Raw genomic sequence first — 144,179 nt, forward strand, 5'->3', positions numbered from 1 at the left:
TATAGAAATTTAGGGAATCCATTCTACCAAAAATATCCACAATAAAATATATAGTATTTTGGTAAAACTTTCCATTAATGCTTATTTTAAACCACAAAAAATAGAAAAAAATAGCATTAAACTCACGGAATTTCCCCGCAATGTCGATTCATAGTAACACACGTTCCAACTGCCATATCGATGATCCACATGCAAATCATCAACATAAATCAACACAGTAATATTTTTATTTAGTAAATATTAAAAATTTACTTTTAAAAATGCCAAAAATTACAATAAGAGAGAAAAAATCAACAACAATTAACTAGAGATTACTCTGATACCACTGTTAAAACCCTTGGATCTCTCTAGATAATGTTATGCATAAACACACATAAATCAAGCATAAACTCATCCACCCAACCACCCCGGAGCCCAAGGGGGGATGCACACATGAATTACAATGAAGTACATCATACCTATACCTTGATGTCCCATACCATCAAGAGGTATAACTCCAATCCAGTAGCATGTAGCTATAGTGTGAAATGGTAGGTGAGTAGATATAATTCTCTATACAAGAGAACATCATATCATAACCTAGCCTCAAGATAACATAGCCTTAGCTTGTTGAGTGTGCCCCATACCCCTATTATATAGGAGGGCCCTCAAGTGACTCTTGACTCCCCATTTCCCATGTGTGACCCTTGGATGCCTGACCCTAACCTTAACCCTTAAGGTTAGTCCTAACCCATGCTCCACTAGAGCTTGTTCCCATGCTCTTATGCTCACAAGCCTAATGTGGGTTAGCCTCCTAGTATATGCACACATAATGTGCATATAACAGAGATGGAGGGAGGTAAGGGTAAAGGCCTAGTTGACAAGGGAAAAAATATTGAGGACTCTGGGGGGAGAGGGTGGATGGAAGACAATAAAGGGGAAAATGAATGTGAGACAAGCTAAGGATGAGGCTAGGAAAAAAGCAAGTGGAGGCACGGTAGGGAATTATCATGGCAGCAGTGAATCTGGTGGCTTAAGTCCTCTGATGTATTCTAATCCTTTTGATCCATTAGGGGATGGTGATAGTGGAACTTCAATAATTCAAAAATTTAATTGGCATGTCGAGGAAGCTTGGAAGGGGATTCAAAAAGAAGGGGTTCAAGGGGGTAGTGGAGAAGAGGTAGAACTGACATTCCTCCATTTCAATGTCCCTTTCAAACTATTTGGCTCTATCAGTGTCCACACATCTATTAACATGTTCCAGAATCTTAGATTCAGCTTGGGCCCTTCTAGCTGACACATCCTCCTTGAGACTGAGAGCAGCACCTAAGTACACCCATTTCCTAACTATTAGACTCATCCCTTTCAGTTCCAGCCCCTTGTCATGCAGTATCTTTTGTACAACCTCTTTACCTCTCAACTTTTCAGTTAGCTTGAACAGATACCCATCAGGTTTCCTTTTATTGGTAAAGGTTTTCCATTTATACCTAGCTTCTTCCTTCTTAGAGCTCTTCTCATCCTCACTTTTGAGCCCAATCTGGCACTTGAAATACTAATTAGTATCTTCTGCAGTTAATTTCCCCAGCCGCCTCTTCTTCTGAAGAGATTCCAAAGAGATCCCCCCATCTCTTTCTTTCCTATCTACCCTCCTCAGCCCTTAATTTCCCTACTCCCCTAATTATGCCTGCATTTCATTTGCAAACAATCTCCAAGACCCTTGCACATATCATCTACCTTTAAGTCTCCCTATGGCTTCCTCAGTTTGCTGGACAAACAACTCATCTTTTAAAAGCAGATTATTCACCCTTAGTTTCCTAGAGGGGAACTTCTTCAATTCAACCTCCTCTCTCCACCAAGCACATGCCATCCCCACTTAAGGGGCATCTGATCAGAAAGAGCAGTGGTAGAGTCAATAGACATTTTAAGAGTATGAGGACTCCAAGTGGCTTGCTGGTTGAAGAAAACCCTATCAATTCTAGATGAAGAACCAAAGTATTGCAAGCTAAAATAGGTATGTCCCGGGTTAGAGTTCCAATCCCCCATATCCCAACCATCTCTCAAACCTAACTTACCTCTTAGCCCTTCCCATTTCACCTTTTCATGACCCATCAACATAGTACTCCCCCCACATATATCCCTTTGTTCCTGTACCATATTAAAGTCCCCTATGAGGATGCAGTGCCCCTAGCAATTCAAGTTGGCTATCCATTCCCACATTCCACTCCTTACTTTGTGGTTGTGAGCTCCATATAAGTTAACTATTTTCTCGTTTTTCTAGATCGTCTCTCCTTCCAAATCAATTTCTACTACCAAAATCCTCCCATTGGGGTGATTATCTATAATAATAGGACATAAGCTATTTTTAACAATAGTCATGACACCACTAAACCCACCTTTCACCCCCCCATACAAAACAGTCCAATCTTTGGACTTATCCTTTCTCAAAACTTTAGCCCCAAACAGATTATGTTCTTTGATGGAAAAAATAGACAAATCCCACTCCTTAGTCAGATTCCAAAAAACAACACTCTTCTTTTTATCCTTTACCCCCTTAATATTCCATGAACACCCACTTATTTTAATAGAAGTCATGAGAGGGTAGTCTCAAGAACTGGGAGGCCCTTTTGAGACTGGGGAGAGAAAAGTCCCTTGGCTGGGATGATGGGCTGTCTGTGGAGTTTTTCATTGCTTTCTGGCCTTCTCTTAGGATTTTGTGTGGAGAATGTGCAATGAAGCCTTCAAGTCATGCAATCTGGATAGAGATTTAAAGGAAGGGCTGGTGAAATTTATCCCTAAGCAAAATGCTTGTGACAAGTTTAATTATTGGAGGCCTATCACTTTATTGATTATCATATACAAAATCTTAGGCAAAGTCATTGTTATTAGAATAACCCCTGCTCTACAAGAGATGTTTTTAAAGAAACAGCAAGGGGAGATCCATTTATGATAACATCTATGCTGCTATGTTGGGTAGGGATGTGGCCTTGAAGACCTTTAAAAATGTATTCTTCTGCAGCTAGATTTGGAGAAGGCATATGATAGGGTGCACTAGTCCTTTGTGGCTAGAGTAATGGACAAGTTGGGTTTGGTTCGAGAATATTTGCTTGCATATTTACTCTCACCCAAGGGAGCAAGTCTAATTTATTGCTGAATATGGAAGAGTTGTTGGTGGAGGATTTGAGGTTCACAGATTAGTGAGACAAGGCTGCCCCCTTGCTCCCCTTCTCTTTGCTATTGTCTCTCAACCCTTGATTAGAGCCCTTGAGATGGCTTCCTCTGGTGGGAGGGTGAAGGTCTTGAAGTTAAGTGATGGGGAGCAATTGGTTATACAATGTTTTGCTACTACTGACTCCTTACTCTTCTTGGACGCTAATAATGATAATGTCAAATTGGCTCTTGATATTATACAAGAGTTTGTTGATGCTTTAGGATCCAAATGTAATATTCATAAGTCTAAACTGATCAGCTTGTTTGAGGACAATAACTTTGATCTGGAGAGATGGGGGTATGAGGTGGTGAGGAGAGGTGAGATTGTCAGATACCTAGGGGTCCCATTTGGGGTGGATGTGACAAATAAACAGTTGATTGATTGGGCATTAGATAGGTTTTTTTTGAAATTAAAGAAGTGGGAGGGCATCAGGGTCCCTTTTCATGATAGGGTACCTATATGTAGCATAATATTGAATGCTTATATTATGTTTCTCTACCCTATGCTAAATTTTGGAAAAGGGCACTAGAAAAAGATAATCAAACCCATTAGAGACTTTGTATGGAGGAATGGAGGGTCTAATAAGAAGACTCTTGCTTGGCTTGCCTGGGATAAAATTTGCATGCCTAAATCTGAAGGTGGGCTTGGCATTCTTCATCTCCCCTCTCACACCATTGTAAGATTGGTTGTATTTATGCCCAAATGTCTTAACCAAAAGGCAATCTGGGCTAAGATGTTAAGGGAATTGGTGGAATGTTCAGCTGTGTACCCGGATTGAGTGTAAGCTGAAAAGACAGTGTTTTCTCATGCCCCTCTCAAAATAATTGGGTCCCCACTATGCAGGATGCTGTGTTCTAAATGGAAAGAGGTATTGGAACTCATGGTATGGGATGGATGTGGCAGAGCTTCAAGGAAATGCTGTGGATGATACTTGTTGGATCAAGGATTGGTCCTGGTTTAATGGCTCTAAGTTGCACAAAGGCATAACTAGAGTTTTGTACAGTGCCTTGAGGGTAAATAAAGATAATGTCACTCACTACTATAACAGAATATGGAGAGTGAATTGGAGCCCTAACTGTTGGATAAGGAAGTGGAAGGCAATATGGGAAATGGAAATACCTACCAAATCTCAAGTGTTCATGTGGAGAGTTTGTATGGGAGCTTTGCCCATTGGCTCTAAATTGGTTCAAAGGAACTTCACAAGTGGGTGCTGCCCCAGATGCAGGATTGCCTTGGAAGATGGGAAACATACATTTTGGGATTGCCCTGCTACTAGAGGAGCTTGGGTCAAAATTGGAAAATGGGTCCAGAATTGTCTAGGAGTGCATGGTCAATGGGGGGGATTGGCTGTTTGGCAGATGGATAGCTAATGATAAACATGTGGATGTGATCTTTAATATCATCAGGTGTTGCTGTTTATGGGAAATCTGGAATTCCAAAAACTACATTGTGTTTCAGAAGGCTTGTGATACAGGGATTGATGTAAGTGGATTGATGCATAAATGTATTTGTATGTGCTGGTCTATATGTTTGATTAACAGAATTAGTGGACCTGAGCTGATTTAATCTCTACAGTGTGCTATTATCTAAACCTTCTCCGTTGGGGGTTAGTTCAGATATATTGGGCTGTGACTAACTTTTGGGATATTGTTGTGTAGGGTCTCAAAAGGCAGAGGATAAAGACCAAGACAACCTAGTATGGTCCTAGAACAAAGAGGTGGTATAAAAAGGTCAAACAAGCTAGCTACATTGTTGTGGCATTGATTGAAAATCTAGTGGCGTCCAAAATAACTATTAAAATATGGTTTCAAAAAGGAGAGATGAAGGGTGAGATCTTGGAAAAATAGACCTTTACAAGTTGCACATATCTAAAGATTTGATTGAGGCTTGTATCTTGCTGGGATATCACTTATCTTGGGGTGAATCTTCTTCTGTTTCAGTGGAGCGGATGATAGATGGGATTTGATGTGTAGGGTGTTGAATGGTGACTCTTATGCTGATGTGGTTAAGGGCTGACTGTCAGCATTGAAAGAAGTTTATGTAAAGTTTTCTTTTTCTTTTTATAATATATATATTATTGGTCGTAAAAAAAAGTATGATCCCCACTTGTGATCAAAGCCACAAACCTTAGCATTGCCTTCCCTAGAGTGTGTCGGGGAAGCCATTGCCTAGGTAGTTTGAAGTGTGTGAATGAGCTTTGCCTACGCTTAAAGAACCACAGGGTTTCAAATAAATCACATTTTATTGGAAGCATGCTAAAGGCATCGACCAGAGGAGTGCAGTAATGCATCTAGAAAGCTCCTTTACCATTACTACTCACTGTCGACAATATGCATCACTACATGCAATTGCTACATCTATTATGTGATGCCCTCTAACGAGATAATGAATCGATTAATGATACACATGGGTTTCCATCACTACATGCAATTGCTACATCTATTATGTGATGCCCTCTAACGAGATAATGAATCGATTAATGATACACATGGGTTTCCATCAACATAATTTACGGGCAGGCACATCAAAGACACTAACTGATAAGACAAAGCAAATGGTGTCCAGGGTGGTGGGAGTAGATCACAATGCCAGGGCAAGAAAGGTATAAATGTGTGTGGCAAAAGAAATTGTGATGGCAGCGCAAGTGCAAGAAGTTGGTTCCTCACATTTCATCGGGGAACAAGAGTTTTTCAACATTACAGAGGAGATGGGACCACTGTTGGAGGACAGCTGGTAAGCTAATTTAGTTGGGCAATTATTTTTTTAGTGAAAGAGTTATTAAAATCTAGATAAGTAAAGTGTGAAACTTGAACAATTTGATTTTTAGATTTCGAAGGTCAACGTGCCTTCTAAGGCGAGCTTTGGCTTGGATGCACTTCTGAACTTCTGAAGCTGAAATATGTCTTTTTTCACAGAAGAAGGTTCCCAAGACAAGGGTCCTCATGTGAGAAGTGCTTTGTTTTCAATGCATGGATACAATTCGACCACACCCAACAAACATCAGATTGGGTGACCATGGCTTGTCATGTGTATGATCCAAGGTAGGATATTACAAATGTGAGAAGTGCTTTGTTTTCAAGATGTCCACCATTGGAGCCACTTTAGTGTTGGATTTGGTGAATTGAATAGGACATACCAACTCTGGGACCTACGACATGCATGGATACAATTCGACCACACCCAACAAACATCAGATTGGATGACCATGGCTTGTCATGTGTATGATCCAAAGTAGAATATTACAAATGTTAAGCATAAAAGTAGCCAGAGTTTTCACACAACATGCAAGATCTTCTAACAATTGTGACACATAAAATGAAATAGGAGGATATGGAGGCCCAATGTCTGTTCTAAGAATGCATTGATGAGGTGATGGCAAACCATGGTTGTGACGAAAGGGCATATTTATTTGGTTTCGCAGACAAGGCTGAGGCTAAATGGAATGCAGTTCGACAAGTGTTCAATGATGGGAAAAATAACATCCTAATAGATAGGGAGAGGTCTTGCCTATTTCATTGAGCATGGTTGCCCACACAATAAAGTATGTTTATGCTACATCTCAAGGAGAGCACAAAGCAATGTGTGAGAAGTGGTGCATGGCTCCTACCAGTGAATTTGCATCACTAGAGGCTCGATTGATACATCAATGGTGGCACAATGGTCTATAAAAAGATGTCTTTATTATTGTGGCGTAGAAATTCAAGGAAAGATGCCTTTATTATTGACATTAAAAAAGACAAAATGTGTTTTTATTTTGTTTGTTGAAAAAGTAGAGTACACCTCTCCCAATATTATAAATATAGAGATAAGCTCCATAGCACTTTGTTAATCACCATTGCCACCAAGCCTTGTTAGTAAACCACCCACAACCCTCCTTCGTATTGTTTGTGAGATGGCCTCATCAAATATTAGCATTGAAGTTGCTGTTGTGCATATCGCAAGGGGCGGAGGTCAAGCAAAAGACCATAGATGGTGCACAAACATGGAAAGGTCTCACATACTTTCCACTTTTTGGTAATGATGATGATATTTCTCAAGTGAAGACCAAAGTGGTGGGCTTAATTGCGATATGGCGACCCCATGGTTTTATTGATGATGTGTCTGAGCATATCTTGCTAGAGGAAGTACGGAAGGGTACGAATGCTGTTCGCTTACTTTGTGCCTTCACCCCGGAAGACAAGCGAGGCCCGTAGAAGTAAAGATGATGGTGTACAATAATTCTTTTTTTGGAAGTTATATGTGAATGAACTTGGTTTTTTTCCACTTTGAAGCAATAACCTCGATGTAGAGGATGTAATGTTGTCATGTTTTTCTCTCTTTCACTCCCTCTGGCTCTCTCTCTCCCTGTCCCTCTCAAATAATTATGTCATGAATCTCTCTCCAACTCTCTTCACCCCTCTCTCTCTTCATGGAGGGGGGAGGGAATCTTTTTGGAATCCGCTCGCTTGATTTCAAACAAGTGCTTTGCTAGAACTGCTCACTAGAAAAAACCCCCCTTAGCTTGTTTTATGCATTTTTGAGTGGAACAAGTTGTATAGAGTGCATTATCCACATAATCTCTTGCCATATTGGTCCACAAATCATATTGACGATTTGCTTGAGGAAAGCCGAGAACCTGTCCATTTGCATCTATAATATCATGTACATGTCGAATACCTTTTGGTGGATAGAAAATAAGCCTTTGGAGGTTCCAATAATGTTAGTGGTTCCTCAAAGACTTTGCTCCAGTGTATATGTGAGGCCACCATGAGACCTCCATGAGAGCTCCTAGAAGAGAATAGGACCACTCTCCACCCAACTGCCGGATATAGACCCTAGCCGGCTAACTATAGCACTGGCCGTCCACACTTATCTGGACTCCCCTGAATTACCTAACTCCCCCTAGTCCTACCCTTGCCTTGACATTACTCCCCCCTTTTGGAAGAATTTTCATCCTTGAAAACATCTGGCTCGCGTGGTAAAACCGAAGGTTTAATTAAATCTACAAGAACACATGTATCCACCACATTGGCATCTTCGCCTAATCATTTCCGCAGATGACATAAAAAAACTGGGTGAACCTTGGAATGTTCTCACAGAGCTAACTTGTAGGCAACTTCACCTACACACTTAAGTATTGTGAAAGGTCCACAATACCAAGACGAATAACTTTGGCAACCTTAAAATTCCTAAACTCGGGGAAACCTTGAGAAATACTTGGTCACCTTTTTTAAATGTGACCACTCTATGGTCTTCGTCCGCATAATGCTTGTAAACGATCTTGGGCCCGTTTAACATTTTCCTTTGCGATCTTCAGCATATTGGTATGATTTTGTAGAAAATCTTTAACCTTTTGAATTCTTTCAGTAGCTAACCCCACAGCTACTGGAGATCGGGGTTGAAAGCCATAATAAGCATGAAAGGACTAAAGCATGTAGCGACATGCTTCGCACTATTATAGGCAAATTCTAAAATTGGGAAGTAATCTTCCCAATTAGTTTGCCATTTACTCACATATGCCCCTAGCATATCCTCGAGAACTTGGTTGACTCTTTCAGTCTGACCATCACTCTGAGGGTGGTCAGCACGTGCGTATATTGGGCATGGTGTCCAACCTTTTGAACATTGCTCGCCAGAAAGGCTATTAAACTTTTGATCTTTATCACTGACTATATTAGCTCGCAGCCTATAGAGTCAATAGATATTCTCAATGAAAAGCCGAGCTAACTGTGGCGTTTTCACCGTGGTTTTAGTCGGCATAAACCAAGACATCTTGGTCAACCTATCCACTACAACCCAAATGAGATCATGGCCTCTGCTAGTTGTAGGTAGACTTACAATAAAATTCATAGAGATGCTTTCCCACTTACCATCAGGGATCTCTAAGGGTTGTAACAACTCGCCTATCTGAAGACGCTCAACCTTATTGACCTAGCATTTTTGACAATGCAAAACATATTCTTGGACGTCCTTTTGTGAAGTCTAGGTCAATAGAATTGCCTTCTCACTAAGGCATAGGTCTTCCTAATTATAGGATGACATGCACTTGGACTATCATGACACTCATATTGTATTTGGCACCTAGTGTCTAAGTCCGAGGGTACACATACTCTTGCTTTGTGTAATAAGTACCCATTATTGATGGGAAATTGCTTCCAAACAACGATTAAGCTTGTCCCTACAAAGAGAAGAGCTAGATGTGGAACTATCATCTACACTCGCTCTACTGTGGAGTGGGAGGGATCCCTGCATTTAACAAATTTCCACACCTTTGCATATGACTGATCATGTTCGCACTTGCCTTTGAGTGAATCTAAAAATTCATTTTTCAACTCCGTGAAACTCAACGAGTTGACTTGAGACATGCGATGTAAGCCATCAGTCACGACATTGTATCGGCTCTTACGATACCTTAATTAAAAGTCGAATTCTTGGAGGATTTATGCCCACCAAGCTTTACGACCTAGCTTTATGACCTTTCAAATCAGTTTGAGTTGTCAACCATTTGATGCTCTTAGATCAAAGACAAATTCAAACTTAGCACCATAGAGATAATGTCTCCACTTCTCTAAAGCATAAATGATGGCATAAAGCTCACATTCATATGCAAAATAACTCCGCTCAACTCTATCCAACTTCTTGCTCTCAAAAGCTACTTACTATTGCCAACATAGGTGCGGTAGCTATGCAACCTTAAGACGATCGAAACTTTGTTGTTGGTTAGCATCCCAAACAAAGTTGTCAACCTTAGATTTTAATCGGTTTGTCATTGGTACCACTACTAGCATCATCATGAGGCAAAACTGAAGGAGACATGTAATACAAAAAGAGATTTTCTATTTCATGAGCATGCACAAGGCGGTCCACTTCAGTAGAACAAACGAGTGGAGATGAGGGCACATCATGCTTACCTTGCAAATGAACTTGCTTACCATTGACCTCAAAATTAAAAGTATTATCTAGATAACTATGAGAAAGAGATGGTCCTAAATGAAACAACCATTCATGACCCAAAATAACATTAGCTCTAGTGATATGCATAACCCGAAAAATCTAAGTGCATTTCATGTCCCTGAATAATGAGTGGTACTTGCTTAACCACCGTGTCCCATACATGCTTATCATGCCCATTAGCAAGAGATACCATGTATTTATGATCACTAGGGCTTTGTGGTAATTTTAAAATTGTAACCAAGTGATAATTCAGAAAGTTATCTATAGCCCCATCGTCAATCATGATATAAACTCTTCGTCCGTTGATATGTCCATGCATCCGAACCAAATTATAAGGCCCGAAAGAGGGTACCCACATTGTAGAGGTTACACAACACTCATGCGTGGCATCGATATGGCATACTTGAACTTCAAAAAACTATTGAGAAGCCTCAAGTGACAAGACTTGCACCGTGTGTGCACTACCTTACTACCGCCCTTATCGACATCCTTGCCACGATTCTTGGGATAACTTTGTTTATCGCGATCAGCAGCTATACAAATAAAACATAAATTTTTATTTTTAGCTCGCTCATAATCTTGCGGAGACAAGGGAACCCTTGGCCCCTTAGCCTCTTAACCGCGTCACTACCTTGTTTGGTCCCCTTCCATTTGTTCCCCTTAGAACTATGGAAGTCAGATGCTCTAACCCAAGGTGTCTTGGCCATGCGTTTCTTCTCAATATTATCATCGAAGATCTCTGCACTCTTCATGGCCTCTTCTATGGTTTAGGGTATTGAGTTTTAACCTTAGTCTTATATTCATTATCTAGACCACACAAAAAACCTTGTACTTTCTGAAAAATCATCCAGCCCCTCAAGCTTGAGAATTATCTCGCGATGCTTAGAAATATATTAGGTCAATGTAAGACCTTCCATCTTACACTTGTCCCAAGCATCCCAATTGTGATCCTTCTCATTCTCAGGTAAGAATTCTTTTCGAAAAAGTGCCTCAAAAGCAATCCATGACGTAGGTCGATTGCTCTCGCCAAGGCTTATCCACCACTTGTAGGCCTTGCCCTCAAGCGTGAGACTTGCCTTGAGAGCATGAATAGCATCAGGAGAATGCTTCAAAAGGTGCAAGTCCGTCCACTTTTGTAAAAAAGTGTTCACTACATCTTTATTACGCTCCTTCTCTTCCCCGTGGAACACAGGAGGCTTCATGCTCTTGAGCATAGCAGCCACTTCCTAATTCCCGGGCGTTTTGTGTCTTGAGTTGACCCCCCCAGGGGTAGATGACCTTGGAGTATCAAACCGGGACACTCCAAAACCTTGAATTAGCGACCAACTGCTCAAGAGTCACTTGCATGGCTTGTAAACTTTGAGAAGAACAAGTAAATTTTGTTCAATACGATGTGTGCGTGATTTTAATAAAGTATGTGCATGTGAATCCACAAATTTGTGATCACTTGCATCTAGATAAGCCATATTGGTATCCATAGATGGATGACCGCCATGCTGATGACCCTGAGAGTGCTCAAAAACTTCTGAGTTCATGGTAACAAATCAAATTTGAGTGCAAGATGAAGACTAGTACCTGACCGAAATCGACTCACTGGAAATCTTGCTAGTGATTTTGATGCCGCACTCTCAGAAAATCAACACACCGTTGCACTATTGTTGATCTTCTCATGCCAGACGTGTTTGTGGTCGTCGTACTATATGGCGTTGTTGATGTTGCCAATTGTTCGGCGAGATGACGTCGTTTTGTTGCTCTTATGCGCATGTGTGGTGGCTATTATTGCCCACCTTGCTGAGCTGATGTCCACGCTATGGGACTGGGCATTGCGCCGTCAAATGTGGAATATGCGCTAGTAGTGCGCTCTCGGCTGTAGCTATTATGCCATTTTTGGGCTGTAGTGGAGAGAGAGAGACGGCCTTGCCTGTGCGTTGTTGTAGTCGGCTGTTGGTTGTGTGGAGCTTGGTCGACCGGGGTGTAGACCGTGTGTGAGTGGCTATCGTGGCTATTATGGTTGCTTTTGTGGGGCTAGCTATGCACACGACTGTTCTCAGCCGTGTGCTATGGCTGTGGTGCGCTTCCACAGCTGATGTGGCCAAGGCAATGGAGAGACTATAATTACTCTCCTCACGTTGATGATGTGTGCTGCTTATTGGAGATAAAGCGATGCTGATGGCTACGCTATGTGTAGGTCGAGTTGCCGCGTGTAGAGAAAGAGAGAGATTACTCTCCTCATGTTGGAGTACTAACAGACGCGCATAGCCTATTGTGTGATTTCGTAAAGACAAGCGAAGTATGATGATGGAAGGACCTTGCTCTGATACCAGTGTGAGGCCACCATGAGACCTCCATGAGAACTCCTAGAAGAGAATAGGGCAACTCTACACCCAACCGCTGGATATAGACCCTAGGTGACTAATTATAGCCTTGGCCATCCACACTTGTCCGGACTCCCTTGAACCCGCCCGACTCCCCCTAGTCCTACCCTTGTCTTAACAGTATACTTCCAAAGAGTTTCCATAGTTAGCATTCCTGCCAAACCAATGCATAAGTGTGAGAGTATCTATTTCCAATCGTGATGAATAAGCGTGGTGGAATACGGACAACCATGTATTTTACCATCAAAAAGTCCAAGAACAATGTCCCAGTGTGTAGGGATCCAGTTGCCAAATGCCAAGGTTTGTATATTTGCATATAAGGTGGCTAACATAATTGCCCATGGCTGTTTTTGTCATAGAAAATCAGCAAAATCATAGTGCCTTTTTTGGCCAAGACATGATAATGTAAGTTGAGAATATTCAAATCACCATGTATCTTAGGTGTACAAACAAGTTCATATTTTAATAGCCTAAGTGCCCTTTTATTAGTTGTGGTTCTCCATAGACATTCTAAAGCTTTTGACATGAAACTATCAATATCTTTTTTGGTCCAAACTAAAAGAGGCAAGTAGAACTGAACATAGGCCATGGTTCTCACACACACACACACACACACACACACACACACACACACACTCACATAGACGATTCAATATATTCATTGCATAAATCTATTCCTTAATAAATTTATTTTTATTTGGTACAAACCTATGATTTACTTAATTGAAGAAGCTTAGAAATGCATATATTCTCCATAAATTGTCATATTTCTTGTGAATACTTGTAGTGCCATCTTTATTTGGTTTTACAGAAGATGGGATGTACAAATTTGTCCATTATTACATTAGCATATTTATCTCATCTCAAAAGCTTGCATAATGAAGTATAAGCATCTCGGTCCATGCAATAGTAGCTCGGCCTCACGTCTTGTTTTAAGAGTGGTATGATAGGTTGTAAGCCTATCTCAGTGCCATTGGATCAGAATGGCAAGTTGAGTGTAGATTCAGGAGAGATTTTGGAGGATCCTACTCCTTTGGCTCAAGTCGATAGATACTTGTTAAACATAGCAAGTCTCACGTCTTGTTTCAAGGGTGGCAAAGTGTGTGAAGGCTTTTATTGCTTGCTCTTCTTTGGCTCAAGTTAATAGGCACTTGTTAAACATACCAAGTTTGAATGTGAGAAGGACACATCAGTACCAATTTTCTGGCTTGGACGAACAAGAGAAATCATGATGGCCATTAATGCTTGTCATGCTCAAGAGTGGTTGGATGTGTGGACACTTAGCAGGTACTTTGGATATGTAGACACTTATATTACATGATCTTCTTTAGCTCACAACTTACTAGTAGGTACTTGTTAAACATGGCAAGGTTGAAAGTGAGAAGGGCATAGCACCACATCCAATTTTAGAAGAGTGGGAGCAATCTTGGTGGCCATTAATGCTCATAAGGCACTAGTTTCGTAACGCGATATAAATCAAGATCAATTTCTTAGTGAAATGTAAACTCTCCAATTGTCAAAGGCCATTTAGCGAAGAAGAGGGGGTGTGGGTGTTACAAGTGTGGAGTGTCATCATCAACATTCTCTCTATGAAGGCCATACATATAGTTCCTTCAATCTTAGCATGGAATTAATAAATATGTATTAAGGTTATTTGATATTTACCGTACTATTAAAACAACATTATTGGACGAAAACCCACCACATTTAAAAGAAAAAAAAAGCAGCACACCACCGGGGGAAGAAGTAGAAGCAGCACCTTTTGTATATAAGGCCATGGTGGTAGATGGTCTTCCTTCTCTCCCCCTGCATTTCTAGGTTCTCGATTTCCATCAAATAAAATCCTGCAGGTCTATCAAGATGACCCAATCCTTCTGATCACAGGTAACGGGCTTGCAGGCCGCCTCCTCCTCCTCCTCAGCCTCCTCCTCCGCCTCCTCTTCTCCTCATCTCTCTCCCCTCCCTTTTGTGCTACCAGCCACTTGTAATCTTGTTTCCTTGCCAATCGACCTTTCTACCCGCCTCGCATTCGCATCAATTCTTCTTTCCATCTGTTTGCCCCCTTTTTTTTCCATCCCTCGCTAACCCTAATCAGCCAAGCACAAATTCTCTGTTCTTTTTGCAAAGATCGTTTGGGGATCTCTGGCAAATGCTTGATATATTGCGGGCGAGGACTCCGTAGGATCACAAGGCGCTTCCCTGATTATATAGCTGCGACGATCTCCAATCAATCAGGGCCATTGCAGTACCGTGGTGCAGAAAGGTACTCTGATTCCCTATACAATCTGGCCTGGGCACCTTAGCAACAGTGCACAATCTTACATTCAGTGCTGACTGCAGTTTTGCCGAGGGATCGCGGCAGCAACAAATTTCGGACAGCTGAGTACGTACGGCATGGATTATGTTAACACTCGTGATGACAATGAATTAGGTCAATACTCGTGGTGGTGATGATGATAATGCTATAGGTGAACAATTCATTAGGCCAGCCCTTTTGATGATGATGATGACAACGATGAAGACAACGACATGATGATGATGTTGGTTTCTCAAGGCTTTCTTGTATTGAGATGAGCTAAGGTTTTTCCTTTGGGTTACCCGTCGGTCTATTTTTCTTTGCAAATTCATCAGTTGCCACATTCAGATCCATGTACAAATCGCATTAGACATGTGACCCGGCGGTTGAGTTGAACCCTTGCCGGTTTTAAGAGTCTGCAACATCCACAGGTTCTATATTCACGAGATTACTATGCCTTTGTATATCTTCTTTTATCAACTTCCCATGTATCCGAAGGGTTGCATGGCTGGCATATTATCAAGGCTATAGCGCAGGCGCTTTCTTTGTGCATACAACCTTCCTGAGCAAGAAAGCTTTGGTGTAAGGCATGGGACAAGAGGTGGCAGAACGCAATGGAGTATCTAGAGATCTTCACAAATCTACCTCAATTTTAAAGATGTATCCTCAACACTCAATTAAAGTTTCATTTTTGCCGATTGTGTTTCCACTCTTTTGGTCTAGGCCAGGCATCATGCAGAGATTTCTTGAAGTTTTTCCTTCATGACCTTCAGACATGCAAAGCATATGTATTCTAAGGATTTTCTTCTGTCTGTGGCCAAGCTTGAAGATTGTAAGAGACTGCCTGTGGGCCTTGATCCTGTCCTGTTAAGGTATCAAGCTTATGCCATTTGTTTTGTTTTTTGTTGTGTGAACGGGCATGCTTATATGGGCTCCACAATCTGAGTTGATTTTAATTCTCAGAGACACCCATTCTGAACTGGTTGATGGAGGGATTGCAATACCAGCAGCTTCCAGAGGTTTGATCCGTGGAAATAGAGAAAAGTGAGTCCAATTATGCTTATGTTTGCGTGGGCTCATAAATTTCAGGGGAATGGGCTTGTGAAGTTTTATTTGAAAAGAGGATTTATATGATTTATACTGATACTGTGCAGTGATGCTCTTTCTGAGAGCCCTCCTGATGTTCCTGAATGGCGGAGACCTTCAAGTCTTCCAGGGAGTCCTTTTCTCCAGCAGGGCCCCAGGCAAGCTGAGCTCAATAACTCTAGTTCTAGACCTGGACCCATGCGTGGCGGTAACGGACCTGCACGAAGTAACATGGAAAGATCTGGTTCAGCTGGACCAGGTCGATGGGAGCCGCGTTTGGGTGGGGCAGACAGAGTAAGAGAGAGAAACCGCCCTCATCGTGAATGGGATTCTACTGAGTCAGGTAAGCACACTTGCTCTGGCAATCAAGTCTTTTTGATCAATACAATTGTGCCTCATGTGAAAGTAAGCATAATAAATTTGCTGAAGTCCAAGTCAACTTTTACCGACAAGTTTTTCATTACTATGAGCTGGTCTTTTGCTGAAAGGTGATGTGTTTAAGCCTTGGTTTCAGGTGGCGGGTTGGCACGTTCTGGGTTGGTTGCACAAGAGCATGATGGTCTTTTAGGCAGTGGTGGGCCAATTGTCCAGAGAGGTATGATCCAGACACGTACACATGACCGGCATCTTGTGCCTGGACGGACAAGCCAAACTGGCCGAACTGGTGAACAGAACCATCCTGCACGTGGAGGAAAGGTACAACTTTTTACATTGAAAGGATACTGCTGCTCTGACAATCCTGAATGGTCTAGATTTTCATGTTGTAATGGGGGGAAATCTGCAGGTGTCACAGTACTCACGCCGGGAGGATACTGATTCTGTTAGTGATGAGACGTTTGGGTCAGAGGAATGGTCGAATGAGGAGAGGTCTGAGCAAGAACGTCATCGTAGAGGTCAGTACTCATCTCTTTGACGAGAGCACACAGTTTGGTCTATTGCTACTTGAGTGGCTTCTCACAAACATGGTGTTAGCTGTGTCAAGCAGATCTTTTTGAACAAATGCGGAAAGAGCAAAGAAACAAGCCCAAAGAAACAATCCAGAAACATAATGGCAATTGGATATGGGACGGCGGGCAAAACAATGACACATTGTTGTCTTCTTCACCAGGAACCCCACACTCGTCCTCCTCCAAGGATGATACTGTGAAGGCACACAATAGACCTGTTGTCACTGCATCAACACCCCGCCTTCTTGTTCCTCCTGGGTTCTCTAAAGCTGCTCTTCAAAAATCAGGCTCAGTAAAAGAGAATAATGAAGCAAGCAAGGTGTGTAAAACCTCAACCCATGTACTTGGCTGCTGATGGACGTCAGGTCTGCTTGCAGTTATAAAGCTAAAAAGTAGTGAAGTTTTGCTAGTGCCCTGCATGTAAAACTGCTTGATCTTATCCATGGGCCACATCCACACACGCAGGCATGCACACAAATGCAGCACACGTGTGAATGTATAAAATTATTCTGCCTTAAGTGATTTTTTTGGATACCCAGGCTTACTAGCTATCTGGACATGGGATTTCCTTGCCTGAAGTAATACTCAGGCTCACCATTTAACCACACCCCCACGCATGCACACACGTGGGTGCGCACTTGAACACACAGCAAATGAAAGTGCCCTGCCTCAACTAATTCTCTCGGGACACTAAGGCCTAACATCTAACTATAGAGCTCGTGTAACTCTTTGCAAGGGGCCACCATATCTTACTCATGGCACAACCATTGGTTCACCTTGTTCTAGTTTGAAGTGAATCTCCATAACCTACGCACAATACCCAGACGACTTGCTTTCTATGTATTATGATTTGTAATGGGAACCCTTGTATTTTTTTTCCCAAGAAAAGGTCCTTCTATTGAGATGTTTGCATGGAACAGACTACAACCCTCTTGAGAGAGAGCAATGGTGCAAAAAAACCCCCTCATAAGAGGGATACAAAAAACAAATGGAAAGGGGCTTCCCTCTCTGGCTGGCCACTCTGCTGAGGGAGATCACAATGGTGGAGGGGGTGGAAAGAGACACTAGGGGTCTGTAAAGCTAGATCAGTATGTCACCCCCTTTGCCGAGAAAAGGTCTCAGGCTCCATATGCGCATGACATTGCTGCATCCACTCTGAGTTGTCTACGAGGCACTCCCATTGCCCCTATAGGGTATGGATTATGTTTGTCCACATGGATCGGATTGTCTCTGCGGGTGGTGTGGCGGAGCCATCAATGGTCTTATGAAGGCGCTCCTCGTGGGCTGAGTGGAGTGCCTCCTAGGTGTGGAAGAAGAGGCTGGCCACAAACTTATCCTCAAAAGAGGTGCTAAGTTTGCAGGTTGGGGCAAGGTCCATCTAATGCCAGGCGGCCATGGTCCACCACGGAGGGGGTGTGTGCTAGGGTGCAGGTGAGGGGTGTGCTAGGGTGCAGGCAAGGAGGAAAGCTTTCCATGGTTCTCCTTCTAGCTGGAGATTGCAGAGTATTAGCTTGCCCAGGAGTGCTTTGCTCTAAACTGTGGGATCAATGATTGCCAAACCCCCTTTGTGGAGGGCTTGGACAATAACTCACCGGGCTACGTTGGCCCTAGTTACACGGCCGTTGCTGCCAGACCATAAGCAGTTTTGGATAAGCCTCTGGAGCTGCCCGATGCACGAATGAGAGAAGGCCTAGCAAGCTGCAATGTACCACATGGTGGCCAACAGAAGCTTGCTGGCCACAACAACACGGCCTGTTAGGGACAAGCAAGCTGAACTCCAGTAAATCAGCTCCCTCCGAATGCTTGGGGAGGAGGGGAAAAATCTGTTGCTCGTGGGTGATGTCAGTGCCCACGTTGCATCCAAAGTAGTGCGCCATGGTGCCTATGGGTATCCACTGAAAAGCATCAATTGGTCAACAAATTGGGGAAGGAGAGGGTCCCACCTAAAAACCACATGACTTGTGCCAGTTGATCTGTCCAATAGAAGCGATATGGCCTCAGCAAATTGCTGTAGATTCCATTCCGAGCTGGAAAGGTAGGCTGTAGTAACTCTGCATCCAAAAGCTCCTCCAAGGCGCTGATGGGGAGGCTGAGGCTTTGAAGACTTGTGTCCTGCATGCGTACTAAGCTACCGATTGCCTCTGCAAGGAAGAGGAAGAGAAAAGGAGCCATGAGGCAGCCCTGGTGCACCGAATGGGAGATAGGAAAATGCTCCCCACATGCTCCTTGAATGAGGACCTGGCTATGTGTGGAAGAGCAAAGGGCCGAGATCCCCTGAACCCATGAGGCCGAGAAGCCCATCCGCAGCATGGTGTCCACCAAGAAACCCTCGGTTGATGTGATCGTAGGCCTTCTTGAAGTTGTGGAGGACCACCACCATTTCCTCTGGCTGCATCTGCGCTGAGGCAGTTGGCTCCCAAAAGTTGGGAAGCCTTGGTACATCACCTCACATGTCTTTATTGTCTTGTGGTAGATAAATTAGGCCAGAAAAGGTAGATCCTTGTGCAGTAGCAATGTGGTACCAGCCCGCAGGCGGCTTGGTCTTCCTGCCCGAAGGCATTACAATAAAGTGGCCACAATACCAACAGGGGCCTGTGGGGATTTAAACTCCTCCCCAAGTCACAAGCCCACACTGCTAGGCCACAATACCAACAGGGGCCTATGGAGATTTAAACTAGGGACCTCTCCTCCCCAAGTCACAAGCCCACACTGCTAGGCTGCATGCCGGAAAGCTGACACAGATATTTGCCTTTTTCTCTTAAAATTTTGTTTGATCATTCCTGATTCAAGTATAGGATGGAGACTTGTTGCTTTTTAGTGCAATTGAGTCACAATATTTTTAACGATTTCGTTATCATGCTTGTGCTTAGAGTATCTCTCTCTATCATACCATGAGATACGTAGGTGAAAGCAAGCATGCGTACATGCTGCATGATTGTTTTGTCAGCCTATTCTGCAGTTTCATCTGAAGACAGATGCTGGACAGTTCACGTTTGCTTGATGTGAGCATGATTTTACTTGCTCTTTCCGAGTACTGATTTTTTACTATTTCCTGTAGGCCTACTTAACCAATGCAGAAGATGAAGACACACATGCTGTGAAGCAAACAGATCTAGGTGACTGTGTCAGAGTGGACAAAAGAGAAGATTTCAACACTGTGTCACTGGATAATGTATGCTTGAGCTTTTGTCACAATTTATATTTCTTGTGGGATATACAAATTATTTTGATCTCAATCTTAAGACTTAGGTTGATCTTGATGAGAGGCATCTTATGACCAATTGTGGGATCCTGAGCTATCTTTCATCCTACTTGGCTATGCCCAGTATACTGTCGTATTCTCTGTGTGTAGTTACTCAATAGTCCATGATCAAGCACAGACCAAATTTTCGGAATTTTGATTTTGCTGTTTGAATTTTAGAATTTCTTTTTTCAAAGTGTGTCTTGCTGGTACAATGCTTTGGTAGTGTGTATGGCCCATGAGTGGTAGTTTTGCCCTTACGAATGTGTGCCCATATAGCTAGTCTCTCTATTTGGAGAACTCTTGGTGCAATGTTGTTGCTTCATATTGGGTTTTCACTAGTGTGGACGGTTGCATACCAATACACTTTACACCAAGAACAATTTGATTGGTTATCATTGTAGTTTATTTCTTTGTTGTGGTTCATAGGATCAACTAATGGACAAAAGCCATGAGAGTTCTATGCCATTGCAGCCACCAGTGATGTCAAAATTTGCTCGCTGGTTTCCCAGACAAGGTAAATGTAGCCAGGGCTTTTAATATGGGATTTCTTCTTATAGATATGCTTATGTAACCAGAATTCCTGATTGAAATCAGAGTGTAATAATTAAGACACAATTTCAGGGGATCATGTTGCAGAAGATTCTGCTCAGAAAACAAGTCAGAGCTCTAGTGTGATGATGAAGAGTGAAAGTATGGAGTCCATCTGGAACATGCAAGCTAAAGATGTCGATGAAGGTACTTATAGTAAAACAAGTCATCAAGTTCAAACGAAATGTCTTATCTTTAGATAACTAAGGGAGATCTGCAATGGTTCATGTTTATATATATTTTTGGGCTAACATGGATTTTAATATCAGTGAACTTAATTGAGGTGTATTTATCAAGATGAAAGGCATCCTTGCAAACCAGGACTGAGTTCTCTGTGTCCTGAATGCAGTCTTTAATATACCAGCTTGAACAATCCACACTTGATTGTATTGTCACGTGCATCCCACACTTGGATGCCATGTAGCCATATCTGTACAACAGGTGCAGGACCTAGAGTGGTAATTGGCCCCTTGTGAGCCTGAGTCTGGGACGAGTCAGCCAGGGATCCACTTTAAAGTCCTTGGTCAAGTGTACATGGTCATGGTTGGGTGTGCATGTCCCACACTCAGGTATCACCCTCTGGAATGATGTAGAGTACCAGGCTTTGTCTGGCACACCAGTGTTAGGTATTAGAAGCCTTGTTGCATGCATACGTATTGTATGTGGGAATTTAGGCAAAGGGGCAGCCCTATGGGCCACCTCATAAGGCCTTAGAGGCTTTGCCTACAATCATTCTAAGTTCAATAGGGAGTCTATTCGACGAACGTTAGAGGAGCGCAATAGCATTGTCTTCAATCCTCAACTTGCCGAGAAGGGTTGTACTCATGCTTCGGATGCATCTCATGGCAGGTATGTTGCAGGCACTCATGAACCTCATTGTTTTTGTGGGACAACCATCCTATGGCAAAGAGAAGGTACAAGATGAGGAGCCCAATGCATTGAGGACTGAACTTGACATGTGAAGAGGCAATTGTAGGCAAAGAACCCATAGGTTCACAAGCTAATTGAGGCCACTAAAGTTGAATCCATGGTGGAGCATACGTTCGACTCCATGGCGAGGGAGTTGGGTGTGAAGCCAAGGGAGTTTGCCAGGTCGAGACATAGGAGACCTTAATGGCCAAGAACGCTGATGTATTAGAGAACACAAGAAGCTCTTACCCAAAAACGGTTGCCAATTGCAAACAACTCCTAGCTTTAGGTCAAAGCAGTAATGAAAGAATTCTCCATTGTACTCCCAGATGAAATTAGGGTTTCAGCTGAATTAGGGTTTTTGCAAATTTGGGTTTCAGCTGAATTCAGGGTTTCTGCAACACTAGGGCTATGAAATTGGGTTTTTTGCAAAAATTAGGGTTTTTGAAAATTAGGCTTTCAAAATTCAGCAGCACCATATGTAGAGATAAGCATAAGAAAAGGTTGAATAATGTGTTTTTGTTGAGAAAATTCTAAATTTTTTTGCAAAAATTAGGGTTTTACATAGGCACACATATCATGAGAGAGGCAGACTCCGGTGACAAGGGTGTTGCGGTACCTGAGGGGTGATGAAGAGCAGAGAGGGCTGCCATCTCGAGTGGTGTTGATGGTGAAGATAAGCAGAGAGGGCTGCCGTTTGGATGATGAGAGATGGTGAGCAGAGAGGGCTACTGACCCGAGGTGAACTTTAGAAGAAAAAACGTTGATGTACTGTAGCAGAGAGTGGGCTGATGTCCCAAGATATGTACTGATGATAAAATGATACTATGATGTGCTGTACTGTAGCAAAGAGTGGGCTGCTGTCCCAAGGTGTGAGCTGATGTAAAACGCTGGTGTGCTCTATGTAGCAAAGAGGGCTGCTGTCCCATGAGCTGATGTAAAACGCTGGTGTGCTCTATGTAGCAGAGAGGGCTACTGTCCCATGAGCTGATGTAAAACGCTAGTATGCTCTATGTAGCAAAGAGGGCTGCTGTCCCATGAGCAGATGTAAAACGCTGGTGTGCTAGAGCGGAGAGCTGATGATGATGAAGCAGATGTAGTGCAGGCCTCGGCAGCAGCAACAACAGATGTGGTACCTGATGTGGTCTATAAAGTGGTACAGGTGTTGAATGGTCAAGCTATGCTATATATTGTAAGGGGGCTACTGGTTTGCTTTCTAAAGGGCTCGTAAAGGGGCTATCAGCCATCAACAAGACCTAAAAAATGATGAATAAAACCTAATAAATCCAGAATAATCTCCTTTTTAGGGCTGGACAAAATGCCATTTTCACACCCCCCCTCTCAGGGGACCATGAGAGAAGATGAAGGATACCAGGGTCGCGCACTGACACACTGGCAGAAGGAATGTATCTCCCTCTGGAAGCAAAGTCTAATAAAGTCAGAGAGGTAGATCGTGATGGCAAAGGTAGTGAAGGTGAGTTGATGTAGATGGGTTGATCGTCTCCCAAAGTAAGATCTTGAACAGGGCTATCCTCTGAGTAAAAAGTCCCATTCCCTGTGTCGTCCATATCAGAGTTTAGAGAATCAACTTATGGTGAGAAAAATTGGTTCTCTGGGAGTGCGGGTAGACAATCCATGCTGTGTGCTCTCGAGGTCTTCAATCCCTTTGCTCACAATAGCTCTGATACCATGTGAGGGCAAAAGGACGAAAGGACTAGATGTAAGAGAGATCAGAGCAAATCAACACAGCATGAAATGGGTGAGTGAGTGAAAACATGTACAAGAGGCCCTCTTATGTGAGGAGACTCTGAGTAGAAGACCGGTGCAGAAGCAAAGATGATGTCAGAGCTGAAGCACGGTCGATGACGAAAGCTTGCGTCGATGTGAGGCAAAGGCACTCCGTGAGGTGGTCGGTGTCAAGGCTCGCGTCGGTGGATATAGAGGCATTCGGAGGTGGTAGTGGGCAACGGAGGTGAAGTGATGGAGACTTTAGTGACAAGGGTGCTGCAGTACCTGAGAGGTGATGAAGAGCAGAGAGGGCTGACGTCTCGAGTGGCGTAGTGGTGCAAGCTCTGGTGACAAGGGTGCTGCAATACCTGAGTGAGAGAGAGGAGCAGAGAGGGCTGCCGTCTCGAGTGGTGTCGATGGTGTTCCGATGATGTGAGATGGTGAGCAGAGAGGGCTGCTGTCCTGAGGTGAACTGTAGAAGAAAAACGCTGATGTACTGTAGCAGAGAGTGGGCTGCTATCCCAAGATATGTACTGATGATAAAATGATGATGTGCTGTACTGTAGCAGAGAGTGGGGTGTTGTCCCAAGGTGTGAGCTGATGTAAAACGCTGGTGTGCTCTATGTAGCAGAGAGGGCTGCTGTCCGATGAGCTGATGTAAAACGCTGGTGTACTCTATGTAGCAGAGAGGGCTGCTATCCCATGAGCTGATGTAAAAACGCTGGTGTGCTCTATGTAGCAGAGAGGGCTGCTGTCCCATGAGCAGATGTAAAACGCTAGTGTGCTAGAGCAGAGAGCAGATGATGATGAAGCAGATGTAGTGCAGGCCCCGGCAGCGTGTGGTACCGTATGTGGTACAGGTGCTGAATGGTCAAGCTATGCTATATATAGTAAGGGGGCTGCTGGTCGGCCCAGTAAAGAGGCTGTCGGTCAGCAGCAAGACCTAGAAAACCATGAATAAAACCTAATAAATCCAAAATAATCCCCTTTTTAGGGCTGGACAAAATGCCATTTTCACACACATTCTTCTTTCTTGGGGTGTGCAAAATCTGAAAATGAAACATGAAGAGGAAATTGGCCATCTTGGCGACCTCGATCCATTTCTCCGCCTCATCCATCTTCTTTTGTATCACCTCCACCCACGAAAATGTCTTCTCTTTATGTTGCTCCTCCTCCTCTCGAATGATCCTCATTTGTTCCTTGATGGTATTCAGCTCTTCAATAAAGGAGGGCTGAAATTTTCCATCCTCAAGCTTGCTTTTTGAAGTGGCTTCCAACTCCTTTTTGAGGGCTGAGATTTCAGCCGCTTGACTTTTAGCATGCAATTTGGCCTCCACTAGTTCCTCCTTTAAGGCTGAAATCTCAGCCTCTTGTTTCGATGTTCTCTCTTCGAGCTCTTGGATTTTGTCAAATCCCTTCTCGATTTTGGAGAGGCGGTTTATGATTGCGGTAACGGAAGAGTCGACCATCTTCTTGTTTTCTTTGATAATTGTGCCGAGCTTGTCCTCCACCTTCACGAGCTCCTCTTTAAACCCGGTCTTAGCCATGACTTTTTGTAGAACTTCCCACAACCAATGGACTGAAAATTAATCCATGACACCAACGCGAAACAGCAGCAGCAGGGAGGGGGGGTGGGGGTTCAAGTCATGTAGGGAAAAGAGAAAGAGAGAAGAGAGGAGATTCAGCAGAGAGAGAGAGAGTTATGTTGCTGCCTTGGGGGCTTGAACAAGGGTGGGTGGGGAAAACAGAGTCGAGGGACGGGCCAGCCCAGGCGGGAAGAGAGGCGGGGGAACAGCGAAGAGGGAGGGAGGGAGAGAGAGAGCAGAGCAGAGCAGAGCAGAGCAGGGCAGGGCGGCGCAGAAGCGAAGGGGGGCAGGGCGGCAAAAGCGAAGCAAGGCAGGGCGGCGCAAAGGCGAAGGGGGGCAGGGCGGCAAAAGCGAAGCAGGGCAGCGCAGCGCAGCGCAGCGGCGAAGGGGGGCTGGGCGGCGCAAAAGCGAGAGAGAGAGAGAGAGAGAGAGAGAGAGAGAGAGAGAGAGAGAGAGAGAGAGAGAGAGAGAGAGAGAGAGAGAGAGAGAGAGAGAGAGAGCAGAGAGCAGAGCAGGGCAGGGCGGCGCAGAAGCGAAGGGGGGCAGGGCGGCAAAAGCGAAGCAAGGCAGGGCGGCGCAGAGGCGAAGGGGGAGAGAGAGAGAGAGAGACGGGAGGGAGAGAGAGAGAGAGATGGAGGGGACAAAAGGCGGGGAGGAGGGGAGGGAGAGATGTGCAGGAGAGAGAAACGGGGGGGAGGGCAGAGAGAGAGAGAGAGAGAGAGAGAGAGAGAGAGAGAGAGAGAAGAAAGACAGAAAGAAAGTTGTATTAACATCTACTAGAGGCCGAACTCGACCTATGAGACAAATCAATGTACAACTGTCAATGTCTTCTGGATATCTAAAAAAAAAAGGACAAAATGAACATGAAATAAACTATGAAAGTACTGAGCTAGTGGGGGGGTGTGATGGATGGAGTACTACTGCTAGAGGCTCAGTATGCAACCTATATGCGTAGGGTATACAAGAATGCAATGCAGATCTGTCTAGTACCATAATGGGGGTGTAATATGTGATACATAGGCGATGGCGAGGCAAAAATACCTTGGAGCATGATCTCCGGGTGAGTGTAAGTGAGCTAGCCGCTCCTGGATATGGTGCTGATGTCGAGCCCGTATCTTTGTGATCTCCCTCTGATGTAGTCTGGGAGTCTGGTAGCCTGGTGCTCTCGGTCTCCGTCTGGCTCGGAGGTCCGCAATGCGCTGAAGTGTAACCCCCTCCTGTGTCAGGGTAGGCACTGGGATAGATCTCTGGAAGAAATCAGTGAGCTGGAGTTGTCGCCCACCTCTCCCTGTGGTATGAGTCCGTAGCAGTGTCTCTCTGTGGCGCTATCTCTAGCAAGAACTGGCCAAATTTGCGCTAGTCTGTGGACTCCATGATCTGGCGGAGTTGTCCACTGAAGATGGTGGTGTATCTCTCTAATGACACTATGCTCTGCATCTGCATACATAATGTTCCTCACTCTCAACCTCCTCCTGGCATAGTCTGCATATCCTCTCTGCTTTGGGGATCCGTGCTGCCCTATCTGCCTCAATCTCAAGCTGGTGTGATGACACTCTGAGCTGGCCAATCGCCACTCGGGCATTGTGAGGCATGTACACATCCATGTATCCAGGTCTCTATATGAATCCATCCGCTGAGATACGCATAAATTGATCTCTGTAGTATAGCATCTTCGGCAGTAGAGGCCGACTGGGTGTAATCCAAGTCTCTTGAGTGTATCGCTGCCATAAATCCTGCCGAAGGACTCTGTTCCTCTCACTGTGAGAGAGCTGGATGTGTGGTGCATGTATATCATACTGGAAAGGTGGCAGGTGATCTATGTCAAGACCATGCTGAGTGAGCCACTGTATCATCTGTGAATACCATGATCTCCTATGTCCACTCTCTGCGAGCTGCTTGGACGCCTCAAAAGCCCTATGTGAGAGTCGATCTGATGGCATATCTTTGATCATCTGTATGAAGCAGATCGTTTGGAAGAGGGCCTCTACTAGCATAGGAGGTGCAGCAAACTCCGTCCGGACAATGTCATGTGGGACGGAGAGTTTGCTGCGGATCATCCGTGAGAGCATGAGAATCTGAGGCCTCTCTATTTGAGACCATGTGGAGGTGGCGAGCCCAGGTGCCCATACTGGTGTAGCATACATCAAAGCAGGGGTGACTAGTGTGTCAAACAACCACCCCTTTGTGCGGGGCTCTTGGAAGTGTGCCTGGTGACACTATCTCTCTAGCATGGCCAGAGCTGCATACCCTCGTGTGAGTCTATCCCTGGTTGCCTATGCCATAGTAAATCTTCTGGTGGAGTCGTAAATGTAATCCCCAGGTACGCATATGAGTCTACCACCTCTACCTGTCCTCCTGCTAGTGTGAAGATGGCCTGTCGTCGAACTGGCCTTGAGGTGGGGAAAATCATGGCCTCGGTTTTCCCGAGGTTCACTGTAAGCCCCCTATATGTGCAGAAGTCGTCGAGTGCATGGAGATGGTGCTATAGTCCCATCTGCGACTCAGAGACCAGAATAATATCATCTGCATATAGCATAGTGTGGAGTGTGGTACCTGAGATGTCTACCCCGTCCCCACCACCGTGACTATATGGTCAATAGTGGAGAAAGCTCGTCGGAATCCAGCCTTCCCTGGTGCTCGCAACCCCCCCTCCTTCTCTGCATATGAGCTCAACTCTGCATCGAGCACTGCGCCATAAAGTTTATCATGATAGTCCTGTAGTTGCTGGGGTCTAGCATGTCTCCCGGTTTGTGGAGAGGCACGATGGTGTGCATAGTCCACTCAGCTGGTAGGCCCTGAAGGGAGAGAGTTAGGGTTTCATGAGGGAGACATACACAGAGAAGAAGGGAGAGGGAGAGAGAGAGACATGTGGGGATAAGTCAACTCAATGTATGAGTGTGTGACTCCCCTATCACACATGTATATTTGCTCTAGTACACATAGTGCACTTAGTACATTAAAAGTACTAAGTGTACTATGTACTATAAAACGCATGGGCTAGTACACACTATAAGGGTGGGCATAATGCCTTTACCCCAACAACCTCCCACTTAAAGGCAAAGTGCCCTTAAATGAAGGAAAAGAAAAAATCAGCATGTACATGATAATATACAAGGCCATATCAAGGCTGAAACTGGCCTCATCCAATGCCCATCAAGTGTTTGCAATGAGCAAATCGCTCTGGAGGCAAACTCTTTGTCAACAGATCAGTCGGGTTGTCATCCGTATGAATCTTGACAAGCTGAATTTGCTTGTTCTCTATCACCTCTCTGATGAAGTGATACTTCACATCCACATGCTTCGTCTTTGCATGAAAGACAGGGTTCTTTGCCAACTGGATGGCACTCTGACTGTCACAATGCAACAATGGAATATCCCCTGTATAACCCAAATCAACCACTAACCGAGATAGCCATAATGCCTCCTTGCAAGCCTCTGTGGCTGCAATATACTCGGCCTCTGTAGTAGATAAGGCAGTGCACTTCTGCATCCTGGATATCCATGACACAGCACCTCCTGTGAATGTAAACACATAACCGGTAGTAGACTTCCGGTTATCTGGATGACCGGCATAATCCGAATCCGTGTAACCATGCACTAATGCATCCTGTTTGCCAAAGCAAATGCACATATCCTGTGTGCCCTTTAGGTATCTCATGACACCTTTCACTGCTTCCCAATGCTTCTTGCCAGGTTTGGCCATGTATCTAGAAACCACTCCCACTGCAAATGCAATGTCCGGCCTGGTAGCAACCATGGCATACATGAGACTGCCACAAGCTGAAGCATACGGAATCTTGGCCATATCAGCCCTATCACTATCCGACTGTGGACTGTCCATAGCACTGAGTTTCACATATGGAGGCAAAGGAGTACCAGTCTTCTTCCCCCCTTCCATATTGAACCTCTGCAATACTTTGCCAATGTATTCCTTCTGAGACAAATACAACACATGCTGATTTCTGTCCTGAAGCATCCGCATACCCAAAATGTGATTTGCATCACCCAAATCCTTCATATCAAAGGTCTGATGCAGCCTCTTCTTCAAGGCATCCATCTCCTTACGAGATTTCCCGGCAATCAACATATCATCAACATACAAGATGAGGATCAATAGACTGCCATCCAAAGCTTTCTTGGTGTATAAGCAGTGATCTATGTCACTTCTCCTGAAATGCTGGGATTTCATGAATGTATCAAATTTATGATACCATTCCCTTGGTGTTGAGCCCATAAAGACTCTTTTTCAGCTTGCATACAAGCTTCTCCTTTCCATTCACTGCATAACCCTCTGGCTGTTCTCCTCATGGAGATCACCGTGAAGAAAAGCAATCTTCACATCCATCTGAATCAAATCCAGATCATCATGAGCAACCAAAGCTAATACAGCTCTAAGTGTGGTCATTTTGACCACTGGAGAGAAGATCTCATCAAAGTCCACACCATATTCCTGCTAAAAGCCCTTAGCCACTAACCTGGCTTTGTATCTTGGCTTTGCATCAGGTGCAACTTTGAGCCTGTAAACCCACTTGCATGGCAAAACCTTCTTGCCTATAGGCAAATGCACCAACTTCCATGTTCCATTTTTGTGCAGAGAATCCATCTCTGACTTCATAGCACGCTTTGATGCTGTAATGGCTGATTTACAGCCCTTGGATGTTGTCCATGATGTCCATCATCATCAAAGATGACTCTGCCAGGCTCCTATTGCCTTGCAGGCTCCTTATACATGCATGTTTCATCAAAAATGACATCATTGCTGCGTATAATCTTTCTATTCACTAGATCCCAAAGTCTATACCCCATTTCACCTCTGTCACCATATCCTAGGAATATGCATTTGTGAGACTTAGGATCAAGTTTGGTACGTATTTCCCTGCGTATGTGCACGTACGCAACGCAACCAAACACTCAAGTGCTTGTAGGACGGAGGCTTTCCTGTCCATACTTCCTCTGGCACTTTCCCACCAAGCCTCGTGTTAGGTGACTTGTTTATAAGATGAACGGCTGTCATAACAGCTTCAGCCCAAAAACCATGAGGTAACGCAGCATGTGACAACATAGAACGGACCTTCTCCTGAATGGTCCTGTTCATCCTCTCTGCTGTCCCGTTTTGTGGAGGATCATAAGGAGTAGAGAGCTCCCTCTTGATGCCTTTAGCATCATAAAAGTCCTGAAACTGTTTGGACATATACTCTCCACCATTGTCGGAACGCAAAGCCTTCAGTGTTTTGCCAGTTTGATTCTCAACATGAGCAACAAACTTCTCAAACACTGAGAATGTATCACTCTTCAAACGAAGAGGATAAACCCACACCTTGCGTGTGGCATCATCAATAAAGGACACAAAATATTTTGCCCCTCCCAAAGAAAGCTGAGGCATCTCACATACATCTGTATGCACAAGCTCTAACTGAGCATCTTTCTTTCCAAGAGCTTTCTTGTGGGGGCACTGGAGTTGCCTGCCATATATACAATGCTCACAAAACTGAAAACTTGAGAACTTTAGAGAAGGCAAGTAACCAAAACGAGACAATTGCTCCATTCCTTTGACACTCATGTGTCCCAACCGGCTATGCCACATAGAGATTTCCGGCAGCTCGGTTGCATTTACATTAACATGGTGACAAACACCAGCATGCATGAAGTAAAGAGTGTCCACCTTAGAGCCTCTGGCAACAACCAGTGTCACGTGCATCCCGCACTTGGATGCCACGTAGACATTTCTGTACAGTAGGTGCAGGACCTGGGATGGTGAACTGGTCCCATGTGAGCCCAGTCCGGGACGAGTCAGCCAGGGATCCATCTCAGTCGTCCGAGGTCAGGTGTGCAAAGTCCTGCACAAGAAGCAGTGCCAGTCCGCGCTGTGAGTCTCCCTCTAGAATGATGTCAGATGTGCTGTGTATCTGGTTTGCAACTGGATGCCAGACATCTGTAGGCATGTAGGTTTGCATGTAGAGATGGGGCCAGCCCATAGGGCTACCCCAGTGCAAGGATTTGCATTTTGCATTCTTAGTCTGGGCATGGGGGAGGTGTAGAACCACCCCCAAGGGGCCAGGAGGGCCCAAGATTTGCCCACCAGCCAAGGCATGGGCTGGAGGGGCTGTCGGCCAGCTGTACTACTGCTGGACAGGTAGCCGACCAGGTCTAGTACCCTACCCACCTAGTCGGCCAGGTGTAGGGAGCTGTCCCACACCTCTGCGCAGCATGCCCAGCAGCCAGGGTGCTGCCCAGAAGCATGCGCAGGCTGGACAGTGTATAACATAGTGTGAAAACACTTTAATGATTAAATTCAGTCGTGGAGCTCCCTGAAGCCAGCCGACTGCATGAAGGGAGGGGTATAAAAGCCCAGCCAAGATCTCATTGAATCCATCTCATAATTCACCAAGAGCTCCAAGCAACCAAGGGCCAGGACAGCCAAGAACATTGCTAAAGCTAAGGGGTGAAGGACTGAAGGTCAAGGGCAGGTTTTCTAGCCAAGAAAAGGTCAAGTACTTTGTATTTGTTTCAGATTTACATCATTCTAATAAAGCAAATACACCATCCGTGGTGGGGGCCCTACAGAGGGTAATTGGGACCCAATACTGTGTCCTTCTCCATCTCCCCCTTCTCTCTCTATTTTCTGCACATCGTCTTTCAGTTTGTGTGTTAATTCCGTCGCGAAAAGAGTGCTGTTTTCTGAGTTTTGAAGTACCGATCCTTCTCCGAAGCCTCCGCATATCACAGTGGTATCAGAGCTCACTTCAAGGACAAAGATTCAGCAAAGAAAACCAGAAAATTTTTTTGCTCGTGTGGTTGGTTTTTAGACGCCGGTGGACTACCCCTTTCGGAGTGACTCCTGTCCCTCGAAGGACGGTTGGTTTTTAGCCTCCGGAAGCCTCCGGAAGTCTCCCACACAGATAGTGGATGGTCAGATTGCGTTCCGGAAAGGAACTGCATTTTCCCGCTATGGCGAACTTTGGCGACGAGAGAGAACCAGAACCATGGAACCAGAGTGCACCAGGCAGCCCAGCGAGGGCACCCGGCTTAAGTGTACAAGACATGTTCCAGCAGATGATGCGAGCAATCGCAGCCCAGACAACCAAGTTGGATGAGCAGAAGGTGCGGATTTTGGCTCTGGAGGAGCGTTCTCGCTCGCCAGCGTCGCGTTTTCCATCTCCTCCTCCCTCTCCTTCCGTATCCCAGATACCAGATCCTCGTCACAGGGACCCTCTCGCAGGGTCACAGCCGCAGCCAAGCTCCTTGCTTGAGATGCAGATGCGCGCATTGGAGATTCGACAACGCGAAGACGACGCCATGCGACGAGTGGAACACGAGCGTTACCTCAGAGCTTTGGACGCTAGATTGACACCGACGGCGCCCTCGAATGATTTTCCCGAGAAAATGAATTTCAGTAAGTATAATGGTAAACTCGATCCCACTACTCTGTATTCATGGTTACATCAATTTGAAGCTTACTTTGCCGCAGTTAGGAAATCAGATATTGACAAAGTGATCTTAGCCAGTTGGTACTTGGAAGGTGAGGCCATTCCTTGGTGGACTCAGTGGGCTCATGCCCACACCAGATCAGGTATGGCAGCTTATGGGTGGGACGAGTTCGTCCGTGACCTTAAGCAGCGGTTTTTACCGCCCCACTACCTTGAGCGACTCGAAGACGAGTTCAGGGGTGCGCGTCAGAATGCGCAACCAGTCCTTCAGTTTGCCAATAGAAGTTCGACCTTGTGTCTACAATTAGGCTTATCTGATGCGGACAAGAAAGGGCAGTTTTTGTATGGCCTGGACACGCAAATCCAATGGGAGGTGCGTATGTTTAGGCCAGCCACCTTTGAGGACGCACTCTTGCTTGCGCAGAGTGCAGAAATGAAACACAATGGTGGCAAGCCCAAGACTTCCCAGCCGGCTTCTCCCAAGGCTAACGCCTCGGGGGGCAAAAGCCAGAACCAGACGGGGTCTTCCCCAGGACAGAGCCCGGGAGCCTCTGGCTCCAAGAACTCGAACAATGCGTCTAAGCTTACTCCAGACCAGAAAGCGGAGGCAGGCAAGACAGGTGGCAAGTTGAGTGCTGAGGAGCTTTCTCAGTACAGGAAGGAGGGTAGATGTTACTTTTGTCACACAAAAGGACATACTTCTCGGGATTGCCCGAAGAAGCCTCCAAAGGCCGCCGCCGCCTCCACAGCTTCCGTGGTGAGCACAGCTCCCACACAGACCCCAGCGGCTACCCCTAGTTCTTCAACCCCCGGTGCTTCAGTTGGAGCAATTATTAGCCGGGAGCTCGAAGATAAGCAGAAGGGCGCCCATGACCAGGAGTATGAGCGCAACGAATTGCTCAAGTCCTTTGGCTACATAGGTGGCCAGAGAGTCGTTGTCTTGTTTGACAGCGGCAGCACGGAGGATGTGATCACGGAAGAGGCCGCTAGGCGTGCCCGTTTCGAGCTGACTCCGGTGGACAAACAAGTTGAGGGTTTTAGCACAGGTATGACAATGAGCGTCAAGTATGAAGCTCTAGGTGCTAAATTAGTGATTCAGGGCATAGAGTTTGTGCGTGACTTTATGGTTGCCCCTCTTGTAGGAGCAGACATAATTTTGGGTATCCAGTGGTTTCACAAGTTTCTTCCTGATGTCAAGTGGGACAAGCACACGTTCCAGATTGATCGGAATGTGTCAAACACCCCGGTGACCATTAAGTGTGTAACATGCGGAAGCTCTGGGTAGTCTTCTTTCAGCCCTAAACACTCTTGGAAACCTTCTGATGCAAAAACGCACCATCTGATGCAAAAACGCAGGTAGAGAGAGAGTAGAAAGAGAGAGTGAGAAGTGCTGGAATTTCAGTATATACTATGTACAAAAAAGGTACAGATCTTTGCAGCCATGGGCTGCCTTCATAAAAAGGTTCCTAACCCTAATTTCTGTCCCCTATGGGACCTCTTATTGACTCACACCCCTAGTGGGTGGAATGAGTAATGCTATGAGCACTTGATGCCTTTTATAGGCTTCTTGGACAAGGTAGGAGCTGGCCGACTGCTGGTCGGCCAGTTCTGAATTTATTAAATGCTTTTTCCCTCAGCCGACTTGGGTATCTTGTCTTGCCTTCATGCGCCTTGCTTCCTGGTTCAGCCGACAGCTTCTGTCCTCAGCCGACTGCTCCCTGGTGCTTCTCCAAGTCCAACCTGTCCACTACTGCATCTTGTGCTCCACAGTCTGACTCTATCTGGTTCCTAGTCTTTATCTGCTTGCCTCTTCTGGATCTAGCCCTAGAAATGTCCATGGCATTTGTGATGCACATGACATCCCCCTCTGCTAAACTTGATGACGGGAATCCAACCTGCTCTTGGATGACTGTCATCATCCCAATCCTGTTCCGAAGTCCCTCTGTCATCATCCATCCCTGGCAAACCTTTTTCTCTGAAAATCCGGTCTGTTCTCCAAACCACTCTGTCTCTGATGAAGATCTATGCATCTGGTCTTCCTCTAGTCCACAATCCGTTCCTGCCCTGACTCTGAACACCGTCTTGGTCTTCGTTCCTGGAACTGAGTCTGGCACTCTCACATCACCCTTGGAGGATCAACCTCCCTTGGGACCGTTCCCTTAGAACCATCTGGCTCACGGAACTGCCATCCCCATCTGGCACTGTGGAACACCACCAACAAACCTCCTGGGAGTTCTTCCCGATCTGTGTTCCCGCCTTGGGCTTCGAATCCGTGTACTTTCCTGTACCTTGGACCTGTACACCATCATCTGGGACTGAATCAGTGTTTAGCTTTGCTGAGCCTGATGCTCTGATACCAATGTAACATGCGGAAGCTCTGGGTAGTCTTCTTTCAGCCCTAAACACTCTTGGAAACCTTCTGATGCAAAAACGCACCATCTGATGCAAAAACGCAGGTAGAGAGAGAGTAGAAAGAGAGAGTGAGAAGTGCTGGAATTTCAGTATATACTATGTACAAAAAAGGTACAGATCTTTGCAGCCATGGGCTGCCTTCATAAAAAGGTTCCTAACCCTAATTTCTGTCCCCTATGGGACCTCCTATTGACTCACACCCCTAGTGGGTGGAATGAGTAATGCTATGTGCACTTGATGCCTTTTATAGGCTTCTTGGACAAGGTAGGAGCTGGCCGACTGCTGGTCGGCCAGTTCTGAATTTATTAAATGCTTTTTCCCTCAGCCGACTTGGGTATCTTGTCTTGCCTTCATGCGCCTTGCTTCCTGGTTCAGCCGACAGCTTCTGTCCTCAGCCGACTGCTCCCTGGTGCTTCTCCAAGTCCAACCTGTCCACTACTGCATCTTGTGCTCCACAGTCTGACTCTATCTGGTTCCTAGTCTTTATCTGCTTGCCTCTTCTGGATCTAGCCCTAGAAATGTCCATGGCATCTGTGATGCACATGACAAAGTGTGAGCCAGGTATTCCAAACTTTCCGCTCATAAGCCACTTGCAGGCTAAGCGAGCAGTCAGGAAAGGCGCACAGTGTGCGATGATTTACATCCAGACAGCCCAGACGGTGGCCAGTGCTTCCGAGAAGTACTCGGTTCTCCATGAAAAGTTCCAGAAGATTTTTCTTCGGGACAGTCTCCCTCCCCAGCTTCCCCCGTCCAGACCGGAGGATCACAAGATTGACCTCCTCCCAGGCTCGGAACCCCCGAGCAAGTTTCCGTATCGCCTTTCTAAGGCAATGGAATCGGAGTTGGACCGTCAACTCCAAGAATTGTTGCAAGCTGGCTTCATCCGTCCCAATGTGTCGCCATTTGCAGCACCGATCTTGTTTGTCAAGAAGAAAGATGGGTCTTCTCGGTTGTGTGTCGATTATCGTGCACTCAACAAGCTGACTATCAAGAGCAGATTCCCGATGCCTCGAATTGACTATATTCTCGAGAGGCTGAATGGAGCTAAGGTGTTCTCTAAATTGGATTTAAAGAGTGGGTACCACCAGGTTCGGATTGTTGAGGGAGACATCCCCAAGACAGCTTTCCGTACAGAACGGGCCCACTATGAATTTGTGGTCATGCCATTTGGTTTGACGAATGCCCCAGCTACATTTAACCGCATGATGATGCGTATTTTCCGGGAGTTGATTGGAGTGTGTGTGTTCATATTTTTGGACGACATACTCATATTTTCAGCTACAGTTGAGCAGCATGACATTGATGTGGAGAAAGTCCTTAAGTTGCTGGAAAGCAACGAGCTCTATGTCAATGAAAAGAAGTCAGAATTTTATCTGTTCCAGGTACATTACTTGGGATATATAATCAGTGCCGAAGGCATTCGACTTGATCCGGCTAAAGTAGCCGAGATTGTTAACTGGGAAGTACCTCAGACTGCTTATGACATTAGATCATTTGTGGGTATATGCCAGGCATATTCCACCCACATTGACAAGTTTTCGGATCTCTCGGCAAACCTCACCGATCTGCTAAAGGGAGTGAAAACAAGGAGGCAAAAGATTCGAATGACTCCACGAGCGTTGGAGGCATTCCAGAACCTCAAGGTGGCTTTGTCTGAAGCGCCTTGTTTAGCCCTTGCCTCGTGGGACGAACCATTTCAGGTGATCACCGATGCGAGTAACATCGCAATTGGAGGTGTATTGCAACAGAATGGTCATCCAGTAGGTTACATGTCTCGTAAGTTACTGCCTGCCGAAAAGAACTACTCAGTCTATGATCGTGAACTCCTAGCAGTTATACAGGCCTTGAAACATTGGAAACATTTCCTGTATGGCCGTGACTTCGAGGTTCGCACTGACCATCAGGCATTGCGCTGGATTCAGACGATGCCAAGTGCACAGTGGAGTGATTGACAACACCGTTGGAGTCAGATATTCCAACAGTTCGGTGGTATGATTGAGTACCTTCCAGGAAAGGCCAATCCAGTGGCCGATGCTTTGAGCAGGAAGGGACAAGTATCTGCGATTCAAACCACTAGACTGGACCTTGTTGGTATAGGACTAGAAGACATGAAGCACACGTACGCGGATTCCGAGGAATTCGGTACTCAGTGGGAACAGGCATTGGATGCCACAGGACCATGCCATTTTCTGATACGCGATGGTTGGCTTTACTACAAAGGCCGACTGTGTGTCATGAAATCATTCCGGGCAACTCTTCTCCATGATGCCCATGACGCCATTACAGGTGGTCATAGGGGCATGAATTCGACTCTGGAGAAATTAGAACGGCAATACTATTGGCCAAAGATGAGGCGTGATGTGTTTACATATGTACAACGCTGTGACATTTGTCAAAAGGTGAAAGCTCCTCGTGGAAAGAAGATAGGGTTGTTACAGCCTTTGCCAATTCCTGAGGGTCCTTTCCAAGACATTTCGATGGACTTTGTCATAAATCTGCCTCCCAGTCCGAGTAAGCGTAATACACAGTGTTTGACTATTGTTGACAGGTTCAGCAAATTTGTTATGCTTATTCCTTGCAGGGCCAATGTGACCGCCGAGGATGTTGTCCAGCTATTCATTCGGCATTGGTACCTGATTGGTGGGATTCCTAGGACCATAGTGTTAGACCGAGATGCCAAGTTTACCAGTCATTTTTGGAGGGCATTGTTTGATAATTTTGGTACTAAGTTGAATTTTTCCAGTGCATTCCACCCACAGACAGATGGCCAGACAGAGATATACAACCAGTTGGCCTTTGATGTGCTGAAGTGTTATGTCCACGATTAGCAAGGTAAGTGGGAATCGTTTTTGCCTTTAGTTCAAGCTGTTTTGAATGACTCTTTTTCTTCAGCTATTGGCAGGACTCCATATGAGGCAGCGTTTGGAAGGCCTTTCCAGTCGTTGTTAACCAGGACTTCGTCTTCAGTACCGGAGGCGAACAGAGTAACGGAGTCTTACCAGGAGATCTTAGAGTCCGTTAAAGACAGATTGGCTAAAGCGCAAGAGGCCTACACTCGACAGGCCAATAAAGACTGAAGGGACATGAAGTTTTCGGAAGGAGATTGGGTGTATCTTCGGATAATGAAGCAAAGATTGAAGCAAGTGGGCAAGCGATGCCCAAAGTTGTCTTTCAGGAGCTTCGGACCATTTCCCATCCGGAAAAAGATTAATGAGGTGTCTATGCAGTTAAAGCTACCTCCGAGTTGGACTATGCACGATGTATTTCATGTCAGTTGGTTAAAGCCATATGCAGGTCCACCCCCTTCAGAGGTCAAAGACGAAGCGGAACCAGACATCATTGATGAAGCAGAAGTAATGGTTCCAGAACAGATCCTTCTGCACCGTTTCAAGCATGGCTCAGGCCGAAGACTACGACAGTTCCTCACGAAGTTTCAGGACCGAGGAACTCATGAAGCGGTATGGCTCGACAAAGAATTTTTCGAAGACTATCCGGCATTATTGACGGATTATTTGGAGGCTATGCAGCTTCCGTCAAGTTAAGCAGAAGGGGATGTCACGTGCATCCCGCACTTGGATGCCACGTAGACATTTCTGTACAGTAGGTGCAGGACCTGGGATGGTGAACTGGTCCCATGTGAGCCCAGTCCGGGACGAGTCAGCCAGGGATCCATCTCAGTCGTCCGAGGTCAGGTGTGCAAAGTCCTGCACAAGAAGCAGTGCCAGTCCGCGCTGTGAGTCTCCCTCTGGAATGATGTCAGATGTGCTGTGTATCTGGTTTGCAACTGGATGCCAGACATCTGTAGGCATGTAGGTTTGCATGTAGAGATGGGGCCAGCCCATAGGGCTACCCCAGTGCAAGGATTTGCATTTTGCATTCTTAGTCTGGGCATGGGGGAGGTGTAGAACCACCCCCAAGGGGCCAGGAGGGCCCAAGATTTGCCCACCAGCCAAGGCATGGGCTGGAGGGGCTGTCGGCCAGCTGTACTACTGCTGGACAGGTAGCCGACCAGGTCTAGTACCCTACCCACCTAGTCGGCCAGGTGTAGGGAGCTGTCCCACACCTCTGCGCAGCATGCCCAGCAGCCAGGGTGCTGCCCAGAAGCATGCGCAGGCTGGACAGTGTATAACATAGTGTGAAAACACTTTAATGATTAAATTCAGTCGTGGAGCTCCCTGAAGCCAGCCGACTGCATGAAGGGAGGGGTATAAAAGCCCAGCCAAGATCTCATTGAATCCATCTCATAATTCACCAAGAGCTCCAAGCAACCAAGGGCCAGGACAGCCAAGAACATTGCTAAAGCTAAGGGGTGAAGGACTGAAGGTCAAGGGCAGGTTTTCCAGCCAAGAAAAGGTCAAGTACTTGGTATTTGTTTCAGATTTACATCATTCTAATAAAGCAAATACACCATCCGTGGTGGGGGCCCTACAGAGGGTAATTGGGACCCAATACTGTGTCCTTCTCCATCTCCCCCTTCTCTCTCTATTTTCTGCACATCGTCTTTCAGTTTGTGCGTTAATTCCGTCGCGAAAAGAGTGCTGTTTTCTGAGTTTTGAAGTACCGATCCTTCTCCGAAGCCTCTGCATATTCAACCAGTGAGCCCTTACTAATCTTCCACTTTCCACGACCAAATGTGGTAACATAATCAACATCATCAAGCTGTCCAGTAGAAAGCAGGTTCTTCTTGATCTCAGGCACATGCCTGACATCATGGAGCATAAGCTGTGAGCCATCTGAAAACACAAGCCTCACATCACCTCTGCCAAGAATCTTGCATGCATGGTTGTCATCCAAATAAACTACTCCTTCATTGCCAGCAGTATACCTAACAAACAAGTCTCTGCAACCTGTGACATGAAAGGAGGCACCTGAATCAATGATCCACGAGTGCATACCATGACCATCTCCTGCAAGGAGTGAATGGGCATCAAGTGAAGACGTGAATAGGACTTCATCCTCACTGTCATCCGCATGTGACACATTGACTTCTTCAATCTTGACTCCACTTTTGCCCTTTGGCTTTGCATCTTTGGCTTCATCTTTGTCTTTGTCTTTTCCTTTGCCCTTTTCCTTTTGATCATTCTTCCATTTGTAGCATTGCTTTTTGATAGTCCCTTCTTACCACAATAATGGCATTCAAAGTCCTTTTTGGAGCGGGACTTGCTCCTTCCCCGTTCTTGGCTTTTACCCCTTTGCTGGGATCTCCCACGTGCATTCATTGCATTGGACTTTCCAACAGAGTTGTTCTTCTTGTTCATCTCCTCTTGAAGGAGAGCACCCTCCACATCTGCATATGACAGCATAGCATTTGAATTGCTAGTGGCTGTCCTGAATGTGTCCCAACTCTCTGGCAAAGTGTATAAGAGAAAGGTGGCTTTGAACTCATCGTCCATTGCCAACTTTTGATTGATGACCTGGCTGACAACACCATTAAACTCATTTAGATGGGCTGTCATAGACGCCCCTTCCTTCATTTGAAGACCTATGAGTTTCTTCAACCAATACACTTTGCTTGAGGCACTTTGCTGGGCATACAAGTCCTGCAATCTTTGCCACATTCCCCAAGCTGTCTTCTCTTCACGTATGCTGAAAAGTAAAGTGTCTGACACAGACAACATGATAGTGGATCTTGCTAGCTCATCCATATCTTCCCATTCTTCAGCAGTAAGAGAAGCGGGCATTACACCCCTTTCTTTGATGGGCTTGTGCTGCTTCTTCTGGAGCAACACATTATAGCATTGGGTTTGCCAAATGTCATAATTATGTGAGCCTTCAAGCTTCTTGATGTGAAGCAATGAAGAGCTCTCACCTGTGGTTGCCATAGCAATATGCAACCTTTGTCAATGCCTGATTCCCTGCAAGATGTGCAAACACTGCACCAAAGCACACAAAGTGCTCACAGTTGTTCTCCCAAAGTTTATCTTCCACTGCGGAAGCACGAATGCAACTTTCCTCCCATTGAATGTGATAAAATCACCAAAATCTGGTCGCTGCAGATTTATGACAGCACCTTAAATGTGCTCTGTTCCCCTTCCAAAGTACTGTACAGCAGTACTAAGTGCTCACCAATGATGTACCAAATCTGTACCGGCAAGTACAGTAGCTGAAAATGAACCTTTTCTTCACTCAAATCAATGTACAGCCATGCCAAAACTTGTACAAAGTTGTACCAAATCTGTACCAGCAAGTACAACAGCAATAAATGCTCTCCTGGCTGTCCAAATGAGTGAAAATCAGACCTTGACAGTCCCCACCACTGCATACAACAGTCCCGGACAGAAATTAGGCAAAAGTCCCTTGACTGCAAGTGGATTTCTGAGGGTTCAAGGCATAAAAGTCTTCCCTGCTGCTTTGCCAAGCTCAACAAGCATAAAATCTTGAAAAGCCCCTTGATTCAATATCAATTTCTGATCATACATGGTACATTAATGCACATGAAGGCATCCAGAGTCTTCACAATGCTTCCCCCTGGCCACATATACATCCAATACATAAAAGCCCTTTGATTTACTGGCACATTGAGTGCTTGACAGGCATCAACACATTGCCCAAAGCATCAAATGCCAGTGCCTGCATGCAAATCAACCCAATTGGCACAAAAGCCCTTTGATTTGCACTCCAATTTCTTGCAATTTTGCCCCAAATGTGAGATTGCTCACATCATACAGCATGTATGAATGCCCAATGGCACAATTACATCAAAAGCCTCAAATGTTGACATCCAATTTCCTGCCAATTGACCCGGAATGTGACCAATGTCACCCAATTTTGCCAATTTTGCTCAAAATCTGAGCCATTTGGACCTGTACCTGCACAATTGATGAAAAAGGACATGCAAAATCCCAAAAAATTGAAGCAAAATACCTCAGACAATTTTTTATTTTTGTTTCAGAAAGGGAGGAGTCGTATTTGCTCTGATTCGTGAACTGATGCTGCTGCTGCTGTGCAGGTATTGAGAGGGCAACTGTATTTGTGCAGGTGACGTCGGGCTGCATCAGACCTTTGTAGTCGGGTTGCGCAGTTTGTGCAGTGGCTAAAGGCAAGTCAGGTAGCGACTGACTGTGAAGTGGAAGCCGACGGAGGGGAACGAGTCAGCAAAGTTGATGCGAGTCAATAAGGGAACCCACGTCTCCTGGCGAGGCGAAGAAGGCAGAAATCGCTCACCACTTGCGTGCGCTTATCCGCCTTGTGGTGTGCGTTGTTGCGCCTTGCAGTGGTCAGGCCTTAGTGTTTGCGATGCTCTGCTTGCGGTGGCCAGGCGTCTGACGTCCAACGCCTTGTTGCAACTCGTGGCCAACACTGCACAGGCAACCAGTTCTGCACACGCAGCACACCCAGGCGACTTCCAGCGCTGCAGCTCTGCCCGTGGCTCTTCAATGGTGCGCGCTGCCCTGCACTGGAGGTTATGGTGTGTGAGGCAAAAGCTACAGAGGTGAAACCGGTGGCCCTTGCAGTTGGCGTCAAAAATGCCTGTGGGCACGCACCCCTGCTTCTTCAAGCAAATGCTGCAGTTGCAATCGCCATGGCTCTGATACCAGTTGAAGGGAGAGAGTAAGGGTTTCATGAGGGAGACATACATAGAGAAGAAGGGAGAGGGAGAGAGAGAGAGACACGTGGGGATAAGTCAACTCAATGTATGAGTGTGTGACTCCCCTATCACACATGTATATTTGCTCTAGTACACATAGTGCACTTAGTACATTAAAAGTACTAAGTGTACTATGTACTATAAAACACATGGGCTAGTACACACTATAAGGGTGGGCATAATGCCTTTACCCCAACAGGCCCTCCACTAGTGCCCTATTAAAGAGGTGAGCAACAAAGGCTCCCAGTGTGTCAGGTGCATAAATAAGATGCTCACTTTGTATACCTGTGTGGTCAGTCGACCTCCCATGCTGTAACTGGCGGATAGCTCTCTCTACCATCGAGGCGGTAAAGAAAGTAGAGGTGGTAGGGCGGGACTCCTGTGGCTGTGGTATGGGCGGCTAGCCCAGAGAGAGAGAGAATCAGCCAGCGTTGCTGCCCGTCCAGCCCGCCTGCTTTTCCACGATCCCCAGCACCTGCGTGTGCAGTCCAGCCATCAGCTCTTTCCAAAAACGTGAGAGAAAAAGCACACACGTATCCAGCAGCCCGACTCTCCACAAAAACAGAGTTTCTTTTTTCTATGCCAAAAATAACATGGGCTCTCCCAAATAGGCCACGATGCTCCAAAAAAAGGATTCATTTGTTTTAAAGGTTTTTAACCCTTTGTTCCCTCTTGTGGTTTTAATAAAACCTTAGTCCCTGTTAGAAGTCATCTCCTGTCCAGTTTTATACACTAGGGCCTTTGTTGTGGGTGTGCCCGCCCTTATGAGGTGTTTTATCACTTTTCCTCACTCCCCGTATTTTTTCCCTATTTTTTCCCATTTTCCAGTGGTGTGGAGGGATGCCAGAGGTTGGTAGGAGCACTGAGTGGCTGGCCGACAGGCCCATCAGCAGACATGTGACTGGCCGACTGCCCAACAGCAGTCGTGGACCTCTGTATTGCTGGCCGACTGATGATGCAGTCGTGGAGTGCCTTTTTCAGCAGGCCGACTGCTCATAGGCCCCCAGCCCCCATACCATTTGTGTATCATACCTGGGATCTTCTTGTGTATATAGAGCAGAGTTACACGCCTATGTCTCTCTCTCTCTTGTGCTGTATTTTTTCTGCATGCGTTTTGCTCTTGTGTTCCCAGATCTGGTCATCATCTCCGCTGCGTATTGTGACATGGTATCAGAGCCCTAGGCTCTAGATAGTTCTTGGGATTTGTGTGAGCAAGAGGGGGACTGTTGTGTGGCTGATTGGTGGACTGTTTTGGACTGTTAGGGAAGAGGAGAAGCAAGAGGACGACGGGCTGATTTGCTGGACAGCCACTTGCAGGTATTAGTTCTTCTTTGTTCCCACCCACCCACCCTTTTCAGAGTACATCCCCGCAATGGCAGATCTGTTTGAGATGGCCGAGAGGCATGTGAAGATCCCGACACTCCCCACGTTCCCGGTGGACCGTCAGTTGGACGGGAGCAACTACGGCATATGGAAGGTTATGATGGAATCTGTTCTGGAGTCTTACGACCTCGTTGATTTCGTCGTTGTTGGTGTTCCACGGCCGGAAGTAGAGGAAGGGGAGTTACCGCCGATCCGGAAGGACCGGGAGGCTCAGACACAGATGTGGGATCATGTCAACGCCAGGGTCCGTTCGTTTATCTTTCTCAACTGCACACCGCAGGTAATCAATCATATAAAGCATATGACGCTGGCCAGAGGTATATGGCAGCATTTGGCCTCTCTTTACAACAGGGTATCGCCCATGAAGAGGATTTCCTTGGAAGTACAGATGCGGGTTATGAGCCCTGCAAAGTCGTCGACGATGCGGGAGCATATTAACAAGCTGCAGGCTCTTCAGCAGGAAGTTCTTCAGGCTGGGAAAGAGATATCGTCAGAGGACATGGCCATAACGTTGCTGTCGCACTTGTGGTCTGCTGAACCTGAATGAGCTGTAGCAAGAGTCGGCTCCAACTCAAAGAAGGCATCAAGATAAAGCTGCAATACCTGAGGTGAATCTGCCAAGTCACCCTCCTCCATCCACTTCGCATCCATTGGTGAATAGTTCTTGAACTTCACAAGATAGTGACGGGAAACTTTACCTTGTACCTTTCTTTCTTTGTGTGCCAATATTTGCTCAGGAATAAGAACCTCATCAAGTTCCTCCACTTTCGGTTGAGCCTCATCTGATACATCCTCAGGCACATCCCCTCGGAAAGGTCTAAGTAGACTCACATGAAATGCATTGTGAATCCTCCAGTGATCTGGTAGCTTCAAACGATAGGCCACCTCACCGATCTTTTCCAATACTTGAAAAGGTCCATAATAGCGCATGCTCAACTTAGGGAATAAGTGCTTTTTTTCCTTCATCTTCTTGAGCTTGGCTTTTTCAAAACGCAAAAGAACCCAATCACCCAATACAAACTCTAATGCACACCTGTGACGGTCTGCTGCCTTCTTTTGCTTTTGTTGACTTAACTCTCCTGTAAGCTTCATCCATGTTCTCCACATACTGGTCAGCCTGAAAGATCTTATCCTTTGTGCGCAAAATGGGTGGTACTTTCTTTCCTCCTTCCACAATCTCAAAAGACGCCTTGCCTGTCGAGGTATGGACGGTGTTGTTATAAGCGAACTCCACTAAAGGAAGATACTTTTCCCATTGTTGCTTGTGCTCTGACACATAGCACTTGAGAAGATCTAACACTCTAGAATTTGCCTCTTTCGACTGTCCATCTGTCTTTGTGGATGAAACGATGATGAAAATTTAAGAGTTGTACCCATGTTGTCACCAATTGTTCCCGGTTCACCTCGTGAGGTTACTTCCCATTCTTAAGCATGGATTATTATACGATAATCTTTTTTTTTTTTCGAGAAAAGATCCTTTCATTAGTTATGTAAAAAAACGCCCGTAGGGCTACAAAAGAGATCTCTCCTGCTCCTAACAGAGAGAAGAGCAGTGAATACATCATGGCAGCCCGGGAGACTCTCCCTAGGTGCTGCAAAATACAAGCATCAGTCTAAAGAACTGAGCGGCTAAATCATACAATAGGGGGGGGGGAAGAGCCAAACAGGTGGCCTGTAGTGCCAACGGGGGGATCCCGTGTGTAGGGTGTAGAACGGGCCGCAGCGCCAAGTGGTGTGAAAGGCCTGGCGCCGTAAGATCGCCTCATCCGAGTCTCCCCGGATGCGGTCGTACTGTCCTCGCAGGGTATGGATCAACTCCTGCCAAATCCCCCGAACAGTCTCTGCTGGTGGCTCTAATCTCCCCTCAAAGGCCGTAAAGCACCGGGCCCTCCAGGTGAACCAGATGGTGAGGCTGCTGAGGAGCTCCCATCGTAAATCCCTCTCCTGTGTCCAGCTGGCGGACGAGAAATCCGGTGCCGGAACCAGGCGAGGCTGGCCCCTAATAAATCTGATGGCCTGACTGCCCTGCTCCATCTCATAGCCCATAGCAGGCCCTGATGAAGTCGACCAAGCAGCGGCACCCCACGTAAACATACCCTCTGGAGAGAGGGGGGCCAGAATACGCAGCATCCGCAGCCAAATCTGCTGTGCCTGAGGGCAGTCCCAAAGGCAATGTCTCTGTGTCTCCATAGGGTGGCCGCATCGGACGCAGGCCGCCGGAAGACCGCTGTAAACAAGCCAAGTGCCAACCGCTGAGCCCCTGTGGGCGACCAGCCACTGAAAAGCCGAGATCCTGCGGGCCTGTCGACTAGCCCAGAGCCGAGCCCAGAAATCCTCCAGGAACTCCTGTGATAGTCCCTGCAATCGCCAATGCCCCGCTGCCGCTGGAGAAACCGTCCTCCTCGCCGTCAAAATATGCCGTCCCAGCCGAACAGTATACTGGAAAAAGGTGATCTCTGTGGCCTCAAGGGATGCATAAGGATCATGCCACTCGTACTCCCCGGGGTCCCACTGTAGCCGGGCCAAGGGGCGCGCTGCATATGCCCATATGCGCCAATCCGGGAGCACGTCAGCAGGGTCGGGGTCAATATGCCACTTCCGAGAAGCGGCAGCCACTACCCGAATCCTCTGAAAAGTGCACTCTGCAACCAAAGGCGACTCCACCTCCACTCTCTGGAGTCTGCCCTCATCTTGTATCTCATAATAGAGGCATCTGCCATCCTCAGTGCTAGCTCTGACAGCAATCAGGATCTCCAACTGTGTAAAGGCTCCCATCCACCGTGGGGCCACTGGCTCGAGAGGTGTGAACCACTCCTCTGTAAGTGCCTCCTGAATATCATCCCTCATAATCAACCCCCCTCTGAAGTGACTCAGCCTCTCCACCTGGGTCTCCTCTGGTAGACTGCAGAAAGCCTGCCAGTCTCCAAAACTACGAGCTGGGCCTGCCGCTAAAGGTCCCCAGGCTAGACGAGGCCGAGAACCCAGCATATGACCCTGCTCTGTACGAACCGCTGGGCTCCAGATGAGCGGCTGCCTGGCCCGCTCCTCAACACAAGAAGGAGGCCGCTGAGAGAGCCCCGGTCTCAGCAGCTCCCAAGCTCTCAGGATACTCAAAGCAAATCTGTCCTCCCATCCTCTACTGAGGCCTGTCCTCCTCATCTCTATGAAGATCCAGCGAATCTCTGGTGCCCAAGTACCCCCTGCAGGAGGCGCCCGGGCCTGCAGTCGCTGCAAGAGGAGCTCTTTCCAAGGCTCAGCGCCTGGAAGCAACCCCCGAACAATAAGCTTCCCCAATAAGGCTCTACTCTGATCGACTGGATCTATAATGCCCAAACCGCCCTGAGCCAGCGGAAGTGTAATAACTGCCCATGCAACCTTTGCTCGAGCTGGCTGACCGTCCCGCCCAGACCACAGAAAGTTCCTGATCAGCCTCTGGACCTGGCTGATGCAAGAGCTCGAGAAAATCCAGCAAGACGTAATGTACCACATAGTCGCTAACAGCACCTGATTTGCCACCACCACCCTCCCAGCCAAGGATAGTCTAGCTGTACTCCAATACAATAGCTTCTTCCGAATGCTCAGAAGAAGCGGGGCAATCTGCTGCTCAGGTGACAAATCAAGGCCAATCTGGCATCCCAAATACCGCACTGCTGTGCCTGGAGGAATCCATCTAAAACCGGGGTCCGGACTCCATGCCGGAGTGGGAGCACTACTGATCCAAAAGGCCACTGTCTTGCGCCAATTGATCAATGCTCCCGAAGCTGCACTAAAAACCTGGAGCGACTGCTCTGCCCGAATAAGATTGGCCTCTTGGCCATGCAAAAATAAGCCCGTGTCGTCTGCAAACTCAGCATCAAGCAAATCCTCCCCCCGGACTGGGAGCTGAAGTCCTCTCAAACCAACCACCTCTGCCGTCAAATACATACTCATAGCCTCCGCAAAGAAGAGAAAAAGGAAAGGGGCGAGAGGACACCCCTGACGGACTGATCTGGTCAGCTCAAAACTCGGCCCCCGACCTCCTGCAATCAGCACCTGGCTGCGAGCTGTGGAATACAAAGCTGCCACCCCTCTGATCCATCCTGGCTCAAAGCCCAGGCGTAGCATAGTGCCCTCTAAGAATCCCCAATCAACTCTATCGTATGCCTTCTCAAAATCGAGAAGCATCACGACCAAGTCCTCGCCAAGAAACCTAGCTCGGGCCGTCGCCTCCCAGAAAGTAAAGATGTTGTCAAGGATACTGCGCTCCTTGACAAATCCTGTCTGAGTAGCATGAATCAACTCCCCCAGGAAGGGCTGGATCCTCAAACTCAAGGCCTTTGCTAAGACCTTGTAGACAGTATTGAGGATCGTAATAGGCCTCCAATGCCGAATGTCATCCGATACTCCCTCCCCCTTGGGGATAAGATAGATCAAGCCCTCTGAAAAGCTCTGCGGCATCACCCCAGTGTCCAAAACATGCTGAAAGCCCCTGCGGAGGCCTGGCCCCAAAAGGTCCCAATAGCGCATAAAAAAGGCCGGCGTCAGTCCGTCCTCCCCTGGGCAACTATGTCGCGGCAGGACCCTCAAGGCCTCGGCAAGCTCAATCTTTGACAGAGGCGCACCTAGAACTGTGCGCATATGGTCTGTGACCCTCCTCTGCACATGGGCCCACACAGTCTGTCTGCACACATCTCGATCCTCAGTGGCTGGCTCCGCTGAAAGCAAGTCACTATAAAAAGCAGTGGCAATGGCTCTGATCTCCCCGAGCTCAGTAGCTATCGATCCATCCGTCTACCAAGCTGGCGAACTCCTGCTCGCGCATGACGGGGTCCAGTGATCTCAAAAAACTCCCCAGTCACTCTATCACCAAGCTGCGTCCACTGAGAGGCCTAACGACGATAGTAAAACTCATGTCTCTGCTCCTCTACCTCTCTAACCTCCTGGCGTGCCTGGCTCAGCTGGGACGCCACCCACTCACATGCAGGCTGCTGCTCCTGAAGGCGCTGTAGCGAAGCAAGGCTGCGTCTCAGCCGTTGCTCCCGCTCGCGAATCTCTCCCAGTCGTGTCAAAGCTGCAGCGTGTAGAAAAGAGCTAAGATCAATGAGTCCCTGGGCACACTGGCCCGCTGCATCCTGGTCAGAGCACTGACTATCATGCCAGATCCTCTCAATGTCCTCAGCGAGACTGGGATCTGTAAGTACCCTCTCTGGGATCCTCAACTGCAAGCTGGGCTCCCGTGTCCCCTCCTCCAATGTCAATATAACTGGCGCATGATCTGAAAATGAGGTGCCAGCAAGAATGCCGACGGAGCCCCCTCGCTCCCCTAACCAATCGCCCACATAAAAGCGATCAATCCGAGATAGATTAGTCCCTCCCTGCCGGCGATCCGACCGAGAGAAACTAAGACTGTCCTGAGACGGGGAGAAAGCCCCATGTTGCCATGCATCAGTGATCCTCAGTGACATGCAAAACCGGTCCCAAGCTGCAAGCTCCGTGCCGTGCACTGTAACATGACTGCCTCCCACCCTATCTGCCGGGTCCTCAAGCATGTTGAAGTCTCCCCCAACACACCAATGTGCGGCCTCTGGCAATGCATCAGTAACCTGAGTCCAAAACTCTGCTCTGGCACTAGCATGATTGGGCGCATAGATGTTGAGCACACCCAATAGCTCATCATGCATCCTCAGAATGACATACTGTGCTCTACCAGGCACAATGATCCCTCGATCCACAATGGCCTGCCGCCATACATCTGCAATAACCATGCATACTCCTCCCTGTCCACCCAAAGGACCAAACCCTGCAGACCAAAAAGTGTCCCATCTACCAGGCATCACCGAACCATATCTCCGGATCCTGCTCTCACCCAAGTGGTGCTCCTGCATCATCAAAATGTCAATGCTGCCACCAACCAGGCATCTCTGAAGCTCCTGTCTCAAGCAACCTCGATAGCGTATAAAGTGTGCTCCGCCAAGGCCCTGAACATTCCATGAGATGATCCTCATGGATGCCCTGCTGAGGTGGATGCTGTCTCAGCCGTACGGCGGGCCTTCGCAAGCGGCTTGGATGGAGAGTAGTCCCCATCCGAACGGCTGCGAATCTGCCCACCCGGTGTGCTGCAAGAATCCCGGATCAGGTGCCAGTGGCTGTGGCCCATGGCGATTGCCTCCTGCTCTGACAGAGAAACCTCGTGTATACTCACATATCCAGGGTCCCGCGCCAAGTCTGCCACTATGCGCACGACCAAATGCCGAATCCCTGAGGTATCCACACTCCCGGGATCCAAGAAAAAATGAGCCAACTCCCAAAGTCGGCCTATCACATCAGTCACCTCCAGATCGCTCATGTGGTGAGAAAACTCAACTGCTTGAGTCTTCAAAGTGCTGAGAGCGAGCTCTAGAGTCCACTCCCGATCACAAGGTCCACATAGAGGGAACGAGAAGGCCACCGCTGAGTCTAGTGCCTCCTCCCCGCGGGCCGGAGGTATCACTACGTGAACTCGAATGGGTGCTGGCTCATGGGGGCTCTCTGCTCCAAAAAGCCGTGTAAAGGTATAATCAAAGGCCTCCGAGCGCTGTCTAATGCCAAGGCGACTCAGCCGACTGCGGATAGATGAAATCCGTGAGGCCCTAATCGGCATAGGTCTCCTCTGTGATGCTCGAGCGAGGTCAGTGCTCAGCGCTCTCCGGACTGCAGGTGAGCGCCAGGGAACTGCCAGGGTCTCCCGGGAAGGTGAGGCGGGCGGAGGGGGAGGAGGGGGAGGCGAGGGAGGTGGAGAGGGAGCCGCTGCCGAAACCGGAGCGGAGGCGGGAGGAGGCGAAGGTGGAGACGAGGCGGTGGGAGGGGACGGGGGTGGGGGGGGGTGAAGAAGGAGGAGCTGGCATCTCCCGGTCCTCAGTCGCTGCAGGGGTCTCCTCCTGAAGGGGAGCAAAGCTGTTCCTCACGAGAACCCAGTGAGGCTGAGACTGTGGCTGCTGCTGCAGCGGTCTCTGTGCGTGCTGCTGTGGCTGTCTCCCTCGGCGGCGCCCCTGTCCAGGCTGCCACTCCGAGGTCTCTGAGGCCTGAGCAGGTGTCCCTGAGGCAGCCTGCCGAGCCGAATCTGTGGGCGGGCCATCAGTAGCCTGCTGCTGTGGTGAGGGTCGAGGTCTCCTGCGAGGGCAGGCCTTGGCCAGATGACCGACCTGCCTGCAAATGAAGCACTGGTTCGGGAGCCCCGAGAACTCCACTCTCTGATCTATCCACCCCCCCCCTATCCTAGGTAGCTGAATGACCTTAGGAAGGGAGGAGATGTCAGACACCAACACTCTGACCGAAGGTAGCCCCGCTGCTCTGGCCACCACTGAAGCTGCTGAGGGGCCCGTCTCTAGTACCGAGCCCACCAATGCTCCGAGCCTGGGGAGGAGCGGAAGATACTCCCGGCGGAGACCAGGGAAACAAACTGTAATATGGAAGAGGCGCTCTCCCTGCTCCGCCGCTGCTGGGTCAAATCCATGCTGCCAAGGTCTGAAGAAAGCCCGAGCACCCCTGATGTCTAGAGGACTCATGGCAAGGACCTTGGCAACGCTCTGGGCGGCCTCGAACTCGATCTGATAATGGCCCCGGCCCAGGAGCTGTACATCCAGGATCTTGCCCACATCTGCAAGAAGGCGGGCCTGAAGAAGATCCCTGATCTCCCCTCTGCTGGGGCGAGTGCCGACTATACGGCAGATGGTGGAATGAGCCTGGAGGCGTTCCACCTCTGCGGTGAGGCTCGCTTCCTCTTCCGGCGAAAGAGAAAGCCTGATGGGGATGACCTCGGGGGCGGGCGAGGGGGCTGCGGATGAGTCCCTCTGAGACGAGGCGGGAGGAGTCTCCATCAGAGTCTGAAGCTCAGGCGAAGGCGAGGCGAAAGCGGAAAACCTGCAAGAAACGGGCTGCACACAAAGAGGCGGAAGACCGGAGGAAAAGGGAAAAAACACAAAACCCCCTGGGGGTGGAAAACAGCGCGAAGGAGGGGGGGGGGGGGGGAGTGGGCGAAAAAACGAAGGATAAAACCAGGGGGGGGCGGGGCGCTGCTGAAGAAAGGCGAAGAGGCTAGGCGGGGGGGGGGGGGGGGGGGGCTAGCAGGCGGAGAGGCTAGGCGGGGGGGGGGGGGGGGTGAGCAGGCGAGAAGGGGGGGGGGGGGGGGGGCGCAACGCGAAAAGAAAAAGAAGGGGGGAGGGCAGCAACGCGCAAGGAAGGGGGGGGGGCGGGGCGCTGCTGAAGATAGGCGAAGAGGCTAGGCGGGGGGGATGCGAGCAGGCGGAGAGGCTAGACGGGGGGGGGGGGGGGGGGGGGGGGGGGGGGGGCGAGCAGGCGAGGAGGGGGGGGGGGGGGGGGGCGCAGCAGCGATGAGGGGGGGGGGGGCGCAATGGCGAGATGAGGGGGGGGGGGGGGGGGGGCGCAGAAGCGAAGGCAGGCAGGCGGGGGAAGGAGGGGGGGCGCAAGGGAGGGCAGGCGAGCAGCGAGCAGCGTGCGCAGGGTGAAGGCGGGAGCTTCAGCGAGCAGTTGCAGTGCTTCACAGTGATTTTTGACCGCTATTATACGATAATCTTTGTTTGCTTTTTTACTGGTAAAGAAGGAAAAAGTTTCTGGCCGAAATAAACTTGTCATCCGTGGATCGCGGTCACGGACAATAGACGAAGGCATTCCATGATACTTAAAGATGTTCGCCATGAACAACTTCACCATGTGATCTACTTTGATCTTCTTAGGTACGGGAATGAAATGAGCCTACTTAGTGAAAGAGCCTACTTAGTGAACCTACATATTATCGATAGTCCAAATGCCATCGTTCCCCGTTTGTGTCCTCGGAAGATCAAATATAAAATCCATGGCAATGCTCTCCTATGGTCTATCTGGAATAGGTAAAGGTTGAAGTAACCCTGTTGTCTTCTGACGGTCAAACTTCACCTTCTGACATACGATGCATGCTCTAACAAAAGCATCAACATCCCTTTTCAAGGTTGGCCAATAAAAGAAAGCCTCAATTGCCTTTACCGTGGCCTCAATGCCCCAATGACCTGCATACATTGGAGCATGACTTTCAATCATAACCTTGAGCCGTAAATGCCTGGTAACACACAGTAAATGCCTGGTAACACACAGTCTACCATGCATCAACAAAAAGCCATCCTTGAGAGTATAATAATCATTGTAGGCATATGCTCACTTATGGTAGTGCTATGTGTGAACAGGGCTTAACCAAGGGCACTTTTTCCCATGTGGTTTTTCCCCTTGGACATCAAGTGTGAAAGGACACTCTAACATATAATATTTTGTACTTCTATATTATATAGATGTGGCACACATGCAAGGGTTGACTTGCATTTTGTGGATACCACACTTTTGGCTCTCTCTCTCTCTCTCTCTCTCTCTCTCTCTCTCATTTCTGTGTGTGAGCTTCTCTACCCTGCACCTAACCCTAATGTGCAGGTTTGTGTGTGTGAGTCCAACACCCAACATTTGGTATCAGAGCTGGGAGCTGGGAGTTGGGAGCTGGCCCTGATATTTTGCTGCAGGAAAAATTCCTGCGAAATTCCTTCCACAGGCTGCCAAATTCCGTCGCCTGCAGTCGGATTCCGTCGCTGCTATGTTTCCGTCCGTCGGAGCTCAGCCGTCCGGCCGCCAGAGATGGGCGGCACTAGTGGGGAGCACACCACCTCCGCCCAGCTCCCGGGCGGCACTTCCCCTGCAGCCAGTCGGCGACCCACCACCAACGCCGCCCAGCTCCGTCACACATTTGGGCACCCTCGCCGTCGGTGCTTCATCCGGTCGCCCAGAGGCACAACGGCGTTCTGCTCCCGTTCGGCCTCCGTCGCCTCGCCCAGCGCTTCGAGCCCGTCGTCGCTGTTCCGTTCCTGTCAGCTCCGTCCGTTTCGACTGCCCAGCATCAGTTCCGGCCGTCGACTGCCGTGCGTCACCGTCGACCTGTCGGGCGTCGCTTCTCCGCTCCACGCACCAACCGTGCTCGCCTTGCTCTGAGCGCCCGACTCCGCCTGCCCTATCGCCTCTGCTGTTCGCACCAGCCGCCTAGCCAGCGCCCGTCTGCTTTTCTCCTCGTCGGCTGCCCACAGCCATCGTAACGGCTCACACCTGCTCGCAAGTCGACTCTAGCTGCTTCCGCCTGCTGCTCGCTGGGACCCGACAGCTGCACAACGTCCGCCTCGGCTGCCCACAGCCATCCGCCTTCTCCACCTGCAACGACTCCCTCCAATGTCTCCACCTGCAACGACTGGCCACCTGCAACGACTTCCTTCATCGCCCAAGTTCTTTTTCAATTTGTCTGCTCCAAGCCTGCTGCCCTTGCCTGAAGGTATTTCTCTGTACAAATTTTTTATCAAACCCAAATACAAAATCTGCAGCCATTGCAGTGTAGGTCATATGCCGATTTTGCAGACAAAGAATGCTGTGCAAGTCAGATTGAAAGGAAAATTACAGGTGCAATTTGGGGATTTCTCCATTTCAGGACAAATTGAAAAAATTGGGCATTTTACTTTGCAGAAATTTGGGGGTTTTCGAAATTGAGGTCAAAATCAGCAAATTGAACCTCTCTCATTTGCAGAAATTTGGGGGTTTTCAAAATTGAGGTCAAAATTGGCAAATTGAACCTCTTTCACTTGCAGAAATTTGGGCCTTTGTGAAAATTGGCCAATTAGATACACATTGAAGCGATTGGAGTGCATAAAAATTGGGGATTTTCTGATTGGAGCATGTAATTGGGCATTACAGCTAATTTGTCGCGTATGTATACACATTGGGTGTAATTGGACAATTTGGTGCAGGTTTACACTTGCTTTGGTTTGCAGGCATACATTTGCACAGGACATTTGGTTGCCTGGCAGTGCACATTGGTACTTGGTTTGCTTGCAGATATATTTTGTTGACATGGCACAGAATGCTACAGATGTATTTGGTGTGCTCACCCAGGAGGACAAGCTGGATGGATCTAACTACTCGCTCTGGAGTTTTATGATCCGTAATTTGCTGGTAGCCAAAGGGCTTTGGGGCATCGTGTGTGGTGATGACACACGCCCACTTACCATACAGCCAGCCACGCCTCAAAGGGGAGGTGCTCAAAGAGCTCCTGATGTAGATCCTGCTCCCACACAAGAGCAGAAGAGATGGGACTCTAGAGATGCACAGGCCATGTCATTGATAGCCCTTTCAGTGAAAAGGACTATTATTCCGCACATTCGTTCATGCAAGACATCGAAGCTTGCATGGGACACATTGGAAGCAATGTATCAGGTACGCAACGAGGCAAGAGTTGCCTACTTGAAGAGGCAATTGGATCTTCTTTCTATGGATGAGGGTGACTCCATGGCAGATCATCTCACCAAAGTGAAAGATTTGCAGGAACAATTGCTCAACATTGATGAGGTTATCCCATACAGACAGATGGTTACCAACACTCTTCATTCTTTACCTTCTTCCTACTTGGGCTTTCACACCTCTCTCAACCTCTCGATGAGAGGAGGTGGTGATCCCGTCACTTTTGAAGAGCTCGTGGGTTTACTCTTGCAGGAAGAGCAAACAAGAGCAAACATATCGAGCAACCGTGGTGGAGAAAAGGCATTTACAGCCAAGGATAAGGGTAAAGCAAAGAGCTTTAAGCATGGGGGACAACAGTCTAGCAAGGCTGGTCATGGACAGCCCTCTTCTAGTGGTGAAAAGTCTGACAAAGGGGATGCAAACAAGCCCAAAAAGAAGGGAAAATGTCACTACTGCCATAAGCCTGGACACTACATCAGTGAATGTAGGAAAAGGATTGCAAAAGAGAAAAAGAAAGAAGCAGGCAATGCAGTAGCAGACTCTTCGGATGACAAAGCACAGCAATCAGCTAATGTAATCCAAGAAGAGTACACTTTTTTGGTCACATGCACTAGTGACACACCAAGTGCTTCAGACACTGATATGTCTTGCATTGCATCTGACAGACAGAATGCATCATGGTATTTTGATAGTGGTGCTTCGAGCCACATCACTTCATGCAAAGATGTATTTCAGCACTTGGTTTATGCTTCAAATGGCCGCACTGTATCATGTGCAGATCATACCACATATCCAGTAAAGGGAATTGGTAATGTCATACTTATTGCAGCTAATGGTGCCAATATATGTATGAAAAATGTATTGTATGTTCCAGGAATAAAGAAAAATCTGCTCTCCGTCTCAGCCATAAACGACCAAGGTTTAAAGGTTGAATTTGAAGATGGGAAGTGTTTGGTAAAAGACCCATCAAAGGGTTATGAAATAGTCACTTCTGGAACACGATACAAAGGCTTGTATAAGCTGGACAGCTATGACAAGCGCACTTATGATGCAAATACAGTGGCTGCCCACACTCCTGCTATGCATGATGCAGAGCTATGGCATGCTCGTTTTGGGCATGTAAATTTTCAGAGTTTGATGCTTTTGCAGAAGCATCATATGGTTGATAATATGCCGCCTCTTGAGTCTCCACCAAGACATGTATGTGAGGGGTGTATTTTGGGAAAGATGCAACGAAAACCATTCCCCAAAGATGGAGCTGTTAGAGCTGAAAGTAAATTACAGCTCATACATAGTGATGTATGTGGTCCAATGCGGACACCATCCATAGGGGGGCATCTTTACTTTGTCACATTCATTGATGACTACTCCAGGTTTGCTTGGGCTTACCCTTTGAAAGCGAAAGCAGATGTGTTTACATGCTTTCGACACTTTGTAGCAATGGCTGAAAATGTGTGTGCATGTAAAGTCCAAACACTCCGCTCAGATAGAGGTGGAGAATACATGTCAAATGCATTCAAGGATTATATGCTTCAAAAGGGCATCAAACACCAATGTACTGTGCCTTATACACCGCAGCAGAATGGTGTAGCTGAAAGGAAAAATAGATCTCTCATGGAAATGGCAAGATGCATGGTGAAAGCACAAAAGTTGCCTCACAAATTTTGGATGGAAGCTATAATGTGTGCAACTCATGTGTTGAACAGGTGTCCAACAAAAGCTTTGAAAACCATAACACCATTTGAGGCTTGGTATAGCCGAAAGCCAACAGTGGATTTTGCTCGTAACCTCGTATTTCTACGAGATCGAGGTGTCGTCAATCGGAAAATAACACGAGACTTGACCGCCTATCAAAAGGACCAAATGAAATTTGGGTTTACCTGTTTTTCCCTGGGCTGATACTACCTGTCCTTGACTATTCTTAAAGGTGATGCTTCCTTCAGCACAGTGAATGTCAGCATGCGTACATTTGGGTGTTTGGCATATGCACATGTGCCAGAACAACTCCGAACAAAGCTTGATGACAAAGCAATTAAATGCATTTTTGTGGGCTACAGCAATGAAAGCAAAGGATACCGTCTTTATAATCCAACTACACGAAGGATTTTTGTGAGTAGAGATGTGGTATTTGCTGAAAATTCAGAACAGCCCATGTACAGCTTGTATAAAAGCAATGATACAGGCATACAGGACATGTTTGATGGACTTTTACCCATTGCAATTAGGGGGGATTCAGAGCAGCCAGCCCCTACACAAGAAAATCCACATGTAGAACATGTGGACCAGCCAGCCATTCAGCCCCCTTCTATGGAAGAAGTGGAAGATCTTGTCAGGGAAGAGCAAACAGCCATAGACACAGCGAAGTCAGTGCCAAGATGGTTGCTGAAAACTTTGCAAGAAAGCAAACTTGCAGCTCCTCTCACAGGTAGAACAAGGGCTAGTTCCAGCCATGCTTTGAATGTACATCGTGGGGAGTCTGCATTCGCAATGGGTGGTCTCTTTGATTCAGAAGAGCCTTCTTCTTATGAAGAAGCACATGAGAATGAGCATTGGTTGCAAGCTATGCAAGCTGAAATTTCTTCTATCATGAAGAATAATACATGGGATCTTGTGGAATTGCCTAAAGGCAAGCATGTAATTGGAACAAAGTGGGTGTACAAAGTCAAAAGAAAGTCTGATGGTACTATTGACAGGTACAAAGCAAGACTTGTGGCTAAAGGCTACTCCCAGAAAAAGGGAATAGATTATGAAGAGACTTTTGCTCCTACTTCGAGAATGACCACAATAAGATCAGTGATTGCATTGGCTGCCCATGAAGGATGGAAAGTGCATCAATTGGATATCAAAACTGCATTCTTAAATGGGGATTTACAGGAGGAAGTATATGTAAATCAGCCCATTGGTTTTGTAGTTCCTGGTGAGGAACATAAAGTATGCAGGTTGCACAAAGCATTGTATGGGTTAAAGCAAGCTCCAAGAGCTTGGTATGATAAGATACATGCTCATCTAACCAGCCAAGGTTATGAGAATAGTCCAGCTGAAAGCACATTGTATGTGAAGAAAACCGATGCCGATATTCTCATAGTCATCTTGTATGTAGATGACATGCTCATTACAGGTACAAGCAAAGCACAAATTTCAGATTTCAAAGCTGATTTGAAAGCTGAATTTGATATGTGAGATTTGGGACCTTTACACTACTATCTCGGCATACAGTTTATGCATACAGATGATGGCATTGTTATGCAGCAAACTAAGTACATAAAAAGTTTGCTAAAAAGGTTTCACATGGATGAATGTAAGCCCATTTCTACTCCGGTAGAACCAGGTGTACGGCTTACTATGCATGATATTGGAGAGCCTTTTGAGACCGGCATTTACAGCCAGGCAGTGGGATGCCTCATTTACTTGTGTAACACGAGGCCAGACATATCTTTTGGGGTGTCTTTGTTGAGCAAATTCATGCACAGCCCAGGCACTAAGCATTGGCAAGCAGTCAAACGCATCTTTCGTTATCTTAAGGGTACCCTGGATCTTGGTTTATTCTATCCTAGGGGGGGCAGCTTGCAGCTTTATGCATACAGTGATTCAGATTGGGCTGGTGATTATGATACCAGGCAATCCACCAGTGGGAATTGTTTTTTTCTTGGTAGTTCATGCATATCTTGGTTGAGTAAAAAGCAACCCACTGTTGCTACATCTACTTGTGAGGCTGAGTACAGGGCAGTCTTTACAGCTACAGTAGATTGTGTATGGTTGAGGAGACTATTGGCTGATCTTCGTAAGTGTCAGCAGACACCCACCACCATTCTCACTGATAGCCAGAGTGCTATGGCCGTGGCACGAAATCCAGTATTTCATGCACGTACCAAGCACATAGAGATTCATTATCACTATGTCAGAGAGAGGCTACATGCAGGGGAGATCAGTTTATCTTATTGCCCTACACAAGATAATGTTGCAGATCTATTCACAAAGGCTTTACCTCGAGAAAAGTTTGAAGCTTTCCGCAAAGCTTTGGGCTTACTCTCATACAGAGAGTGATCTGCTACCCTTGTACAGGTTCACACTTCCACTACAGGGGGGATTTGTAGGCATATGCTCACTTATGGTAGTGCTATGTGTGAACAGGGCTTAACCAAGGGTACTTTTTCCCTTGTGGTTTTTCCCCTTGGACATCAAGTGTGAAAGGACACTCTAATATATAATATTTTGTACTTCTATATTATATGGATGTGGCACACATGCAAGGGTTGACTTGCATTTTGTGGATACCACACTTTTGGCTCTCTCTCTCTCTCTCTCTCTCATTTCTGTGTGTGAGCTTCTCTACCCTGCACCTAACCCTAATGTGCAGGTTTGTGTGTGTGAGTGTGTGAGTCCAACACCCAACAATCATGCCACTGACCCTCAGACATTTTGTCATGTGCATGAAAGATGCCATGGACATTCTCAGGTGCTGGTCCAGAAGAGGTAGCCAGATAAAGAGTATGAACCAGATAAGAGTTAGGATTTTGAGCACAAGATACAGAAGTGGACAAGTGTGGACTCAGAGCAAGGCCTGGAGGGCATGAAGAGGGTGTCCTGACAGTGCGTTAGAAGCAAAGACAGGCTATCGGCTGCTCACAGAGCTGGTCGGCTGAACCAGAGGAGAGGGCGGTTGCAGGCGCATCATGGTTAAGGAAGAGATCCAGTCGGGCGGCGTTGAAGAGCATTTAAAGCATAAATGACTGGCCGACCAGCAGTCGGCCAGTATACGAAGTGTCCAAGAACCCTATAAAAGGCAAAGTGTGCTCATAGATTGAACCATTCATTCCTTTATGGGGTGGATCATTAGGGTCCAAGTAGGGACTAGACTTTTGGGTGTTTTATCACCTTTTCTACAAGGTAGCCTAGGGCTGTGGACTGAGTACCTTTTTGTAGCATATTAATATACTGAATTTTCCAGCATATCTCTCTCTCTCTCTCCTCTCTCTTCATGTCTGCGTTTTGCATCAGCATGTTTCCAGGAGTGTTTAGGGCTGAAAGAAGATCCCCAGAGCTTTCGCGTGTTACATTGGTATCAGAGCATCAGGCTCAGCCCAAGCTAAACACTCTATCAGTTCCATATGATGGTGTACAGGTCCAAGGTACAGGAAAGTACATGGATACGAAGCCCCAGGCAAGGAACACAGAATCGGGAAGAGCTCCCAAGAGGTTTTTTGGTGGTGTTCCACAGAGCCAGAGGGGATGGCAGTCCTGTGAGCCAGATAGGTTCTCGGGCAACGGTCCCAAGGGAGGATTACCCTCCAAGGGGTGATGTGAGAGTGCCAGACTCATTTCTCAGGAATGAAGACCAAGACAATGTTTAGAGGATTGTGGACTAGATGGAACAGATGCATAGATCTTATTCAGAGACAGAGTGGTTTTGGAGACCGGGCCAGGCTTTCAGAGAAAAGGGTTGCCAGGGATGGATGGATGACAGAGGGACTTCGGGAATAAGATTGGGATGATGGCAGTCATCCAAGAACAGGTTGGAATCCCGTCATCAAGTTTAGCAGAGGGGGATGTCATGTGCATGAAAGATGCCATGGACGTTCTCAGGTGCTAGTCCATTAGAGGCAGCCAGATAAAGAGTATGAACCAGATAGAGTTAGGATTTTGAGCACAAGTTATAGAAGTGGACAAGAGTGGACTCAGAGCAAGGCCTGGAGGGCATGAAGAGGGTGTCCTGACAGTGCGTTAAAAGCAAAGACAGGCTATCGGCTGCTCACAGAGCTGGTCGGCTGAACCAGAGGACAGGGCGGCTGTAGGCGCATCATGATTAAGGAAGAGATCCAGTCCAGGCAGCGTTGAAGAGCATTTAAAGCATAAATGACTGGCTGACCAGCAGTCGGCCAGTATACCAAGTGTCCAAGAACCCTATAAAAGGCAAAGTGTGCTCATAGATTGAACCATTCATTCCTTTATGGGGTGGATAATTAGGGTCCAAGTAGGGACTAGACTTTTGGGTGTTTATCACCTTTTCTACAAGGCAGCCTAGGGCTGTGGACTGAGTACCTTTTTGTACCATATTAATATATTGAATTTTCTAGCATATCTCTCTCTCTCTCTCTACTCTCTTTTCATGTCTGCGTTTTGCATCAGCATGTTTCTAGGAGTGTTTAGGGCTGAAAGAAGACCCCCAGAGCTTCCGCGTGTTACACATTTGATCATAGACCCTCCCAAAATCCTCATCCTGCGCATACTGCTCTTTCATCTCATCAAGCTCATGATGATAAGCAAGTGAAACTACTGAGACATGTGGCTTGTGTGACATAGCATCTGCCACAACATTCTTTTTACCTTCCACATGCACAATCTGCAAGTGGAACATAGACAGAAAGTTGGTCCATCTCATATGCTTCTCAGAAAGCTTGAGGAAATAACGCAAGGTCTAATGATCTATCTGCACAGTGAAATCAGCTCCCAGCAAGTAGTGTTTCCATGTAGAAAGAGCATGAATTACAGCCAACATCTCTTTCTCATAGACTTGTAAATGCTTCTCGGCATTCTGCAATATACGACTCTCATAGGCTATCACAAGTCCTTGTTGCATGAGAACTTCCCCAATGCTGTTCCCACATGCATTACATTGGACAACAAAAGCCTTTCGGAGATCCGGTAGTGACAATACGGGATCTGAAGTAAGCTTTTCTTTAAGCTTCTTAAAGGTTGCAAGTTCCCGATCAGCCCATCGAAACACAGTTCCCTTCTTTGTCAAAGCATGAAGGGCGAAGCAATCTCAGCAAAATACGGTATGTACTGCTTGTAATAGGAACACAATCTCAAAAAGCTGCGTACATCATGCACGGTTCTCAAATCTAGCCAATTGAGAATTGCTTCTACCTTTGAAGGATCCATACGCACTCCATCTTTAGACATGATGTGCCCCAAGAAGTGTATTTCGCCAAGAAGAATTCACTCTGACAAGCCTATGCTTTCGGAGTTCCTCAAACACTGTGGCCAAATGCTCCCTATGCTCCTCCTCTGAGCGTGAATGCACAATCATGTCATCAAAGAATGTGCCTACAAACGCTCGATGAGGCCGAAAAATCATGTCCATCATCCTGTTAAAGGTGGCGGGAGCATTTGTCAAGCCAAAGGGCATGACCAAGAACTCATATAGCCCAAAGGTGGTCCGAAATGCTGTCTTATGTACATCCTCGGGTGTAATGCGTATCTGATGATACCCACTTTTCAAGTCTTATCTTACTAAAGACCGTAGAGCCCTGTAAGTGTTCCAAAATGTCATTGATCCTCGGAATAGGGAATCGATTCTTGATGGTATTCTTGTTTAGCGCTTTGTAATCTATGCACATGCGCCAAGAACCATCTTTCTTCTAGACCAAGAGCACATGTGAGCAAAAGGGTGATGAGCTTAGCTGGATCAGCCCCTTTTTTTGAATAAGTGCATAGAGCGGAAGCAAATAAGCACTAGAGTGTGCTGAGCAAAGAGTGCAAGAGGGAGAGAGATATGGAGCAACTATGTTGAATATACTGAAATGATAGTCCCAAGCAAGAGACAGAAAGTGTCTCATAAGTGAGGGAGCAAAAGAAAGACTAGGCAAGATGGAAAAGTGAGAGGCCAGCCCACCTATTTATAGGTGAGAAGGGTTGGCCGACTGGGAAAATACATCCAGGTTGGGAAAAATCCCAAAAAAATATATAAAAAAGGGGTGGCCAGCCCACAATCAAGGGCCATGAAAAAGTGTCACATGCACTCTGCACTCAATGCATGGTGACAAACTGGCTCATCATCAGCAGTGCAACATTTGTACATTATTAGAACCCAGCAGGATGATATTTGTCGTATGCCGTGACCCCATTGTACATCCTCAGTCCAGGATAAGTCAGGCACGAGCTACGTAGGTCAGCAAACGACCCTTCTAAGACTACCATCTCCCATCAACATGGGTCTCTTTGATGAAGAAAAAACACATGCTATTTTGAAAACAGCAGTATGCACAGAAAAAACAGCAAGCTTTTTAACACATACCTTTCTTCGACCTCATCTTCTCTACCTACCGACTTGCTCGTTCACGAGGTATGCTCTGATACCACTGTCAAATCCCCACGGATCTCCTCGTGATCGATCTTGGTTCGGACTCGAATCTTGCAAACAAACGAATAAACAAACAAACAACAAGGGGGTGCAGGCCTGACTCACCTCCCAACCATGACAGCCGTGGGCAAGCCCACAGTCTTGGCTGTCCCCACCGAGCCACAAGCTAAGCTAACTAGGTTGACGTACTGACCAATCTCCTCCTCGCAACGTCCCATACCGCCACGAAGCTGCCCTTGCAGGCCTCGAGATTGCTGTCGGCCTCGGCTGCGTAAAGCAGGTGCACGTCTGCACTAGATCCAGGCTCCAAGACCATAGAGCTCTCACAAACTCGCGAGATTCTCTATATCCCAATAACTAACCTTGGCCACCCTTTTATAGGCTCTTGGCTGGTCATCGGGCGTCCACACTTGGGTGCCCGCCCGTCCATACTTGGGTGCCCGCCCGTTAGTATATCCCTAACTCAGCTCGTCAATCAGCCTGCCTAGTTCCAAGCTTCCCCAAGCCTCGAAACTAGTCTTGCGTGCGTGTAGCACACGGTAGATACACACTGTGCACATGACACTAGAGGTGTTGGAACTATGTTCATCTCGAGCGTTTATCCCATTTATTGCACCATTTATGCAGCATATTTATCTGATGTATTTTACTTAGTCGTGGGTATTTTTTCCCAGTTGTAGGTACCGATTGCATTGGGTGGAAAATATTTGGCTTCCATAATGGTTGTTCTTTTTTTGGGCTAGTGCAAGAGGACTCTTCTAAGTTGACGACTGCAATGAGCCTTCCACATAGGAGGATGTATCAGTTGCTGTTTCTTTAGAAAAGATGGTATTGCAGGAGGACAAGTGGAGGTGGCTTTTCCATGCCAATGGATGAGGTGTGAGTGGAGAAAGCTTTGACAGTAGCTGATTAGATAGACGTGAGAGTGTTATCTTCGGTGTATTGTAGGATGTGCTTTCTTGAGTATGTTCCACAGGAAGGTGTCCATAGGGAAGACCGAGCATTGATGCCCAGTAGGCAAGGAGATATTGGTATGAGCATATTGGTTTTTGAGGTATGAGCATATTGGTTTTTGAGGTACTAGTAGAGACATGGTTGATGCAACAATTTTGCAGAATGGGTTTCCGTTTGATTAATTCGTCGGGAAACATATGCGGGGCTTTGGGAAGCTAGAAGTGGTGGTCCATGTGTGGAGATTCATAGGTAGCTGGAGTTTTGATTGAGAGCATTCTTTGCAAGAGGCTGTTTTACTTGATCTTGTACAGGAGGATGCGTTACAAGAGTCGGCAGTCCAACATGAGGTGCTGGTTCAGGAAGATGCTCAGTGGCGGTGAGTGTTTGATTGTGAGCTGTTTGATCCCTTACCCATTTTAGTGCGGACAAGGCGAGGAAGCAATGTTAGCCTCAGAAGTGGATACAAGGGGGTCGCGCAATACTCGAAACAATTGGCATCTTGGATGAGATGGATTGTGGGTCTTTTTCTTTATTGGCAGGATACTTTGTATGGACGCTAGACAATTGAGGCCTTGTAGTCGTAGTGGGGGAGAATGTGACACACCAGGCAAGGGACCAATGGATGGGACACCCTTTGGGCACAATATTGAAGAATAATTATTTTTTAGGGTCACATGGGTTGGCCGACCTAAACCGGACAATTTTTCCAAAAAAGGGAATTTGGTTCTCTTTTGTTGATCTTAGATTTCGTCGCATCAGCTGTACCTGCAAGCTGCCACATCGGCAACAAATCAGGGTTTTTTTCAAAAATTAGGTGAAAACATCAAATTAAAGTTCTAGCATACACAAATTTGGGGGCTTTCAGAAATTGGGGCAAGATTCGCCAAATTGAAAAGTCTACAATCATAAAAATTTGGGGATTTTTCCAAAATTTGAAAAAATTCATCAAATCAAGGCTTCAACAATATCCAAAATTTGGGGTTTTTCCAAATTGAAGCCTCTTGCTTCAAATTGAAGCCATTTCGGGTCCTCTGCCTTGCCTCCAAGCGTAAAACGATTGCCCAAGCATCAACCGCAAAAGGGCAAATCTTCACCGACACTCCACTAACTTGGAGAAGTTTTAAACTTTCAAAATTTATCTAAATTCCTAGTATGTGTGGGTCATGGGTTCTCTGCCTCGGTAGTCCCCCAAAATTGATTGTGATAAATGTTGTGTGAGTGTGTCAGTCTATCATACGTGTTTTTTTTTTTTCGAGAAAGAGATTCTTCAATTAGTTAAAGAAAAACAATCACAAGGACGAGATACAACCACAAAGGGCTAAATACAGACTCACCTCATTTAAGGGCGGGAATCAAATGATCATAAGGGAAAGAGTTTCTTCTCCTCCGGCTAGCCGTTCTATGAGGAGAAGGCTATCTCATACAGGGGGAGGAGTGTCATGTGCATAGAGTGTATCTACCATGTGCAGCACGCACACAAGAATAGCTTCGAGGCTTGGGGTAGCTAGGCTGATTGGCAAGCTGGGCTAGGGATGGACTGACGGGCGGGCGCCCAAGTGGGGATGCCCTAGATGAGATGACTTGATTGACCGTATTTCACAAAGATCGATTTACGTACTGGCTACCACCAGATACGTATTCATGAAAGGCACGTCGAAAGAACCACCTTTCGGACTAGGTATGGCCATTACGAGTTTCTCGTATTACCTTTTGGGTTGACCAATGCTCCTGCCACTTTCCAGCAAATGATGAACGATCTTTTTCATGAACATTTGGAGAAGTTTGTGGTTGTGTTCTTGGATGATATTTTAGTCTACAGTTGAACTCTCGAGGATCATGTTAGTCACCTCACGATTGTCTTGACTATTTTAAGACAGAATCGACTGTATGCTATATTTAGTAAGTGTGAGTTTTTTATGATAGAAATCATTTACTTGGGACACAAGATCACACGAGACGGGTTGAGCATTGACTATGACCGAGTTCAGAAGGTTTTGGGCCGATACCACAAACAGTGAGACAACTTCATTCTTTTCTCGGTTTTGTTGTTTTTCTTTGGAAATCTGTACGGGAGTACTCTCAGCTCACACTACCGATGACCGACTTGTTGAAAGGTCGTGAACGTAAGTCGAATCAGCCTATCTCTTGGAATAACGATTTGGATATGGCCTTCAGACTTTTGAAAGATAAAGTCAAGAAAGCACCTATCTTAGCACTACTCGATCCTAGACGGCCTTATGTTCTTGAGACTGACGCGAGTGACTATGTGATTGGGGCTGCTCTATTCCAAGATAGTAGACCTATTGCTTTTGATAGTCGAAAGTTGGACGACACTCAATCTCGTTTGCCAACCCTTGAGAAGGAACTTTATGCTGTTATTTACGCTCTCAAGGTTTGTAGGCATTATTAATATGACTCCAAGTTTGTGGTATTGACTGATCACATCAGTCAATCAAGTATGTGTGTGATGCGGATGATTTGAGAGGACGAAAAGCTAGATGGGTAGAGTTAATGCAAGATTTTGATTTTGAAATACGCTATATCGAAAGGGGTCCATGAATAGTGTAGCAGATGCGCTTAGTCGGATCAAAGAGGTGAATACTTTGTCATTCATGGAGATTTCCACCGACTTATTTTAGTCATTGAGAGGGCTTTGCAGGACTGATAGTTATTTTGGTCCATATTGGCAGAGGATCCAGGATGGGAGCTCATTGATTGACCAAGACTCAGTGACTGAGCAGCCTACCATTCAGGTTGCGGGAGGCCGGTGGATGATTCGGAATGGTTTTCTGTTTCGTAATGACAAAATTTGTGTACCACAGGTTCCAGACATTAGGTCCAAGATTCTTAAGAAGTGTCACGACACCCCTTCTGCTGGATACTCTGGGATACACATGACATTAGCTTTAGTGAGACACTTTCTATTGGCCAAAGATGAAAGGGTATTTAGAAGATTATGTCCTCAAGTGTCAAATCTGTCAAGCAAATAAAGCTGAACGCTTTGGACAGGCTGGGATGTTGCATCCTTTACAAATCCCAAGTAATAAGTGGGAAGTATTTCCATGGATTTTATTACCGGATTACCGAGAACTTGTCATATGACATCCACGATTCTATTTGGGTTGTGGTAGACCGCTTGACAAAGATGGTTAGATTTTTACCTACGTGAAAAACTGTTACAGCTACGCAATTAGCAAGGCAGTTTATCAAGCAATTGTTTAGACTGTACGGTTTACCGCAGGACATAGTCAATGACAGGGACTCTAAGTTTCCAAGTGACTTTTGGAGGCTTGTTTTTGAGAAGTTGGAAACAACTTTGAATCTAAGTTCCTCAGATCATCCTCAATCTGATGGCCAGATTGAAAGGGTGAATCAGACTTTGGAAGACATGTTTCGTGCATGTCTCCAAAAGACGGGCTTCATGGAAAGATTATCTTCCCATGTTAGAATTTGCATATAACAGTACTAAGCATGCGAGTACAGGTTTTAGTCCTTTTATGCTTATGTACGGATTTCAACAAGATCACTTGTTACCATGGGATTTTCAGGACTTTAGCATGATGCAGCGCGTACTTTTTTGCAAGACATGCAAAAAATGTTACAAGTTGCAAAGGAATCTATTAGAAGCGCTCAAGACAGAGATGGATTTTATCTAATAGACATCGTTCACCGAGAGGGTTCTCTGAAGGAATGATGGTGTATTTGCGAGTTCTGAAAGATTTCGAGACTTTATAGACGGGTCGATCTCCGAAATTATCCAAAAAAGCTGCACCTTCGGGCTTTTCTTTTGTGCCATTGATAGCACTCCAAACTCCGTCTCGCATGAACAAGAGTCTGACTTTTGTCTGCCATGTTGGGAAATCATGCCAGAGAACCTTCAAAAAGAGATGCTACTGAGGTCCATGGTGGTTGGAAACCAATGGTAGGTAGAAGATGGCTTTTAGTAAGCACAAAGTTGTATGGTGTATGCAAAAAGACTATTGTACCATAGTGTATGTAAGGTATTGTATCATCTTCCAAGGATAGCAGCAGTGATAAGAGCATGATAGAGACACCACAGAAGAGCTCACAGGAATAGCTGGGTTATGGTGAGGAAAGTGTGGCTCAAGCGGAGGCCATAGGGAAGGAGAACTGTTGTTGGAGCACACAGACGGCGCAAGTGGCGCGGCTGGTGTCACATGCACACCCAGTTGGTGTACAAGTGACATGGCATTCTAGGCATTCATAAGCATTAAGCAGAGCATTCTTGGCATTAAGCATGGCATTCAAGCATTAATCCAGCATTTACAACAGTTAAATCATGTACCCAAGCATAGATCACAGTAGTTACAGCATGTGCAGCATTGTATGGGGCTGTTACAGCACCTACAGCAGTACACAAGGCATCAAGAGCATTTAAGGCATGCATCACAACAGGTCGGGGCTTGTGGAACCAGCCGACAGCAATTGTTGGGCATTTATGAGTCGTGAAGGACCTAGCCAAACAGGCCGACAGCAGTAGCCTGGCCGACCAGCAGCATAAATCATAATAAATAGAAATCGCATCATTCAGTTCAGTTATCTTCCTTCTTCTCAGCGTTTCCAGCATAAGGAGCAAGGGGAATCAGCAACATAGTCAGCATACAGTTAGAAGTCAGCATTCAGCCATCTCTTGCCTCCTACATAGAGGAAAGCCAACATCTCAAGGGTGGACCTCAGCATTGGAAAAAGGAACATTCAGTCATCATCATTATTCAGCATAGCTCTCTCTTCCCGAGAAGGATACTCATTTAGGACAGACAAAGATCTCATTGTAACCATTGCATTTAATATAGCTGCATTGCATTTGCATTGAAACCATTCTCTCTCTTAAGTATTTCTAAGTGAGTAGTTATGCCTAAGGTAAGGTTGTTTTACCACGATCAATCCCTTGCATGTCACAGTTGGAGGCCGTGGTAGAGACGGGCGGTAGGCGCCAGCAGACGTGGAAGCGCCGCCCAACAGGCGGACTAAGGGCACCAGTGCCACCTAGAAACGGCGGTAAGATTGGTGGCATCGCTCTGCGTGGCGGAATCTCTGCACTCACTCCGCTTGAGTCTAGCGGCAAAGCAGAGGTAGTAGGCGGCAGGCCAGCGATGGCGTACTCAGGAGTCAAAGGTCGCCGAGAGATTGGCCATGGGTGACAATGGCGGGCTGATGTGTGTAGAGGCCGTGATACCAATTGTGAGCCACAACCCTAGGGTTAGCATTCACGATGGAAGGGCTATGGAGGGTGGAAGTGTTCCATGCCGTGAGTAGGAGAGAGATGAAAGAGAGAAGTAAACTCAATAGACTGTAGAGCAAATGATTGCACATACAAATGAAAGCTTACGATTGATATATAAATTTTCAAAGTACAACGCCTTTTTATAGGCTGAATGCCTTATCTTTCTCAACACTCTACTCACGGGGCAATGACACTTGGCTAAACCAGTGACATCACTGCTTACACACACACACACACTGGTGGCTATAATCCCCTATTCACACAGACACGTGCACACACTTTTTCACATCTAAGAGGTGCTCACAGACACAACCTCTCATTCTCCCAACAGGGGATACCTGCTGTTGAGGTAGATGAACAGATGGACAGCCTTGCATATCCAAGCTCTTTAGTGACCTCTCTGTTTATGGTGAAAACCCTATTTGCAGTCTTGAACCACCTTTTAAGTTTTGGTTGAAGACCTCAAGGTCATCATCTTAGCACTACTGCTGTTCTACACCAAATTAAGGTCATACAAAATAACTATCAATGATAGTATAATTTGAGTGTCCTAACCCATGGTCACTTGTCAGTCCATGCTGTCTGGAAGTCACTGTCCCATGAAAGCACATTACTTCTTGGGGTGCCACCGGTAGGCCTAGTGAGACATGGCTTCCTTGTTTCCTCTATTATTTCACCACTCTTCATGAAAGGTAACACATTGGAATATACTGGGATGCTTGCTGTCTCATTATATACATTGCCATGAATGGATGGGTTTTTTTTGAAATAATATGGTTTTTTTTAAATCTAGCAGGGATGTTTTTGAATTGTATGGGCTTACAAAACTTTTTTTTTCAGGGGCGAATATCAGGGAGACAGGATTGCCATGCGATAACTCAAAGCCCATGCCTTGGTTTTCAGAAAGTGAGGACTTGACAATGCCTGGTAGCTCGTTCCTAGAAACACTTGAATTGGGTGGAGGCAGCAAAAATATTGTTCAGAACAAATTCAGCTCTGTTGTTTCACTGATGCCAGCTAAAAATCAAGGATTTGTCCTCCCAATGCCAGTCGGACCCTCTCTGGAAGATGTGGAAAGATTGATGACTGCTAGTGCAGACACTGCCATCAATGTGAGCTCTGAGAAAGACTGGACCACTGTCAATCAAACACACATCACCTCTCTGGAAGATGTGGAAAGACTGATGACTGCTAGTGCAGACACTGCCATCGATGTGAGCTCTGAGAAAGACTGGGCCATTGTCAAGGAAAAACATATCACCTTGGAAGATCATTCAGTCTCAGCTGGTCATGCAACCTTGAGCAACACACCTGTGCTTACAGAGGTGCAAATGCATAAACCTTCCTTCAAAGACTTGCCACAACCGAAAATGCCTCCAGTATTTCTTACGTGTGAAGATGTTGAGCAGTCTTTACTAGCTGAAACGGTTCAGTATACTGACAATGAGAGCCCTTTCGGTTTGGAGGAAGTGCAGCAAGACATGGCCAAGAGTATAAATTTGATTCAGTTGCTTCAAAGGGGCTCAATTAAAAAGAAAACCGAAAGTATGATTCAGCAGAGACAGGCAGTTGAGAGAGATGCAGGTAGTGACATGGATGGGAATGCTTCTCATCATATAATGTCACTGTTACAGAAGAGAACTGGAAATGGTACTAAGGCTTCACATCTGGAAGAGTCTGCTAGTCCACTATCTTCAGAGATAGCTATGTATCCAACTAGAAATGACCACAGAACAGAGGATGTTGAAAAGAAAGAAACTCATGGCAACGCAACAGAAATAATAAGCCTTGAAACTTTGTTTGGAAAGGCTTTTGCAAATGAGTTGCGGTCAGTGGGAGAGCCTGTCTCATCAAAAAAGCTGTCAGATGATCTGGTTCATGCTGGTAAAGAGAGCGGCCTTCAATCTTTGCACGATGCTGTGTTAGCTGGTAGGCAATCAACCAAGAAGTCAGGACATTCTGATGCTGGGTTTACTGCAGAGGTTGGCAAAAGTGGGTGGGGTTTTGATTTCCACCATCCAGATGGCCTTGTAGAGAGAAAACAATTGGAGAACTCACTAGAATCTGATCAGCATAATGACTTGTGGTCAGACAAATCTTCTCATGGACATGCCCATATGAATTCTTTTGAGAACTCTTCTACTTCAAGAGGTAAGCCAATGAGTGGATCATTCTTGGGTGACTTTGGGCAGCCAAAGCTGTCTCCCTGTCTCTCTCACCAAGGACATTTTATTCATCAACCACATACTGAAGGCCACTATCCTCCCACATCACAGCTACCTTCTCATGGAGTGCCTTTTGAGCCAATGCATGAGCCTCATTTTATCCATGATAATACCCCTCCTGGCATGGGCATGTATCCCCCAAATGGTCCTTTCCATCCTTTGCAAGGAGGGAGTTTCCTTCAATCTGGTGACCATGTACAGGGCCAATTCGGAAAGCGTTTAGGTGGACGCTCTCCTGTTGTGGGGGGCGCTTACAGGATGCCCTCTGCTTTTCCTTCTGAATATTCAGAGTCAGTACAGATGGGTTTTGACCGGAATCATCAGATGTCAGGTCCTGGGTTTGGTGGTTCGGGCATCGGTCCTCCATCAGACAGGTGGTTTGCAGGAGATCATAGTCAAACCTCTCAAGGTGTTGCAGGCTTTAACGCATATCAGCATCCAGTTCCTGCCATGATACCGGAAAGGAATCTGGGTTATGGGGGTTCGGGGCTAGGGCTGAGTTTAGGTGGCATTGGACATAACATGGGATCACCATTGGACAAATTGATCAACTCTGAGACAGCACAGTTTCCATATGCTCCAAGCTTTGATCCGTACGTGCTTTCAGATAGGAGGCTGAGGTATGGTTAAGGCAACAGAAAAAGCAATGGTTCTGGTTCCTTTGTTTAGTGTTCACATGGCTGATTTATGCTCCTGGCTTTGATCCGTACATGCTTCCAGATATGAGGCTGGGGTATGGTTAAGGCAACAGAATAGCCATGGTTCTGGTTCCTTTGTTTCGTGTTCAGATGGCTGATTGGTAGTACACGTTCTCTCTTGTCAACATCAAATTGGTCGAGTCAGGTTAAAGCTGTGTAATATTTGACATATTGTTTGGCTCATCCTCACCTCGTGTTTGTTAAAGGTGATAGTTTTGGTGTAGTCAAGTAGAGCTTGAAAATGTACAACTGGCTGGATTTGTTGTGAATAAGTTCTGCTCTTTATACCCTGAAAAGCTTTCTTCGGAGCAAATAGTAAGTGGTGGGATATCAAACCATACACAATTTAAGTCTTAGGAGTGTGTGTGGGGTTACCTATGACTGAGAAACCAATTATATTCTAAAATAGCCAGGAACAACTATTTTGTTAAAATGTATTGATAATGATAAAAGGTGGTTTGAACTAGCACGATTTGAACATGAGCAACCTGTGGAAATGTGAAAACTCAATGGCAATTGTGTCTCCATAGACTAAGCCCAAAGATCATCTGACCTAGAATCGAAACCCTAGCGAGGTTTCATGGACCTGACATCACATGCATTGCATGACTGCAATAGATTGTGGCTAGCAACTCATCACCTAACTGTAGAGTCCGTTGGACTCACCCTTGAGCTTGAGGCCAAATATCACTAGGGCGAACCATCCAACCTTGTAGCTTCATACGTCAATAACTCAAGTGTCGCCAAGGTCACTTATATAGCAAGCTAAGCCCTAATCCTAGCTCGGGTTAGTCAACGTTCCTCACCTTAACCCTAGGTGTGTCGGGACGAAACATACTTCCCTCTTGTTCAATCCACGTCTCGTGAATGCATAAGGAGACAAGCCTATGTATGTGAATCCTTGGATACATACATTTGTCCATAGCATCTACTTAAGTCTACTATCTCTTACTTACGCTAGTGTAAGACTCCTCTTGTAGGCTCTTCTACAAAGGTCCAATTGCTTATTATCAATGCAACTCTCATCCAAGGGTTGAATCCCAATAGGACATCCAATCTTGAAGTGCAACAACAAACTCTACCATAACAAACCTAGCACACACCCACAACACAACTCAATTATCATACCAAATGGAATCTTGCATTAGTTGTTGGTAAACACTTGTCCACTTAATGCACAAATAGGTCCTTGTGTCATGGACTTCTACTCGATATTCCAACCACAAGATCCCCCATGTCCAATCCTTATCTTAAGAGTGAATAGAGATTATGTTTTGATACATAACCAATAGATACCCAATATAAGTTTTGTTTATAAGCTTCCCTTCCAAGTCTTCTAGAACTAAAACAAACACTGTATAAGTAGTGTTTAGAAGCTTCCCATCCAAGTCTTCTTACAACACTTTGATGTGTTTGAAGTATAATGATCAAAGTAAACCAAAAGTGAAGATAAAAGCCTGAATTGAGAGTGTGTTTCTCTCAATGAAGAGGGAAATTTATAACTCTATTATCCTATGCAAAAATTCTCGAGATGTGTATGCTTTGTTTACATTTCTCAAGCAAAGTCTTAAAATGTGTAGATTCTAGTGATTACATCTTTCTACATAATGAAGATGTGTAGGCCTTGGCGTCTACATTTTTCAAGAAGAATCATAGAAAAAGAAGCTAGAATATATAGTGCAAAGGCTTGATTTCATGCATCACCATAGGAAGCACAATAGGAAGGCACCTCAAAGCTCAAGTATCTTCCGCTTCTAAACTTTTTGCATTAGCTTTTATATCGACCCCTACCCTCTAATCACACCCCTTAGTCACACACACACACACACACACACACACACACACACACACACACACACACGCATGCACACACACACACACACACACACACACACACACACACACACGCATGCACACACACACACACACACACACACACACACACAAATGTACATGCATGCATGCACATGCACACGCGCACACACACATGTATGCAACGATATAAAATCATTTAAACTCAAGTATGTTCCTAAGCATTTGAAAATAAAATGGGCATTATAATACCTCAAACAATTATGTTAGGCTTTCACCGATGCAAATTACCTAATGCCTTTGAAGGTCCTAAACACTTGTATAAAGGGGCTATATCTTTATAGCATTAAAACTTACTTCATTCACCTTCGTTCTATTTTTTTAAACCTTATAAGGCATAAAACCTTAGTTAATCATTGGCTTCATGGTGCATTTCATGAGTGGGAAAACACTATATGTGAATGTGTGCCATATGGACCTTGTTTAGGTAAAAAACATGGGTCTTTGTGGTTTATTACATTTTCTAAGGTTTTTGACCTAGTACAACACAAGATTTCTTAACACCAACTACGTCATGTGAGAACCCTCATCTCTAGGCAAGAAAGTATATTGAACTCTTGTCCCACCCAAACTAATGGAAATACTAGTCACAGTTAAATATTTCATAGATTCAAGCACTTATCCACTTGCCACCACATTGATGATGTTGATAATGACCCAAGTCCCCAATGATGGTGATCCTATTGTTGGAAATAAATATTGACAAAAATCGATAAGTGCAACATCAATTTATGAGTTCACTTTAGTCTTTTATGTCATCACATGGTTTTCTACAATGCTTTTTTTAGTTCTTTGATTATGTGCTCCCTATGAACTTTCGTCAGCCTTTAGATAATTATCATTGGATATTCCACTCAAAATAGTATATTTCTAAGACATTATAGTGTAGTTTTCTTATCTTCCTTTTATAATAGGAAGAGCATGTGTCTATAGTCTATGATGTTTCTCTCTCCTCCCTCGTCTACACATGTCATCTTTACATGCTTATAGTAGAAAGAAATCGACACCTGGACACAATAGCTTGGCATATCTCACTCTGCACAAGATGACACCTCGACACAATAGCTTGGCATATCTCACTCTACACAAGATCATCTGTTGTTTACATGTACATACACTAGTGTTAGATATTTTCTTTTTACTTTTCCTTTCAGTTTTCCATGGCTCATCAGTATGTGGTACCATTATATCAGTTATGGTCTCATAGACATGTGAGGTCTTTTGTAGACATTATTATTACTTTCTTTTTTCCCTTTCTACTACTTTGTAAAAAATACCTTCTATGTGCAAAGATCACACAAGAGCCTCTACCTTGCTATGGTACAAGAGATGTGATTCTCTCTCTCTCTCTCTCTCTCTATAGTTAATGGGGTTGCTGGGCAAAGGGTTGAGGGCCTAAGGGCAGTGTGGGATTTAGCTGAAGATCTCCAGTATACTCAAAGAGGGTTAGAGATGGCAGACAATGAGGTTAAGGCAAGGAGGTTAAAGTGAGGACGTGCAAACAAAGGCGATAAGAGTGTTCGAGAACCTTGCATTATATGTAACCTTAGATTAATTAAAGCAATAGAATAATGAATAGAACCAAAACAGAGAAAAGAGGGTGCAAAAGCGAAGGATGATAGAGGAGCAAGGGTGACATCAACAAGGGGGAATGGTTGAGAATGGTGGAGTTGGTGAGGGGAGGGCATTGTGTGCTGAGAGAAGTGGCACACCCGACCTTAGTATGCATTGAGGTCCAATTTCTAGAAGAGATCTACATCATCAATCTTCATTAGGAAGGGAATTTTGCATCAACCTCACCATGTTAGTAAGAATGGAATGAACATGAGTAGCCTATTGTCACACTTCTTGACCAGTGTGCTCCAACAACTCCAAGTAAGTGTTTAGACTTCATAATTTCATGAACAATCTGGAAAAGCACAAGAACTTCTCCAACCATTCCCTCCTTTAACCAGACTACACTAATTAAGTTGATGTCCTCAAGTTTAGGGCTCCCCTATTTTACTAAGAGATTTGGATACCTACTAAACCATATTAAATTTTGATGTTAATGAACATAAGCAGTCTCTATAATTCTTGACTAATTCTATACTACTCTCTCTCCACATTGTGCACATTTCCTAATGTTGTTTCACCTTTAAAAACAACTTCACTTTTACAACAAGCATGCAATCATACTGGGCCAATTAAAACCATTTCATCAACCCCTTGACCAAGCAGCATAGATTGCCATCTCCATGTGGTGTTTAACCCACCAATTAGAAGATTATTAATCCACTTCCATCATTGTCTAGTCAAAGACATTGCCAACAAGTACTAACCGTGCAACTTTGAGTACTATAAAAGAGATTTTCAAGCCACAAAATTGATATCTTGCCCTTTAGGCTACACGATTTCTTGGAAAACCAAAATAATTATTCCCTTGTGGTCCTAATAGTAATTCGCCAATGACGATTCTAGGAGTTCCTTTATGTAAGGAGTATTCTTTTCACGTCAATTTCATACCCCTCATCAACACTTGATTAATTTGAGTAACTCTTGGTGTTGGAGGTTGTCGTTATAAGATAGGTGGATGTAAAGGGTATCCATTCCACTACTATCTGGTGTTTGAGTTGGATTTCTTGTTTTAGTGGATATCCCTAGGAAATTTAGTAATGCAACCAAGAATCTTGCTCAGTAAGGTAGAGCATCAGAGACACAGGTATTTACATTAAGTGGTTTCATGATGACCCCATATTATGCAATATGTGTGTTGGTTTTTGCCCTAATTGAGGATACTCAGTACTTTCATGGTTTTGGTGACATATTTCACACCAAACAAGATCCCTTATGGGTATCTAGGGGGTATCTTGAGTTTATGTCCCAATAATGCATGGCTCATCAAGTGATATATGTGTGACATGTTTCTTTGTTGGGAATCGGACTAGGTTTTTTAATTGCTTGAGAAACACTTGACATGACATTTGTGGACTGAATCCTTATCAAGAATCTCCATCATTTTATCATCTAATTTAATGACTAATCAACAATAAGCTTTCAAATTTGGTAGTCACCTTCTCGTCAATTGATTGTGTAAGTTAATGTTATTAAAAATATATAAGTAGCATCTTCAAGTTGGGGCTAATGTTGTTGTTCAATTGTGTGGCTGCATTCCAATTGTTTCTACTTTCCAACCATGAATGTAACTCTCATGGTTTCAAAATCCATTCTTTCATTCAACTTTAATGACTTGAACTGGTGACCTACTTTACCATCTAGTGTCAAACTAAATGGGTCAAGTCATCTAGCTCATCAAATATTTCACATATGTAAGTAAATATCTCCAATTGTGTTGTCTATGATCAAATTCACCTTGAAATGTTTTCCACTTGAGATAGCTTGATTTGGATCTCCTAGGATCTTTTATTCATATGTTGACTTCCCTTGCCACCCGCTTTCCTATCCCTTGGTCTTATCTCAATAGCCACATTTGGTGGTGGTGGTAAGGCAAGTGGCATGTATCCACCTTTTTGGTACTCATAGTTAGAAGCAATCAGGACATATGGTGGAAACATTAGAGCTACTCTAGCTCCTAGGGTAGTTATTCCTAAAGCTGTGATCTTCCCATAATGGTTGTCATACCATTAATAGAATGGTAATTCCTAACCTAGCCCTTGGTGGAATTTAATGGTGCATGAAGATGCAAATTTATTGTATGCATGCTCATTGCTCATGCCCCTAGTGCACCAATGGTCTCTCTTGCACTAGTTGGGGTTTTTTTTCCTTAATCTCGTTGTGATTGAATTTTCAACATGTAGAACCACACTTTCTATAAATGGCAGGGTCAATGTTTTAGCTTTCTTGGTATAATGCGAACCCTTTTCATTATAGAATTCCACACTAGTCCTAGTCATGGCACCAATAATTAGGTCAGCACAAGATATGGTTCCCCTCTAAATCAGGTCTTTCCCCTTCCCCTACTTGATTTATGGTGTCCCAAAGAGGAGTCTTAGTTCAATGCTCTTTAGTCAAAGGTTCTCTAAAAGAGATAGTTGCTCCATTCAAAAGGTTAGTAATCAAATTGATGGTGGCAGCTTGATCTAGGAACCTTCCATCTACCTCCTCCTTGAAGTTGGTTCCCAAGGTTGTTATGTTGTGCTCTTTTTCCCTCTCTATTTCTCATGGATATAAATCAACAAAAGCGATCATGTGTTCTTGAAGCTCTTGTTTTATATAGCCTTTTGAGGTCGTCACATGGACATCTTATGTGGCTATTAAGGTTATAATACGTTGTCAATTTGTATTAGCCTATTTCAACCTCCTTGAGCAACCTCATCACAACTTCTTAAACGAGTTTGAGAACAAAGAACATGTTCAAAAAGTGAGAGAATTCTAAATTCTTCCCATGGTGCCAATGAACAAACTAGGTCATTATTTCAAAAGTGATGACATGAATACATAACACTCTACCCATGAAATATAAGGACTCATAGGTTACGACAATCTTAGATGGGGGTGCTGGAGTTAGCATTCTCACCAAGCAACGTTGGAAAAAAGAATGTTAGACTAGTCTAATGGTAAAGTTGGTTGATGGAGCCACAACTAATCCCATGGGCATACTACAAAATGTTAAAATTAATCCTTTTGGCCTAAGTTTCAGCCACTCATTTGTGGTTGATGAATTTTACTCAATAGCCCAATGATTGCATCCTAAGTAGTTATATGGGAAACAAGACTTGTCCATGAATGGGACATGTCTATAACCAAAAGAAGGACCAAACACTAAAAGTCAATCTCTACACACATGGAAAACCCATCTCAAAGGCTTTTTTACTAGACTCAGTCATGACCATAAGAACCATAAAAGTTAACATGTGCCTCACATGAAAGTTAACATGTTTAAGCATCTCTTTGATAGGCCACTCATGCCACATCACACACATGGTAAAGTGCATCAAGAGTATCCCAAGCCTGCTTGGCAATTCTTCATGAGGGAATATGAAGAATAATTCTCCTCTTTATAGAGAGTGTCACCAATACTGTGCCTGTCCATCCTTGTCATCCCACCTGGCTTGTTTCGATGTTGGAGGTGTAGAGGTGAATGCCAAAGTTACATCTGAACTAGTGTCACCATCCAAAGTACTTGTACCATCTTGTGCTAGTAAGATAGAGCATGCCTCAATGCCAAAACGACATTCCAAAGCCTTTTGGCAAATGATCTTGGTCCCATCAAGCTTATCCTTAGCGGAAGAAAGCATCCCAAATGCATCACTACCTACTATTTCAACCTGCAAATAATTAACCTATGACACAAAATGCAAATATCCCAACTACCTATAGCAGGTACTATCAATTCCCCATGAATGCAACCAAGAAGGTTTCTAATAGATGGTGAAGGAAACCTATAAAGTTTATGGAAAATTGCTGAGTGTAGAGTGTGGAAATGATACTTAGCGCGAATGCAAAAATTGATGATAATGTTGAAGATGTTGTTGAGGTTGTTGAAGATGAGCTCAAAGATGTGATGTCAAAGATGACGACGAACCTGTTTGCACACCAAATGCTACTACTCTTGTAGTGCCAAAACCTAAAATCAAACAAAATCAATTCGAACTGACACTCTCCCAAGATGTCTATGGAAACCTTACAGCATACAAACAAGCCTTGAAAAAAGCCTAAAATACTCTGAAATGCGTAAAAAATTCTTCTCCACTTAAGGGGATAGCTCAATTTGCGATAACCAAGAGAGCAACTTGAGGAGAAGATGACATGGGGTAAGGGCGGCCAAGAAAACCTGCTCTAATACCAATTGTTGGGAGATCAAAGTAGTAACACACACATATATGCAGCGATAAAAGATAGATAGAATCAAGGAAAGATAGATAGAAGCACAACACTGAAAATATATTAATGAGAATGAGTGAAGCACAAGTGAAGTCACATGATAAGGTCACTTACATACAGTCATAAGAGCGCATACATACGCTTGAGGGAAAAAACCTCCCAAAGAGGGAAAAAGTGCCACAACTATTATTAGCCTACATCCACACATCACTACCATATAAATGGCTACAAAGCTGAATCACCACAAAGTGGTTGAAAGTGATCTATCAAGCTGCCACCAACTTCACATATACAAGCTTCCTATGTTTATATCATCCTCATAAGAAAGCATTTACATAAGCATTAGATTCTTGTACAAGTCCATTTCGAGTGAGCATTACTAGCATACCAAATGTTGGGTCTCATAAGGATAAATACCAAACATATATATCATACATTATAATAAATAAGCCTCAATAAAAGGAAATTGTTAATATTACATCCCTTGTACAAAAATGGAACTTTTTCCTCAAAGTTTGATTGCATGCTCAAGAATCACATGCATGAAATAAGGCCACCAAATGTGATATATCCCATCAGGATTTTCTAATAGTGTGCCTCCTTCACATGGTATGTGCCAACACACCATGATAAAATCTTTTTACCAACTCTCTCTTCATTGTGGGTATCAAATTCCTTCACAATGTCACCTTTCTCAAATCGCTTTGTCTTTAGTTTTGTATCAAATGCCTTCAAAACATGAAGAGCGAGCTTTCTCAATATTGCCTTTCTCAAATAGCTTTGTCTTCAATTTTGTATCAAATGCCTTCTTTTGCGTGATTTGTGCCTTCATGTTAATCCCATTTTGGATTAACAAGTATGCTCCTCCAATTGAGGACATTAATAAGTGTCATGAAAAGGCACTATAAAAGTTGTACATTATGAGATATTGGCCACCCAAGGCCTTAGTTAAGTAAGTTGTGGTGGGTGCCCAAGTGTGAATAAGGGCCAATTGTATATAAGGCATTTTCTCATAAAATGAAAAGACACAATCCCCCTTTGTGCTATTGAGAGCTCTCCTTTGTGCTATTGAGAGCTCTTCTTTGTGTCTTGAGAGAGATTGAGAGAGAGAATTCTAGCATTTTTGCCTCTTCTATGCTTGTATGATTCGTGCTTGTGTGGGAGAGTGAGAGAGAGTGATTGCCTTATGCAACGGTGTGAGAGACTCTACGGTGACAGTGTTGAGGTGGAGCTTGACAAGTGAGCTTGGAGGCCTCAAGGGAATCAAGTTCGGTGCATTGGTAAGTACCCCATGACAGTTGTGATCTTGACAAGTGAGCTTGGAGGCCTCTTCCGTTAGGTGAATGCATTGAGTTTCTTGGAGGTGTGGTAGCCCATAACATTTTTGGCGCCACTGCCGGGGAAACACCTTTGTTTCTTCCTTCCTCTTGGAGTTTTAGCTTCCATTGCATAAGATTCATGATTGCCTTTGCATTCTTGTAGTGCATTGTGTAGGAAATGAATGGATAAGATTTTTGTGGAAGTAAAAAATCATGAGAAATTGGTTGTTTGTTGTGTATGTTGGTGGGGGAGTGGTCTTAGAATAGACCTTCACTGTTTTTTCTAGTTAATTTTGATACTTGCATTCATGTGAACGAGCAGGTTGGTGTTCTATTTTTCTTGTTTTCTAAAAATTCACAAAAATTAAAAAAATAAGGAGCCATTAACTGTGCCTTGAACTTGTATTCCACTTCTTAGACGTGGCACAATCATTTTGGAAAATGTTGGATAAGTATTTTGCACCCAGAATCACATTAGTCGACACATGAAGTTTCCACATGAAACTGCAAGAAAATGTTCATGTCATGAACCATTTTCTGCAACTTCACGCCGTGAACCGCTCCCGACATCATCGCCGCGATTAACGCCGCAATTCATAGGATTACCTTGCTAAAAATAAGTAGCCTTATTGCGACACCTATGATGCCACGAGGTCTGACAAAATTAAGAATCGTGAAAGTACAGAAAATCATTCAAGACGTGAACTATTTGAGAACTCTTCATGGTGTGAACCAAATTAGCAGAGAGTACTATGAGGAAGTTGCAGAGAGGTCACACCTTAATTCTATGTCTTACAAAATAACACGCCAGTACCTGTGTTTGAAACCACGGTACAGTGGAAGGGTAAGGACATGAACTTGAACATGAGGAGAGGACCGCTACAATGTTTTGGATGTGGAGGGCCGCATCGAATTGCTGAGTGACCAAACAAGAATGTGGTTCATGCACGCACGAACCCCAACAATTGACTGCTTCGCCCAATGGCATGCCAGTGCTCACTTGTACTAAATGTGGTATTGATCATTTGATCAAGGATTGTCCATACCGCGCAAGTGGTTTGACTTCCACTTCTAATCAGGCCACCATCCAAACCATTAGTGTGCAGCAGCCTAGACATATCACACCACTCAATGTCCTGACATGAGCCTAAGCCCAATTGGGAGATAAGGGGAAGAACTGAGCAGATGCAACCATTTCTAGAACTGGCCACAAGAGAAGAGTGAAAAAGGTGGGTAAGGGTGACACCACGGTCACAATCCAAGATGAATCCGAAGAAGATACGATTAACACCGCGTCCACCCAATTGAGAGAAGAAGGGGATCAAGGGATCAACCACAAAGAGCCTAACCTAGAGGAGCAAAGGGAGAGACCATCAACCCCTAAAGGAGTCGGTGAGTACCTAAATGCCAAAGAGGAGATAAGAAAGCTCGAAGATGCTAGGGCCTTAGTATAGAAGAATGTCAACGGCTTTATGAAGCCAAGCTAAGGGCTAACTGGTTCAGGGATACAATGTATCTAAGAAATGAGCCAACAAGGGAAATGGAATTGGACATACCTACACCAATTCTAGAAGAAACAGAAGAGGGATCACAAGCAAACACAATGTCCAGGATGTTTGAGGAAAATGCGTAGGGTGAGTCCATCCATTCCTTCCCTAGGGATGAATACAAGACACACACCTGGGGAGAACCCTCAATCTCCAAAGAACCCAGAGACATAGGAAGTCTCGCGGTTGTACTGTCCACGCTTGTGCAAATGCCATTGGGGCAATTGCTACGCAGTTCACCAACCCTATGGACAGACATAAAGGAATGGTGTTATGGCTCACCCTAACCCTCCTTGAAACACATCCAAAAAAGAGATTACTTGGTGAACTGCAACTGTCATGAGGATCTTTCCAATGGCCGAGCTCATAACCCTTGAGGTCTCCAAGATCCACAACTCCTTGAGAAGCAATTCCACCACGTCTCTCGTGAGCGTTGTGACACCGCTGCGTTACATTATGGGTCCTCCTCCCTCCTCTCACCTCACTTCATTCACACACACTCGCTAGCATGCATTAGGGAGAGAGATTAGCAAGAGTAAGACTCAATTACACAATGGGAGAGTATGTTGTATTATGAGAGAAATTCACTTATATACATGGCCATAAGAGTTCACACTCACTTAAACTATGGCCGGTTGGGCATTTTAGGCTCATAAGAGGCCTAATGCTATTCCAATGACTACTCTCATAATATATCCATGAAGTACATCACTTAGGACTTCATCCTATCTTGCTACCATACGCTCTTGAAGCGGGAATTGCCATAAATACTCTGTCACACCATTACGGGCGCCTATCCGAGTTGTAGCTTTGGATACTATTGCTTCATATCTTGAATGTATGACCCTTTGGTGTATCTATCGTGACTCTTTGATGTAAGATAATGGCGGTAGCTCTTGTTAATCCTAGAATTGGATTAACAAATGGATATAAGGTGAACTAAGGCCAGTTGACACTACAGAGGAGGTTCTGCCACCTCTGCAGAAAGAACCCTAAAACACATAGAGGCAACCTAAGTCGTTAAGATACCAGTTCATCAATTGGGACGTTATTACAAAAGTGACGACATAAATGCTACAATCCCGATTCATCATGGCAGGTACCAGGCGCACTGGTTATCTTGGATGGTGGGGCAGTGGTTAGCATCATCACAAAATGTTGATGGGAATACTAGGAAAAACCCAATCTAAAAAGAGCAGATCTAATCGTTAAAATGGCACCATTGGACTTTTGGAGAATGTGAAACTCAAACTCTTTACGTTTCACTACCATCATACATTTATGGTAATGGACTTCTTACGCCAACCCGACTCATATGACATAATATTGAGGAGACCCTTCATGAGGGAGTCCAAATTGGTGCATGATTGGGCATTAGATCACGTGTATGTGCATAGGGATTCACAAATTTTAAAGATAGATCTGAGAACGTGGAGAGCGCAACCCATGGAAAGGCAACTGTTCGGTAATGATTCGGTCACAACGGAGCAGACCACATTCTCACAAATATGCTAGCCCACGGTGGAAAATTCCAAGGAAAAAGAGGAAACGGAAATGTAAGCATCACTTCCTCCAGACTTCATTGAAAATTGGATGCATGTGTTCGCTATACCATAGATGTGATGCAACCCAGGGGGACCCAATATGTGGAATCTAGAATTGTCCCTACGACCTCGATCTGTATGGTTAATTAGCAAACCATTGATAAAGAATTAGAAGAGGAGGCCTCTAGCATAGAAGGGACTATAACACAAGGCCGTACCAATGCTCAATGCCTCAAAAGATGGCGAGAACAGAAAGGATATATTGCCCGATGAAATGCCATATTACACAGAAGACCCACGGATGCCTAGTGGCTGAGATACCTTGAAGCCACTAAGGTACACAATGGGTTTTCTAAGGATTGGGGTGAGGAATTGAGTAAGATATCACTGGAGGGAAAACATAAGGAGAAATTCCCCCTAAGGTACACAATGGGTTTTCTAAGGATTGGGGTGAGGAATTGAGTAAGATATCACTGGAGGGAAAACATAAGGAGAAATTTCCCCTAAGAGCTAGAAACACCTAAGCTTACGAAAGTTGGGCGTCGAAAACGAAAAAAAGCTTTGGTAGAAGCCAAGCGTGAGGCTAGAAAAGTCATGGCTAAAACAAAAAGTGAGAATGAGGATAAAGCAGACTTGCTCTCAGTACCATACCACTTCAAAACCTACACTGTTGATGATGAACGAAAAGTGGTCCGACTGTCGGCAACAAGGGTTAAGGAGGATGGACTGTTCACATCATATGATGGCCCGACAAAAGTCAAGGAAGTTGATATCGTGGTACCAGGGGAAGAAGCCAAACCCGTATATATTGCTAAGGACTTGACTTCAGCTGAAGAAGATGAGCTCGTTGCCCTCCTTAAGGAATTTAGGGACTACTTTGCCTGGAATTACAAGGACATGAAAGGTGTACCACCTGAGGTAGTGCAGCATACGATTCCAATCATGGAAGGATCAAGACCAACCAGGCAGAAACCATACCAGATGAATCCTAAGTATGCAACCATTGTAAAGGAGGAAATAGATAAACTCATTGCGGATTTCATCTATTGGATAGAACACACGGATTGGTTGTCACCAATCGTAATAGTGCCAAAAAAAATGGAAAACTTAGGGTATGTGTCGATCTTAAAAAGGTCAATGCAGCTATTAGGAAAGACCATTATCCATTGCCCTATGCGGAACATGTTTTGGAGAGAGTGTCTAGTGAAGAAGCTTACAGCTTCTTGGACGTATTTTCAAACTACAATCAGGTGTCAATAGCACCAGAAGACCAGTATAAGACAGCTTTCAATACAATGTGGGGGACATTTGCATACAAAGAGGTATTCATTGATGATCTGTGTGCACACTCTCGATGGGGGGGGTAGACCATCTGGCTTGCTTAAGAAAGGTGTTAGAGAGATGTTGATTATATCGTATATCCCTAAACCCTTTAAAGTGCCAATTTTGGGTCAAACATGGCATGATATTGGGACATATTGTCTCAAAGAACGGTATATCCACGGATGATAACAAGGTCAAGTTGATATTGGAGCTGCCACCACCCACCAATTACAAAGGTGTGCAAAGATTTATGAGCCATGTTGGGTATTACCGTCGCTTTATAATTTTCTATGCTGAAATCACTAGGCCATTGTATAAGCTACTCATTGTCTTTGAATGGACTGAGGAATTCCAGAGAGCATATGATCGATTGAAGCAGGCATTGGCTAGTGCACCAATTCTACGACCCCCCAATAATAGGGACCTCATATTTCATGTGCATATAGATGCATCAAACTTTGCTATTGGATGCGTACTAGCCCAGCCCGGTGAGTTCAAATTGGACTATCCAGTCTGCTTCACTAGCTCTTCACTAGTCATCAATTGAATGATGTAGAGGTGAATTACACCACCACAGAGAGAGAAGGATTGGCTGTGGTTTACGCTGTAAAGAAGTATCGACATTACCTATTGGTGGCCAACAAATTCGTATTCTTTGTGGACCATCAAACCTTATTATACTTAGCGACACGAATAAGCCTTGCACCACGGGAAGAATTACACGCTGGTTACTATTACTATTGGAATTCAACTTTACAGTTTACGGTAAGGAAAGAGACACAACATGTGTTAGCTAACCATATATCAAGAATTCCAAATGGGGAATCAGCAAGTGGTGTTGATGATGACCTCCCGGATGGTTGTTTGTTCAAACTGGACATGGTACCCGAATGGAGCAAGGAGATATCTGATTATCTAGCTTATGGTTTTTCGCAAGAAACACCCTTAAACAAAAATAAAATGCAACGGCTTATCAAGGAGATATCTGATTATCTAGCTTATGGTTTTCCACAAGAAACACCCTTGAACAAAAATAAAATGCAACGGCTTATCAAGCTTACTGCACCTTATCAATTAATTGCGGGAGAACTATATAAGCTAGGTAAAGACAATGTCTTAAGAAGATGTGTGAGAGAAGTGATCATGGATTTGCGCCAGCAAATGTAATATCCAATGGGAGAAGTGGACATCACTACTGAACGTGGGCGACAATGTCATGTCTGTACCCTTATGGAGCCTGACAAACATAGGAAAACAGACCATGATTGAGGAGATAGCAACACTGAGCACAGTGACATCAACTCATAAAACAAAAAAAGCCTATATAAACAATATCCAAAGTCACAGGGTACACAACAATGGGTGCCCAAGGTTTAACTCAACCAACCCCACAAGGAGGAGAAACAATAAGAAAGATTCAAAAAGGAGCCAAAAATCAGATTTGGCCTTTACAAGCAGGTTGGCAGTACTCCTCCATCCAAACCAACACCCCACAAGGCATTCGTAAGCAATGGGTCTGAAAGAATTTACTACTAGGCACAAGGATACTACCAAGGCTGGGTGCCCAAACCCCACCTAGTGGCCACCATCTCACAAACTGCTCCTAACAAAGGAAAGGGTAGTAAAAGCATGCAGCACCAACTCCCAACTAAAACCAATGCTCAAACTGCATAAACATTGGTATGGAGGAAGAAGACAACTCAACAAGATGGGTTGAGTGTTACCAAAGCAATATCAACACAATAACCACTTCGATCCAGGAGCTGGACAAGGACCCTAAAGGAAGAAACAAAGAAGTTCAACAAAGGGACACGGATAAAAGCCCCCAACCACAGGACCCAGTAATAACATTGTTTAGTTGGGTGGAAGGAAGAATCAAACACTCCCACACAGAGCTAAAATGCCTGCAGCAACACCTACCCCAAAGTGCCAATGTGTCACCTTAGTTTTTATGACAATAAAAGATGAAGGTATACATTTGTCGCAAAATGGATACAAGGTAAAACTGGGTATCATTCACTAATTTAATGCATGTTTGAATGAGTGAGCATGAAGAAAAATAGAAGGTATCAATCTTGCACACTCATGATCCGAAAAAGTTCACATCGTGAGCCAATCCCAAAAGGTTCACGCCGTGAACCAATCTTGAAAGGTTCACGTCGTGAACTGGTTCAAAATAGTTCACGCCTGAATCGGTCCAAAATGCTTCACGTCGTGAGAAACAGTTACTTCTCACTGGCCAATCGCAAGATGCCACATGGCATTTTTCATTAAGGCAGCCGCCCAGTCCGACGGCTGTGCTATAAATTCAAAAATCTTTCCTTTTTCGTCATTTCGCATCGTGTGCTCCAACACAATTCGCCGTCCATCTTGAGATTCCGCATTCGATCGTGCATCGCATCCCCCATTTCCTCCAACTCGAATCAACATTCACACATTAAGGTGGGAGCTTGGACCCTTCATTGTTTTCTTTTCTTATTCTTTTTTCTTTTTTCTTTTATCCTTGATTATGATCGATCAATATCATGCACTCTAAAAAGCATCGGCATTATCATCACACAATTTATGTGTTTTTCTAAACACTTGTGGTATCATCACTTTTACTAATTGAATCTTTTGGATAAAAACAAATACATAAAAACGTAAACATCATAAAAACTTGCAGTTTCACGAAACTGTCACGAAACTGTAGTTTCACGAAACTACATAAAAACGTAAACATCATAAAAACTTGTAGTTTCAGGAAACTGTCGCGAAACTATTAAAAAAAAGCTGCAACTTCACGGAACTGAACCTGCAACTTCACGGAACTGAACCTGCAACTGTCGCGAAACTATAAAAAAAAAAGCTGCAACTTCACGGAACTGAACCTGTAGTTTCACGTAACTAAATCTCACGGAAATTCCCTTCACTTCAGTAACTCTCACGGATTTCGTCTCACGGAAATCCCGTTCACGTTTTAAAATCTCACGAGATTCCGTCTCACGGAAATCCCCTTCACGTCACTAACTCTCACGAGATTTCGTCTCACAGGAATCCCTTTCACTCTTTAAAATCTCATGGGATTACGTCTCACAGAAATCCCCTTCACGTCACTAACTCTCACGGGATTCCATCTCATGGAAATCCCTTTCACGCTTTAAAATCTCATAGGAGTCTATCTCATGGAAATCCCTTTCATGCTTTAAAATCTCACGGGATTCCGTCTCACGGAAATCCCCTTCACGTCACTAACTCTCACGAAAATCCCTTTCGTGCTTTAAGATCTCATGGGATTCCCTCTCACAGAAATCCCCTTCACGTCACTAACTCTCACGGGATTTCCTCTCACGAGAATCCCTCCTCATCACACGACTTGCATTTTCACGGAACTACCATAATCTTGCACCTTCACGCTACATCATTAACCTGTTCAATTAACACACCTTGTTTATTGCTCCTACCACTAACACACTTCTCATCTCGACTAACCATCTTACCATACCAAAAAAAAGGGGAAGAAAAGAAAAGAAAAGGAGTGATACCTACCCCACCAGTCTGGAGAGATTGATTTCCTTTCCATGTACAGATGTTGACCTCAGACACCGAAGCCGTAGAGACCCCCACAGTAACCTAGGCCAGCTCTACAGGCTCCCCGGTGAGTCAGAAGAAGAAACTGATGTGGGGAACAAAGATGAACTACTTGGGCCCATATGCCCAAGCCTTCCATGGGTCCATCATCAACAAAAGGAGACCCATATGCCCAAGCCTTCCAAGCCTTCCATGGGTCCATCATCATCAACAAAAGGAGATCCATACGGCCCATGGAAAGGTAGCACTGCAGTATCATAGCCTGGAGTGCCTCCAAATCCTGGAAGAGGTAGAAATAAAAGAAAAGCTAGAGAAAGTGGGCCTAGACAGAATGGCACACATTCTTCCGAAGAACATCGACATAGAGCTCTATTCTAAGTACATTAAGACTTATGACAAAGCTACCAAGCGGGGCTTAGTCCACCAAGACCGATGGCACAACAAAGCAAGTCCTAATCACATAAGAACTAATCTGTGAAGCTCTGCAGCTCCCACCACCAGTCAAAGTACACGCCCATACCTTTGACAAGATGCCCTTGGATGCTATGCTAAAGAAGAGTTCATATAACTCCAATGGGGCAGAATATGAGAATATCCGAGATGAGGCCACGGAGAAGACATGCAGAGCTATGTCGCTAATCATGCAGGTGAAGCTAGTGGACCGCTATAATAGGGTCCCACTGAATAAAATTGCAAAAGTCCAAGAAGAGAAGGAAGAGGGCGGGGCGTACTACATACACAGGGAAATGGAAAACTACCTCAAAGCCCATCTGTCCAAGATATGCAACCCGTACTTGCTGACACAGGTCCTCAACCCTGTGGCAAAAAGGACTCTTCCAGAACCCAAACCAGCAGAGAAGATGCAGTTAGCATTATTGCCAAAGCAACCAGCGCTGATAGCTGCAGAGATGCAAGAGGGCCAAGTTGCGGGATACCAATAAAAGACCAAGGAGTGAAGATCCATCAAGCCTGAGCAAACAAAGACGTCTGGAGGATGAAGAAAGACTTCCCCAACTATCCTTCCTACAAAATATTGATTATGAACAGTTTATGCAAGAGACTATGCAAGGTGGTTTGGATGGACTATTAACCCTGCCACCTACTGGATTGGAAGGGGCCGTAAGCAGAAGTGCACCACTATGGGAGCAGGAGCAAAGGGTCTGGCACTGCCACCTCCTCACTACACACATGCTGTATGATTGTAATGTTGCACTTTGGAAGCAGGTTCACGAGTCAAACACACAAATACATACCTTAAAGGAACACTTGACAGCAGTAGAGGCCATGCATAAGGATGTCATTATGAAGAGTTTGAAGGCCACAGAAGAGCAAGAGACCAGATACAAGTCACTCGAAAGAAATAATTTGGTTCTAAGCCAAACTATTGTTCAGAGAATCAAAGAGAATACTGACCTTAAGAAAAATATGGAACATGCTAAGGAGCAACTCCAGAAGGAGGTTACCCACAACCACGAGCTCACAGCTATTCATGCCCAGCAAGTACAAGAACTCCAGCACATGTCCATGGCCAAAGAAGAAGAGCTTCAAAGCTAGATCCAGAGGTTATCTTCAAGTCTGAAGGAAGAAGAAAGCAAGGCTACTCACTTACAACAAGAAAGAGAACAAACAAACAAGACACATGCAGAGAAAGTGAGAGCACTTAATGGCGCCATAAGTGTCAGCCAAGTTGAGATGCAAAGAATGGTGATAGCACACCAAGAGGCAATGGCACAAGTCACCCAAGACATTCAGAGGCTGGCTGTAGACTTCAGAGAATAACAGAATTGGCAATACAGGACCGAAGTCGAATGGCAAGAGCCCACGGATGACATGTGCCTACTCCTTGAGCGCTCCTTGAGCGAGCCTCAGAGATAGGTCACTTGTGCCAGTAACCCCTCGAGACCCTCCTCAAACTCTTACTCTGTTTTTGTGTACACTAACCCTCTCCTTACTTCAATATGATATAAATCTGTCTGAGGAGCTAGGTGAACTAACCCTCATTAATCAGAATACTGAGCATGATGCTGACCCCACTATCATAATGGGAATTTTACGGGGAGATATAGTATTAAATAATCCACATGATATCTACTTTTATCCATTACATCCTATTGTGTTAAACCTTTGTAGTTGGTGTTGATTACTACAAAACTCTGAAATTCTAGACAACAGTGTTGAAAAATTAGACCTGTTTGTTCTAGATAACATTCCCAAGACACCGGCCAACTACGAGGTGGTAGCACAAAGTTATCAATTATAAGCCATGGGTGGCTCAAAGTCTACAATACTCACCAGCATTTAAACTTATGTGAGTCTACTTTACATCACCCTTTTGGAATTCTAAAACTATACTCTAATATCTACAAACACTTAGAATCCATGTTAACAAGTGTACTTTACACTTTTGATGCCACCCATATTGAATATCGTAAAATACATCCTGAGGATATCCCTGACCTTCAAGAGTTTATGAAATCTCACAAACCTAGCCACCCACCCCCCATCTCAGGTCATGGTCAAGAAGAGGCACCATCGTCATCTTCCATCTCCACTTACCCAGTACATTCTAATGGCGCTAGTAAACTATTTAATCCCTATCCAAATGCCCCACCTACTAACAACAAATCTGCATCTTTTCTACTCTCACTCCTCAACATGTAGATTTTCCCACTATTCCTCTCGCCCCTGACGATGAGGAGATACTGGCACCTCACCTGTCTCCCCAATATGGCAACCTCAGGAGGTACGCTATATTGTTCCCCAAGACAATATTGAAGCTTTTACTGATGATATAGTTCTGGAGTCATTGTGTGGTGCATAATATGAAGGCTTCATTTGAGCTGGCAATCCATTGTTAAAGCCAAAGCTGATGTTCAAGGTGTTAATGCAAGTAACACCATTTGAGCCAACTCAAAGAATTCTACCAAAAGCCTACTCCAAGATCACACCGACAAAACAGCCTTATGTACCATACCCTCTACGAGCACCTCGCCCAAATTTAGAAGAACTACTCCCTTTGGCTGGAGAGGGTACATTGTGGTCTAATGTGGCGCGGCACACAAAATTAGTCAATCCTCAATTGGCCGACCTACTCGAGATCCGGATTGTTACCTTCATGATCGATTACTGCTTAAGGGGAGAAAAGCTCACCCAGTATACACACAAGGGGCCTATGCCACTATCATTACAGATGATGGACATCCTAGGCTAGAAGAATTTGGAATACAGCTGGACTGAAGAAAAGAATTCTTATCTATTCTAGAATACAGCCAAGTCTATATGTGTGCGCCACCAACTCAACGAGTTGACCCATTATACATGCCACTAAAGCGAAAATGAACTCCACTAGAGTTTCAGGAGACCAAGCAGCATGACTCCCATGTCTGTTACAATTTCCCAGTCTTCATGCCAGCAATCTTTACAGACATATTGGAGCAAAGAAAACAAATGCTCACTTGGATACAGACATGGTGCCATATCCCGGACCCAGCAATCGTGGCCATTGTTCGATTTTTAAAATTGCTCGTGGTCTTGACTGATCAACCCAAAAAGCCCTATAATGGATATCAAGCCGAACAACTGCAATTCGACATGAATCAAGGCCCATCTCACACAAGGGTATGATGCTGTATTATCATCAGCTATACGGTGTCTTCTGACATACATGCATGTCACATTCGAAGACATGGTGGTCACATGATTTTAGCGCTCACACTCAACATTTTGAAGAACCCTCAAAAAGCTTCAATCATGTCGAAACTTCTACCGTCATGAGTTCGGTGACCAGGTCTTTAGACCTCGGTAACAGGTTCTGAGAACAGAACCTACATCAGGTAGGGGGGATGTTAATCCCATTTTGGATTAACAAGTATGCTCCTCCAATTGAGGACATTAATCCCATTTTGGATTAACAGGTAGGGGGGATGTTAATCCCATTTTGGATTAACAAGTATGCTCCTCCAATTGAGGACATTAATAAGTGTCATGAAAAGAAACTATAAAAGTTGTACATTATGACATATTGGCCACCCAAGGCCTTAGTTAAGTAAGTTTTGGGCACCCAAGTGTGAATAAGGGCCAATTGTATATAAGGCATTTTCTCATCATGAAAAGACATAATCCACCTTTGTGCTATTGAGAGCTCTTCTTTGTGTCTTGAGAGAGAGCATTCTAGCATTTGTGCCTCTTCTATGCTTGTATGATTCGTGCTTGTGTGTGGGAGAGTGAGAGAGAGTGATTGCCTTATGCAATGGTGTGAACGACTCTATGGTGACAACGTGGAGGTGGAGGTGGAGCTTGGAGGTTTGGAGCTTGACAAGTGAGCTTGGAGGCCTCAAGGGACTCTAGTTCGAAGCATTGGTAAGTACCCCACGATAGTTGTGATCTATTGCTCTTCCCTTAGGTGAATGCATTGCTCCCTCTTGGAGGTGTGGTAGCCCATAACACTTCAAAACATGAAGAGAGAGCTTTCTCAATATCACCTTTCTCAAGTAGCTTTATCTTTAGTTTTGTATCAAATGTCTTCAAAACATGAAGAGAGAGCTTTCTCAATATCATCGTTCTCAAATAGCTTTGTCTTTATTTTTGAATCAAATGCCTTCTTTTGCTTGATTTGTGCCTTCAAAAAATTATTCATAGCTGTATGACGGAATTTATCAAGATAAGGCAAATCTATAAGAAGATGCTTTGAGGCACAACTCCTCACTTAAATACTCTATAGTTAAGGTTATTCCAATAGCAATATCATACTTAATAAGAAGCATTCTTAACATTATAAACCAGTTTAAAAGAGTAAAATCAATGGAAGAGATGACCAATCCAGTTGTGCTAGGTTTATAAGCTGTGATGACATGATGCCTATTTGCTAGCTCTCCCACTACGTCACCAAGAACGTTCTTACCTTGATCAAACATTATCTCCTTTGGGCATCCAAAGCAAGTAATGATCCTCCTTTCATACATGAAGTGTGTAATCTCCTCTCCCCTACATTCTTGATAGGCCTTACCGTAGACATTTGTTACTCAATGGGACTACCATAATAAATTGATTCCTCCTAGGTGTGTTAGAAAGAGTGTAGCAACAATGTCTATTTCCCATTTTTCAAAAGGACTAAGAGGAGGAATATGATGAAGTTTTCCCTATGTAGTTAAGCTATTTGTAAAAGTTTGATAAATATCAGAAGCATGACAAAAGGTAAAAGCGTCCTTAAAAAGAGAAGGCTAATAAGAATACCCTCCTGCAAAATAAGGATTTTGTTAGCAATATCCTTGCCAACATGATGACCCTCACATAATCCTACTTCATGAAGCTTCTTTCCATATGCATGAGAAACCACCTTATAAAAAATCCCATCACCACCTTGGCAATAATGATTATTTGCAATTATTGTATAGGGATGGCTTTTATGTGTAATGCTTTGCTTCCTTTTCTTGTTTGCACCACTAGGAAATTTGCACTTTGTAAGATAATCCCAAATTTTTAAAAATTCTTTGAAGCAACATCATAAGGTTAGCTTAGGAAAATCATTATCCTTTGACTTATCCCCTACATCATATGGCCAGCTTAGGAAAATCATCATCCTTTGACTCATCCCCTACATAATCATAGGGTTGAGATAAAGTCGCTGCATTAATATGCTTAGACCTTGGCCTATACATAACCTCAAACTCATGCTCTTGTAAAAGAATTATCCACCTAGCTATGCGACCATTTGGATTAGGCTTATTAAAAATAAAACTTAAAGCTCTAAGGTCAATGACAATAAAAGAGAATGGTAAAATGTCTTCTGAGAAAAGATAAAAGCTCTAAGGTTAATGACAACAATGAACTTATTTCCTTTGGAGCCTTAGAAACTTTGCTTGGTCAAGAGAGATTAACCTCTTTAACTTATAATGTTCTAGGCTTGCCACTAGGGGTTTTTTTTAGCTTTCTCAAAGTGCACAAGGTAGTCTCCTACATTGTATGCCTTGAAATGCTATAGTACTTATTGAATGTCTTCTATCTTTATGCTTTACTACAACATGCTTGGCTTCTTCTTTTTTTCAACTTCCACCAAGGCTTTCTTAAAGCTCTTGTTGTGAGCAAGAGCTCTTCTCCACTTTCTCAAAGCTCAATAGCTCTTCCCCCTTTAACGGCCACTAATTTGACCGAAATGTGGGTAATAATCTGTCTCGTCCACTAATGGGATGGTATTCAAAAGCTTCAACACACAACAAAGCCAATGTCCCTTGTTCCCTTCCTTGAAGAGATATAAGTCGTCATTCTGAGTGTGTTTCTATCGCCATGTTGCCACCTCTTGATCATAAATGTTCCCTTTGAATTCAAGCACGTGTTGTATTGCTACTGAGTTGCTTGAGCATGTTAAAAGAGGCAATCCCTTATGAATTTGAAGTGAAATAATGTGTGTTAGACCCAGTAGGAAGGATGTTGTAATAATGGTGAGCCAAGTGTATAATAAGTGGCCATGTACATACGAACATATGTGCTTGTATAAGTTTAGGCATGTAAATAGGTCAATAAGTGTGCAAGGAGGGTTAAGTGTATAAGATAATTATGGGGCCTAATACAAATCTAATCAATGTACCAATCATTTCACTAATGCAATTTCTTAGAGTGATTATGCAAGCTTCCATGGATCCTTGGTTGTGTAGAAGTAGGCTTTCTTTTATCTTGTGCCCATTAAAGCTCTAATGGGATTCACTCTCTTGCATTGGTGTATCAAAGCTTGTGCTTTGATCCTTCTTTTTAGTCAACAACTTTAAAAATTTAAAGAAAAATAATTTATCTTATTTTACCCTTTTTTGAAAATTTTCTTAAATCTTTTTCTCATCTAAACCCTAGATCATTAAGCAAATCTTAGCCTTGTGAGTTTTGTGAGAAATGTAGGGTTAAGCTAGGGTTTCTTTGACTTAATACCTATCATTTACATCAAACAAGCTAGGGTTTCTTTGACTTGATACCTATCATTTACATCAAATAGATGATAAATCTAAGGCGGCGGCCCATTTTGTCACAAATTAAAGGCAGCAACAATAGTTATTCTTACATGAAATCATTTTGAGCTTGATCTTGGGAGTTATGTGAGCCTTGAAGTCTTTAGCTAAGTTTTTCTCGGCCATGTCTTTCACCTTCCACATTAAGCAACAAGGTGACAAAGGACAACAAGGCGTGAAATAATTCTAGGCTTGATCTTAGGAGTTATGTGAGGCTTGAAGGCTTAAGCTAAGGTCTTCTTGGCCATGTCTTTCACTGTCCACATTGTTGAGAAACATGGATCGAACTCTTCTAAAGATAAAACAACTACCTAATTAGATGCTAATCCTACTCTAAAAACGATAACACAATTAACATGACTAATCTAGGTGGGTGATATCTAAGTGAACTCATGATGATGAGTATGTGTAATAGACTCAAGCACAATTAGGTTATGAGATTAAGACTTGTACTCAATAAAGAGGATTGAGATATGTGCAAGTGATATGATTCCAATGCTTGAAATGGCCCCCTTTTATATGAGAAGGTGCACCCTTGGGCTTGTACAAGAATGTGGGATAAATCCCTTTGCTCATGTGGCTGCATGCTATGCTTTGCATCTCACTCCCTACCTCTTCCTTGTGCTCTATGGCACCACACTTCTCAACACCCCTCTTTGGTGCCATATCGTTGGGCTACTCAAGGTGGTTGGATGTCAGTTTTTACAAAATGTTGTTTTGACTTTTTTGCTTTCTACATTCCTCTATGTGCTGTGAGCAACTTTGGCTCATGTGCTACTTTAGCACTTCCCCCCCTTGATGGTGACTGACCTATCTTTGAGGCCTAGAGGTTGTCTCTAAGAGTGAGGTCCTTCCCTTGATAGAGACTTAACCTATCTTTGAGGTCTAGAGGTCTCTTCTAAGAGCGAGGTAACAAATGTTTGGCTATTTCTTCTACCTTGGTTACATCATCGGTGCCAGAGGGTAGTTACAAGCACTTTTTGTAGGAAGTAAGATTTTTTACAATAAATTTTTTGTTTAAGAACTGGGTAGTGGTTGGTAGCTTCTTTGTTGCTTCGTTGTTGATGCTTGATCATGTTTACATTTAATGTAAATGCACTCTTTCTTTGTTTATGCACACATACGCTCGCATACTCATTTGGTTTGCGACATTTTTACAAGGGATTTCCTCTTCTCTTTCACACAAACTAGCGTGCTCATTTGGCCGCTTTCTTCACAAGTTATAGATTTTTGATGATTAATTCTCATCGATGAAGATTGCATTGGTGATGTTTGTGCCGGCACACATGTTGATGATGACGTTGGTGTCGAAAGACCATGATCCACATAATGCGGGTGATGTCCATGTTGGTGCAGCTCCGCAGGATTTTCTCCTTACTGCATGTGAACCCCTCTTTTTTTAAAAAGGATAAGGCTTGCAGCCTTTAGCATTTGTTTTTTTAAATAAAAGATAATATATTCTTTTTTTTTTTAAATGCTCGCGCTGAGATTTGCTGTTTTTGTTGACGCCGAGATCTTCTCTTCTGTGGCAAAGGTTTCACGACTGTTGCAAGTGCCGTCTTCTGTGCTGGTGCTCCAGCAGCGGGAGCTTGCCGCCTCTGCCTGCTTTCTTCTATGGAGTTGAGCTGGCTAAAAAAACTCTATTCGGCGCGCTGCTTGTTTGTGGGTACGCTAACTGCAGCAACTGGCGATGGTGGCGGCTCATGCTACGGCTCTTCTTCAGCTCATAGGTTTTTCAAGCCTTCTCTCAGCCACTTTCTATTACTGAACTGGGCTCCATGAGGAGCGATTGCTTCTGCTATCTACAGTCAGCAGGCTCACTTGAGCTCCTTTGCTTTGCCTTTGACTGGGTGCTAGCCTTAGCTTGCCATATATGAGGGTTGATGTTTATTTACCCTTCTCTTGATTGTTGCTCTCTCTCTTCTGTCTGAATTTCTTTTCTTGTGGATAAAAGAAAGTCTAAAATAGGCACAAATGGAGAGAGATGGTAATAAATTTCTGTCACGTAGGCTGTAATGCCTGTGACCGACGGCAGACCGGATGTCCATATCCGGGGTTCAGTGGGAGAGGACGCCCATGCGGAGTCATGGGCGGCCAGGCTAGTGTGGACGGCAGGCCACACACTATATAGCCTGGGGGATGAGGGGCAATCCTCATTCTTCCTCTATGGCTGGGTGGTGAGCCAGAGGCCGTCCCCTCTCGTGGTAACGCCCGTAGAGGCGTTATGGATATCTAACACTGGTATCAGAGCATGGTTCGAAGGGATCGTGAGAGTCCGCGCGCGAACGGGGGGACCGGAGCCCACTCGGTGGTTTTCATCCACAATCTCCTCACCCTTATCTCCACAAGGGAATGTGTGGAGGAAGGAGGGCCAAGACTTTTGAAGGGAAGAACTCTCTTTCTCTCTCTCTCTCATTCTCTCTCCCCGTCACACAGCATCGAGGTAAGCAAAATGTATTTGTTTTCATTTTTTTCTGCGTTGAATCGATTTGAAAAACTGTGCGTTGAAGGTTTTCAAAAAAAAAAACGCCTGTGTGTTGAGGTGGGGGGGACGCAGACCAACCCCACGAAACCTGTGTGTGTGGGGGGTGGGGCGGCGAAAACCAGCCATCCCCAGCAAACCTTAAATTGTGCGTTGATAGCTACAAATGCTGCGCAAAACTGTGTTGACTGCGTTGAATGGCTGGGCGGCGAAACCCATGCACGCGTGGGGTGGGGCGGCGAAAACCAGCCAGCCCCAGCAAGCCTTGGGGGCGGCGAAAACCAGCCAGCCCCAGCAAGTCTTGGGGCGCAGACCAACCCCACAAAACAGTGTGTGGGGGGTAGGGAAAACCAGCCAGCCCCCAGCAAACAAGGCAACGGCGGGACGGTCATCAAGGCGCAGGGCGGAGGGCGAAGACCAGCCGTAGCAGAGCTGAGCTATGGTGGGTGTCACAGGCTGAGCAGGGAACGAAGCCGGAAGCTAGCACGAGTGTGTTTGGGCGCGCGCTTCAGTAGCCAGCCCAAGCGCCTAGGAGCCAGGCCGGCGGCGGCCAGCCAGCCGGGCCAGCCATGGGCGGCCAGCGGCGGCGGCGCCGGCCAGCCAACGGCGGCGGCGGCCAGAGCCACAACGCCTAGCACACGCCAGACGCCCACCAGCGGCCAAAGTCAACCAAAAAAAAAAAAGAAAAAGAAAAAAAAAAGAAAAGAAAAAACCATTTCTTTTTTGATATATATATATATATATATTTTTTTTCATTATTCAATTTGACAAAATTAAAAATGAAAAATTCAAGGAACCCTCTCTCTCGGCCGGGGAGGAGAATCATTCCCGCAAGAAATAATCCCGGCAAGGGATAAGTGTTTCCGGAGTTAATTTTTGTTATGAGTTGCAGGCATTTTCTCGCGGATCGGAGCATCCCGAAAGCGTCCTTGTAGAGGCTCGCAACGCAACAAATCGACAGGCAACCGTAAAGGGGGGTGACTATTATTCTCTCTCCACCATTGCTCATTTTTATTAGCGTTTTTTTTAGTAATTTCCGAGTTCTCGCATTATTTTTTGCAAGAATTAAAAATGTCTGCTAGGCGTAGTGTGTCCCCACCGCCTTCTACTTCTCTAGGTTTTTTCAGTCTCTTGTCCTCGGTCGCGGGTTTGACCCCGACCGAATTGTCAGGCCGTACACGCCCGACCGTTGTTCGGTCCGGAGCGCGCTTATCGATCACTCGTGATCCGCCAGCGCCCTCCTCGTCTATTGACCCTGCCTTAGGACCCAGCGAGCCCGCAGCGGCCGCATTGGCTGATGACCCCTTTCTGGCCGATGAGCCAGAGGACATGAACACTGACGTCGCCGAGGAGACCGAGGAGGACCTCTTGGATTATGACGACGACGACTATGACCTACTGGACCCTGCTGATGTCCTGACAGAGACGGAGCTCTCTAGTGGACTGTTTAAATATCTTAATGCCAAATTGAATACTATGGGTAAAGTCCAGGCTGATTTAGTCACGATGTTACAGAGCATCTCCACACGGTTAGATGCACTGACAGCTGCCTCGGCTAGTACTCCGACTCCTCGTGGTAGCCGAGCTCCTACAGCACGGGTGAGCGTAGCCTCGCCAGTGGTTGCAACAGTACAGGCCGATGCGCCTGCGGGGCCGTCCGTAGCGACAGCTTCGTCGTTGTTAAAAGACTTAAAGCCGCCTAGTTTTGGTGGCGAGGAAAAGGAGAGAAACAAGGACTCAGTCAATATGTTTCTAGCGAAGTGGTCAGATTTGCACGCGCTGCGACAGCAGCCTAGCCGTATACAGCCCGTAGAGGCTAGCCTCTCTTTAACCGGCAAAGCGTACAAGTGGTGGATGAGTCTGACAACTCGCCCTGCCACTTGGACGGAATTTGAAACAATGTTTCGAAAAGAATTTTTGCCTGTTAATGAGGCAGAGAGAAGCTGGGAGTTATGGGACAAGTGCTCGATGGAGAACAAATCCCTAACTCAGTACATCTCAAACTATAGGGAGATAGTACTCAAGTTAAAGGGAATCGATGCATTCCAGACATTGCGAGGCTTTAAAAGAGGCCTCAAAGATGATTACCTTGAGTACGTAGAACCCCTACAGCCTAAAGACTTAGCAGAGGCAATTCAATATGCACAGATATTCGATGACATCAAGCGCCGTAGTGCGCGTGGTGGTTCTAGTAGGGCCGAGGGTAGTGAAAAGAGGAGGTCAGGCCTCAAAAGAAAAGGGTTCCGGAGTGAGAAACAAGGGGATAGGACGGACCAGGAAGGACAGGGTGGTCATTGGTCTAAAAAACCGCGACCATCCAGAAAAAAAAGAGACACCGAAAACCAAAAGAAAGAGCAATATATTAAAGCGCGAAAAGAAAATCGCTGCTTTAATTGCAATGAAGTAGGACACACGAAGGCTGAGTGTCCAAAGCCTAAAGCCAGCACGACTGGCAACGAGCCCAAAAAAGATGGTAAATCTTCTAGGCAGTTGCATACAATGCAGAGACTCCCTCTCAGTTCCGCAGAGTTCAGAGAGGTGACAGTGTGTCATTGTGATGAGCATCACGCTTGTTCAGTGACACCAGCGATGTGGCAGCCTACTGTAGGTCCGCATGACATGGTGCGCATGTATGGCACCATAGGTGGCCGTAGAGTCACAGTTTTTATTGATGATGGAGCTAGTCACAACTTCTTGAACTACTCGTTAGTCAAGAAATTGGGATTGACTGAGACCCGGAGTGATCATGAGTATACTGTTGGCCTAGCCAACGGATATGACAAAACGGTATGGAATACCGTAGTATTGGGGGTCCCATTATCTATGCAGGACTACAAGGCTCCGCTTGACTTTCAGGTCATGCACTTAGCCAGAGCAGACGTATATCTAGGCAGGGAGTGGCTGTATGGCTTGGGCCCTAGTCTAGCTCGGAATTACTTACATAACACGCTATGTTTTGAGCATGGAGGTAGAGTCATCACCCTGCAGGGCGACCGTACTGTCCCTGCCACACCACTTATTTCCTCCATGGAGTTGTGTACAGCGGTCCGCAGAGACCAGATAGCAGAGGTATATGCTTGTTACCCTCTTTTGAATTCTGTTTCCGTAGATGAAACGATAAATGATGTTTGCGTAGACAAACAAGAAAAACAAAATAACCTTGGACGAGACACACTGTTTGAAAACCCTGTTTGGCATGCATGTGATTCAAACAAGAAAAAATCCAAGGTAAATGAGACATTAAAGAAAAAGTACGTAGATACTTTAACGAATTTATTAGAGGAATTTCAGGATGTTTTTCCTGATGATTTACCAGATGGTTTACCACCATCTAGGGAAGTAGACCATGGCATCGAAGTTATGCCAGGATCAAAACCTATAAGCAAACCTGCTTATAGATTAAGCCACTCCGAGGCACAAGAGGTGGAAAAACAATTAACGGAATATTTGAACAAAGGCTTTATTCGGCCTAGTTCAAGTCCGTGGGCATCGCCTATTCTTCTGGTAAAGAAGAAAGACGGATCTATGCGGATGTGCATAGACTATAGAGCTCTTAATCAGATAACGATTAAGAACAAGTATCCGATGCCACGCATGGATGAGTTGTTTGATCAACTCTATGGATCAAGATACTTCACAAAAATAGACCTGAGATCTTGGTATCATCAGGTTAGAATAAAAGCAGAAGATGTTGCGAAGACAGCATTTAGGACCCGTTTCGGGCATTTTGAGTTTTTGGTTATGCCATTTGGGCTAACCAATGCTCCAGCGACATTTATGACGCTGATGGACAGTATTTTACGTCCATATCTGGGAAAATTCGTAGTAGTTTTCCTAGATGATATTCTTGTGTACAGTAAGACACAGAAAGAACACATAGAGCATTTGCGTCTAGTGTTCAAGTTGTTGCGAGAGCACAAATTATTTGCAAAGAAAAGCAAATGTGAATTTTTTGAAACAGAAATTCACTACCTTGGCCATATTATATCCGCCGATGGTACGCGGATGGAGCCAGAAAAAGTAGAGGCTATTCTTAAATGGCTAGCGCTGAAGAATCTCGAGGAACTGCAGATTTTTCTTGGCATGTCGGGGTTCTACCGACAGTATGTGAAGGACTACGCGAAGATCGCAGTCCCGTTGACTGACCAGTTACGGTAAAAAACAAAGAACATTAGTTGGGGGGACGCCCAACAGAAAAGCTTTGATAAGCTCAAGGTGACCGTAGCAGCTGCACCTGTTTTGACAATTGTCGATCCAAATGAGCCGTTTGTTTTGGAAACAGACGCTAGTAATGAGGCCATTGGGGCCGTACTTATGTAAAGGGGACGCCCAATTGCATTTGAAAGTAAAAAGTTAGATCGTGCGCAGCGTAACTACTCGGCTTACGAGCGAGAGTTACTAGCGATAGTTCATGCACTAAAAAAATGGAGACACTATTTATATGGTGCCACTTTTGAGGTCCGGACGGACCATGAAAGTCTGAAATGGCTTTCAAGTCAAAATGAACTGAAGGGTAGAAAAGCTCGGTGGGCGGAGATTCTACAGGAGTTTGACCTTCAGATACGTTACCAGAAAGGTAAGTATAACGTGGTGGCAGATGCACTTAGTCGCATGCCACAGATTAATGAACTTAGTTTCACAGTCTTCAAGAATGATTTCTTGGAGTCCCTACGTGGTTTATGTGAGCACGATCCATCTTTTACAGAGGTCTGGCGCGCTGTACGCGTACGCACTTCTTCACAGACGCGACCACCTCCCTCGTTTGCACGTATTGCTAGTCCGGAGAGACTGGCCGAAGGTGCAACGGGAAGGGAAGCGAGAGTTAGTCCGGAGAGACTAGCCGTGTCTTCTGGGTATAGTTTGGAACCGGAGAGTTCTGACGTAGGCCCTTCATCACCTTTGACTGCCACGGCTTCAAAGGGGAGTGATAAACTTCGTCGGGGGGAGAAATATGCTAATTACTCCATTGACGACGGGTACTTACTCTACAAGGGTAGAATATGTGTACCAACTATTGGTGACTTTCGGGCCCAAATTCTTAAAGAAAGTCATGATAGTCCAAGTGCGGGTCATCCCGGGATTCAAAAGACCTATGCACTAGTAAAAAGACAGTTTTATTGGCCTAGTTTGTTTAAGGACGTCCAGACTTATGTGCTGAAATGCAATAAGTGCCAGGTCAATAAACATGAACGTCTTAAGGTTGGAGGACTACTCCATCCGCTGGAGATTCCTCAAGGGAAATGGGAAAGCATTTCCATGGATTTCATTACCGGTTTACCCAAGACGAGTCGAGGGAATGACTCGGTGTGGGTGGTAGTGGACAGGTTAACTAAAATGGCAAAGTTTATTGCCACGAAGAAAACTGTTAAAACGCCAGAGTTGGCAAAACTCTTTATTGAACATCTCTACAAGCTATATGGCCTGCCCGCAGATATAGTGTCGGATAGAGATAGAAAGTTCAACAGTCATTTTTGGAGGGAAGTCTTCAAAAAGCTGGATACTACTCTGAGTATGAGTACGGCAGATCATCCGGAGTCTGATGGTCAAACTGAAAGAGTTAACCAAATTCTAGAGGATATGTTGCGTTCTTATGTTAGTAAGAAGCAATCTAATTGGGAAGAGTACTTACCCTTACTGGAGTTTGCCTATAATAGCTCCAAACACTCAGCAACTGGATTTACACCATTCATGTTAATGTATGGATTCCAGCCGAGATCTCCAATGGCTGTAGGCCTAGAAAAGGAGAGGATTCAATCTGTCAAGGATTTCCTTGAAGATATGAATGATATGCTCAGAGCCGCACGTGAGAGCATTCGTAGCGCTCAGGATCGCGCTAAAACTTATGCGGATAAAGGACGAAGAAAGGTGACCTTTGCAGAAGGTGACTTTGTATTCCTCAAGGTTCCTGCGCAGTCAGAAACCATGAAAACGGGAAAGTGTGATAAACTTTCTCCGAGATATTGTGGTCCTTTTAAAATCCTTAAGAAGATTGGGGACGTAGCATATAAACTTGAGTTACCGGAGAGTTCTCAAGTCCATCCTGTCTTCCATGTCAGTAAACTGAAGAAATCAGTTCACGAGTTAGAGAACGCAGTTTCTCCAGAGATTTTGGTGGACTTGATAGAGCCACCAAAGATACCACATGAACCTGAAAAGATTCTACAGTATCGTGATAGACAGACCCGACATAAAGTGTACCAGGAGGTACTTGTTAAATGGACAGATAGGGATGAGGAGGTAGCTACCTGGGAACGCCGTAGTGCAATTTCCAAAAGGTTTCCCCAGTTTGTTTTCGAGGACGAAAACTCTTCTTAAGGGGGGGGTAATGTCACGTAGGCTGTAATGCCTGTGACCGACGGCAGACCGGATGTCCATATCCGGGGTTCAGTGGGAGAGGACGCCCATGCGGAGTCATGGGCGGCCAGGCTAGTGTGGACGGCAGGCCACACACTATATAGCCTGGGGGATGAGGGGCAATCCTCATTCTTCCTCTATGGCTGGGTGGTGAGCCAGAGGCCGTCCCCTCTCGTGGTAACGCCCGTAGAGGCGTTACGGATATCTAACAATTTCTCTAGGCTTAATGGCAAATAAATACAGAATTTTAAGAGAGCTTGATTAGAACCCCTAATCTTTTACTAATGAGTTAAACTAGGAGAGTTATACGTAAGCTCTGATACCATGTTGAGAAATAAGGATCGAACTCTCTTAAAGACAAAACAATTACTTAATTAGATGCTAATCTTACTCTAATGACAACATAATTAACATGACTAATCCAAGGTAGGTGATACTTAAGTGGACTTATGATGATGAGTATGTGTAAGACTCAAGCATAATTAGGTTATAAGATTAAGACTTATACTTGTAAAGAGGCTTGAGATGTGTGCAAGTGATATGATTTCATTACTTGAAATGGCCTCCTTTTATATGAAGAGGTACACCCTTTGACTTGTACAACAATGTTGGATACATCCCTTTGCTCATGTGGCTGCATGCTATGCTCATGTGGCTACATGCTATGCTTTGTACTTTAACATGCTACTCTAATGACAATACAATTAACATGACTAATCCAAGGTGGGTGATACTTAAGTGGACTCATGATGATGAGTATGTGTAATAGACTCAAGCACAATTAGGTTATAAGATTAAGACTTATACTCATAAAGAGGCTTGAGATGTGTGCAAGTGATATGATTTCATTACTTGAAATGGTCCCCTTTTATATGAAGAGGTACCAATTAGGTTATAAGATTAAGACTTATACTCATAAAGAGGCTTGAGATGTGTGCAAGTGATATGATTTCATTACTTGAAATGGTTCCCTTTTATATGAAGAGGTACACCCTTTGACTTGTACAACAATGTAGAATAAATCCCTTTACTCATGTGGCTACATGCTATGCTTTGCACTTTCTTGGCTGCTCATCTCACTCCCTACCTCTTTCTTATGCTCTATGGAACCACACTTCTCAACACACATTAAACAACAAGGCGACGAAGAAGGAAGTTTCCATTAGGGTTGAATCAACCCATTGATAGGACCATTTGAAGGTATTTTAGGGCTTTATGGGTTCTTAAAGTTTTTGGAAGGTTCTTGATTAAATTTGAAGTTTTCTCATGATACTTGGTAAACCCTAGCTATGGAAGAAAACTAGTTGTCATTTTTGCTACACCCCTCATTATGGTGGTAACCCTTTAGCTACATTAATGACTGGGCTAGATTAAGGCTAGGGTGGCCAAGGATTGGTGAGTTGTTACTTGCTTTCCATGTTAGTTTGTGTGTATGTGTGTGCATTGGTTCAAGTTGACTTTCAAGACAGTAATATCCATCTATGTCTCTGTTTCTCTCTCTCTCTCTCTCTCTCTCTCTCTCTCTCTCACACACACACACACACACACACACACACACACACACACACATGAGAAGCCACTGAAAGATATGTAAGTGTATCACATGAGTTTGTCAAAATTGTTTTTTGAATTCTAGTTTTTGATTTTTTTAAACAATAATCTATATTATATAATGTTTTTAATGTTTTTTATTTTTTTGGTAAATTTATATTATTAAAAGGGATTATTTTAAATGTTCTAAATTCATATTTTAGGGATTTAAAAATTACCCCTTGAATGTAGGTGATAAATAGTTTTGCTATATAGTGAACGCTGCAAGTCTCTCTCTCTATCTCGCAAACAACAACCATGTGCTATATAGTGAACCCTGCAACTCTCTCTCTCTCTCTCTCTCTCTCTCTCTCTCTCTCTCTCTCTCTCTCTCTCTCTCTCTCTCTCTCTACTAGCAACAACAACTATGGCTTCTATGTCTAATGCTTTGGTTCCTTTTCTTGTTTGCACCACTAGGAAATTTGCACTTTGTAAGATAATCCCAAATTTTTAAAAATTATTTGAAGCAACATCAAAAGGTTAGCTTATGAAAATCATCATCGTTTGACTTATCCCCTACATCTTTCTCCTCCTTTGGAGCTTTAGAACCTTCGCATGGTTAAGAGAGATTAACCTCTTTAACTTTTAATGTTCGAGGCTTATCATGAGGGGATTCTTTTAGCTTTCTCAAAGTGCACAAGGTGGAATCCTAGATTGTATGCCTTGAAATGCTATAGTGCTTATCGAATGTCTTCTATCTTTATGCTTTACTACAACATGCTTGGCTTCTTCTTCTTTTTTGGGCTTCCGCCAAGGCTTTTTTAAAGCTCTTGTTGTGAGCAAGAGAGCTTCTCCACTTTCTCGAAGCTTGGTAGCTCTTCCCCTTTTAATGGCCACTAATTTCACCAAAATGTGGGTAATAATCTCTCTCTTCACTGATGGGGTAGAAATCTATATGGTAATCAAAAGCTTCAACACAACAAAGCCAATGTCCCTTGTTCCCTTCCTTGAAGAGATATAAGTCATCATTTTGAGTGTGTTTCTATCCCCATGCTGCCACCTCTTGATCATAAACGTTCCCTTCAAACTCAAGCACGTGCTATATTGCTACTGAGTTGCTTGAGCATGTAAACAGAGGCAATCCCTTATGCATTTGAAGTGCAATAATGTGTGTCAGACCCAGTAGGAAGGATGTTGTAACAATGGTGAGCCAAGTGTTTAATAAGTGGCCATGTACATACTAACATATGTGCTTGTATAAGTTTAGGCATGTAAATAAGTCAATAAGTGTGCAAGGAGAGTTAAGTGTATAAGATAATTATGGGGCCTAATACAAATCTAATCAATGTACTAATCATTTCACTAATACAATTTCTTGGAGTGATTATGCAAGCTTCCATGGAGCCTTGGTTGTGTAGAAGTAGGCTTTCTTTTATCTTGTGCCCATTCAAGCTCTAATGGGTTTCCCTCTCTTGCACTAGTATCGAAGCTTGTGCTTTGATCCTTCTTTTTAGTCAACAACTTTAAAAACTTAAAGAAAAATAATTTCTCTAATTTTACCCCTTTTTTAAAAATTTTCTTAAATCTTTTTCTCATATAAATCCTAGATCATCAAGCAAATCTTAGCCTTGTGAGTTTTGTGAGAAATGTAGGGTTAAGCTAGGGTTTCTTTTTGACTTAATACCCCATCATTTACATCAAACAAGCTTAAGCTAGGGTTTCTTTGACTTGATACCTATAATTTACATCAAATAGAAGACAAATCTAAGGAGGCGGCCCATTTTGCCGCGAATTAAAAGCATTAACAATAGTCCTCCTTACATGAAATCGTTTTGAGCTTGATCTTGGGAGTTATGTGAGCCTTGAAGGCTTCAACTAAGTTTTTCTTAGCCATGTCTTTCACTTTCCACATTAAGCAACAAGGTGTAAAATCATTCTAGGCTTGATCTTGGGAGTTATGTGAGGCTTGAAGGCTTAAGCTAAGGTTTTCTTGGCCATATCTTTCACCATCCACATTAAACAACAAGGCGACGAAGCAAGAAGCTTCCATTAGGGTTGAATTAACCCATTGATGGGACCATTTGAAGGTATTTCAGGGTTTTATGAGTTCTTAAAGTTTTTGGAAGGTTCTTGATTAAGTTTGAAGTTTTTCTCATGATTCTTGGCAAACCCTAGCTATGGAAGAAACTAGTTATCATTTTTGCTACACCCCTCATTATGGTGGTAACCCTTTAGCTACATTAATGACTGGGCTAGATTAAGGCTAGGTGGCCAAGGATTGCTGAGTTGTTACTTGCTTTCCATGTTAGTTTGTGTGTATGTGTGTGCATTGGTTCAAGTTGACTTTCAAGATAATAATATCCATCTCTCTCTCTCTCTCTCTCTCTCTCTCTCTCTCTCTCTCTCATGAGATGCCACTCAAAGATATGTAAGTGTATCACATGAGTTTATCAAAAGTGTTTTTTGAATTCTAGTTTTTGATTTTCTTAAATAATAATCTATATTATATAAGGTTTTTAAAATGATTTTTAAAATTTTTGGTAAATTTATATAGTTAAAAGGGATCATTTTAAATATTTTAATTTCATATTTTAGGGATTTAAAAATTACCCCTTCACTATTAGGGTGCTAAAAGGTGGGACAATATACAATAGAGGAGTGGGTATTGATGTAGTAAGAGGACATGAAATCCATCAATTAAGAGCTACCATGGCACCTCTCTAGGGGCATTTCTCTATTAGAGGTGTGGTGAGAGGCTTTTTTGGTGGGGAGTGGTGAGAGAAAAATTTAAACCATAGTTAGTTATCTAAAATGAATCATAGCACCAATGCTTAGATTTGAAGGTTGTAGTGGGATTCAAAGCTTGTTTGGTTGTGATAATGATCACATATTATCTAAAAGCTATGATGCTTTAAGTTTCAGCCGCCCTAACGGAGTCAAAAATTAATGCAAGACACCTTATAATTGAGCCCTCTTGTTTGCATGGCACACACCCTTAAGCATGCAAGTTGCGCCCCTCCTGCTCTCCTTTAGCCAAACCAACAACCTTGTGGCTAACCTGGCATGCACTGTGGACACGTGTCCACTTGAAGATACGAAACCATTTCCTTACATTGGCTTCCTCAAGGCTTTTTTTAAATTGTGAGGATTGTTTAAACTAAACCTCACCTCTTACTTAGGGGGTGGAATTGAACTCGCGGCTGGATAGAACAGGAACACTCTATCGTGAGGATTGTTTAAACTAAACCTCACCTCTTACTTAGGGGGTGGAATTGAACTCGCGGCTGGATAAAACACAAACACTCTATCTTGTAGGCTATCTCCCCCCATCCTCAAGGTCAGGTCTCATATATATGTGGTCATTTTCAATTGACAAGAAGATGGAGGTCGTGAGGGGAACATATTTAACCTTGAAAATTGGGTGTTTTTTTTTAATTTTTTAAAACACGGTTTGTTTCCCGTTTGATGTGGCACGTGGTAGGGACTATTGTCACGCGCTCGCTAGATTTGCGACACGTGCAAAAAGGTTTGTGAGTACGTGTACACGACACCTCTCTCATTTCCGGCGGATTCTCTCTCTCTCTCTCTCTCTACAGACACGACACCTCCCTCTCTCTCGCTCTGGTGTCGAACCGCTCCTCGTCCACTTGAGATCTACACTCTATTTTGCTCCTAAATTGAATTTTGCGCAGAAAAAGCTGAGCAACTCGCTGGTGTGCCTCGCATCTGTAGATCTCAGATCGGAGGTTCCAAAGTCTGCGTCAATCCGGTACGCTTACTGCAGTGTATTGGTGTAGAATATGGGGTAACTCTGTTTACGCCCAGTATATGTGGATCCCGAGTACTAATTTCATTGTGTGGTGTTGGGGTCAGGATAGCACTCCATGGGGTGCTTAGTCTCCGCAGCTAGAGATGGTGGGGGTGGAACGACAACACAGGATCATGCTGACATGATAACCATGGTGGTGTTTGCCCCTGCCATGAGGGTACCCGGCCGGGCTGCTGACTTCTCCAATGCCCTCCATGGCCTGGTGCCCACCCAGATCCTAGAAGAACTCTCCTCTCTCCAAGCCCGCATCATCACATTGGCCCTCGCTTTGGCCGGAGAGGCCACAAGCTCTGCTTCCAAGTCCAAGTCCAAACGCAAGTCCGCTACCCTACACGGTATGAATGGTTTCCCTTAAATTTTTGGAAGATTGAGTTTAAAATAAAGCCATAAACTGAAGCACTTAGATCAGCCACTAACTTATATGAACATTCAGTTTATATAAATAAATAAATAATACAAATGTAAAGGCCGCAAGGTTCTCTTTGAAAATGGTGTTCTGCAAACACCCAAAGTGCAGCTAGGCCTTGCCAGTAAACAATAATCATGGAGTATGCGGTATACATTGATCTGAGCTGAAGGAATTGGAATTTTAATGCGGTATGCAGTATAGGTTAATCTGAGCTGAAAGAGTTGGAATCTTTCTGGAAAAAGGCCTCGTCCATCCTGACCAAAACAACAAGTGGGAAGCAATACATGAGCATTTTCCAACACGAAATGACTTGCATATGGGATAATCCACAACAGCTTCCAGTCGTGCGATAATCCGAGAGTAGCTATGAGAATTGCCACCTCCAACATAGTGGGCAGTGGAAGGTGAAGTGATGATGATGTTGATGCAGACTTTGGTGCATAGTCACAAGGGACGGGGGACGGTGGACGGGGACGGGGACGGGACGGGGGACGGCCATAAGTAGGGAACGGGGACGGGGGAGGGAACTGCACTCAAAAAATACTTTTTTTTTAAAATTTTTCTACTCTACACTTATTCTACTTTGGAAGTACATCAAAATGAGCACAAATTTACACAAAAATGGTAAGCTTTTGAGTCATATTAATAATTAAGTAGATACAAAATGAGTCATGACTCAAGAGTCAGGACTAAGCCTTAAGGAGGCAGAATACATGGACAGACTCAAATGAGTCAATGACAAAAAAGTGATGAAGACTAGAGGCTAGAGGCTAGAGCTAAGTAGTAAGGCCCATGAATCATGATCCATGAATGATCATCCACGTGAAGTGCTCGTCTCATGGTCATGGTTAGCTTGTGCCAAAGAAGCATCAAGCTTATCCTCAGTCTCATCCTCACTGGCATGTTGCTCCTGCACCTCATCCTCTTGTTGCTCTTCTCGTTGACTCATCTCCCACTCGGTGAAGGAATCTGCCTTCTTGGTCACGCTATTGCAAAGCATTCGCAAGTTCACGCTGACGAAGACAAGGTCATTGGCACGCTCTACCCCGAGTCGGTTCCTCTTCCTAGAGGCAATGTGGCTGTAGGTACTCCAAAGTTGCTCCAAGCAAGAGGAGGTGACGGCCTGGCTAAGTATGCGGATGGCAAGCTGCTACAGCTCCGGTCCATCTGAACCAAAGTCCTCCCACCATAGAGCAGCACCAACTTTGGAGCGGTCAACCTGTGCATCATGACAGCCATAGGAGCCATGAAATGACCTGTACATCGAAAGCTGGTCCCTGATCTTGCGCCTAACCGATGCATCAGGCACAAGACGATCCAAGATGATCCTCCATCCAGCGCTCACCTCCCGGTCGCTCTCCTGCTTGTTGCCTTGGAATTCTGGGTCCACCACATAAGCTGTTGCATGCAATGGAGAGTAGTAGGAATTCCACCTTCCTATAAGAATATGACCAGAATACTTGCAGAGATCCTGTAAATCTGAACGGGAAGGAGTCATGCGCTTGGAAGCACCACTGTCTAGAATCCACTCCCGAGTATCAGTTGCGGAGAATCCTCCAACCTCCTCCTTGCCTGAAGAAAATGAAACATCGGTGTCCATCACCTCCAGGTGCACAAAAGCCAGAGTTTTCATGATTGCTGCTGAGGAATCTTCACCCTTCTCGGTCTTCCGCTTGAGACACTGCCTCCAATAATGGCCTTTCTCGCCACAATCATTATAGGTCCTCTTTGCCTTTAGTTTCTCGCGGTTAGTAACGGACTTCTTCTCAGAAGACTTCTCCAACGAAGCCTTCCCTTTGCCTGTGTTACGGCCTTTTGACCATTGACCAGTTAAGGCCTCCGAACCTCCACCCTGAGGAGGGTTCGTGAATCGTTCCTCCTGGTCCAAGACCATGGGCACAAGCTCCTCCCGTGATGGTGCTGAGCCTGCCACTGGTAATCAAAGACAAGTAAAATACTGAGCCCTGAGAGGGCAAGTGTGACAGCAATGTTATGGCCATGTCCTCTGACGATATCCCCTTCCCAGCCTGAAGAACGTCCTGCTGATGAGCCTGCAACTTGTTAATATGCTCCCGTATCGTCAACGACTTTGTAGGGCTCATAACCCGCATCTGTACTTCCAAGGAAATCCTCTTCATGGGTGATACCCTGTTGTAAAGAGAAGCCAAATGCTACCATATATCTTTGGTCAACGTCATATGCTTTACATGATTGATTACCTGCGGTGTGCAGTTGAGGAAGATAAACGAACGGATCCTGGCGTTGACACGATCCCACATCTGTGCCTGTGTCTCCCGGTCCCTTCGAATCGACGGTAACTCCCCTTCCTCTACTTCCGGCCGTGGAATCCCAACAACGACGAAATCAGTGAGGTCGTAAGACTCCAGAACAAATTCCATCATAACCTTCCTGAATGGGAGAATTAGGAGTTAGGGTTTCATGTGGGAGACATACACAGAGAGAAGAAGGAGAGAGAGAGTTGTGGGGATAAGTCAACTCACCAAGTGTGAGTGTGTGACTCCCCTATCACACATGTATATTTTGCACTAGTACACATAGTGCACTTAGTACATTAAAAGTACTAAGTGTACTATGTACTATAACTTATGGGCTTGTACACTACAAGGGTGGGCATAATGCCTTTACCCCAACAACCTCCCACTTAAAGGCAAAGTGCCCTTAAATGAAGGAAAAGAAAAAATCAGCATGTACATGATAATATACAAGGCCATATCAAGGCTGAAACTGGCCTCATCCAATGCCCATCAAGTGTCTGCAATGAGCAAATCGCTCTGGAGGCAAACTCTTTGTCAACAGATCAGCCGGGTTGTCATCCGTATGAATCTTAACAAGCTGAATTTGCTTGTTCTCTATCACCTCTCTGATGAAGTGATACTTTACATCCACATGCTTCGTCTTTGCATGAAAGACAGGGTTCTTTGCCAACTGGATGGCACTCTGACTGTCACAATGCAACAATGGAATATCCCCTGTATAACCCAAATCAACCACTAACCGAGATAGCCATAATGCCTCCTTGCAAGCCTCTGTGGCTGCAATATACTCGGCCTCTGTAGTAGATAAGGCAGTGCACTTCTGCGTCCTGGATATCCATGACACAGCACCTCCTGTGAATGTAAACACATAACCGGTAGTAGACTTCCGATTATCTGGATGACCAACATAATCCGAATCCGTGTAACCATGCACTAATGCATCTTGTTTGCCAAAACAAATGCACATATCCTGTGTGCCCTTCAGGTATCTCATGACACCTTTCACTGCTTCCCAATGCTTCTTGCCAGGTTTGGCCATGTATCTAGAAACCACTCCCACTGCAAATGCAATGTCCGGCCTAGTAGCAACCATGGCATACATGAGACTGCCACAAGTTGAAGCATACGGAATCTTGGCCATATCAGCCCTGTCACTATCCGACTGTGGGCTGTCCATAGCACTGAGTTTCACATATGGAGGCAAAGGAGTACTAGTCTTCTTCCCTCCGTCCATATTGAACCTCTGCAAAACTTTGCCAATGTATTCCTTCTGAGACAAATACAACACATGCTGATTTTTGTCCCGAAGTATCCGCATACCCAAAATGTGATTTGCATCACCCAAATCCTTCATATCAAAGGTTTGATGCAGCCTCTTCTTCAAGGCATCCATCTCTTTACGAGATTTCCCGGCAATCAACATATCATCAACATACAAGATGAGGATCAATAGACTGCCATCCAAAGCTTTCTTGGTGTATAAGCAGTGATCTATGTCACTCCTCCTGAAATCCTGGGATTTCATGAATGTATCAAATTTATGATACCATTCCCTTGGTGCTTGTTTGAGCCCATAAAGACTCTTTTTTAGCTTGCATACAAGCTTCTCCTTTCCACTTACTGCATAACCCTCTGGCTGTTGCATATATATCTCCTCATGGAGATCACCGTGAAGAAAAGCAGTCTTCACATCCATTTGAATCAAATCCAGATCATCATGAGCAACCAAAGCTAATACAGCTCTAAGTGTGGTCATTTTGACCACTGGAGAGAAGATCTCATCAAAGTCCACACCATATTCCTGCTTGAAGCCCTTAGCCACTAACCTGGCTTTGTATCTTGGCTTTGCATCTGGTGCAACTTTGAGCTTGTAAACCCACTTGCATGGCAAAACCTTCTTGCCTGTAGGCAAATGCACCAACTTCCATGTTCCATTTTTGTGCAGAGAATCCATCTCTGACTTCATGGCACGCTCCCAAAGAGCCTTGTCTGCCCTCTGTAAAGCCTCCTTATAACATGAGGGCTCCCCACAGTCAGTGAGCATCAAGTAGTCAACCCCTGGAACAAACCTGTCAGGGGCTCTGGAGGGTCTTGTGGACCTCCGTACCCAATGACCATCATTTGCAGGTTGCTGTCCAGCCTGCATATCACCTATTGGTGGCTCCTGTTCCATGCCATAAGGTTGAAATATCATGCCCGGTATCTCCTCTAACTGTGGGATATCCATAGGGATATCTTCTGTCATCTCTGGCTGTCCATTTGGACCATTTTCAGCACCATTTAAGGGCTGGTTTTGTTGCTGTAATGGCTGATTTACAGTCCTTGGTTGTTGTCCATGATGTCCATCATCATCAAAGATGACTCTGCCAGGCTCCTGTTGCCTTGCAGGCTCCTTATACATGCATGTTTCATCAAAAATGACATCATTGCTGCGTATAATCTTTCTATTCACTGGATCCCAAAGTCTATACCCCATTTCACCTCTGTCACCATATCCTAGGAATATGCATTTGTGAGACTTAGGATCAAGTTTGGTGCGCATTTCCCTACGTATGTGCACGTACGCAACGCAACCAAACACTCTCAAGTGCTTGTAGGACGGAGGCTTCCCTGTCCATACTTCCTCTGGCACTTTCCCACCAAGCCTCGTGTTAGGTGACCTGTTTATAAGATGAACGGCTGTCATAATAGCTTCAGCCCAAAAACCATGAGGTAACGCAGCATGTGACAACATAGAACAGACCTTCTCCTGAATGGTCCTGTTCATCCTCTCTGCTGTCCCGTTTTGTGGAGGATCATAAGGAGTAGAGCGGCTATGCCACATAGAGATTTCCGGCAGCTCGGTTGCATTTACATTAGCATGGTGACAAACACCAGCATGCATGAAGTAAAGAGTGTCCACCTTAGAGCCTCTGGCAACAACCAATGAGCCCTTACTAATCTTCCACTTTCCACGACCGAATGTGGTAACATAATCAGCATCATCAAGCTGTCCAGTAGAAAGCAGGTTCTTCTTGATCTCAGGCACATGCCTGACATCATGGAGCATAAGCTGTGAGCCATCTGAAAACACAAGCCTCACATCACCTCTGCCAAGAATCTTGCATGCATGGTTATCACCCAAATAAACTACTCCTTCATTGCCAGCAGTATACCTGACAAACAAGTCTCTGCAGCCTGTGACATGAAAGGAGACACCTGAATCAATGATCCATGAGTGCATACCATGACCATCTCCTGTAAGAAGTGAATGGGCATCAAGTGAAGACGTGAATAGGACTTCATCCTCACTGTCACCTGCATGTGACACATTGACTTCTTCAATCTTGACTCCACTTTTGTCCTTTGGCTTTGCATCTTTGGCTTCATCTTTGTCTTTGTCTTTTCCTTTTTCCTTTTCCTTTTGATCATTCTTCCATTTGTAGCATTGCTTTTTGATGTGTCCCTTCTTGCCACAATAATGGCATTCCAAGTCCTTTTTGGAGCGGGACTTGCTCCTTCCCCGTTCTTGGCTTTTACCCCTTTGCTGGGATCTCCCACGTGCATTCATTGCATTGGACTTTCCAACAGAGTTGTTTTTCCTGTTCATCTCTTCTTGAAGAAGAGCACCCTCAACATCTGCATATGACAGCATAGCATTCGAATTGCTAGTGGCTGTCCTGAATGTGTCCCAACTCTCTGGCAAAGTGCATAAGAGAAAGGTGGCTTTGAATTCATCGTCCATTGCCAACTTTTGATTTATAACTTGGTTGACAATACCATTAAACTCATTTAGATGGGCCGCCATAGACGCCCCTTCCTTCATTTGAAGACCTATGAATTTCTTCAACCAATACACTTTGCTTGAGGCACTTTGCTGGGCATGCAAGTCCTGCAATCTCTGCCACATTCCCCAAGCTGTCTTCTCTTCACGAATGCTGAAAAGTAAAGAGTCTGACACAGACAACATGATAGTAGATCTTGCCAGCTCATCCATATCTTCCCACTCTTCAGCAGTAAGAGAAGCGGGCATTACACCCCTTTCTTTGATAGGCTTGTGCTGCTTCTTTTGGAGCAACACATTATAGCACTGGGTTTGCCAAATGTCATAATTATGTGAGCCTTCAAGCTTCTTGATGTGAAGCAATGAAGAGCTCTCACCTGTGGTTGCCATAGCAATATGCAACCTGTCAATGCCCGACTCCCTGCAAAATGTGCAAACACTGCACCAAAAGCACACAAAGTGCTCACAGTTGTTCTCCCAAAGTTTATCTCCCACTGCGGAAGCACAAATGCAACTCTACTCCCACTGTATGTGATGAAATCACCAAAATCTGGTTGCTGCAGATTTAGGACAGCACCTTAAATGTGCTCTGTTCCCCTTCCAAAGTAGTGTACAACAGTACCAAGTGCTCACCAATGATGTACCAAATCTGTACCGGCAAGTACAGCAGCTGAAAATGAACCTTTTCTTCACTCAAATCAATGTACAGCCATGCCAAAACTTGCACAAAGTTGTACCAAATCTGTACCAACAAGTACAGTAACAATAAATGCTCTCCTGGCTGTCCAAATGAGTGAAAATCAGACTTTTACAGTCCCGACCACTGCATACAATAGTCCCTAACAAAGATTGGGCAAAAGCCCCTTGACTGCAAGCTGATTTCTGAGGATTCAAGGCATAAAAGGCTTGCCTGCTGCTTTGCCAAGCTCAACAAGCATAAAATCTTGAAAAGCCCCTTGATTTAAGATCAATTGCTGATCATGCATGGTACATTGACGCACATGAAGGCATCCAGAGTCTTCACAATGCTTTCCCCTGGCCACATATACATCCAATACATAAAAGCCCCTTGATTTACAGGCACATTGAGTGCTTGACAGGCATCAACACATTGCCCAAAGCATCAAATGCGAGTGCCTGCATGCATATCAACCCAATCGGCACAAAAGCCCTTTGATTTGCACTGCAATTTCTTGCAATTTTGGCCCGAATGTGAGATTGCTCACATCATACAGCATGTATGAATGCCCAATGGCACAATTACATCAAAAGCCCCAAATTTTGACATCCAATTTCGTGCAAATTGACTCTGATTGTGACCAATATCACCCAATTTTGCCAATTTTGCTCAAAATTTGAGCAATTTGGCACCTGTATCTGCTCAATTGATGTTTGTACCTGCTCAATTGCAAATCCCAAAAAAAAATTGAAGCAAATACCTTGTAATTTCTGATTTTTCTTTTTGTTGCAGGAAAAGGGGGTGATGATGCTGCTGCTGTTCTGTGTAGGTCTTGCAGGTTGCAGGTTAAACGTTGGTCGTGAGCCTGAAGATAGAGTCAGACGACTCTGTCAGAGACACGTGTGTGGCCCAGCGCAGTTTCTCAGCTGCTAGAGAGTCGTGCAGCAAACGGCGAACTTGGAAGAGCCATGGGCTAAGCTGGTCGTAGGCGTGGGCCCTACACAAGCGCTGCAATGCTGCTCACCTGTAGCTTTGTCACGGACGAGGTTGAGATCTACGATCTCACCGTACTGGGCGAAGATGTCGAAGGAGAAGTTGCCCACGTAGAAGCGAGGCAACCAGGGCTACCAGGCGCCGGCATAAGGGGGCAGGGTAGGGCGCAGTCAACAGAAGCGCCAATACAGCCTCCACCGTGGCCACGGCTACACGCGCTGTTTGTTGACGCCGCCTCCGCCTAATGGCCAGCGTTACACAGCGCCACGGGGAAGTGATGCACGTGTCCTTCTCAAGCTCCGGAACGAGCTGCAGCTACCGAGCGGAACGGAGCCTGTCACGCACGGCACCCGACTTCTCCAGCTGCGCCCAAAAAATCCAATACGCTTGACTCCTTCTGCTGCGCACGAAAAGCTCTACGTAACTAGTTGATGCAAGAGAGCCTCTCTGATCATCGACTGTGAGAGTTCAAATGGGAGTTAACGTAACAGAAATGACAGCAACAGCACCAACAGCAAGAAACCTTATATATGGATCTCTCCTTTGCTCTGATACCAGTTGAATGGGAGAATTAGGAGTTAGGGTTTCATGTGGGAGACATACACAGAGAGAAGAAGGAGAGAAAGAGAGTTGTGGGGATAAGTCAACTCACCAAGTGTGAGTGTGTGACTCCCCTATCACACATGTATATTTTGCACTAGTACACATAGTGCACTTAGTACATTAAAAGTACTAAGTGTACTATGTACTATAACTTATGGGCTTGTACACACTACAAGGGTGGGCATAATGCCTTTACCCCAACACTTCCATATGCCGTAGTTGTTCCGGGAACGTGGGGAGTGTTGGGCCATCTCTAACAGATCTGCCATTGTGGGGATGTACACTGAAAAAGGGTGGGTGGGTGGGAACAAAGAAGAACTTACACCTGCAACAAGTGGCTGTCTAGCAAATCAGCCCGCCGTCCTCTTGCTTCTCCTCTTCCCAAACAGTCATGTACAGTCCACCAATCAGCAACACAACAGTCCCCCTCTTGCTCACACAAATCACAAGAACTATCTAGAGCCTAGGCTTTGATACCATGTCAGAATACGCAGCGGAGATTTAATTAGATCTGGGAACACGAGCAAAACGCAATGCAGAAAATAACAGCACAAGAGAGAGAGGTAGAAGCGTGTAACTCTGCTCTATATACACAAGAAGATCCCGGTAAATGATACAAATGTAACAAGGGGGCTGGGGGCCATTTTATATGGCCCCCCAACAGCAGTGGGCCTGCTGTAGGACAGCCGACAGGACCACAAACCCCACGACCTTTTGAAATGCACAGTCGGCCAGCAGCAGGGGGGGCCGGCCAGCATCAAGAAGGTCCACGACCTGTGCAGAACAGTCGGCCACCTCTAGTGTATCCACAGATGCAGTTGGCCAAGTTCAAGGTCCTCCTGCCACTACAAGACTGCCTCCCATGCCACAGAAAAATAGGAAAAATGGGGAAAAAATACGGGGAGTGAGGAAAAATGAGAAAACACCTACTAGGGCGGGCACACCCGCTCAATGATCCACACCAAGAAAAAATGAAGTGGGAGGCTACGTGAGCTCTTGACTGGCCACTCCCAAGTGATGACGTGTGATGCTTACAAGTTCGAGCTCGTAGCAAAATAAACCGCTCACCAAAGAGAGAAATTCTGTTTCTCCTTTGTACACGTCACAAGATCATAATCACAAGAAACATTTTGTCCGTTTCGTCGTTTCATCGTTCGACACGTTTTGTCTCTATCAATGAAACAGAGAGGTTTTGAAGTGACACTTGTTAAATCAAATTGGAAAAAATTGAGAATTTAAGGAAGTTGTAGGAAATTTTAACAATTGGGTGTGAATCTAGTTGTGATTGAAGTTGAAAGTAAGAAATTGGGATTCATTAAATTGGGGGAAAGTGAGAAATTGAAGAAATTGTTTCAACAATTGGGTGTGAAATTAGGTGCAATTGAGGCTAAAGTATAAAATTGGGATTTTATTCATTGGAAGAAAGTGATAAATTAACGAACTAGTGGAACTTGTAGGAAATTTCAACAAATGGATGTGAAATTAGGTGAAATTGATGCAGAAGTCGAATTTGGGCAAAATGGTGTTTCGGCCATTGAGGTTGAAAGTGTAAAATTGGGAATTTGTAAATTGGGGGAAAGTGAGAAATAGAATAGCCAGTGGAATACTTGTAAGAAATTTTAAATATTGGGTGTGAGATTAGGTGAAGAAGTCAAATTTGAATACTATTACGCATTGTCTCGACAAAGTTTGGAAGTCAAATTTGAGTACTATTACGCATTGTCTCGACAAAGTTTGGAAGGTAAAAAATTTGAGGATTTTTTAAAGCAACAATTCATAAATGAAATCCGAAGCTCTTGCTAGTCATCTCAACACTTTTAAATCTCTGCAACAACTAGTCATCATTGGTTCTAAGGTAGAAGATAATGATGCCATATGATGCTATAGCAGTACTTCTCAATAGCTTGCCATCCATTTATGCCAATGTTGAATCCAATCTTCATAGTTGATTTTATTTAACTTTGCAATATGTAATTGTAACTTTCTTAGATGAAGATAAGAGATCAAAAGGTCCAACTTCTTCTAAATCCATTGGTGAAACTGCTTTCTTAAGCGAACATAACAGCGCCAACCATAAGCCCTGAAGAACAAAGTTTGCCACTATTGTAAGAAAGGGCATCTTGAGAAATGATGCTAGAAAAAGGTATTTGGTCAACAACAATTAGGTGAAGCAAACTTTGTTTAAGAGGTGATCCTTACGAGGACAAATTCAATCCTGAACATTTATTTTGAAGACCAACACCAAGGATGGAAGGTATGCAAGATGCTGGCAGCAAGGGGAAGTGCCATGGGCCTCTTTGCTCGAGGATGTGGTGATGCATGTGCTCAAGATTCTTGCGGGAGGGCACAAGAAGATCACTTTCGAACAAGCTCCACGGCCATTATGCATGTAGTGTGTAATGTCTCGTCTTTTGTTATGAACCTTCCTCAATTTGTCATTGAGGGGGAGTGTTGTATTTTGAGGTCTACTTGCAACGCAAAATTGTGTTCCTTGTGTTAATGGTTGAAGGTTATGTAGACCTTAGAGTAAAAAGTTAGGCATTCACAAGGAGGTGAAGTAATTGTAGGGAGAGGATTTTGGAGCTAATCAAGTGAGGGAATTATGGAGGGTGATTAGGAGATAATCACTTATGTATCAAGCCTATTTAAAGGCATCAATCTTATGAAGATCTTACACTTACACCCCTCTTCTCAATGAATTGTTTACTCTGATTAGCTCAACATTTTACAGTATTGATCTTCAAATTTTATTGATGGCTCTTAATCAACCCTAGAGTCCCCCTTAAGCAAGCCTGATTATTAACTACTCTTGCATCAAGACAGGCAAATCTCATTTTGTTTTGCTACCTATCTTGAACGTTGTTGGATTGCTGTAGGTGGAACAACTGTTGCGGATATCCAGCAGGCTTTGGAAGAATATCTACCTTTGTTACTTGGTTTGGTAAAAGCAGGTTCTTTTTATACCTCAACCTGTGGTGCAAGGGATTTGCCTTCCAATTTTACACTATTGGATATTGAGTTATGCTTTATTTTGTCAGGAAGCGAATACACAAACATGGTGCAATTTGTTTGGAGAAATCAGGAGGATGCACAACAGGTGGGAATACCTTAAGGTTTTGGTAGTCGCATGTGTGTGAATGGTGGTCTTGTGAAGGTTATTGATTCCATATGTGCTGCTCTCTTTGAGGTAAATTGTGAAGAATTTTCCATGCATATGCTTGTGTGTTTTGGTCGTATGCAGGAAACCTCAATTTCAGACTCTTATTATGAGGTGCTTTCAGTGTTACATGTCATGGCAGTACTTGAGTTGATGCGAGCCAATACATTACTATTACCGAAAACTTCTGCTGATGATTACCAGACAAAACCCACAGAAGGTACAAGGTAGTCATATTTTTGTTCTTGTTTGTATTGGTAGCATATATCTCGAGATTGCTCTTGTTTGGCCATCCCGCTCGACCCCTTGATCCCTGGTGACATGTCTTAATTCTATAATGGGAGTGCTGCCAAGTGACTGTTTGATATAGCATTTTGGATACTCAGCATGTTGTGCTGGTGTTTTTTTGGTCAGATAAAAGGAAGGAAGCCATTGATATTTTTCTGAAGGTGTCGGGCATTTTGGAATGTGCAATAAAGTTTATCATGCCAAAGATGTCCAATGAATCAAAGTGAGAATCTATCATGCTTTGATAAGAGTTTTTACAGGCTAAAGCTTTACATTATGGATGGACCTTTGAAAAATGTATCCTAGAGGTATTTATGCTGGTTACACCTGCCGGCAGTAGGTGTTGCCCATCATGGTTGACTGTCAAGGATGGATGGGCAATCTTGCCCACCAAATTTCCCCCGTCCCACAGACGGAGAATGTTCTGTAAGCATCCTTTGTTCGCAGAAATCAAGTGGTATTGTCTAGAGTTGTTGTATATAGATAGCATTCCTCTAAACTTTTTGTCAAGGGTAAAAGAGCGTTCACAAGAGTGGGGGGTTTAAGCCCTGAATAGAGACTGAGGTGCAAGATGTATGTAAATGCTGAGTGGGACAGGTGGGAAATTTGGATGGGCAATCTTGCCACCAAATTTTCTGCCCGTCCCACAGAGGGGAATGTTCTGTAAGCAACCTTTGTTCTCAGCAAATCAAGTGGTCTAGTCTAGGGTTGTTGTATGATAGCATTTCTTTAAACTTTGTGTCAAGGGCTAAAGAGCGTTCACAAGAGTGGGGGGTTTAATTTTTGGATTCTAAGCCCTGAATACAGACTGAGGTGCAAGATGTATGTAAATGCTGAGTGTTATCGGGCTGTTGTGAATGCCTTACTAACCTTTTATGTGAACTTCTTTGATCTTTCAGGGCAAAGCTACCAACCGATTTGAAAGAGGGTGTGCTTGGTGCATTGTCTATGCAAGCTCTAGGGCAAGTGAGTATCATTCTATCCGGCTGTACTTTGTGCGCTGCTTACGTCGCGGCTCATTTATCAAAGGGTTTTCTTTGATGGCAGAGTGTGGGGATACAACTCGGACTAGCCATTGATAATATGAAGGCAACTCTTGCTGTAAAACGCAGGTTAGCCTGTGAGCAAGTGAAATATTGGCAAAAGGTTTGATATAAAACTCTTTATCTCCAAAGAACCTGTTTGTAGTTGTGCAGTTGGTCAGAGATGAAGTTTTGATGTTTTTGTGTACCTGACCTAGGCACATGAAAATATCGGAAGTGTTCGTGTAGGAGGTTTCTGGGGAGGAAAGCATCGCCTCTACATCAGTTGGAAACTTGCAGAGGCCAAGGTGATAAAAGAGTCCATACAGTTTAGCTGCTTGCCGTCCACTATGAAAACACATCGTTGTTGGCAAACCAGTGGTTAGCAAGCTTATGCTAACTATCTCTATTTAAAGCAGTGGATTTAGTCTTCCAGCTACTCTTGTCTGTCAATGTGTGTTGTTTTTTGAGTGTGTGTGTGTCACATGTGGAAGCTCTAGGAGTCTTCTTTCAGCCCTAAACACCATCCTGGAACATGCTTGATGCAAAACGCATAGAGAAGATAGAGAGAGATAGCTGAGTATTCAGTACATTCATAATGTACAAAAAGGAAGTACAAGTCTTGCAACCCTTGGCTGTACCTTGAAAAGGTAGAAAATACGTAATCTAACCCTAATCTATGACCCAATCCCAAGGAGGGATTGAATGCATAAAACAATGTGCAAACATGCCTTAAAGAGCCCCTTGAATACCTCATGGACTGGCCGACCTGCTAATAGGTGGGCAAGTGTTGCCCAAAGTTATCGTTTCGGAGCCTCGCACCTTTTCCCATCCTCCATGAAGTTGAAGTTACCTTCCAGTTGGACTATGCATGATGTGTTTCATGTCAGTTGCTGCTGGCTCAAGCACTATGCGGACCTCTTCCCTCATATGTCTAAGATAAACCAGAACTCGATATCATCGACGAAGCTGAATTGATGGTTCCGGAACAGATTGTTTTGCACTGTTTTGAAAGCATGGCTCCCGCCGTAGAGAGCGTCAATTCTTACAAAGTTCTAGAACCGAGGGACGCACGAAGCGGTATGGCTTGACAAGAGTATCTTTGAAGACTAAACGGCTCATATGGACATATCTGTACAGTACAGGTGCAAGGCCTATGGTGGTTACTTGGTCCCATGTGAGCAGGTGCCTAAATAAATATAATATGTGTATGGATTTATGTGGGCAATGTATGCAGTGTATCTAGAAAAAAAAGAGAACTTGATTTTGATTTTTAGAAAGGAAAGATCCCGTCTTTAGGGGTATTCTCTGTAATATGCCTTTGACGGGATGCCAGTTGGTCGTATAAGGTCACTTTGGTGAGAACTGAAGGTCTTTCCCAAGAGCTGAACATTAGTTTCAGAAGGTTATAGATGGATGGGAATGTTGCGGCAAGAAAAGAGCTATCACAAAAAGCTGGACTGGTTGGGCTGCTGTTAGGGAGGGGACACATTTCTTTTGGAGGAGTGATTTTCTGGGATGTTTTTTTGCTGCAGGCTGCTGCATTTTATTTCCATGGGCTGATTTTGGATGAAGGAAGTGAAGAAGGCACTCATGCCAAGGCTGTAGTATGCCTCCAAACTGCAGAGGCTTGTCTAAAGGAGAGTCAAAAGCTGTGTGCAAGTTTCTGCATGGAGAGTCCAATAACAAGGTTTGACACAGTTTTTTTAAAAAATTAGGAAGTAAATTTAGTGATGCATTCAAGGACACAACAGCATGGGATACGTGGTATTCTTTTAATGCTAGCAGGGCAACTCCTGTATGGGGCGCTATGAAGTACTTGACAGAAAAGATTCCACGAGATTACACAAGCAAAGCGCGAGTTCATAGAGATATGTATCGTCATGAAAAGTAAGAAAGTTCTGGCATTTCAACAAGTTGTGTTGTATGGTGCATGATATATATGTATGTATGGATGATGATGACAATGATGCACGCACAGGTGTATGTGTGTGCGTGCGTGCATGGGGGTGCGTGTGTGCATGTGTGCAACTTGAACCTAAAACTTCGTTTAAAGCAGGCTTCCAGATCAAGTCTCAGAGCTGCCCGACTTCCCTCTTTCATTACATCCTGAGGAGTTTAGGTTGCCAGGTGATCTGGTGTGAGCGAAAAGGCAGGCTTAGAATTTCCACGGGAAAAACCGACTGGGCAAGAAGAAAGAAAGGGCCACCAAGTCACATCGAGCACTTGGCACAGAAAGGAAGCTGTCTCACACAGTGAGTGGTCATCAGAAAAGGCATGAAAATCTTGTGTATGTTAAGTGCTGTTGGGAGAGAGCAGCATCGAGTAGCATTTGATGGTGGCAAAGAAGTAGTGTATGCATGATCATCACCAAGAAAGGTGTGATATGGGAAGAAGTAGGATGTAGAAGGATCTGTGATTGGTTTTTCGAAGGACGTTAATGAGATGAGAGATGGGGTTTAAGTATAGCACATCTTCAAACATATTTTGTGGTTGGGTTTGGTCTTCAAGCTGACAGCTCTGTTCTCAAAGTGTTTGTAGATGAGTGAAGTCGTCCCTTATTTGGTTACAGAGCCATGTTCACTCAGCAAATGAGCTACTTAGCTTGAGAATGTTTATTGCTTATTGACTCCTGTTATTCAGCTTTCTTTCTCATGGTGCCAGCTTATGGAGCATTTTCTTGTGTAACCTTTGTTTCTGGACACGGCAGATTGTGTCATGGACTTTTAGCCTTAATAAAATGAACGAACGGTTTGGTTTTTAGAAATTCTATGTTTGAAAAACAAATCAGGAAAAAAATGGGGAAAGAACAAAAAAACACTACCGTGAAAGATACACTAAAGGACGTTATCCCCCCCCCCCGCCCCCCTCCCCCCCCCCGCCCCCCTCCCCCCCCCCCCCGCCAAAATAAAAAGAACAAAGAAAAAAAGTCTTTGGCAAGCATCATATCATAGCCTGGAAGGGACCATGAAGGCGAGAGAGACATAGTTGAGGATTGATTAGTCCAAGAAGGGAATGGAGGTGATGTGAGCACACATCTAAAAGTAAATTATTTGAAATTTCTGAACATTATACATTATACTCCCTCTATATTTTTTTGTTTTCCAAATTTACCAATAAACTCCTCAACCTTTTCCACTTGCCTATGCAATGTATCACTAGCCTTAATCCTGATTGTACATACATAATACATTCACACGAGCTTTGCTTAAAATGATATGTTTTGCAATATTTGTATATTGAAATAAATAGTAGACGGGCAAACCATATGTAAATTTAATAGGTAAGGTATCTTTAATAAAGTGTAAGTGAGAAAAGCAAGGTTACTCTTGCTCATGCGAATCTCTACATTGTTATATGCTTGTTGAGAGCATTAACAAGATGCGTCTTGGAGCATTTTGAGAGAGAAAGGAAGTTATATTAATGTCCACAAAAGGCCAAAAGGACCTATGAGACCAAAAGCATTACATCATGTCCATGGAATACATCATCATGGGTACTAAAATGATTTGAAAGCAAATGACAAAGCTAACATGCTAGAGCTAATCCATGTAAAAAGAGCATAGGCTCGCATATCATCCTAAGATATTCCACATGGGGCGTTGCAACATGGCACTTAGAGTGGTAAAGCTGAGTCGGCATGAGGGAGTCTTGTGATGGTGTAAAATGATGGCCTTGATCCTCCTATGTTGATGCGAGCATAGGCAGGGGCCTTCAGGTCAAGGTCATCGACCTTTGCATAACTCAGTGGCTCTGTCCAATCCCTCCTCTCAATTGAGCTCCTACATAATCCTAGGGTCTAGGTAAGGTGGGTGGGTAAGCCCGAGTCTGGAGGAAATCAATGAGAGCTCTCTATGTTGTCCTCGGGTAGGTGCTTCAAGTCAAGGCTGCAATAGTGACTCCTATGTCTACAAAGCCCTAGGCATCTTTGATCTAGGAAGTCCATGATCTTGGAGAGTGCCAAACCCGTCTCCTCCCCTAGATCTCATAGTATGCCAGACATCGGCATATGTAGTGCTCCTCGGTGTCAGCCTTTGTATGGTGAAGCTGACACATCCCATCCTCTGGTGCAGCTATCCCCTTGGCCCACATATCTGGCTATCTCCACTCTCAAGCTTTATTTCTTGCTAGTTTTCTTCGTGTTATCTATTCAATTTGCTAAATTTTGCTATATCCCCTAGTTCTTAGTTTTTACCTATATTTTCATATTATGTCATTTTATTTTCTTAATCCTCTATTTATTCCATAGTAATCTCTATTTCGTTTCCTAACTTAAAATCTACCAACACATGCTGACTTCTCCATTCTTATCATTCAAGCTAAGAATCGCAATGCCTAAGGCTTAAATATGACTTAACTCAATGTACTATCCTAACTACATCACATGGCCCCCTCTTCCAAAGCTACCCTATCACTTGCGTTTACACACCTTTTATAGACTTGTGTATAAACACATAAAGAAGGGGGTTTTCCTCTTGTACACTACACAAAACGAAGAGGAGATATCCTTGTCTACACGTTTAGGCACAAATAGACCAATGACAAATGTCGTGACTACTGCTAGAAATTTTTATGTACAAAGGTGTTGTTACATTGGTTTTCCTATAAATGTTGTAAAAAAATTTATATGCGTATAAATGTCGTGACTACTGTTTTAGAAATTTCTATGTACAAAGGTGCTACATTGGTTTTCCTATACCTTCTTAAACCAATTTGTTGCTTGTCTAGGGTTGGGTCTAACATGCATGCACATGTGTGTGCACACACATAAGGGGAAGAGAGAGAGAGAGAGAGAGAAAAGTCACAAGACAATATGTAGTTCAATGTCAATGGTGTGTTGTTGTAGGAGGTTCCTAATGAAATCTTATAGTGTCCTACCAATAAAATACAAGGTTACAAAAAATGTCATAAGTGAACATGGATCCAAGAGGAATATTGTATGGAGAAAACGATATTTGTGTGGGTGTTGATCTACTAGAGGTGGGACTTATTATTTGTTCACACAACATGGCCTTCATAATTTGTGCACTCTCACTTTTCTTTTGAAATCTTAAGTATTTTTTACTTGAAGGCCTCTATATGTTTTGTGTAGAGAGAGAAAGAGAAGAGAAAGGATTCATTCCCTGGATCCGAAGGGGCTCTTTAGACCCGCTCGCTGAAGCTCCCGCCCCCCCCTGCTCTGCGCGCCATCGCCCCCCCCCTCCTCGCGGCCTTTCTTCCTTCCGCCCCCCGCTTGCTCCCCTCTGCTCGCCGCTTCGCCCCCCCCCTCCTTCCTCGCTGCTGCGCCTCCCCCCCCTCTTCGCCAGTTCGCCCCCCCTCCCCTCTTCGCCATCTCGCCCTCCCTCTCCGCTGCCGCCTGTTCGCCCTCCCTCCCCGCTGCCGCCAGTTCGCCCCCCCCGCCTCTTCGCCTCTTCACGCCCGCCTCCCATCAGCAGCGCCCCGCCCCCCTCCTTCTCGCGTTGTCGCCGCCCCCCCCCCTCTGGGCCTCTCCTCCGTTTCCCCCCCCCCCCTCCCTCCTCTGTCGTGCTGCTTCTCACCCCTTGGGGGTTTTTGTTTTTTTTCCTCATCGTCATCCGTCCTTCCGCCTCTTGGTGTGCAGCCCGCTTCTTGCAGGTTTTCCGCTTTCGCCTTGCCTTCGCTTGAGCTTCAGACTCTGATGGAGACTCCTCCCGCCTCGCCTCAGAGGGACTCTTCCGCAGCCCCCTCGCCCGCCCCCGAGGTCATCCCCATCAGGCTTTCTCTTTCGCCGGAAGAGGAAGCGAGCCTCACCGCAGAGGTGGAACGCCTTCAGGCTCACTCCACCATCTGCCGTTTCGCCCCAGCAGAGGGGAGATCAGGGATCTACTTCAGGCTCGCCTTCTTGCAGATGTGGGCAAGATCCTGGATGTACAGCTCTTGGGCCGGGGACATTATCAGATCGAGTTCGAGGCCGCCCAGAGCGTTGCCAAGGTCCTTGCCATGAGTCCTCTGGATATCAGGGGTGCTCGGGCTTTCTTCAGGCCTTGGCAGCATGGATTTGACCCAGCTGCGGCGGAGCAGGGAGAGCGCCTCTTCCATATTACAGTTTGTTTCCCTGGTCTCCGCCGGGAGTATCTTCCGCTCCTCTCTAGGCTCGGAGCATTGGTGGGCTCGGTTCTTGAGACGGGCCCCTCAGCAGCTTCAGTGGTGGCCAGAGCAGCTGGGCTACCTTCGGTCAGAGTGTTGGTATCTGACATCTCCTCCCTTCCTAAGGTCATTCAGCTACCTAGGATAGGGGGGGGTGGATAGATCAGAGAGTGGAGTTCTCGGGGCTCCCGAACCAGTGCTTCATTTGCAGGCAGGTCGGTCATTTGGCCAAGGCCTGCCCTCGCAGGAGACCTCGACCCTCACCACAGCAGCAGGCCACGGATGGCCCGTCCACAGATTCGGCTCGGCAGGCTGCCTCAGGGACACCTGCTCAGGCCACAGAGACCTTGGAGTGGCAGCCTGGACAGGGGCGCCGTCGAGGGAGACAGCCACAGCAGCGCGCCCAGATACCGCTGCAGCAGCAGCCACAGTCTCAGCCTCACTGGGTTCCCGTGAGGAACAGATTTGCTCCCCTTCAGGAGGAGACCCCTGCAGCGACCGAGGACCAGGAGATGCCAGCTCCCCCTCCTTCACCTCCCCCACACCCACCGCCTCGCGTCCACCATCGCCTCCTCCCGCCCCCGCTCCGGTCTCGGCAGCGGCTCCCTCTCCTCCTCCCTCGCCTCCCCCTCCTCCCCCTCCGCCCGCCTCGCCTTCCCGGGAGGTCCTGGCAGTTCCCTGGCGCTCACCTGCAGTCCGGAGGGCGCTGAGCACTGACCTCGCTCGAGCATCACAGAGGAGACCTATGCCGATTAGGGCCTCACGGATTTCATCTATCCGCAGTCGGCTGAGTCGCCTCGGCATTCGACAGCGCTCGGAGGCGTTTGATTATACCTTTACACGGCTTTTTGGAGCAGAGGGCGCCCATGAGCCAGCACCCATCCGAGTGCATGTAGTGATACCTCCGGCCCGCAGGGAGGAGGCACTAGACTCAGCGGTGGCCTTCTCGTTCCCTCTATGTGGACCTTGTGACCGGGAGTGGACTCTAGAGCTCGCTCTCAGCACGTTGAACACTCAGGCAGTTGAGTTTTCTCATCACATGAGCGATTTGGAGGTTACAGATGTGATAGGCCGACTTTGGGAGTTGGCTCATTTTTTCTTGGATCCCGGGAGTGTGGATACATCCGGGATTCGGCATTTGGTCGTGCGCATAGTTGCAGATTTGGCACGCGACCCAGGATATGTGAGTATCCACGAGGTTACTATGTCAGAGCAGGAGGCAGTCGCCATGGGTCACAGCCACTGGCGCCTGATCCGGGATTCTTGCAGTACACCGGGTGGGCAGACTCGCAGCCGTTCGGATGGGGACTACTCTCCATCCAAGCCGCTTGCGAAGGCTCGCCGCACGGCTGAGACAGCATCCACCTCAATAGGACATCCATGAGGATCATCTCATGGAATGTACAGGGCCTTGGCGGAGCACACTTTATACGCTATCGAGGCTGCTTGAGGCAGGAGCTACAGAGATGCCTGGTTGGTGGCAGCATTGACATTCTGATGATGCAGGAGCACCACTTGGGTGAGAGCAGGATCCGGAGATATGGTTCGGTGATGCCTGGTAGATGGGACACTTTCTGGTCTGCAGGGTTTGGTCCTTTGGGTGGACAGGGAGGAGTATGCATGGTTATTGCAGATGCATGGCGGCAGGCCATTGTGGATCGAGGGATCATTGTGCCTGGTAGAGCACAGTATGTCATTCTGCGGATGCATGATGAGCTATTGGGTGTGCTCAACATCTATGCGCCCAATCATGCTAGTGCCAGAGCAGAGTTCTGGACTCAGGTTACAGATGCATTGCCAGAGGCCGCACATTGGTGTGTTGGGGGAGACTTCAACATGCTTGAGGACCCGGCAGATAGGGTGGGAGGCAGTCATGTTACAGTGCACGGCACGGAGCTTGCAGCTTGGGACCGGTTTTGCATGTCACTGAGGATCACTGATGCATGGCAGCATGGGGCTTTCTCCCGATCTCAGGACAGTCTAAGTTTTATGTCGGATCGCCGGCAGGGAGGGACTAATCTATCTCGGATTGATCGCTTTTATGTGGGCGATTGGTTGGGGGAGCGAGGGGGCTCCGTCGGCATTCTTGCTGGCACCTCATTTTCAGATCATGCGCCAGTTATATTGACTTTGGAGGAGGGGACACGGGAGCCCAGCTTGTAGTTGAGGATCCCAGAGCGGGTACTTGCAGACCCCAGTATCGCTGAGGACATTGAGAGGATCTGGCATGATAGTCAGTGCTCTGACCAGGATGCAGCGGGCCAGTGTGCCCAGGGACTCATTGATCTTAGCTCTTTTCTGCACGCTGCAGCTTTGACACGACTGGGAGAGATCCGCGAGCGGGAGCAACGGCTGAGACGCAGCCTTGCTTCGCTACAGCGTCTTCAGGAGCAGCAGCCAGCATGTGAGTGGGTGGCGTCCCAGCTGAGCCAGGCCCGCCAGGAGGTTAGAGAGGCAGAGGAGCAGAGACATGAGTTTTACTATCGTCGTCAGGCCTCTCAGTGGACGCAGCTTGGTGATAGAGTGACTGGGGAGTTTTTTGAGATCACTGGACCCCGTCATGCGCGAGCAGGGGTTCGCCAGCTTGGTAGACCGGATGGATCGATAGCTACTGAGCTCGGGGAGATCAGAGCCATTGCCACTGCTTTTTATAGTGACTTGCTTTCAGCGGAGCCAGCCACTGAGGATCGAGATGTATGCAGACAGACTGTGTGGGCCCATGTGCAGAGGAGGGTCACAGACCATATGCGCACAGTTCTAGGTGCGCCTCTGTCAGAGACTGAGCTTGCCGAGGCCTTGAGGGTCTTGCCGCGACATAGTTGCCCAGGGGAGGACGGACTGACGCCGGCCTTTTTTATGCGCTATTGGGACCTTTTGGGGCCAGGCCTCCGCAGGGGCTTTCAGCATGTTTTGGACACTGGGGTGATGCCGCAGAGCTTTTCAGAGGGCTTGATCTATCTTATCCCCAAGGGAGAGGGAGTATCAGATGATATTCGGCATTGGAGGCCTATTACGATCCTCAATACTGTCTATAAGGTCTTGGCAAAGGCCTTGAGTTTGAGGATCCAGCCCTTCCTGGGGGAGTTGATTCATGCTACTCAGACAGGATTTGTCAAGGAGCGCAGTATCCTTGACAACATCTTTACTTTCTGGGAGGCGACGGCCCGAGCTAGGTTTCTTGGCGAGGACTTGGTCGTGATGCTTCTCGATTTTGAGAAGGCATACGATAGAGTGGATTGGGGATTCTTAGAGGGCACTATGCTACGCCTGGGCTTTGAGCCAGGATGGATCAGAGGGGTGGCAGCTTTGTATTCCACAGCTCGCAGCCAGGTGCTGATTGCAGGAGGTCGGGGGCCGAGTTTTGAGCTGACCAGATCAGTCCGTCAGGGGTGTCCTCTCGCCCCTTTCCTTTTTCTCTTCTTTGCGGAGGCTATGTGTATGTATTTGTCGGCAGAAGAGGTTGGTTTGAGAGGACTTCAGCTCCCAGTCCAGGGGAGGATTTGCTTGATGCTGAGTTTGCAGACGACACGGGCTTATTTTTGCATGGCCAAGAGGCCAATCTTATTCGGGCAGAGCAGTCGCTCCAGGTTTTTAGTGCAGCTTCGGGAGCATTGATCAATTGGCGCAAGACAGTGGCCTTTTGGATCAGTAGTGCTCCCACTCCGGCATGGAGTCCGGACCCCGGTTTTAGATGGATTCCTCCTGGCACAGCAGTGCGGTATTTGGGATGCCAGATTGGCCTCGATTTGTCACCTGAGCAGCAGATTGCCCCGCTTCTTCTGAGCATTCGGAAGAAGCTATTGTATTGGAGTACAGCTCGACTATCCTTGGCTGGGAGGGTGGTGGTGGCAAATCAGGTGCTGTTAGCGACTATGTGGTACATTACGTCTTGCTGGATTTTCTCGAGCTCTTGCATCAGCCAAGTACAGAGGCTGATCAGGAACTTTCTGTGGTCTGGGCGGGACGGTCAGCCAGCTCGGGCAAAGGTTGCATGGGCAGTTATTACACTTCCGCTGGCTCAGGGCGGTTTGGGCATTATAGATCCAGTCGATCAGAGTAGAGCCTTATTGGGGAAGCTTATTGTTCGGGGGTTGCTTCCAGGCGCGCTGAGCCTTGGAAAGAGCTCCTCTTGCAGCGACTGCAGGCCCGGGCGCCTCCTGCAGGGGGTACTTGGACACCAGAGATTCGCTGGATCTTCATAGAGATGAGGAGGACAGGCCTCAGTAGAGGATGGGAGGACAGATTTGCTTTGAGTATCCTGAGAGCTTGGGAGCTGCTGAGACCGGGGCTCTCTCAGCGGCCTCCTTCTTGTGTTGAGGAGCGGGCCAGGCAGCCGCTCATCTGGAGCCCAGCGGTTCGTACAGAGCAGGGTCATATGCTGGGTTCTCGGCCTCGTCTAGCCTAGGGACCTTTAGCGGCAGGCCCAGCTCGTAGTTTTGGAGACTAGCAGGCTTTCTGCAGTCTACCAGAGGAGACCCAGGTGGAGAGGCTGAGTCACTTCAGAGGGGGGTTGATTATGAGGGATGATATTCAGGAGGCACTTTCAGAGGAGTGGTTCACACCTCTCGAGCCAGTGGCCCCACGGTGGATGGGAGCCTTTACACAGTTGGAGATCCTGATTGCTGTCAGAGCTAGCACTGAGGATGGCAGATGCCTCTACTATGAGATTCAGGATGAGGGCAGACTCCAGAGAGTGGAGGTGGAGTCGCCTTTGGTTGCAGAGTGCACCTTTCAGAGGATTTGGGTAGTGGCTGCCGCTTCTCGGAAGTGGCATATTGACCCCGACCCTGCTGACGTGCTCCCGGATTGGCGCATATGGGCATATGCCACGCGCCCCTTGGCCCGGCTACAGTGAAACCCCGGAGAGTACGAGTGGCATGATCCTTATGCATCCCTTGAGGCCACAGAGATCACATTTTTCCAGTATACTGTTCGGCTGGGACGACATATTTTGACGGCGAGGAGGACGGTTTCTCCAGCGCAGCAGCGGGGCATTGGCGATTGCAGGGACTATCACAGGAGTTCCTGGAGGATTTCTGGGCTCGGCTCTGGGCTAGTCGACAGGCCCGCAGGATCTCGGCTTTTCAGTGGCTGGTCGCCCACAGGGGCTCAGCAGTTGGCACTTGGCTTGTTTACAGCGGTCTTCCGGCGGCCTGCGTCCGATGCGGCCACCCTATGGAGACACAGAGACACTGCCTTTGGGACTGCCCTCAGGCACAGCAGATTCGGCTGCGGATGCTGCGTATTCTGGCCCCCCTCTCTCCAGAGGGTATGTTTACGTGGGGTGCCGCTGCTTGGTCGACTTCGTCAGGGCCTGCTATGGGCTATGAGATGGAGCAGGGCAGTCAGGCCATCAGATTTATTAGGGGCCAGCCTCGCCTGGTTCCGGCACCGGATTTCTCGTCCGCCAGCTGGACACAGGAGAGGGATTTACGATGGGAGCTCCTCAGCAGCCTCACCATCTGGTTCACCTGGAGGGCCCGGTGCTTTACGGCCTTTGAGGGGAGATTAGAGCCACCAGCAGAGACTGTTCGGGGGATTTGGCAGGAGTTGATCCACACCCTGCGAGGACAGTACGACCGCATCCGGGGAGACTCGGATGAGGCGATCTTACGGCGCCAGGCCTTTCATACCACTTGGCGCTGCGGCCCGTTCTACACCCTACACACGGGATCCCCCCGTTGGCACTACAGGCCACCTGTTTGGCTCTTTCCCCCCCCCATTGTATGATTTAGCCGCTCAGTCCTTTAGACTGATGCTTGTATTTTGCAGCACCTAGGGAGAGTCTCCCGGGCTGCCATGATGTATTCACTGCTCTTCTCTCTGTTAGGAGCAGGAGAGATCTCTTTTGTAGCCCTACGGGCGGTTTTTTACATAACTAATGAAAGGATCTTTTCTCGGAAAAAAAAAAAGAAAGAGAAGAGAAAGGGCAAGCCCATCAGTGAGGACCCAAACGGAAGGGTTTTCGTCGTATAGAATTCTGCCTTGAGCATCTAACATCTTGATGGGGATCTAGTGGGGCTTGGGAATACAAAGTGTCATTATTGATGTGGGGAGTCTCTATGTGACATGGCATGGTCGCAAGGCACTGCAAATCAAACGTGCTTGGTGCAAGTGTGTTACTTTGACACTTGCAATGAATGTTCCTTTGGATATGTCTAAAATTTCTTCAAAATCAATCCAAAACTTGGCCCGATTCTAGAGGTGTTACACCATTTGTTTAATGAGTAAAGTTTAAGCTAAGAAAATTCCTAAGATGCATTAGAAATAAATTATAATGTGCACAAAAGACCTTAGCCTAAGGGTCAAGATTTTCTGAAAAAGAGATACAAATTAAAAATGGGTGGAATTAGTGGATTTCCCCCCTATATGAGTCCTTTTATGGAAGAGTTGGTGAGGTCCTTGGGGCAAGGTTCTATAAGGGCTCCAATGGTGGGATTTCTCAATCTTCTTATGGTCTTGTTTTGCTTGTGGTAAGTTTAGCCTTTATGCCAAAGATTATTCGACTAAAGGATAGGATATTCCAAAGGGTCTTAAGGGCTCTGGAACCTAGGATGACGAATTTGGTACTCCTAAGTCTATTCCCAAAGATCGGGTGGGAAATTAGACATCTTGCTTGCGCCATAAGGATCATGGCTCAAGGAAAACATCTCCTACAATGCATCTTTAACAAGATGTTAGAAAATTTATAGAATGGGGACAATAATCTATGGCCTTTCCATGTTAGAATTTATTGTACTTCCTCCTTTAGAATCATAGCACTAAACTCCTCAAACGTGAGAGGAGGGTCCTTGATGTGAGTATCAATGATGTCAAAAGATCGCCATAATTTTGAGGCATGACCTAATGTATCTTTGTGCTAGATCTTTAATCGTTATTGTGATCACAATCACCACCATTTGATCACGCGGATAATTAATCACAATGGTGGTGATCACAATCACCACCATTTGATCACACGGATATTTAATCTTTGCAAGGAAAAGCTACATTGCTTCTCCCTTAGACAATGTTTTTGAGACTCCTTATTTGATTTATAGTGCAGGAAAGAGAGGTTTCACTCATAGCATGAAGTACACACATGCACCATCTCATGAGGGAGAAGGTCACCATGAAAGCTTGCTTGAGCAAGAAAGTGATTAATCAAAATGATTAGTGATCATAATTTAATTATTATTAGGGCTTATACTTATCTTATATACTCTTGTCCCTTTTCACACTCACTTATTCTCTTGGCCCCCACATTTGGCCATGCTTTTACATCACCTCTTATTTCTCCTACTTTTTCTTGTAGATTTGATAGACCCTAGCTTGGGTGAGAGGTTCATAGTAGCTTTCATCATACTACCATTGAAATAGCCTTCCATCTCAGCTCCCTTGAGGGTCTCTATATAAATTGCACCTTAAGGAGTAATTTTTGTGATGACATGGTAGGACCTTGGCCTCTATACTTGAGTTTCCATTTGGTGTTCTTGATAATATACACAAGTACCATGTTTCCTACCTTCATGCATGTGACCTCAAGTTGATCGGCAAACCACTGTGCTTATACCATAGTTTTTTTAGCATCAATCACAATCTTTGCTCACTCAATTGTCTAAGAACACAACTACCCTCTTTGTGAGGAGGTTTCCTTTAAGGTTATGTCTCTCTACAATTCAGAGATCCATTGGGTTTCGTTGGCATGATTGTGTCAAGCGTGAATGCAAGCTAGAAAGGTGTGCTTACAGCCACCTTATAGGCAGCATGGTAGGCCCATTAATGAGTAGAGTGCAACTTATGCCCATACTGTCTTTGTGGAGAATAGTGTACAAAGTCTTGTTTGTGTTTGTTTGTGCTCTCGACTTTGTCATTAGCTAAGTGTCAACTTTCCATACTATTAATCATAATCTCTATGGTCAAATGGGGATGCATATGCGTACGTATTTTGGCATTAATTTTTTTGGAAGACTAAGGTCTCAAACCTTTGTACATACCAATTAGTATTTATACTTTGGGTAGGCCTAAGACTTGATAATTGTAGCTTACTATACTTTTGGAAGAGCTTGTACGCTCAAAAACTCAAAAGCTCTTTCGCTTTATTTTTGGAGTTTTTTTGAAAAGAAAGCTTTTAATACATATAAATATGAATGAGTGGTACAATGGGCCACACTCATCCAGGGGAGATTAAACCCAATCTTGTGTCGATAGTAATATCTTTCTTATTTTCAAGTTCCCTTGTTTATTTTATTTTGTTTATTTAAGATCCATGCTACTAATTTATTTTAAGTCTATGGTTTGCTCTAACTTTTGTGTTTGAGACATAAAATTAGTCTCCAAGTGTCATAAAGGTCCTAACTTTAAAAGCTTAAAAGCTTTACACCTTTAAGGCCTTAAAAGCTTTAAGCATTAATAGCATGGATCTTATGTTTCACCTTAGCCTAAGTAGTGGGATAAGTATTTACACACTTTACAATTTGCATATAAGTATTTACACACTTTACAATTTGCATATAATAACTGTCCTCACACTGCTACTAAGAAAGCACCATTTGGATAGTCTATGGTAAGGCTTTGCTGACTCCAACGACTTGTCTTTCACATTCTATAGAGACTGCAAATTATTTTGTTAGACACTTTCACCAAATTCATGAGTTGGTGAAATTGGACGTTCAAAAAGCTCAAGAGAAGTACATGAAGTATGCAAATCGTAAATGTAAATATGTCATATTCAATAAAGGTCACTCTATGTACTTCTTCGCATTGAGAAAGGAGACTTTAAGACCAACCCTATGGTAAAGTTAGCTCCTAGGTTTTATGGACCTTTCAAGATTATTGCAAAGATAAATGACAATGCATTTAAGTTGAAGCTATCCTCCAATTGGCATATTCATAATTCTTTTCACATTAATCTTTTTGAAACCTTTTAGAGGACATCTACCTTTTCATCCTATATTAGAAGAATCTCCTAAGTTTGTAGATGAAGAAGAACATCTTGTGCTTGAGTCTATCATTGACCCCCATGAGACCATCACTACATCCATAGGCAACACTTATATTAAGTATCTTATGACTTTCAAGAATCATCCTAATTTTTTTCGTTCTTATCAAAATCTCATCCACTCATACCATCCATGCAATTAAGGTCAATTGTAACCCAAGCAAGAGGGAATGTTAATCATAACCTCTATGGTCAAATGGGAATGCCTATGTGATCATTATTTACACATGGTGTATATATCAAAGATATTTTATATGGGATGCACCATTTATTTATATCATTTTTCAAGATTAATGTATTTAATAAGATGTGTGTGATGGTATAATATAGTTAAGATTAATGTGTTTAATGGGCTTTGTGCACTGACTAATATAGTCAAGAGTAATGGTATAATATAGTCAAGATTAATGTGTTTAGTGGGCTTTGTGCACTGATGATCATTATGTGGCGAACTATTTTGATAGTATGGACCACAATGAAATATTTTGGAAGACATATGAATATCTATTTATTTTGGTATTAATATTTTTGGAATGTTAAGGCCTCAAACTTTGTATATGCTAATTAGTATTTATACTTTTGGTAGGCCCAAGACTTGATAATTGTAGCTTGCTATATTTTTGGAAGACTCAAAAACTCAAAAGCTCTTTAGCTTTATTTTTTAAGTTGTCTTTTTGAAAAGTAAGCTTTTAATACATATAAATATGGATGAGTGATACGACGGCCACACTCATCTAGGGAAGATTGAACCCAATCTTGTGCAACGGGTGATCTCTCTCTTATTTTCAAGCTCTCTTGTTTATTTTATCTTGCTTATTTCAAGTTCATGCTACTAATTTGTTTCAAAGTCTATGGTTTGGTCTAATTTTTTTATTTGAGAAATAGAATTCTTCTCCAAGTATCATAAAGGTCCTGACATATACACCATAAGGAGCTCATTGAGAAAGAAGTCCACCACTTCATTTATAAAATATATATTGTACTTCACTATGTTTAGTGAAGCAACCAAAACAAGTAATCACATTTTCATAAAGAAACTTCTTTCTGTGTAGCTTTGGCCTCACATTTTCATAAAGAAACTTCTTTCTGTGTACAGCTTTGGCCTCATCCCACTTGGTGAAGTAGTCATAAGCATGCATGGGTTCCCGTAGTAGCGGCCTGAGGGTAGTGGAACCCACCACGAAGTCCAAGCGCCATTTTGCAAAAATAATTATTCCAAGACTATCGAGGTTGGGGACATGTAATCCTTATCTTGGACTATCATAAAACCTTGGCAGTCGCGCAGAGCAGCAAGTCAAAAATTTAGTTGTATCTCGAAAGAGGGTAGGCCACCGTAGGCTTGGCTTGAAGAACCTTGCAGGCTATTGCGCCCCCTGCAAAGTGTCCTCCATCAATTCTAGAATATGGGCTTGCTTAAGGATGGTGACAAAGTCATCTTCATGAACACATTCCTCATAATGCCACATTGACCCTTCTTGTAAAGCATTCCAGCTATCAATTTATATGGGATTGTTGCCTTCCTGATGAGCTGTCTAGCTCTGTTCCTCTTACTGGTGGGATAGTTTATTGGGAAACCATTGGCCAAAAAGTAGACATTGTCTTCACTCCATTGGCCAATGGAGTGATAGTTTATTGGAAAACCATTGGCTAAGAAGTAGACAATGTCTTCACTCCATTCGGTACGCAATCAATGTGGAACAGTGGAGCATCGAGAATATCATCTTCCACTCCTATAGAGGTTCTCCATTTAGAATTCTAGAAAGGTGATCGACATGGACATACATATCCCTTCCGCATGGTGATGGTGGTGAAATCAAACTCTTAAAAAATAATCAACCATTTGGTGAGATGTGTCCCATGTTTCAAGGCTTATTCACCAAATAAAGCAAGGCTTGATGGTCTTGACAAAGAGAACACATCTCATGGCCATAAGATAATGTATGCACACAAGTGTATACCATGGCTAAACCCTCTCTCTCAATGGTGATGTAATTGTATCATCATCATTAAGTTTATGACTAGCAAAGGTCATAAGGAAGTCTATGTTGTGCTTCCCTATTGGTTGTTGTTGTGGAAAATTAGATCCCACTTGGGGGATCTCAAGATGGGTGCACTTGCTAATACCTTCTTCAGCTTTTATATAAGATAAAGCTTCTAAAATCCCATACATGCCCCATGAACCTATGCATCCCCTTGTAGTTGATGGGTGGGTGGTGGCAACTCTAGGATCACGTGGATCTTGTTGTCATTTGTGGATATGCCATTCTCATAGATAATGTGTCCAAGGATTTTAACCCCAAATTGGCATATAAGAGGGTTTAATGAGGTGGAGTCTCTATCTCTCAAAGACTAGTCTAAGATGAGTAAGATGCTCCTTCCACTTTGAGTGTACGACGAATATCTCCAAGATCTTCTGAAGGAGATCCTCAAAGGCTATACACATTAAGGATTAGAAGATATTGGGGACATTGCAACCTAAATGGCATAAGTGTAGGTTTTCCATTTCATAGTATTGTGTTGGATCGATTATCACTTAGTTGTAGCCTGAGAAGCCAGCAAGGAGCTCCATCCAAGGAGCTGCCTCTGGTCTCATGACTTTAGCCGATAACTTGCTCCAACAAATGGTCTCATCGGTGTATGGCAGGGGGATAATGATTGTGTAGACTATGGCAGCATTGAACTTTTTAAGGTTAAAGCACACTCTAAGCCTTTTGTTTTTCTTGGAAATGATCATATATGACAACCATTCGGCATGCTCAATCTCATTCACAGATCTCTCACATCGATGAGCTTGTTTAGCTCTTCTTTGAACATTTGTCCATATTTGGGATTTATGTAATAGGCTATTTGTTTTAATGGTTTTGTGCCTTTAATAAGAGGGCTGATATGTTTCACCACATCCAAAGGAATTCCCTTCATGTATATGTCCTTCCAGGCAAAAACATCTTGAAATTCTATGAGCAAGGCTTCCAAATCTCCTTCTTTCTTTGGGGTGAGGTCAGGTGAATACTAGCTTAGGTTCTTTACCAAGGCCAATAAGGTTTACTTCCTTGACCTCGGTGGGACCATCAATAAGAGGCATGAGGCTCTCCACATGGGCTTCTTTGAGTCATTTACCACTATGTCCCCAATGTTATAAGACTTAAATTACTTTGGAACTTGCCTCATATTTTCCTCTCAGACTCAGCAAACTCTTTGAGTTTAGCTTCCTTCTATGCCTCATCCTTGATCTTGTGTCTCTAGTGGCTCGGCAATAGAGCTTGGATTGCTCAAAGATCATAGGCTTCTTGCCATCTTTTATGGCCACTATCTTGGCTTAAAAGATGATCTTCTTTAGGTCAATTTCCCACTATCTAGAGTAGGTCACTTGAAATTAACAAGTTGGAAGTGATTAGGGTGGATAGTAGTGGATGAGGCTTTATTGGCACAATCTAAGTAGAGGAAAGTAATTAACACTAGTGATAAGGTACGATAATAGATTAGGCTTACATAATCTAAGTAGATGAATGTAATTAGGCTAGAGATAACGGATTAGGCTTATATAATCTAAGTAGAGGAATGTAATTAGCTCTAATGATAAGATAATGATAATGCTATAAAGTTTCTCTAACACACTCAATTTCCATTAGATGGGGGGCGTTTAAATAGGCTGAGGTACATCATCATTTGCCCATGACTTAGCTTAGCCCTCACCTAAACATGTCCTAATCATGTCCCTTGATTTGAGGTCCACCTTCCCGTGATTTGAGGCTCATCAATGTTGATTGGAGAATTTTGTGCACATCACATGCCCACATGTCCCTTGATTTGAGGTTCACCTCCCCGTCGTGATTTGAGGCTTATCAATGTTGATTAATTGGAGACTTTTGTGCACATCACATGTCCACTTGAATGAGGTGCCTAATCTACCATGCCTAGTAAACGCGCTTTGAGGTTTTTATTGGTTTCTAACATTTACTAGTGGAATTTCTCATAGCCTTATCAACACAAGTGCATACTCCCCCTCATTTCCAAGTACCTTTCATCACTTATTTTTTTAAACACTCCCCCTTAAGTGATGAATCCCTATCATCATACGTGTGATGGGTCTACACTCTTAGTCATTTGCTAGAGTGGGCCACCTTAGTTTACCTCGGGCTATAATGTTGACTTTGACTTGGGTAATAATAGGATTACAAGAAGAAGCCCTCATTACATTCTTTTAAAAGAGTTGTTCTGAGTCTTGACTTCCTTCCTAGGAAGTCTCCTCCTCTTCAATCATCATATTTTCTTTGGCTTGGAAACAATGCTAGTAGTCCTTTGCTATATATTCCATCTCACCACAACGGTGACACCATCTTGGTCTTTACCTCATGGTCCTTTGTGTAGAATACTTGTTCTCCCATTGTAGGTACAATTATAGCTTTGATCCTTTGTTCTTCCTCAATGATTCTTGCTAAATGACAGGGGTGGCTAAGGGATGGTAGTAGGCTCTGATACCAACTTGAAATGAACAAGTTGGGAGTGATTAGGGTGGACAGTAATAGATTAGGCTCAGCATATTGGCACAATCTAAGTAGAGGAAAAATAATTAGCACAATGACAAGATAATAACAATGCTAAGAGTTAATCTAACACACTTAATTTTCATTCGATGGGTCAGGTACATCATCAAAAGCCCATGGTTTAGCTTAATCCTCACTTAAATATGTCCTAATCATCTCCCTTGATTTGAGGTTCATTGGGGACTTTTGTCATTTACGAGTGTGATTTCTCATAATGTTAACAACACTTCTATGTCTAAGGTGCATACTCCCCCTCATTTCCAATCACTTATGTTCTAACAGGTCTCATGTGAGCCCCCACGACCTTAATGTAGCAAAGCCAACAAAGATCGATCATGTCCATGGGGAGAACATACTTCTTAGGCTTCCTATGTGGTTTTCTCCTTCTTGGCTTGTGACTTTGAGGAGCAAAAGTGGCTTCTTCCACCATGGAGGATTCATCACTAGATGAATCAATAGCTACTCATGGTTCAAAGTCACCACTACTGCTAGCTCCCAAAAGGGATGTTGCACTAAGCATGAAATAGAGAAATGATTTTGAAGTATGATTAGCTCCTTGTTTTTAAGTCACTATTAGCTCCCAAAAGAGATGCTACACTAAGCATGAATAGAGAAGTGATTTTCTTCCCATCTAGTCTTACAAACATGGTTCCAAGCTATTGTGAAAGAGTTCCATGGTTGCCAAGACATGAATCTAATCCTTATAAATGTCATGCTTTGGAATAGACTCATAGTCTGGGTTCTCATTCTCTTTATCCAACTTGTCACAGTATTCACAAATGTTGACAGAAACAATCCAGATGTTGCATGTAACTCATTGGTAAGAATGCCTCAACCTGTTGGATGAGTATTACCTATTGTCTAACTTCAAGTCTTGGTTACCCTTGCATATGTAAATGTGATTAGTTTCCCAATCATGAAAACCAGCTTTATGTCTCACATGTAAGGCCTTCCCAAGCTCATTGTGTACGGCCCTCTTCTTTGACCCTATTTATTAGAAATCCATCATC

General features: G+C 44.9%; 2 protein-coding genes across 5 annotated transcripts; both read left to right on the forward strand.

Annotated features, from left to right (window-relative positions):
- Positions 1–14,138: 14,138 nt before the first annotated feature.
- Positions 14,139–72,461, forward strand: LOC147602965 (uncharacterized). Of its 3 annotated transcripts, XM_086797263.1 has the most exons (12): positions 14,139–14,758; positions 14,836–15,451; positions 15,565–15,663; positions 15,755–15,835; positions 15,946–16,220; positions 16,392–16,573; positions 16,662–16,770; positions 16,863–17,143; positions 19,883–19,996; positions 20,495–20,582; positions 20,690–20,803; positions 70,083–72,461. In XM_086797263.1, exons 2-12 carry the CDS (start codon positions 15,381–15,383, stop codon positions 72,095–72,097), a joined length of 3,429 nt encoding a protein of 1,142 aa, XP_086653389.1. In that variant the 5' UTR covers positions 14,139–14,758; positions 14,836–15,380; the 3' UTR covers positions 72,098–72,461. The 3 variants fall into 3 exon arrangements, with proteins under 3 accessions (XP_086653389.1, XP_086653388.1, XP_086653390.1); XM_086797262.1 differs by having other exon boundaries at positions 14,194–15,451; XM_086797264.1 differs by lacking the exon at positions 19,883–19,996 and having other exon boundaries at positions 14,194–15,451.
- Positions 72,462–110,082: 37,621 nt separating this feature from the next.
- Positions 110,083–126,307, forward strand: LOC147602966 (uncharacterized). Of its 2 annotated transcripts, none has more exons than XM_086797265.1 (12): positions 110,083–110,290; positions 110,395–110,685; positions 121,950–122,024; positions 122,112–122,170; positions 122,315–122,450; positions 122,645–122,741; positions 123,418–123,484; positions 123,566–123,664; positions 123,759–123,848; positions 125,076–125,230; positions 125,329–125,430; positions 125,600–126,307. In XM_086797265.1, the coding sequence occupies exons 2-12, from the start codon at positions 110,406–110,408 to the stop codon at positions 125,682–125,684; spliced, it is 1,245 nt and encodes a 414-aa protein (XP_086653391.1). In that variant the 5' UTR covers positions 110,083–110,290; positions 110,395–110,405; the 3' UTR covers positions 125,685–126,307. The 2 variants fall into 2 exon arrangements, with proteins under 2 accessions (XP_086653391.1, XP_086653392.1); XM_086797266.1 differs by having other exon boundaries at positions 110,089–110,290; positions 110,400–110,685.
- Positions 126,308–144,179: the final 17,872 nt, after the last annotated feature.

Source organism: Cibotium barometz, chromosome 65 (genome assembly GCF_041138505.1).
Source record: "Cibotium barometz isolate CiBa-2024 chromosome 65, ASM4113850v1, whole genome shotgun sequence".
In the NCBI taxonomy this organism is placed as follows: domain Eukaryota; kingdom Viridiplantae; phylum Streptophyta; class Polypodiopsida; order Cyatheales; family Cibotiaceae; genus Cibotium; species Cibotium barometz.

Excerpts from the sequence above, each read along its gene's own strand:
- LOC147602965 (XM_086797263.1), top strand. The coding sequence starts at position 15,381 with ATGGGACAAGAGGTGGCAGAACGCAATGGAGTATCTAGAGATCTTCAC. Across the intron at positions 15,452-15,564 it reads TCTACCTCAATTTTAAAGAT|ACATGCAAAGCATATGTATT; the intron begins GTATCCTCAACA and ends CATGACCTTCAG. Across the intron at positions 20,804-70,082 it reads AGCTAAAGATGTCGATGAAG|GGGCGAATATCAGGGAGACA; the intron begins GTACTTATAGTA and ends TTTTTTTTTCAG.
- LOC147602966 (XM_086797265.1), top strand. The coding sequence starts at position 110,406 with ATGGGGTGCTTAGTCTCCGCAGCTAGAGATGGTGGGGGTGGAACGACA. Across the intron at positions 122,025-122,111 it reads ACTTGGTTTGGTAAAAGCAG|GAAGCGAATACACAAACATG; the intron begins GTTCTTTTTATA and ends TTATTTTGTCAG. Across the intron at positions 123,849-125,075 it reads GGAAACTTGCAGAGGCCAAG|GCTGCTGCATTTTATTTCCA; the intron begins GTGATAAAAGAG and ends TTTTTGCTGCAG.